We start from the raw sequence: 144,179 nt of genomic DNA, 5'->3' as shown, positions 1-144,179 counted from the left end.
TTGAGAAAAGATTTGGGCGCCGGCGGACAATACTCGCTTGAGTATTTGTCCTTAGCGAGTATGCTCGCTCATCTCTAATGCTGATCTGACTGGCCAGCACTGCTCATGTGAACAGCAATGGTCAATCAAAGCAAGTGCAGTGTACTGACTAATGATGCACTAGTATGCAGTGTGCATCAGGCAGTCAGAGGAGCTGGTGCGGGCATTTTTGTTGGACCGGGCTGGAAGATTGTTTTAATGATGCAGTTACTAAGCCAGGTTGACAAGCAGCCTTCAATCTTTCTAACCAAGCAAGGTCCAGCTCAGTCCCTTGCCGACTCTGACCAACCTCATATCACCTGGGCTTTTACCAACTCAGACGGCCAAAAAAGCATGATGAATGCAGCCTACGGCCCCCAACATCTTCATGTCACTGACCAGGGGCATAACTATAGAATATGCAGGGGATGCGGTTGCACCCAGGCCCAGGAGCCTTAGGAGGCCCATAAGACCTCTCTTCTCCATATAGGGAACCCAGTACTATGAGTAAAGCATTATAGTTGGGGGCCCTGTTACAAGTTTTGCATCGGGGCCTGGGAGCTTCAAGTTACGCCTCTGTCACTGACACATTGAATTAATGAAAATTACCCCAATCTAAGCTTATGGGCTGAAAGTAGGTGACCCACTGAGTCCGGGGATGTAAGTGTTATACTTACCTCCCCAATCGTTCCCCAGTGTGACTACTGGAAGCCGCTACTGCAGTACATTGAGCGGTTCTGCTAAGTAGTCCGCCCGTTATAAAATTAGAACGGCCGGACTACTCAGCGGCAATGCTCAGTGCATCCGGGGAGTGACTAAGAAGGTAAGTCTAAAAATTACATCAGCGGGTCACCTACTTTCAACCCAAAAGCTTAGCTTATAGGGCTAAAAGTAGGTGACAGATTCCCTTTAAAATGTACCGAGTCTGTCTCCGGTATCTTCAGCTAGCTGGACATATCCTCACAAGCCCTTTAACACGAGTTCTTTCAGGCTCTGTGCAGCTGATATGAGCATAATGATTTAATCACAACATTTCATGCTTTTTCAGTGTCCTTGTAATAAGAACATTTAATAGTTCACTTGCATACAGGACAAGAGTGGGCGCTCATCTTAATCCTCATTAGTGACGGGCACTGAGTCATTTTTTTTCCGTTTCTGTAAATGCAGGCAGACGTTGGGGTTTTTGCTTGTTGCGTCGCCTTCCAATATATTTCAACTGTAAGTTCCTGCGGTGCTGTTCAATACCTTCATTGTTGTCTACGGGTTTCATCTGCGTTTTAGCTTTGAGCAATAATGAAAACACACTTGAGATTCGAGACACTGACCATAAGAATTTGGGGATTGTTAGGAATCCAGGTGGATACTTCTCAGCAGGAGAGCAAAAATCTCTACATCTAGTTAAAAGCTCTTGCTGAGAAAAATTTTACGGATAAATGCAAACATACTGTTGTGTTTTTGTGATGTCTTAAAAGGACAAGGTGAGAGGGCTGGAGGAGATATACCGAAAGCTGTTTGTTTGTTTAGGTCTGCTATCACCATTATCGCATTCATCATCATCTGAATGTTGTTTAAAGCATATCGTTATCCTATGGTGACTGTATTTTATATTCTACACACTCTTCACATAAGGAAATATGTTCAAAGCTCTTCTGCATTACTATTTGCTCTCAGGTTCTGGGAGTTGACATCATACTGCATGGTGAGACAACCTCTTTAAACTCAGATGGCAAGGGGGATTGTCCAGTTGCAAACTATTTATGGCCTATCCTCAAGATAAGTCATCAGTAGTAGATTGGTGGGGGCTTGAGATGTCCTGCCGATCAGCTGTTTCCAGGCCAGCGTGCTTGTGAACTAAGTTGATTTCTGCAGGAAGCAGACAGCTCCATTCTTACTGTAGTGGCCAGACTTGGTATTGCAGGCAAAGTTTACATTCATTTCAATGGGAACTCGGCCTGTAATATCAAATACCACTACAGTAAGAATGGAGCAGTTTGTTTCCAGCAGAATTTAGTTCAGTGCATGAGTCCACCAGCCTGGCAAATAGCTGATTGGCAGGGGGCATAGGCAACACACCTCTGCCAATCTACTACTAATGGCTTATTCCTGACGACAGGCAATCAATAATTTACAACCCTTTTTAACCCCTTCGCTCCATATGACGTAAGGGTACGTCCTGGAGGCGGGGTACTACCTGCAATTGGACATACCCTTACATCATGTGGATGGTGAGAGATCATAAGCGATCTCACGCTATCCGGCAGCGGGACCTGGCTGTCGCTGATAGCCAGCCTCTCGCTGCAACAGCGGGGGGTGCAATGGAGATGCGCCCCCCGCTGTTAATCCCTTCCCTGCCGCGATCTATATAGATTGCAGGATGGGAAAGGGTTCACAGAGGGAGCGTGTCCCCTCTGTAATGTTATCAGGCTCTCACGATATAATCGCAGAGCCCGGCAGGTTGCCTTGGTAACAAGATGCCACTTACAGGCATCCTGTAATACCATTGCCTATGATCGCTGTAATAAGCGATAAGGCATTATCGTGAGAGAAGTCCTGCAATGCTTTATCATAGCGATCATATGTGGTATGATGTAAGTCCCCCACAGGGACACAAATGGTGTAAAAAAAAGATCAAAATGATGTACAAAAAATAAAAATGCAAAAAAAAAACTTTTGGGGGGCTTTTTTTCATATTGGCATAAAAAAAAAAAAAATCCCACATATTTGGTATCGCCGTGTCCATAACGACACGTACAATAAATTGAACACGCTTTTTATCCTGCATGGCAAAAAGTGTAAAAAAAAAATGCTAAAAAAGCCAAATGTACATCAAAATGGTACCAATAAAAACTACAGCTCGTCTAGCAAAAAATAAGCCCTCACAGAGCTCCGTCCATGGACAAATAAAAAAGTTATAGGACTTTGAATGCAGCGATTTAGAAAAAAAAAAGATTTCTAAAAAAAGGTTTTTTATTGCAGAAAAGTTAAAAAACCTAAAACAAAATATAAGAATTTTGGTATCGTTGTAACCGTACCGACCTGCAGAAGAAAATGTATTGTGTCATTTATGCTGCATAATTAACGCTTTAAAAAAAAAATCTATGGCAGAATTGATGCGTTTTCTCTCCCTGTTATCATAAAAAAAATTAATAAAAGTTTTACAATATAGTCTATGTACCCAAAAATGGCGCCAATCAAAACAGTTCACTACGCAAAAAACAAGTCCTTATACGGCCGCATCGACGGAAAAATAAAAAGTTATGGCTTTTGAAAAATGGAAATGAAAATCCGCCAAAAATCATTGCGTCCTTAAGCCCAAAATAGGCCATGTGCTTAAGGGGTTAAGTAGTGTAGTAACCCTATAAGTGAAGGCCCAGAAGGAGCAGGGATCTCCAGCAAGTCTTTTTGTGTGCTTACCTGGAGGGCAGGATAGAGGATTCGGTAGAAATCATCATCATAGGTAGAGGCCCTAGAGCTATATCTGTTGAAGAAAGCCTGGCTGCAAGGCTGCATGGTGATCAAGGAATATGGAAATCCAAGTGTTACTTCTAGGATTCAGCTAGCACATCCAATAAACATTGGAGATTGTTGGTGATTCCGTCTGCTGCATTGTACCCTGAAACTTGCATTGTGTATCACCACCTGTGACAAATACACCAGAACTGGGATCACATGCAGATTCTGAACACAATGTAGCTTTTTGTATACAGCAACTTCAGCTCACAGTCAGAGTGATACAACCTGGAGCATGCTGAAGGAGATGGTAGCCCTTGTCCAAGGCAGTAATTCAAGCGGCAGCTTGCCAACATGGCTTCCAACTCAGGAACCGTTCTCCTTAACAACTGTAGCAGAATTACGAGATTACTCCTTTCCTTGCTATCTCTGCAATACTTGCCAACAACACCCAACTCTGCCCCTATATCTTGGAGAAAACTTAAAGGCACCTTTGTACAGCATTATGTGCTGCACCCCCACACAAGATTCATACCATCTCCTTCCATGGCCCGATTTTCTTAAAATCACGCTACTATTATAAAATATTGAGTATTACTCTCGTTAAAAGTAATAACAGTCCACAACACGCCTGTGTTATAATCCTGAAAAATTAGCTGTTCCCTGCTTGGTTTCTGTCCCATCTACCATAAACCGTAAGGCGTAAGTTCACTTTTAGACAAGTTGGGGGCCAACAGTGATAAAATATAATAATGTCACTTTATAATATATCTTAAAAACCCATTTACCTTCTTAGTCCTGTTTTATTGCTCAAAGTACTATATTGCCTACTTGTGGTTAACTCGTGACTGCATTAGCTCTCAGATATTAGAGAACTATAGCAGATTGCTCTGGCTGCAAAGAACCATCTCAGTTGCAGCAGGAAGAAAGAAGACTTTGCAACCTAGAATAGTGATAAAGGGTAAAAAGGAGGTGAAGAGTCTGTATGGAGTGATAGAATGCAATTTACTGTGATGAGACAGTGGTGGTGTGTGATGCTTCGGCAGTGACATCGCCTTCTCATTTTTCCTTGGTAGCTGCAAGTACCTGACTTCATGTAACTGTTAAGTCTCTCTTGACTGCGGCATAATCGTTACATTCGTGTCCTCATCCGTAAGTTCCGACCTCTCAGACTCCATTGGAGCTGTGTTCTTCTGTTGAGAACGCACCATGTCATAATGTCACTTTCCAGAGGTCTTCACACAATCCTCTAAGCTCTATCCCGTGTCACATATAACTCCTAAATATTCTCTTTTCACAAAGCACCATTATGATTCCAGTAGCTGTCCTAAACATCACATATCACATCATACGTTACGTATTACTTTTCTGAAGAACAATTATGCATAGATTAACCCTTACACAGGACCTTGCTTTAACCCATGGTGCCAAACTTAAAGGGGTTGTCCCGCGGCAGCAAGTGGGTCTATACACTTCTGTATGGCCATATTAATGCACTTTGTAATGTACATTGTGCATTAATTATGAGCCATACAGAAGTTATAAAAAGTTTTTTACTTACCTGCTCCGTTGCTAGCGTCCTCGTTCCCATGGAGCCGACTAATTTTCGCCCTCCGATGGCCAAATTAGCCGCGCTTGCGCAGTCCGGGTCTTCTGCTCTCTTCAATGGAGCCGCTCGTGCAGAATGCCGGCTCCGTGTAGCTCCGCCCCGTCACGTGCCGATTCCAGCCAGTCAGGAGGCTGGAATCGGCAATGGACCGCACAGAAGAGCTGCGGTCCACGGAGGAAGAGGATCCCGGCGGCCATCTTCACCGGTAAGTATAGAAGTCACCGGAGCGCGGGGATTAAGGTAAGCGCTCCGGTAAGCTTTCTTTAGGTCCCTGCATCGGGGTTGTCTTGCGCCGAACGGGGGGGGGGGGGGGGAGGGTGGAAAAAAAAACCCGTTTCGGCGCGGTACAACCCTTTAATTATGTTAGCGTTCAAAAGCCCCCATTAATCTATAACCCTCACACATTGTCCAGAAATTTATGCCTAACTACCCCAGGGGAATTTGTATACTTACAACCTCTGGCATCCCCTAAACTGAGTGTCGGCATGTCACAGTCCAATTGTTCTTCTACACCGACACCTCTGTACCCGGCAATAGCAGGGAGGGAGACTTCCTCTCCTCCTATGCATTGCAAGATTCTTCACCCTGGTAATCTCTCTGGGCTCTCCTGACTGTTAATCTTCAGTCCCCGGGTCATCAGGGCCCTTTCTTGATTCTCGAATGGCTCTTTTTTTCGAACCCCAGCATCAACTCAAGCAATCCATCAACAACAACTTTACATTCTCTTGCCCTTTAAGCCCATATCATTCTGGCACCTCTCCAGCCATGGCAGCCCATCCTGCAGACCATTGCATCACAGCTCTCCCACTGATCTCAGCTTGACCCTCTGATCTCCCCAGCGTGGGGATACAGACATCTCTGCAGCTTACACTGCTCTCTCCTGTGGCCGCCTCCACTTCTACAGCAGGCCTCTGGCTCTCCAGACACAGCTGCTACCTTAAAGGGGTTGTCCCGCGAAAGCAAGTGGGGTTATACACTTCTGTATGGCCATATTAATGCACTTTGTAAAGTACATCGTGCATTAATTATGAGCCATACAGAAGTTATTCACTTACCTGTTCCGTTGCTAGCGTCCTCGTCTCCATGGTGCCGTCTAATTTCAGCGTCTAATCGCCCGATTAGGTGCGCTTGCGCAGTCCGGTCTTCTCCCTGGTGAATGGGGCCGCTCGTGCCGGAGAGATGGTCCTCGTAGCTCCGCCCGGTCACGTGTGCCGATTCCAGCCAATAAGGAGTCTGGAATCGGCAATGGACCGCACAGAGCCCACAGTGCACCATGGGAGAAGACCCGCGGTGCATCGTGGGTGAAGATCCCGGCGGCCATCTTACTAAGGTAAGGAAGAAGTCGCCGCAGCGCGGGGATTCGGGTAAGTACTAAACGTTTTTTTTTTTTTAACACATGCATTGGGTTTGTCTCGCGCCGAACGGGGGGCCTATTGAATAAAAAAAAAAAAACGTTTCGGCGCGGGACAACCCCTTTAAGCTGCCCTACACTCTCACTTTTGGAAGCCTTTACTCCTTTTATAGTGCTGTTCACACGGGCAGCTGCTGCGTATTGGCAAAAAAATATCCACTGATCGGCAGAAATCCTTGGAATCACTACTAATGCTTAAATAGAGCCAGCTGTCTTCTTTTCCCAGCATTGGACACAGCTAAACACCTTCCCTTTGTTTCCAACTCCATAGAAGTCTATGGGAGCTTCCTGGGTATCTTGGCAAAAGATAGGTCAAGACTTATCTTTTGACACGGTGAAAAAAATTGGTGAACGAAAACGGTCATGAATGTGCTATTTTTCCAGATGCAATTTTTTTTACGTGCCCAATCTGAATGAATACATTGGAATCTAATGCTTCAGATGGTTGAGATTTGGGGTGATTTTTGACGCCGCTAAATAGCTGCGTATATAGGGTTGTGTGCATAAGGCCTACGGGCGAGCATGTGGCCGGGCATCCCCATCATACTCCAGCAGGAGTCTTCCTGAAATAGTAGAAAGCCAACCAAATAACACACAAAAAAAATCAAGATTATTCAAGAAATATCTAATGCACCTTTTAGAAATCCAGAACTTTATGCCTTGCCAAAAAAAATATCATTTTCCGTATCATCTCTGTAAACCAATGCTCAATATGGCGGTAGTTCCCCTTTAAATACATTTGTTTGAAAATGTTGTCTCAGCTCTGTATAGTGTTGGTGAGAGCACTGAATCTGAAAGGTACTGATATTAAATTACCATTACATTAACTTTTAAAGGATGCGAGCCGGCCAAGTCATAATGTAGAGCATCTTACAAGAAAACTGCAGAAATCCACATCGCTGGCATAAAACAGACTGTTGATTAAGATGAAAGTAATAGCTAAACAAATTATTTAAAACCTTTAGCTGTAGATCTTGAGGGGAAAATTAAGAAAATAAAAAAGAATTATAGAAGCGGCGGAGGTGACACAAAACAGCCTAACGGTAACCAACCTCTGTACAATGTAGCTGCGGACAGATGAGACATTAAACATGTATAAACAGGGCTCTTTAAATGGAAGGTAACAGTATTGGATGGATCGAAAGCCAATAATTCAGCTTCAAAAATCATATTAAGACCATCAAATGCGCTTGTGGTTCCAGTCACAACTAATACAAATAGTGCATGGAATTCTTCTCTGGGTACAGAAGCAATTATGGAACTGTGTACGTGTCTTATTGAATATATAGAACTAAAACTGATGTCCAGCGTTGCGTGGGTAATTTTCTAATATTGCAAGCATTGTACATTTAAAATTTGGTGCTTATTAATACATTGCTTTATGGGTTATAGCTCTGTAATTCAAATACAGGGTGTATTCATAAAGGCAGCTGCAGTGCTATATATCAGTACTGGTGTCCTATAGTGAAATAAAAATACAATACTTGAATAGGAAAGTGTTAGGTTGTGCTGCTGGGACCTGTTGTTCCATGGGTTTCCAGGAAGGTGTGGGATAATTGAACTAGCTGGGTATGGAGTTTCTCCAGCCAGACAATCCTCCTTGTCTGCTGCTCATATATAGCAGCACATCTGCTAGAGGATGCTGGTTTCCCAACATCTTGGTGCTTGCTCCATGCCCATTCTGTGTTGTGTGTGTCTATGTGGGTGAACAGTGCTGTGTTCTGTGGGTCTGTGCAGGTGGCCATAAATAAGGTATGAAGAGTCCTGTTCTGTGTTGCATGCAATCCCTAGTGTGTTGGTGTGACCTGCGTCCTGTCCTGTTTTGGATTGTTTTCCATCCTGGGCAAGTTAGATCCATAGGTTCCAGCATGGGGCCGTCCCTATTGGGACAATCGCCCCGCTTGCAAGCAGGTTTCGTGTGAAAGTTGTCTTGTTAGAGTAGGGCCCTGCGAGACGACAAGGACCCTTGAAGCAGGCTTGCAAGCTTAATTGTCTGGGCCAATTCCCAAACTAATACCTCGTAGCGTATCTATTCCATCTGGTTATGCGTGCGGGTATGCTAGTGAGTGGCTTGAGCATTTGTTAGTGGTTGGTTTATGTCTGTTCATGAGTATCGTTTGCAGTTAAACAGTTCACGGATGCAGGAGACATGATAGAAGGCATGGATTTGCTACACAATGGCATGGTGCATGGTCCAATGGGGGTCCTGGAACATGAATTTCAGTTTTGTATTATGGCTCCTGTAAGAGATGGACAGTAAAACCCAATTGCAAGAGTAGCATGTGAAAAACAGAAATCCACTTTCCGTGTGCCTCCAAGTCCTGCGGACTGAAGTAAGGTAAGCGTCTACATGCGGCCTTCTTTTGCCACAATACATGCATGAAGCTGTTGTTGGACATGCGTTCATTCCAAGGATTTTCAATGCGGATCAGTACCTAAGTCTTCTGCAGACAAAATTAGATGACTTCCTGGAAGATCGTAGCAGAAGGAAGCTACTTCAAAGAAACTTTACTTATTTAGTTATAGCAGCGGTCCCATGGGACTTAGAGAGACACGGAAAGTATATATCTGCTTCTCACATACTACTCTTCAACTCTGCAATTGGATTTTACTCTCTCTTACAGGCGCCACAACACCAAATTGAAATCCATGTTACAGAACCCCCCACGGGCCCGTGCACCATGCCACCATGTAGTACATCCATGCTTTCCTATTCAAGTATGCTATTGTTATCTCAGTACTGGTGTCCTATATTGAGATAACAATAGCATACTTGAATAGGAAAGCATGGATGTACTACATGGTGGCATGGTGCACGGGCCCGTGGGGGGGTTCTGTAACATGGATTTCAATTTGGTGTTGTGGCGCCTGTAAGAGAGAGTAAAATCCAATTGCAGAGTTGAAGAGTAGTATGTGAGAAGCAGATATATACTTTCCGTGTCTCTCTAAGTCCCATGGGACCGCTGCTATAACTAAATAAGTAAAGTTTCTTTGAAGTAGCTTCCTTCTGCTACGATCTTCCAGGAAGTCATCTAATTTTGTCTGCAGAAGACTTAGGTACTGATCCGCATTGAAAATCCTTGGAATGAACGCATGTCCAACAACAGCTTCATGCATGTATTGTGGCAAAAGAAGGCCGCATGTAGACCGGATCGGTCTTTTTGACTACTCCTTGTATAGTGCTCAAAAGCTGAAGCCTAAAGTTTGCATCCACTAGGAGGAATATAATCTACGGATCTCATTCAATCAGGGTTAATGCTTCTCCTTGTGAAAAGGACCAATTGGATGAATAGAGTGTTATTGGCCATGCCATGCTCCCTGGGAAAAGGCTATGCAAATGACCAATGGTATAATGCCTCCACAGTATCAATCAGTATTAGAGATGAGCGAGCATGCTCGTCCGAGCTTGATGCTCGTTTGAGCATTAGCATACTTGAAGTACTCATTACTTGAGCTGAGCACCACGTGGTAAGGTTGGGATATCGAAAACCGATATATCGATATATCAACATTGAATGGCTGTAATTGGCTGACACAGCGTGAGTTAGCCAATCACAGCCATTCAATGATGTCATTGAATGGCTGTGATTGGCTGATGCAGCATGAGTTAGCCAATCACAGCATTAGCTTTCTATTCTAATGCCAATCACAATCAGCTTTTTCAGCAGACGGGGATTTAAAATCCCCGGCTGCTGATAGATCAGAACAGCAGAGTCGGGGACAGCGCGGAGAAGACGCGGCTGAGCCCAGGCAGCTGAAGGCAGGTGAGTATGTATTCTCTTGTTTTTTACTGTACTTTTACTGTTTTTTCAGGCAAGGGCTTATGTTTAAAGCCCTTCCCTGAAAACCAATGACGGGGTGTCGGCAGAATGATCCTCTACTGCAGCTGTCATGTGTCACAGCTGCGGCAGGGAATTGAAGAATTCCTCTGCTGCATCTGTCACAGATGTGGCAGATGTAGCAGCAGGGAATTCTTTTACTAGCAGAGATGAAGAAAACATCTGCTGGATGTGGCAGATGTGTTCTTTATCCCCGTGGGGGACATGGCAGCGACGGAGGGTAAGTTTTTTTTTTCTTACACTAAAATGATTGTTTTTCAGGGAAGGGCTTATATCTAAAGCCCTTCCATGAAAAACAGTTCAGGGGTGTCGGCAGACCATTGTTTTCAATGGAGCAGCCGCGGCTCCATTGATAACAATTCAGGCAGCTACTGAGCATAGGTGAGCATGAAAAATGCTCGGGTCTCCCATTGACTTCAATGGGGTTCGTTACTCGAAACGAGCTCTCAAGCATTACAAAAATCTCGGCTCGAGTAACGAGCACCCGAGTGTTTTGGTGCTCGCTCATCTCTAATCAGTATCTAACTTTTCAACAGGCCTTGTTACCTGATGAGAGAGGTAAGTCTAACCAGAACAGCAAGGCACAAACACCTGTTCCAGGTTCTTTCCACTCCCCCAGCAGGGTTCTAGTTAGCTGGGCGAAAGGGCATCCTTGTAAGTCTGGGATGAGTAATATTTCTCTTTGGCACCTTTCGCTGGCGTGATTTTCACACCAGTAAATCAATCTGAATACAAGCTTGTCTGTTTAAGCCCTCAGGGCTTAGTCACACGGGCGCATCGGCCCTTACTGTAGGAAGGAGACGGCCATACTTCAAGACGGACGTCTCTCTGCAGTGCCGGGAGAAAGAACATGTGACCGGCTTCATTGCCAGTCATGTGTTCTTTCTTCAGCGCTGTGGGGAGTCGTCCGTCTTGAAGTACGGCCGTCTTCTTCCTGCAGTAAGGGCTCAGTCACACAGGCGCATCAGCGGCCATGTACGGTTGCCGATGCGCCCGTGTGACTAAGCCCTTAGACCGGGCTTGCACGAGTGTAATTTAAGGCTCCTGTGCACAGGCAATTTAGTACGTGTTTTCACACACGCAAAATCACTCACACAAGCTGCAGACAATAGTACCCATTGATTTCAATTCATTCCCTGACATTGAGCGTTCTTGCTCCTGCACCTCCGTTGGGTGAAAAAATACGGGACATGCTCTATTTTTGTGTGCATTTGTGCACCCGAAGCTCAATATGACTGCACAGTTTTGCAGTGTTAATTGCTAACACTGGGGACTAATTAGGCTGCTCAGTTCAAACCCGGTGCAGGTGTCTCCTGTGCAAATGTAAACAGGCCCAGCAGCACAAAAACAAACAGTAAAATGGGCAGGCAAGTGCACATAAGGCTTGATTACCATGAGTGCATATCGGCCGCTGTTCTCACGGCCGGCCGATATACGCTACGTTGGCAGAGGAAAATCTGGTGAACGAGTGCACAAATCAAACATTTGTGCACCTGTTTAGATGGCCTTGTGAGCCCGGCGTAAATGCGCCGCGCTCACCAGGCTATCGCCCATTTCCCCTCCCTCTCCATCGCAGGCTCACCTCTTGTTCCTCCCCGCTCGTTCTGTGTAATGGGAGGGGGCGAGACAGGGGTGAAGCTAAGCACAGATCTGCCCCGCCTCCTCCCATTGATGGCTATGGACAAGGGGGAGAGGGTGGGTTTTTAGCCCTGCCCACATTCCGCCTCTTGTCCATAGCCATCAATGGGAGGAGGCGGGGCGTGACGTGTGTGGAGCTAAAAGACGTGAATGGGAGGAGGCGGGGTGGACCGCCTCTTAACTCCACCCATGTCCTACCCCTCCCATTGCACAGAACAAGCAGGGAGGAACAGAGGTGAGCCTGCACGGGGAGGAGGAGAACAGAGGGAGGGAATTTAGCAGCCACGCTGCTAAACTCCCTCCCACCTACGGCCGCTGCTATGGGCTTCCATAGCAGCCCATGCCGCAGCCGACGTATTACGGCCCAAACATAGTTCCAGGACTATGTTTTGGGCCTGACACAAAAACGCCCGGCGCTATATTGGCTGGCTGGGCGTTTTTACATCTCACAAATACGCCCATGATATACTGATATGCACTCGTGGGAAAGAGCCCTTAATACGTGATCAGGTTCCGTTCAGAGCGCCATCATGTCATTTTCTCTCCTTTACATTGCGTATGTGTGACGTTTTTACACAACGCAAGGGCAAGAAGATGACATTATTGCACTCTGTATGGAGCCCGATCACGTACCTATGAACGTTGCTTATACACAATAAAAGGGCAATTAAAAAAAGAAGAAACCATGAAGCCAGCGCAAGACAGCGTGCGTGAGATACGCTATCATGCGCAGGTGTACGCAATCACAAGCGCAGTGATACGCAGCTCCAGATTCCGGTAGAACGCTGTGATTTTTATGCAGACTCTCCAGATTATAGATCAACCATTCTGTTGGATTCTATTTAGAATTAAAAACAAAATATGTAAAAAATCTGTTTCCATTTTTTCATTCTGAAACCACCAGACGGCCATTTTGCCTGTTTGTTAGCGATGGGATTAGCGTGGCAGGATTGACCGCATAGCGAGCGAAATGATTTCTCAAAGCTTCTCATCTAATCTAAATGAGAAGAAGATGGCACTAATTTGAAACATGAAACAATTATTAACAGGACAATTACAGCTGAATTCGCCAGCCAAATCCAAGTTAGTTATCCAAAGCGCTAATTGAAATGTTGTATTAGACGCAGGTAGGGGGTTAACACTCTTTTGATAACCCAGATCTTCACCAAACAGGTTAGCAGAGCGGTGATACTAACAATTTCGTCACAGAACAAGCTCCAGTCTGCTTAGAATTTATAGCATGCGGTGAAAACATCATATAATAATGTACAATTACCAGGAAGCCTGTGATTATTTCACAGCAAATGTCCCCTAAATTAGGCCCATTATAATGAAAAAGAAACCTCTTTAAAACTTATTTTCCCGGTTGGGAAGCTATCTGCCGGCTGATTTCCCCTATTTTTTTTATTTCTATTGCAATTTAAAGTTTCTTTTTTTAGTTCGGATTTTTTTTCCCCAAAGATTTGGTAGTGAAATTGGAATTAAATTACTAAGCTAGAGTTTGATATAATTTTTCAAAACTGCTCGGCAGCGCGACGTGTATTGTTTATTAAAACCGGGGGTCACGTCATCGCGACGCTCTGGGTGGGTTAATTCTTCCGTTTTAAATAAGAGAAAGATGAGAGAGAAAAAAATAATAATAAATGTTCATTTTATGATGTCGCTATTTAAAGGTAAATATAGGAATTGTGTATTATAATAGTATCATTATAGGATTTTTCTATAGAGAGGCATAGAAGGTTTTTCTGTTGGAGACATTTCTTAGGAATATTATGTGGCTTGTACTTATTTTTTCCTTCGTTACAATGAAGCATCCATAGATTTGCAATTGCGACTATGAGATTGGGATATGGTTGATATTGTTTCAGTGATTTGCATGAAAGATAGAAAGGTGTGATAGATATTTTGTATGCAAAATACTTAAAGAGCGTTTCTTTAAAAAAAAATTTAAATTCACTAGAAAATGGAGAAATGTGGATTTTGCGGCGCAGTCGCCTCCACTAGGATTTGCACTAAACTTTGCTAGAGATCCGGATACAAATCTAGCTAATATGAATCAATATGGAAGCATATCTATATATATGGTATCTTGTTATTTAAGCGTCTCGGAATGGTGGGTGACCATTCAAAAGTAGGAGAGAGTAAGTAAGACAAAGAGCAAGAAAGAGAAGAAAGAATAGACAGAGAAAACGGAAGAGAAAAGTGAGCAGGAGAGGGTGAGAGAGGAAGAAAGAGAGAGGGAAGACATAGTGGGAGAATAGGAGAGAGAAGAGGAGGGATGTAGAGAGTTGGAGGGAGGGATTGAAAGAGAGAGGTAAAAGGTAGGAGAGAAAAGAAGAGATAGGAGGGTGAGAGACTGAGGGAGGGAAACAGAGTTGGAGTGAGAGAGAAAAAGAGATAGGAAGGGAGGAGAGGGTGAGAGATGGAGGAAGAAAGAAAGAAGAAAGGAAGACGGAAGAAAGACCAATATTAGGAGAGAGGGAGAAAGAGAGAGAAAAAGAAACAGAAGGAAGAACAGAGAGACACACAAAGAGAGAGAGAGAACAGAAGAGAGCATGAATAAGAAAAAGGGCGTTGAGGAAGAAAAGGCAAGAGAAAATTAAGACAGTGATTGAGGTAGAAGAAAAGTGGTAGGAGAGAGGCAGGAGAGGATGTGAGATAGAGGAATAGAGGGGAGAGAAAGGAAGGGTGAAATAGAGAGAGAGGGGAGAAAGGGCAAGGGTAGGAATAAAAGAGAAATGGAAGAAGAAAGAAAGGGAGAACAAGAAGAGTAGAGGAGGATAAGGCGTGAAAGGGAGGAAGAGTGAGGGAGGAAGGAAGCGTGAAGGAGGAGGGAGAAATGGAGAAAGGGAAGGAGAGAGTGAGAAAAAAAGAGAAGGGAGCAGTGAGTGAGATAGGGAAAGAGAGTGAAGGAGAGAGGAAGGGAATGAGGAAGAGAGAAAATTAGTTGGAGGGAGGGAGAGAAGACAAAATAGAGGAAAAGAAGAGTAGAAAGAGAGGCAAGGAGGTTATTTTAGAAGCGTTAAACAGATAGAGGAGATGGAAAAAGAGAGAGGAAGGGCTGGCAAAAATACAAACAATAAAGAGTTGGAGAAAAAATAGAGGGGAGGAGCAGAAGGTAAAAGAGGAAGGGGAAAAAAGAGAAAGAGACAAGAGTAGGAAAGAGAGGAAAAAAGAAAATGGGTGTGTGGAAGGAAATTCTACAGAATCTTGACACTGGAAGCATTCTGTTATGTTGGATTGCGGCTCATCTACGAATGCTTATTGGGATACATCTTTCTTCTTTACCGCAATAAAACAAATGAATAGGAGTTAACTTACTGAAACAACAGCTTCTCTACTATGAGAAACCAATGGCAATTATTAATGCCAGTGTAAGAGAAAAAAAACTTCAAAAATAAAATAAAAAACCATAAAAATAAACACCATTTAGCCTTTGAATGATCTACTACTCGGCTTACAAAATTCTTTGTGTAATAGCTGAGGCCAGAAATGTTTCTTTGACATTAGTCCTAAGATGATCAAAATACAACATTTCAACCATAGTGCTCATTTTTCAGGTGAAATTTAACAGCAAATTATCATTTTAGCTGACTGATGATTGTCAGGGAAGAAGTCGGCCATGTTCAAAATGTTTGCCTGAATTTCGCTAGTCCATGAACAAACTTTCCTGAAAGAGCATTCCCAGAATGATGGTTTGCCCAGTGTCACTGAATATGTATAGCTAGTTTGAAGGCCAATATGGAGTAAAATGTGCATGGCTGCCTCAGTGTAATGATTATTCACCAGGCAATTGTTTCTTCAATAGTTATTCGAACATCAATCTACTTCAGTCTAATGGCTATGGCTATCTCTACTTTCGAAGAGTGACAACATCAAGAAATGTCTGCAAGATGTCTGATGTTCTCAGACACAGTAAATGACCCTCTTACCAAGCAATGCCTAGAACCATACCTACCAATATTCCCAATTTGCGAGGCACTTTTAAGCCTTACCCCAATTTGTCCAAGAACATCAAACATGTGAGTATTACCCAATTTTATGCAAAGTTACATAAATTCTTCCCATTCAAGCCATAGCTTACTAAACACTTAAGTAATGAACCCAAATGGTCATTGTGTTGCTTCACGTGGCTAGTACAAGTCCATAGTTTGAGTTGACTTTGGGTTGAAATGTAAATTTGTTGTAAGTTATTTCGGCTTTTATATATGAATGTCTAAAACCAAACAAACAAAATCTATGATGGATCAAGTTTTTTTTTTAAATCAGAACTGAGATAAATAGTTTAAATATATACTGATTTTGATAGAAAATTGTTCCAAAATAAATATATTTGTAGAAAAAGGCACAGATGGAAGTTGACTTGTGTTCTACACATGTCCTGGCATATATTACAGCTTTCAAATCAAATTAAAACGAGTATGCAAAATGTTACTTTTAAACCTCATTTTTTAGGAAAAAATCATCATTTCACGATTTTTTTGTATCATTGATAATAGCTAGACACCCCTTCCTTACCAAAAATAATTCATCACCCACCATGAACTTAGGTGACAGAAGGATTTCTGTTAAAAAAATGGAAGAAACTATAACATATAGCAAAAACATCAGCACTTACTAGTGTTGAGCTAACCAAAACAGTTGAACCCTGTTTTGCATCAAAGTCTGCTAAATGTTTGGTTGGGCATGAACCTGAACCTTGGCTGGCTCAACTTGGCCAAACCATCTAAATAATAAGTCTTCTTCTTCCTTATTTTTTCTTCTTTTTCTTACTTCTTTGTCTTTCTTCTTCCTTTTTTCCTTCTCCTTCCTTATTTTTGAATCTTCTTCTTTCATTCTTTTCTTTTTTTATTCATTCATCTTTCTCATCATTCAGAGAAGCAATTTATACTGGGCCCTCTCCTACTAGGAGTCCCATAGCAGCCATGCTCTCTGACTATGGTAGCTTATGCACTGGCTTTTACAAACTGAATATACTGTAGTTCAGATTGATTACATTAAATTAGCAAATTGGAATGTAGCTTGAAGTTTCTAGGCCCTAGTCTAGCCATTGCAGACACATGCCATTGTTATAATGTGACAAAGTATATAAGCAGGACGGAGGGATATTGTTTCTCCTCATGAAAAGTGCCAAGTAGGTGTAAGGAGATTTCTAAGCCATGCAATGCTACTCTGGGAAATTTGAGAGGGGGTATAATGCCCCCACGGTGCCACCTTTTGGAAAGCAGCTACTCTTTAAAGGGAACCTGTCCCATCCCTAGAGCACCATAAACTAAGTTACGGTGCTATTAGTGTATGTGACAGATAGATGGGTGATGTATTCTTTATACTCACCGCTGTCGCTGAGAAATTGTATTTTTCTGCCTTGTTGCAGAAGGGCAGCCATATTGCTTGTCAGCTTTCGATCAGCATCTCGGAAAGATTAATGGAACTATAATTTTCTCAGTATGTTAAATCCATAAAACAGGTGCAGTTTGGTCACTACTTTCTAAAAAGTTAGTTCAAAGCTGACACTCAATATGGTATAACTGTACTGAGGGGCTCGTGGGGGTCTAGAGGGATGTCCATATACACTACCGTTCAAAAGTTTGGGGTCACATTGAAATGTCCTTATTTTTGAAGGAAAAGCACTGTACTTTTCAATGAAGATAACTTTAAACTAGTCCTAACTTTAAACAAATGCACTCTATACATTGCTAATGTGGTAAATGACTATTCTAGCTGCAAATGCCTGTTTTTTTGTGCAATATCTACAAAGGTGAATAGAGGCCCATTTCCAGCAACTATCACTCCAGTGTTCTAATGGTACAATGTGTTTGCTCATTGGCTCAGAAGGCTAATTGATGATTAGAAAACCCTTGTGCAATCATGTTCACACATCTGAAAACAGTCTAGCTCGTTACAGAAGCTACAAAACTGACCTTCCTGTGAGCAGATTGAGTTTCTGGAGCATCACATTTGTGGGGTCAATGAAACGCTCAAAATGGCCAGAAAAAGAGAACTTTCATCTGAAACTCGACAGTCTATTCTTGTTCTTAGAAATGAAGGCTATTCCATGCGAGAAATTGCTAAGAAATTGAAGATTTCCTACAACGGTGTGTACTACTCCCTTCAGAGAACAGCACAAACAGGCTCTAACCAGAGTAGAAAAAGAAGTGGGAGGCCGCGTTGCACAACTAAGCAAGAAGATAAGCACATTAGAGTCTCTAGTTTGAGAAACAGACGCCTCACAGGTACCCAACTGGCATCTTCATTAAATAGTACCCGCAAAACACCAGTGTCAACATCTACAGTGAAGAGGCGGCTGTGGGATTTTGGGCTTCAGGGCAGAGTGGCAAAGAAAAAGCCATATCTGAGACTGGCCAATAAAAGAAAAAGATTAAGATGGGCAAAAGAACACAGACATTGGACAGAGGAAGACTGGAAAAAAGTGTTGTGGACGGATGAATCCAAGTTTGAGGTGTTTGGATCACAAAGAAGAACGTTTGTGAGACGCAGAACAAATGAAAAGATGCTGGAAGAATGCCTGACGCCATCTGTTAAGCATGGTGGAGGTAATGTGATGGTCTGGGGTTGCTTTGGTGCTGGTAATGTGGGAGATTTGTACAGGGTAAAAGGGATTCTGAATAAGGAAGGCTATCACTCCATTTTGCAACGCCATGCCATACCCAGTGGACAGCGCTTGATTGGAACCAATTTCATCCTACAACAGGACAATGACCCTAAACACACCTCCAAATTGTGCAAGAACTATTTACAGCAGAAGCAGGCAGCTGGTATTCTATCGGTAATGGTGTGGCCAGCGCAGTCACCAGATCTGAACCCCATTGAGCTGTTGTGGGAGCAGCTTGACCATATGGTACGCCAGAAGTGCCCATCCAACCAATCCAACTTGTGGGAGATGCTTCTAGAAGCGTGGGGTGCAATTTCACAAGCTTACCTCAACAAATTAACAGCTAGAATGTCAAAGGTGTGCAATGCTGTAATTGCTGCAAAAGGAGGATTCTTTGACGAAAGCAAAGTTTGATGTAAAAACAATGTTATTTCAAATACAAATCATTATTTCTAACCTTGTCAATGTCTTGACTCTATTTTCTATTCATTTCACAACGCATGGTGGTGAATAAGTGTGACTTTTCATGGAAAACACAAAATTGTTTGGGTGACCCCAAACTTTTGAACGGTAGTGTAAGTCCCAGTCATAACTGGGTGGTTGACTTCACACAAAGGCCTCATTATCGGAAAGCAAAAGATATCATCATCACAATACACTCTGAACTTTTTATTTTGCAACTTCAAAACTGGTAACAACTTGCATCAGATGGAATGCCGGGGGAGATAGCCTATGGGCAAGAGTCCATCTGGGTTTGACCGACTTTGTCTCTTCATTGAGAATGTTGCTTTGCGAGCAATTATTTCGTCTCGAGGGATATACAACAGGTATCGCCGCTTTGTTTGCCTGAAAGATGCTGTCAATGCAGCATACACAGGATTAATAGAAACTGGAACAGTTACCCCCGCCTCGCCTCCCAGGTTCCCGACACCCTTCTACTTCTGGGCAATCTCACGTGGCCCCACGTCATCACATTGTGCCTTCCTCATGACCCAATCACAAAATTAACAATATCTGAGTGGCCAGTCGGTGACATGGTACTAATGAGCCACTAAGTGTTAGCAACACAGTAACATTAAGATAACATATTGTGAATACATACAATGCAAACAGTATACCCCCACAGTATTTCCTGTTCTCACCTGCAAAAATGGCCGCCATCTACTGAATAGAAAAATACTAATATCTCTGCAAGTAAAAGTAACCTAATGATCAAATTTTGGCTACTGTTTTATCTTCATGTTTTCTAAATATGACCCAGTTTAAAATTTGGGTGGAAATCCCCTTTTATTATTTATTTGTACAGGAAGACGGAAGATTTGCAACATTGTGCAATGAGAATAAAACATCAACTTGATGCAATGTCAATTTATATAGACACCCAGTTATGATTTCAATTCACACAACCCCCTATGACTTTACCACCTCGTTTAACAATGAAAATTGAGAACCAGTGTAAGGGAACCGAATTTACTACTTGGAAGACTTTCTAATTGTCTTATGATATGATCAATTATAGAGAAAGCTACAATTTGTTTGTCTACATTAACTAAATAAATTGCAGACTAGACGGGCAAATTAACAGAAAACCTCAGGTAAATGAGCCATTGAACTGGCAGAACGATCTCGCTGTGAGATGAGAGGGCAACGCGCCATCAGCTGAGGATTTTTTTTTAATACTTTGTGATCTTTCTGATACCTTCCTTGACCTTGTTTCTCAAGACTAATGAGAAGAGTCTCTTGAAACTTGTTCAGGAAAGAGTAGTCTGATATATTGCCGTGCAAAAGAGAAATCTTTAAGGAATGAGACTTTATCATGATCAGTGAGCAATTATTTCATATATCTCCTTTAGGAACAGTGACCAGGTCATTGTCCAGCATGAAGTATAACTAATGGAGGAAAACTTTGCAAAGTATGCAGTTTGCGCAGAGTAGTTAATACAGACAGGGGCAAGATCATAACATAGTTCTCTTCTTATGATCTTATTATACCTACCAATATGACCTGACTATAGGACATGACCATAATATAATTCTATTATTATACCCTATGGACGCATAGACCACTGCACCCATCATTACCTTAGTACAGAATAGCATTATCAGACTGTACAATTGTCTTGCCCTCTATGCAGGCATAGAACTCTCAGCCCAACCACTAGGTGTGGCTGTACTATAATTCTACTACATGTGATATATCGAATGCTACAACTTCCAACATGAACTGACGGCTGGACTTGACCATAATACATTACATTATTATACTTTATACATAGACCACAGATGCCAACATGACCCAATGCAACAACATGTAAGAGGGTCAGTTTTTACTTGTGGGTCTTCATCCACTTGTGGGACTCCACCTGAGGATGGTGTAGTAAGTGAAGTGGACACTAGCAGTACTTTAAGAATAGTTTACTCCACAGAAAGCACAAAACAAAGCTGTTACAGTCACAAGCAGTGATGGTTTTAGGTCAGATGGTACCCTGTACAGAATTTTTTTTGCCCCCCATTCCCTCGTCATAAGAAAAAATAATATAGTGCAGTCTGCCTGTATTCCACTTGTGGAGAAAGCAACAATATAGCTGCATAGCTGTATATATACTGTACCAGAACCAAACTCAGAACATAAATACAGCAACAGAACCAAGCTCATAATATAAATTAAACACCAGAACCAAGCTGAGCAGCAGAACTAAGCAGTTGTGTTGAAGGACCACCGAAGGGCTGACAGTGGTACTTTGGAACAGCAGAGAAGAGAAGACAGGGCCAGGAGGTGGAAGATTCATGTAGCTTCACAAGATGCTGTTGCACAGAGGAAGATCATATGGACAGGTGAATTTATGGGGGGAAAGCCCCTCCCTCCACAAACTGGTGGCCAGCACCATGTCCATCTACTTCCATTTTTCATACATTATCCAAATTATATAAGTCCCAATTCCCTCCTCTATTAAGGCCCATAGTTTCCAATGTGGGGTCTCTCCTCAAGAGATTTTCCATGTGGTTGGATGGTTTTCTGCAACCCATAGTTAAGAAGCTATCTGGATTTATTAGGGACTCCTTTGATGATCTTAACAGGTTGCAGAACATAACATGGCAGCAAAATTGTGTGGGTTACTTGAGATATTTCAGTGTTATATAGGGCAATACCCCATGACAAGGCATGATCTGTTCTGTCATATTGCTTAAGCAAATATACCACTTTTTCAGATTAGATGAAAAAATATCTGACTTCTGTAACTTCTGTTACAGAATAAGTATTTCACGTTATCTCCAGGTGTGCGACTGTCCTTTAGGCTCTTCTTTCTGACCCTCCTTGGCCAATCTGTATGTTGCATTGTTTTCCATATATATTTGGATGTTGCTGTCTGTGTCTGGTACCGCCGATACATAGACAACCTCATATTTATTTGGGGAAGGGGGGGGTGGCCTGTCTGCCATGCTGAACTTCATCTCTCACATGAACAGCAATAATATAAATCTCCATTTTACATATATGTTTGCAGAAGATATCCCTTTTCTAGATTTGTTACTTACTGACAATGTTCAATTAGGTACACTTTCAACTAAGTTATACAGAAAAGCGGTAACCGAGAATTCTTTGTTACATACAGAAGTATTTGCCTAATGTCGTTAAGAACCTGCCTGTGGGAGAATTTACATGTGCCAGGTGATTGTGTGGTGATGGCAAGGATTATTGTACAGGAAACTCATTACATCGCAGGGTGATGGTGGAAGACAGGATATTCTTATCTTTTGATCCAACATAAACAGCATACTGCATTGGAAAAGTACAGTATGGGTCAATTACAGTCATCTGGGAAAGAAGAATAGGTGACATGAGCGAGGTATTCCCACGTTTACAACAAAATATTCCCCAGATTACAACAGAGTAGTCTCTATAACTAAGAAATATTTACCTATCCTGCACGGATGATAAAGTCAAGAGGACATTACAAGTACCTTGTTTCCCCGAAAGTAATACCTACCCAATCAAAGCCAGCACTCAATGAACCAATGACAGCCATTAACCCTTTGCAAGCCAATTTTGGATTCAAGGTTTCCTATGGAGTTTTTTCTTTCTGCCATTATACAATAGCGCCATCTGCTGTCTAGAGCCAGCACTGCGGTATGGGGCATGCTGGAGAGGCCCCCGACAACAGAGCGGCCAGTAATCTACAGTAAAAATACCCTGCCGGACGTCTTCCGACATCGGAGCTGTACAGCCTTCAATCAGAATGTCTTTAGACGTCAGGCAGTGGATTGGAAATGGTTAATTTTTGCCCCAAAAGAGGCACGGGGTCAAATTTTCAGGGGATGTCTTATACTTACCTAGCAGGCGCCGTCCGGGTCCCTTCAATGAAGGTGATTGGTTCATCAAGTGCTGGCTCTGATTGATTCTCTAGTGCCGCGGCTCAGCCAATCAAAGCAATCACTTGCTGAAGGCAAGGTTTTCAAACCCCATTACGAGCAAGTGATGTTCTCTTAGTGCTGAGAACTGAAGCAAGCCTGCTCGGAACTGCGGAGACCACTGGAAGGACATGGTCTTATTTTTGGGGAAAGGTTGTAAGAGAGATATGATCATAGGAAATGTCCCGTCTTCTTCAGTTATAGAAATGAGGTCTAATGTGAATAGATGGCTGACTGCCGAAGTTTCATATAGATATGGCATGTCCATTTGTGGATGTTTCAAGCATATGTTGCCCAGTTAAATGTTCTTCTAATGCTAACAGAAAGGATTTTAAAATCTTATCTTTTACTAACTGCTCCACCACACATGTAGTGTATGTCATCCGTTGTCCCTTAACCCTAAGACCGCTAAAAACTGTATTGCGGAGCAGTATCACAACACTTTCAGGTAGTCTTATATCATTTCAGGTTCTGAGATTTGAGAGGATTAACGAGCCTCATAGAGTTGCTGACTAGGAGGCAAAATTGAGAAATAGATAACGGTTCTGGACAGTCGCCATCCTGGAGGTTTGAATTACCATTCGTATTTACTTTACATTTATTGATGTTTTGTGTTAGCATGTTCCAGTATACCACACTGTTGATTTGAGGTCATGGGTATCCTTAATGTGATTGATTGCTTATTCACCATATGTGCAGAAGTGGTTTGTTTTTATCCGGAAGTATGAGGTTGGGAATGACATTATGAGGAAGAGCCCAGTTTGTGGGGCTCGAAACATGTAAAAGTCGTAGATTTTTTTCTGTTTGTTTATATGAGGATGTTTTTAAGGGTGTTATAATAAAAGTTTTGCTTTTAATTTCAGATGAGTGCTGAAAGAAATCTTGTGTTTTGGAATTGGTGGCCGGCACCAAGTGTGACTGCAAGAGTTGCCTGTAGCTAAGGCCAACCATGGTTACAATGGCTATAAGCTTGGTGGTTATAGAGTCTACAGAGCTTAGTGGTTACAGTAATCATACAAGGCTTACTGGTTACAGTGCTCTAAGAAGGCACTAACAGTAGCTTGGTGGTCATAGTAGCTTAAATTTAAATAAGGCAGTCTCTCACTGAGGTTTAGAAGTACTCTAAGAGGACATTTATTGTACCTTAGTGATCACAGTAGCTTGGAAGTTGCAAATAACAAAGAACAGTCTCTCACTGAGGGCACACAACTTAATGGTTACAGTTTCTTTCAAAGTCTTTGTTTCTTTCACAGGTAAACAGGTTACCACTGATGAATCCAGATTTAGGCTCATTGACCCTGCTGCATTCACTGCCACTAAACCACAATAACTTCCCACAAACCTGCCCAATTTATAGTTTTGGACCCTACCTTCCCCAAAGCTTGTTTAACGCTATACTTGACGTATGCACCCATGACTCATTACCAATCCCGTACATTATACCATGGGGTTAAAGTGATTGTGTTACAATCGACTTTTATCACCAATCCCCCTCTTCTTGTCACTCCAGGATCATTGCACCCACCCGCACTGACATGGAGACTGAATTAAATTGCAGTTGGACATGTGTGGTGCCGATCCTTCAATAGGGTGGATAGAAATAGCTGAAAACCAGCACTCATCTATCTCCAGCAGGCCCATTGAAGATGACTGAAATGGCACCGCGCATGCGCAACTGCCTCTCCATTCCATTTATTCTTCACTACAGGTGGGTGCAGTGAGCAGGAGAGGGGGGCGTGCAACCCCTCTTCTCAGGATCAGTGGAGTCTGTGGATGGGAGATAACAGTCAATTGTGTTACAACCCCTTCAGCTATTTAGTCTCTGCACACCTGAAAATAACATGGTTAGTGCATTAATAGCAAAACAAAGCAACACCAATATGGTGGTGCTGAGTTAACAGTCCTAATTAGGGTCACTAGGACTTTTCAGTACAATCAACAGTAGTACAGTTCAGTTTACACATTTGCAGTAGATGGTAGCATCAACATCAACCCCCTTACAAGTGTCTCCCCAACTATCTATGTATTTCATGCTACTGGCTTCCTACTATAGCCAGTTTCTCATGATCGTATTAAGAGCGCATTTGTTCACCTGTAATACGCACAGGTGTCCTATCTGAACGCAGGTCTTCTGACTCAAATTCAGAGCATCATAGATCATAAATGTGCTTGTAGTACACTTGTGTGAGACTAGCTTATGCTGCAAAGGAACCTGGTTTGATTACAACTTTTTTACCGTTCAATCTGTAAAAGGGACCCCCAACTATCACCTATGTGTAATTTATGATACCGGTCTCCAATAAAGCGAAAAGACTTTTTAGACCCCTGCTGCACTCTCTATAGTTATGTCTTTGCCTGAGGCTATAAAGATATTTTAAAAGGGGTTCTAACCTCAAAAAAACCTTACCACGTTCACCTACCTGTGTACTCTTTCAATAGATAGATAGATATAAGAAGGACGGATGGATGGACAGTAGAGATGAGCGAGTATACTCGCTAAAGGCAATTGCTCGAGCGAGCATTGCCTTTAGCGAGTACCTGCCCGCTCGAGACGGAAGGTTCGGGTGCCGGTGGCGGGCAGGGAGCTGCGGGGGAGAGCGGGGCGGAACGGAGAGGAGATATCTCTCTCCCTCTCCCCCCCCCCCCCCGCTCCCTCCTGCTGACTGACGCTACTCACCGCTCCCCCGCGCCTGCACCCGAACCTTTCGTCTCGAGCGGGCAGGTACTCGCTAAAGGCAATGCTCGCTCGAGCAATTGCCTTTAGCGAGTATACTTGCTCATCTCTAATGGACAGATAGATAGAACGCAGGTCTACTGACCCAAACTTAAAGCATCATACATCATAAATCTGCTTGTAATATGCTTGTGTGAAACTATCTTTTGGTTCCCTCATGTTTCAAAAACTTGATTTGATCACAACTTTTTCACCTTCAAATCTATAACAGGGACCCCCAACTATCACTCAAGTGTAATTTATGACACCGGTCTCTTATAAAGCGAAAGGACTGTTTAGGCCCCTGCTGCACCCTCTATAGTTATGTCTTTGTCTGAGGCTGAATAGAACCCGAGCATTGTGACATCGTATCACCCGGACTATATATTTACACTTTTATGTATTACAATATGTATTGTTGGTTTCACATTCCTTTAAAATTGCAATATTTGAAATAACTTTCAGGGGAGCTCATTATAAATCTCTTGGAGCAGAATCTCAGGTTAAACAAGGATTTCAAAGCCGTACAATGAGAGTTTCTGTCAGACAAATATTTTATAAGCATCTACCGGTGAACTCTGAATTACCCTCGGCCTTTCATATTTTCCAGCTAACATACATGCAGCTGCTCCCGACATGTAATCAACTGATTGTTACACGGGCATTTTCTAAAGGTATGACAACCTGAGATTTATAAGGTCGCCCGGCGCAGACATAATCCATTCAATAGCTACAATTTATTGTCTGATTATAATTGTATACACAAACATTGCAATGATTTAGGTGACGCGGTGTAAAGATGAAATCCGTTTATTTTAAAAGGGGTTCTAACCTCGAAAATAACTTACCCAGAACACCTTCCTGTGTACCCTTTTAACAGCATTGTTATTTTGTCTTATTGATTTGGATTTTATCACCGCGTTGACACTTATATTTCATGTTAATCGAAGAAGATGTAATTCTCCTGCATGTTTTTTACAAGAATATGACTGCAATTAATTATAATGCTATTATGCTCCCGATGCGTTCTGATTATTTAGTTCTCGGAAGAGGTAATCATGCAGAGAGCGTAACATATTCCTGAAGTCTTTTATTTTAAAGGTATATGGAGGATAAATTGAAAGAAACGGATAGATATATAGAGATAGATAGATAGATAGATATGAGATAGATAGATAGATAGATATGAGAGAGATAGATAGAGAGATAGATAGATAGATAGATAGATAGATAGATAGATAGATAGATAGATAGATATGAGATAGATAGATAGATAGATATGAGATAGATAGATAGATAGGATAGATAGATATATAGATAGGAGATAGATAGATAGATAGATAGATATGAGATACATAAATAGATAGATAGATATAAGATAGATAGATAGATAGATAGATAGATATGAGATAGATAGATAGATAGATAGGATAGATAGATAGATAGATAGATAGATAGATAGATAGATAGATAGATAGATAGATAGGAGATAGATAGATAGATTTGAGATAGATATGAGATAGATGGATAGATAGATAGATATGAGATAGATAAATAGATAGATAGATATGAGATAGATAGATAGATAGATAGATAGGAGATATATAGATAGATAGATAGATAGATAGATATGAGATAGATATGAGATAGATAGATAAATAGATAGATATGAGATAGATAGATAGGATAGATAGATAGATAGTTAGATAGATAGATAGGAGATAGATAGATAGATAGATAGATAGATAGATATGAGATAGATATGAGATAGATGGATAGATAGATAGATATGAGATAGATATGAGATAGATGGATAGATAGGAGATAGATAGATATGAGATAGATGGATAGGATAGATAGATAGATAGATAGATAGGAGATAGATAGATAGATATGAGATAGATAGATAGATATGAGATAGATAGATAGATAGATAGATAGATAGATAGATGTGAGATAGGCAGACGGACAGACGGATATAGATAGATAGAAATGAGATGGAAAGACAGACAGTCGGGTAGATATAGCTAGACAGATATGAGATATATAGATAGATAGGTAGATAGATAGATAGATAGATATGAGATAGATAGATAGATAGATAGATAGATAGATAGATAGATAGGAGATATATAGAAAGATAGATAGACAGATAGATAGATAGATATGAGATAGATAGATAGATAGATAAATAGATAGATATGAGATAGATAGATAGGATAGATAGATAGATAGGAGATAGATAGATAGATATGAGATAGATATGAGATAGATGGATAGATAGATAGATGTGAGATAGATATGAGATAGATGGATAGATAGGAGATAGATAGATAGATATGAGATAGATAGATAGATAGATATGAGATAGATAGATAGATAGATGTGAGATAGGCAGACGGACAGACGGATATAGATAGATAGAAATGAGATGGAAAGACAGACAGTCGGGTAGATATAGCTAGACAGATATGAGATATATAGATAGATAGGTAGATAGATAGATATGAGATAGATAGATAGATAGATAGGAGATATATAGATAGATAGATAGATAGATAGATAGATAGATAGATATGAGATAGATATGAGATAGATAGATAGATAAATAGATAGATATGAGATAGATAGATAGGATAGATAGATAGATAGATAGATAGATAGGAGATAGATAGATATGAGATAGATATGAGATAGATGGATAGATAGATAGATATGAGATAGATATGAGATAGATGGATAGATAGGAGATAGATAGATAGATATGAGATAGATGGATAGGATAGATAGATAGATAGATAGATAGATAGATAGATAGATAGATAGGAGATAGATAGATAGATATGAGATAGATAGATAGATAGATAGATAGATAGATAGATAGATAGATAGATAGATAGATAGATAGATATGAGATAGATAGATAGATGTGAGATAGGCAGACGGACAGACGGATATAGATAGATAGAAATGAGATGGAAAGACAGACAGTCGGGTAGATATAGCTAGACAGATATGAGATATATAGATAGATAGGTAGATAGATAGATAGATATGAGATAGGCAGATGGACAGACGTATATAGATAGATAGAATGTGAGATAGATAGACAGACAGCTAGATATGAGATAGATAGATAGATATGAGATAGATAAATATGAGATAGATAGATAGATATGAGATAGGCGGACGGACAGACGGATATAGATAGAAATGAGATAGAAAGACAGAGAGACGGACAGATATAGCTAGATAGAAATTAGATAGATAGATAGATATGAGATAGATAGATAGATAGATAGATAGATAGATAGATAGATAGATAGATAGATAGATAGGACGAGCCATCAAGGGTAGATTTACAGGGGTCCAATGCCTGGAACCCTTACCAATCAAGCATTTACCAGGTCAGTGCATTGATGCACTTAGATGATTTCTGCAGCAAGCAGACAGCTCTGTTCTCACTGCAGTGGCCAGACCTGGTATTACAGGCAAAGTTGCAATTCACTTCACTGTCTGTAATTCAAAGCCTGACCACTGCAGCGAGAATGGAGCTATCTGTTTTCTGCAAAAATAAGCTCAGTGTGCAAGCACAATAACTGGCGTGGATCCCGGGCAGCAGACCCCTGCTGATCTACTATTGACGGCCATGACTGCTTTACAACTGGACAACGCCTTTAAAGAAGCATTACATCATTTACATTGATTAAATCTTATAAGGCAGCAGTGGTGATCAAGCTTGGAAATTGAATACAAATAGTTATATCCATAATTTGGTCACCAGTTGTTATAATTTCTTAAGGATGGGTGGAGCTTAACTGGAGTCTTACACAACTGCCAACAGAAACTTATTATGCTGTGTGCACTTTAAATGAAGAATACATAGAAAATGGCACTTTTTCATCATAGTGAAGCAAAAATACATGGTTGGCGAAATATGGGAAAATGCCTTGATATATTTGCATTAATCATCTTCCGTTTGCTAAGTTTCACAAATTCATCAAGTGCACCCCTCATGTGTGACTATCTGCCGCCCTCCACTATCAATCAGGAATCATTTTTGATGCTAGGGTATAAGTAATAAACATATAAATCACAGTAATAAAAGTAATCACACTTTGGCTTCTGCCTTCAGACATCATCAATAGAATAAATCTCGTTTAATTTATTAGATTCATTTAACAATGAAGAGTACATACATAATCCCCGGAGTTTTCACTCTTGCAGCTTGCTAGCTATTTATGCTTAATAGATATTCATGCCTAATTGGGAGCAGTGATTATCTCCTCCCGCGAGACCTACCCATCTTGATGCTAATTCAGATTTAGGCAAAGCCCTTCAAATAAACTCTCCAGTTAAGTACAATTAAACATTTTTGGTCCAATTGAAGGGTCATTCTATATAACCTTGTGCAGGTAATTAACGACTCGGCCAACAATTACAGCAGATGCAGGACTGTTATAAACTAGAGATATGAAAAGTAGGAGCTATAGTAAAAACAGTTCTGTGTGATTTTTAAAGAGAGGGGCTATTTTCTTTAACTTCCCCCCCCCCTTCACACATAGACACACGTATGCAGGTAAAATAAATCTGGGTTCACATGGGATGGATTTGCCGCAGAAATTGCATGCAGAATTTCTGTGGGCAAATCCGCCTGTGGCTCCTAATCCTGGGATTAGCCAGCCATGTAGACGAGATTTTGCAAAAATCTCATCTACATGGGGCTGCCAGTCCGTCGCGGCAAAGCCGGGCGGAACCGGTGATGCAGCGTGGAATTTAAAGCCGCAGCATGTCAATTCTTTTTTTGTTCCGTTGCGGCCACACTCCTCTCTATGGAATGCCAGCGGCCGAAGCACTTCAAAACCCGCGGCGAAATGCCGCGGGTTTTGAAGCTGCGGCTCTCCCGCGGAAATCTCACAGGCTTTTTGGTGCGGCCAAGCCATGAGCTTTCTGTCCCGTGGGAACCCAGCCTAAGGCTTCTTTTCCTAAAGCGTATATCGGCCGCTTTCATCTGGTGCATAGAAGTTCGTGAAAGGACGCACAAATGTAACATTTGTGCGCCAGTTCACACGGCATGGGGTCCAGCGCATATGCGCCGAGCTCACCATGCCATTGCCCATTTCCCCTCCCTCCCCATCACAGGCTCACCTCTGCTGTCTTCCCCTCTCCATCCTGCCTCCTCCATTGATGGCTATGGACAAGGGGCAGGGAGAGGGCGGGAGATTTGCTCCGCCCACATCCCGTCCCTTGTCCGCAGCCAGCAATGGGAGGAGGCGGGACAGTCCAGCGTTGAGCTTTGCCCTGTCCCGACCCCTGCCATTGCAAAGAACAAGTGGGGAGGACAGCAGAGGTGAGCCTGCGATGGGGAGGGAGGAGAGCAGAGGGAGGGAGTTTAACATGATCTGATGCATTGGAATCCATGTGCTTGTGGGAAAGAGCCCTAATGGATAGAATATCTAAAAGGCAACAATAAACCTTACTTGGTGGCTGTTTCAATGATACAGTCACTTAAACACATTGTACCGGAATTATAAATTATCCCCTATCTACAAGAATGGAGATAACTTGCCGATCGCTGGGGGTCTCATTGCTGATACTAAGAAATGGGGCCCATTTGGTACAGATTTTGAAACAGAATTCACCCCCTCATTCAAAGAGGTGGAATCTGCACTGCAAATCTGGTGCTATAAGTGATATGCTGCGGATTCCCAAATCTGTTCCACATATCACTTTATGCAGCAGATTTTTTCTGCAGAGTTTGGATGAGATTTTTTAACATCTCATCTACTTTGCTGATACCGTAAATACAGCGGATTTTTCTGTCCATATAGTCCACACAAACCATCTGCAGCAAATTCGTCCTGTGTGAACATACCCTCATAGGTGGCTTTAGATTGTAAGCCCTAATAGGGATAGGGGCCCATGTAAGTGATGACAATTTCTGTACAGTACAGCAGAATATGTATATGCTATATAAAGGAGTAAAATAACCAAACTCAAAAATTCACTGATAGGTCATTTGGCCACACAGGGAAAACAACTGGTAAGTCCCAGAGGGGACAAGTTCCAATGTGTGTGTTTTCAATCTTCAAAAAACAAAATTCACAGAACGACCTTCTAAATTTATTTTAAAAATTTCCATGCAAAATAGGAGTGTGACTTTTGTCCAGTGTCAAGCCCCAATGATTTCTATTCCACCTTTTTGATAATGCAATGACTGTCTGTTAGCAATGTACACTATCCTAACAAAAGTATTGGACCCCCCTATCAGTAGAATGGATCGTGTCTTATTAGCATGTCATGTATTCTATGCTATGTTACATGAGATGCCGACCCTTGGAGGTGTCAGCCATAGTTTTTGCGGGAACTGCACACTATCGGATATACGGGTTATGCCGCTGCCCACAAGCCGTCCATCACGAAGAGCAATGCATCGTCCAATCTACAATGGTGCAAGGAGCGTTGGCATTCGATAATTGAGCAATGGAAGAACGTTCTATGGAGTGATGAATCCCACTATTCCATCTTCATATCAGATGGATGTAACTGGGTGTGAAGGTTGCTGCGATATGTCTTTTCCCTAAAAATGTTTTGCCAACAGGTAAGTAAGGTTCCATTATGGTCTGTGGATGTTTTTCATGGCATGGTCTTGGTCCATTGGTTGTAGTGACAAGAACCATGAACACTGAGGTGAACCCTGACATTCTAGACAACAAGGTCCTGCTGACAATGTATCTATACTCAGGGAATGGTCAGCCATACTTCCATCAAGACATTCCGCCTTTTCACACATGCAACGCTGTTTTACGTTGGTTTGAGGATATGGACATCCCACGATTGGACTGGCTGCACAGAGTCCCGACCTGAACCCTACTGGACATCTTTGGGATGAACTGGAATGTCAGTTCAGGAAATTTGAATAGCGTATTTCTTCTTTTAGAGAACTCTCCAGATATTTGCAGGATGAATGGAGGGAAATGCCAGCCAAAGTGTACCAGATGTTAGTAGAAAGTATACTACAGAGAGTATCCAATGTCATTAGGGCCAATTTCTTTTGGTAGGATACAGTATTCCAGTTCCTTTTCTCCTTGATCAATGGGTAGATAGGTAACGCTTGTGTCATCACATGTATTTCCCCACATTATGAGCACTGCATGCAGTGATTTTATATTTGGTTTACTTCCCCTATAAATAATAAGATTATTAATGTTTGGCAATGCTATACCATAATTGCCAAATATTTTATGAAATCCCTATCTTATATGCTATGGACAGATAATAGACCATGGCAAGAAGTCGCAGCTGTCCACACACACAAGTTAACAACAAAGAGATAATTTTATTCATCCCTTTTGCCATGTAAATATATACATGAAGCTTCAATTTAGCAACTAAAATGGCTGCAATGAATAATTTACCTCAGAGACATCTGACGGCCAGAATGATAAAAAATTAAGCTTTTTATGAGATAATTTTGATGCAAATGCATAATAACCTTTTTACGATACAGTAAATTCATATAGGTCAAGCAGATTTTCCTCAGAATATTCCATTCTCCATAATAAATCATTTTCCAAATTATATCACTAGGTAGAGCCATTTTCTTTACAAGATCCTTTGTTAATTTGCTTTTGAGAATGTAACATGATTTATATGTCTGGCATATTCTAACAAAGAAGGGAAAAGCCATATACAGGCATAAAATCTACGAGACATAAAATAGTAAAAGGGGTTTCAAATGACTTGCCGAAAATGAAGTGAGTCGCTTCAGTATTTTTGAGATGTTGGAAAAGGCTATGTGTGGTCTAAACAACATACATGCACAAAAATAGGCACATACTGTACATAGGGTAGTGGTAGGATGAGCAACAAAAAGTGGTGACAGGGCACAACCTTCCAAAGACCAAAACCATGTTTTGGGAAATAAGACCTCTTCTTGAGTTTAACTGTAGAAATCCAAGATGTGGTATGGCTGTACCTGCAGGGATTAATGGCGAGGGCACCACAATAATGGAACGCACACTGCCCAAATGCAGATGGCTATTCCAATAGAAGAAAGGTTGGATGCCAATCCTTCTCATCTTCTAGTTGTCTTTGGAAGGTTGTCACCAGGATATGTTGCCTATCACACCTACATCTCCCTACTTCCACTTAGTGGAACGTCTTCCTGGTTGGCTGCACATCCATACCATCGCGCACTTATCATTTCTCCATCCTTTAAGGCCTTCATAGAATATTTTAGGCACTACCTCTATGATGGGTTTGCTCGACCCAATTCTTTTTCTTTATCTATTATACATAAGGTAAGTAGCAATTTTTGGAGGTAATCAAAAGACTATAGGGAAGTGGAGAGATGCAGGTTCGTTGGCTGAGCATATAAGTGCCAAGTGCCAGATGCCCACCAGTGACTCTGCTTTGGCCTGGATATTTAGATATATGCCTCAGACAGTCAACTGAATCTTTGCCTTGGTTGACAGAAAGCCTAGCTACAAGTCGCCTCGACAGAAATGGGCTATAAAATGAGGTTACCATATTATGTTGTGTTGTCCAATGGGCATATGCCAAACGGAAAAGTTGGCTTGGTATGTAAAAGCTCATTCCCTCCATTATACCCTCAATAGTATCTCTTCATAACACTTGGGGTATCTCTGGTAGTATAAGTCAAGGGTAATGAAATAAATGGAACAGATCTTGCAAGGTATGGTAGTGCCATCTGCAATAACCTTAGTATGTAATTTTAACAGTATGTCATGTCACCCTACTAAATTCGTTGAGAATAATCATAAGGGTAAAATAGAGAAGATGAGGCTACTGAAAGGGTTGAGACTTGGGGTACCCACAACTGTGTGTGGGACTTCAGCAGTATAAATCAAGCCCTTTATATATTATACACTTATACACCTTGTGAAGACAGTAAGTACACTGCTAGCTAATAGGAGATGCAAGGGGTCAATAACCTGATACAGTTTTCGGCCACTGCCACCAACTTACATGGCCTAGTAGTTATGGCTTGCATTCAGCTCCTGCATCTGCTTGTGCTCTGATAGCAGGCCGGAGGGTTTGTGAACCTGTTCTCTATGCACTAATCCCTTGCTTGTTCCTCATTCTGAAGTTGTGCTGCCTTTCCAATCCTGGATTGTCTGGCCATGCTCTTGTTCACACCATTAGTTATCGTGCCTGTAGTAGCATCAGCCTCCACATTGCTGGGACTATTTCTGGAGTAATGGCCAAGGATTCCAGAGATGCAACCAGTGGGTGGCACAGTGGATCGATGTCCACTGATCCTGACATAACCCCAGGTCCTCCATAAACATGAATCCTTCACCACTGCTTCCCAATAGCTGTAGAAAGGTCCCTGAACTACAGTATGTGCATGAGACAGGTAAATAAAAAACCCTTCAGGTGGGACCAGTGTGCTTAAAGGCTGAACATGCCATTGATAAGGGGTGCTTAAATGCTGAACATGCCATTGATAAGGGGTCCAAGAGATGCAGAAGCCCAACATGAACAAAATCTGGCCAAGTGCTGAGCCTATTTCTAAATTAGTCATTGAGAACAAGTCCTGTGGGATTCTCTTGATTTCCTCCAATACCCTTCCTTCTTAGGTATACGCCCCCGCTTATTACCATCACATGTTATAAGTTCTAGACTAAATGTCTTCTTGGTACCTTTTTTCCATTGAACGGTGTTGAACGAGTTACCATGATAACCTAATAATTTGTTTAGTAGTAATTGTGAGTTTGATTTATTAAAAGGCTGGCATATTTTCCTCCTGGTAACAGAGCTAAATAATATATTCATCTTGGATTACCAGTTCTCTCACGGGAGTGTTGCTGTTTGCTAAACAGCTTCTTCAATAATTACTCGTTGCCTGAAAAAATGAATTATTTCTTTTTTAGTGACTCTTAATTTTGCTTATCAAGCATGGCCTAAAGCACGCTGGAAACCCGACGCTACATAAAAGAGCTTTGTTTGTTATTTTTGTTCCCCTAACATTTTATTTTATAATTTTGCACAAGCCGATCATTATCAGGAAAGTGTGAAATCTATGCACAAAAAAGCCCCCGACCTCTTATTCTTTATTGTGGTTTCTTTTTCGTTGCATCCCCTTAGATTGGCTGAGAGTGCTTTCAATGTAGCTTAATTTACAACAACCTCACGTAATGGCAAAAATTTCATTGTAACATATTGCCAAACATTTTTGCAACATTTTTGCCTCTATCATTATATCCACAAGCAGAGATTGTTTTGTATATCTATTATTTGGTTTTACAAAATCCTTGTGAGGTATATTTACTTACTGAAATTTCATATAGCAGCCTAAATAAGGTTTGCACTGGCGTAAGTGCAACAAATGTTTTAAGACCTGGAGGCACCTGCGTGACTTAAAGGGGCACTAACGTTTTAGACAACTTATATTCATTAACTGACTTGTGTTACTCTCATCATTTCTGTAATATACTTGCATTAAAATGTTGTTGCTTTATTACTTTAAATCATGTTTGAAGTGGCTGCCACTAGGGGTCTCCCTTCCAGCTTCTTTGCAATCCACTATCTGTTGTTAGGTACAGAGTTATTGCAGTAACAGGGACACTTCCTTAGCAATGGGAGGAGGGGTTATCTTCACAGGGCCACTCCTGTGCACTCAGAGACTGCAGCCTGAAAGATCTGCAGACCTGTTTGTATGTGTGTGCATATATACAAATTATATTGGGTTTACTGAACATTTGGCCAGAATACTTGAATTGTCCTGGGAAAGTAGAGCGGCAGGCATTTAAATACTGTGCCTCTGTTGATTGGACCAGAGACAGAGCAATGCAGCATGGGAATTCAAGGTAAGGAAGTGCAGGACAGTGAACTACTGGCAGAATACAAGGCTTGCCACTCACCCCCTGCAGGAAAGGGGATTGCAAACAGCAGGGCAACAGAAAAAGGGTGAAGACAACTTGAAAATCAGAACTTACAGACATAAAACAAGGTGGAAATAGCAGCAGATGAGCGGGTAAGGAGCACCTGGTGTATTTTAGAAATCTTGTTGAAATCTAGGACATCAAGGGGCTATTATTTACACCATTCCTCCTAAAACTAGGCCCCACCCACAGTTTTAAAAAAAAGTGGCAGGGTTCAGTGTAAATGCTCACAAAGTTGCAATTTTGGTATTTGCACCCAAATTGTGAATTTTAATGCCACAATTGTGGTGCAATCCTGATGATACATCTGCCCCAATGTTCATTAAGTTTTATATAACTATAAGTTATGCTTAGGATTTTGGTGGGAATTTTTCATCAGGAGACTTTTTAATGCTAGTTGTCTCTTGGCCAGTGATTGGCTGAGAGCTCACGTGAACAATGAACTGTATGTAACCGATGAAGGAGTTTCAGACTCTGGGCCCAACAGGAGTGATGGTGCTCAATTGGGCAGGACATTTAAGAGATGAGTACATTTTTTTCTTTATTTTAGGCACCAATCTGTCCCTTCTCAATTCTTAACTAATCTTGGAAAACCCCTTCAAATTCCTTAACCGTACAAAAATATAAGGCTGCAGTTCAAATACATTAATACAGGTGAGTGAACCTCAAGGCATTTTCTCATAGTCTATATAATTTATAGTGAGTGGTACATTGTTTCTTTTAATACACACATCAGCTATTGAAAAACCTCTTTTTGAAGAGTTAGGGGAAGATTCCCATCAATCATGATCATGCATACCATACAGCCAAACAGTGGTGACCTGAAGAACAGACACCCGTTCCTGGTGGGTTCCATCCTCTTTGCTTGATAGGTAGAATCAGGGATGTTTCTGTTAGGTAGGAGCCATATTTTTCTAATTTCATAAAACCCCTTTAAAGGGCTTGTCCTGTCATTAGACAGTATTCCCTATTCACAGCAGATAGGTGTGAGTCCTTGAGTTGGGTATCTTATGGCTATGTTATAAATGTCTATGATGGGAATAACCATTTAAAGGAATTTTTCCACCAAGGTATTCTGTGGAAAGTCAATAACTTGCAATTCAATGAGGTCTGACTGTTGGGACCAACAACAATTCTGAGAACATGGATCCGGTCCATCCAGGAATGATGGGAGAGATAGTCACACGTTTGCTACCATACCTTTCATTTCAACAGGGCTGCCAAAGATAGCCAAGTGCTTGAGCTAGGCTATCTCTGGTTGCCCCACTGACATAAATAGTGTGGAAACATGCGTGTATGACCACCACTCTCTTCATTATTAGAAGACTGACCAGACCCTCAGGTCTACATGATTGTGTGGCAGTGAGAAACAGAGGCAGAGGCAACATATTTTTTTTCCAAAAGTACATTTACTGAACATTAACCAAACACACATACATGCACTCCATAGGAGAGTTTATGTACTTTGATGTTGCTAATAACTTGGCGTAAACTCTCCTAAATCAATAGTGCTCTACATATCGTCTGCAAATATACTTTATTGTCAAACGGTGTCCCTCACCAACATATACATCTTCTCCTCATGTACCGTTGACAGCAGCAAGACGTGTGACATTTCACATATATTTCCGACATCTCTCAACTGCAGCATAACTGTTACATGCATCATCTTTAGCCATAGGCCCGACAACTCTGTAGGATCAGCTTCTTTTCACACAGGACTTACTATGTTGTAGATACTTTTACAGGAGTCGTCACACAATACTTGAACCCTCACTAGCGTTCTTTGATATGTGCCTTACTGCACCATTACACATCTTTCGTCATAAACACATCATATACATTACATCGTAACCCTATAACTGCTCATCAAGAACTTCCAATAACCAACACTATGGCGCCATATCTATACTCTTTTAACATAACCACAGTCCCCATGAGTCCTCATCCCCACACCCTGCCCTGGGAGTTTATATTCCGCAGCCTCAGGGGTAGTATTCCACTCACTCTTGCTCAAAGCACATTTCGCTGCTTGCTTCACTCTTCATCTGCTCTGTCTCAATCTAGCAGACCTCTTGAATCGAATGTGGCATATCTTCGGCACAGCCACCACAGTGTCAGGCGCTGCAGGGAGAGAGCCCCCAGGTCGTCAGGGCCCCTTTGCTCATTCTGGGGCAGTTCACCATAGAGAGCCTTCGCAATTCCCCAGGTCGCCGCTGACCTCTGCATGACAGAGATACCCCCTTACATATCAACAAGATACCAGTCAGGATCAGCAAACATAGATCTACTGTGCTGCACATTGATTTAGCTTAAGGACAGATCCAGGGGTCACAAGATATGTTTTTTGCTGCAAGGTTCCCAGGCTATTAATCTGGAAGTGGTCCTGCAATGTGGCAGCTGATGCTACTACACACCAAGGCACTGAACCTGAGGGTATGAACAGGAATGTAGTCAAACAGTTCAGGTTGGGGTAGGCGGCACAACTTCAAAACGATGAACAAGCTGAAGGTCAGAACACACAGAATGGGTTCAGCACGGTACAACAGGACAGACATCAGGGCAAGAAACAAAAGAAGCATGGTCAGTGTAACAAGCCAGGTCATGAGCAGAGATGGGAATGTAGTCAGGAATAGCCAGAAAATCAGGACAAACTTGTATAGCACCCTAAGCAGGAACAAAAGACCACAAACTCAGGTGCCCCCATAGCCGGGGGATGTCTGATATAGCCAACAATATCAAATGAATGGAGAAATTTGCAAGGTGTGCGCTGGGTGTTAAGGAGTGTGGCCACGCATGCCTTTAACCGCAGACTGCTGTCAATGAGCAAGCAGACAGTAGAATAGAGCGTCTGCTAAAGACAAATGCAGGATGCGTGCCGCGTCCGCAACAAAGGGTAAGCTGGAGGCCATATTCGCAAACTGTAATCTCTGCAGTAATAAGTGGAGAGGTTAAGTACACATGTATGTCGTCTACAGGGGTTACAGAAACAGACCAACAAACTACAGTCTCCTCTCTGCTTATTCCCTACCTGTATGTGGCGACTTGTTGCCCTGGGACATGGGGGCCTATTGTGGAAATGTGGAGGTATGGGTCCCATAGATGGGACTTACTTTTATCAGACATTTCTGATATATCCTGTGGATGTGCTATAAACATGCCCCTTTAAATTTCCTTTCCACATTGAGTAGTAAAATATTACTTTCAGATTGAATTTCAGATTGTATAGCAAACAAATAAGTCGTCTAGTCTGCTGCTTAGTGTTTATTACGGAATAACAATTAATTATCCCACTGGTATGTACAGCCCGATTTGTCGGGTTAACGGCTTAAACCATAAACAATTAATTAAGATAATATCAGAATGTAAAAACATCTTAAACATTGAGATGCGAAATCAGTTTCTTTCCAAGTTCAGTTTTTTCCATCTTGTTAATTAAGCAAGTCAGACTGATCAGCAAGCAACAACAATAGCTACAATCACTGCAAACATGTAACCAATGTTACCAACAATAAGGTATTTCAATTATCTTATTTCAATAGTGATCCCAGGGATTTGATGGATACTTCAGAGACTCTTCATACAACGTTCCATATGCTCGACAAATTGGACCCATCCTTTTGGCTTTGATTTGATGAATATCAACAATTAAAACCATTCCTAGAACTTCAGTGCTACATGTGACTTTTGCTGGCCCAGGCTGTAGCTATAAGGAAGGGGGTGCAGACGTAGGAGTCATACCAGATCCACTGTAGGTGGGGAGTTCTGTTACATATGGTACATTGGAACCCTAGAGCTTCAAGTTGCATCTCTGTTTATGAACATATACAATCTGTTGTTGTTTAGTCTGTGCAACCCCCTTACATAGCTGGTTGGTTGTCCTGCTGTTTCTGACAACCTGTAGACAAAGCTCTACTTTTGGCTATGTAAGCTCTTACTGCTCTCCCCCTCCCTTCTCTAAGGCCACATTCACAAGGGAATATATAATTGTGGTCTATAAAGTGCATTTTCACTGCATGTGCAATTTTGGTGCAATATACATGTTTTTTATGTTCATGTTGCATCCATATTCGTTGCGTTTTTCACATGTGCAAAAAAATGCAAGAAGGTCCAATTTAGGTCACTTTTCCCCCACTGTTTCCTGGCAATATATATAAAAAACACAGTGAATACACATACAGCTTTCACTGCAATTTTTTTCACCTCCATAGACTTTCATGGGTGAGTTTGGTTTGTGATATGGACCAAAAAAGGACATGTTACATTTTTTTTTACGTGCAGAAAAAAACACACATCTGAATACCCCAATTGAATTCAGTGGGTCAGTACTCAGTCAGTAAAAAATAAGAACTGAATATGGACAGATATGCCTGTGAGAATAGGCCCTATGTTTTAGAGATGTTAGCATCCAAGTCTTCAGGGAAAGCAGATCAGACAGGCTTACTGTATCAGAGGGTTGATAGGGACAAGAACATACATTGGCAGCCTGCCGAGAAAGAAATCACACATAGTACTATATATCTGCGTGTAAGAGGAGTGTGGTTTGTCACTGGTTGATGTTAAACTCAATGCTACCTTTTGTTATAGTACTGTGTTCTTAAGAGGGGGCAGGAACGGAGGAAGGAGACACTATGTGTGAAGTAGTGGTGGAGTGCATAATTAAGCTGTAGAAAGAGAAAGAAGGGGGTCTCTTCTGTGTTTGCGCTACTGTGTTGTGTTCTACAGACAGTTTTCCTCAGGTGTACTTGGATGAAAATATGAAGTCAACGTCAATCGGTATCATTGAACAGGGGGTTGGACCAGATGACCCCAGAGGTCCCTTCCAACTCTACCCTTCTATGATTCAATTCTATGATTCCCTCTTTTCCAACTATGCTAAATCTGAGCTCGTGGGTCTGACAAACATTTATTCTCGGATAGCCAGGCAAAGGCTTACTTTAGGTACCTGGCATGCTCAGGCCTAAGAACAGTTTACACCATGAATGGTTGTTTATTGTTTGCTCCCTGCTCACCAGATCAGGTTTTTGATGCTTACCCCTTTGGCCAGAGCAGTGAGCTGTACTAAAGACTCTGTTAACCCGGATCACTGGGTCTCAAGAAGCATCTTGTACTTAATAAACTATGGCTTGTTCTGCAATGTCAGCTCTAGTGCCCTATGTCAGTTATTTCCACAGTTTGCAGGCCACAGCAGCAGATTGGGCCCATTTAAAAACACGTTCCTCTCCTGAGCTGGTGTGGCCGAAACCAGATCATGAGTCTCTGGTATCTCCGCTGCCCACATACGAGGAACGAGGGACTATGACCCTTGTATAACTTGACCCATTGCTACCTGCTATGGAGGCAAACCAGCTCTGTGCCCATCAGGCTCTTACTTGCCTGAAATACCAGGAAAGTCCCAAAAGAGAGGCTGGTGGCTATCTACATGTTTACAAAGAGAGGAGAAAACCCATGGCGGACTTTGCAAATCATATTGATTGGTACTCATTTGCATTTGCTTAATACAGGCCAAGAATCACTGTTACAGGTAAGAGCGATCATTAATATCATTGTTCGTCCCCAAGAGCCGGCTGTATATCTCCCCTTTCAAACGAAGAGATGAGCAGCCAACCAGAGAGCATTTTATGGCTGTTGAAAAGAGACGATCAGCTGACCAATAAGTATTCACTTGTTCGTCAGCTAATTATAATAATTATTGTCCCTTTTACACAACCCAACAATCAGGTGAATAAATGTTTGTGCGAACCTTTGTGCGCAATAACTGGGCTGTGTAAAAGAGCCTTAAAGGCATTGTGCCATCTTATAAAGTTACCCCTATCTGCAGAATAGGGAATAATTTGATGATTGGTTGGGATTAGAGTTGAGTGAACGTACTCTGCTGAGCTTGATGCTCATTCGAGCATTAGCGTACTCGATGGTGTTCGTTTCTCGAACGAGCATCAAGCCGTGTTCGACCCCGCCCCAGTTTTTGGCTCCTCCCCGCTGAGACGTGCCTGTTTTGGCTCCTCCCCGCCATGACACAGCGCAGGTCATTGGCAAATTTTTTGTCTGGGAGAGAGAGAGAGAGAGAGAGAGAGACGAACCTAGGAAAAAAAAAAAAAGCTCGGCAACCGGCGTCCCACATACAAAAATGCTCGAGTCTCCCATTGTAGTCAATGGGGTTCGTTCCTCGAGTAGAGCTCTCGAATTTTACGAAAAGCTCGACTCGAATAACACGGACCCGAGCATTTGGGTGCTCGCTCATCTCTTGTTGGGATCCAACCAGTGGGACCCCCTGATCCTGAGAGCAGCGGTCCTGTCAGTCCCCGAATGAATGGAGCGGAGGTGGCCCAGGTGTGCCACTGCTCCATTCACTTCAATGAAAGCGCTAGAGATTGCTGAAACGCCTGACCTCCGCTGTCATTGAGAAAAATGGAACAGCAGAAAGTCTACACGATCTCAAGTCTATTCTCTCTGGAACCAACCAAAGCCCGTTCTTGGTATCCCCTGTGGATAGGAGATAACTTTAAAACCTGGCACAGCCCCTTTAACTCCCCTCCCCTTGCATTCTTTACAATTTTCTACAGTTTAACAAGAGGACTCAGAAGGAATGGCACAATGCATGACTGCAAGATTAGACTAGACACAAGGCTTGTTCATAGTCTGTAATTCTGGATACACAGAGCTCTACCATCAACCGTATACATTAAACAGAGATTTTTTAACAAAGATTATAGGCAAAGTTGCTTCACTGTTCGTTATATATGCTCTGAAACAATTAACAAATGTTGAATGCAAAAGTCAACGTACCCTTTTAAGACATGTTATACAGAATAATATCTTGGACTTGTTTGAATTCTAATCTGACTTTACATAGATGGCAAGCATGAAAATCAGTTTATTTTCCTTGAATTATCCCTTAATAAGGAGCAGATTCTACAGACTCCGATGTTCAGACTTCAGAGATGCATTTACCAAACCTCGGAGAAAATGGTTTATTTAACACCGTCATTATTTCTTCATTATTTATTCCGGATACTTCTCCATTTGCAGATGTAACAGTGTGTTTATATAGCACAAATCTTTCTTGCTCCATTTGCTACCTAGTCTATATATTAAGTTTCATTCCATTCTGTTGCAATGTGTATATGTGTGTATTTTTTTTTTTACTCCTGTATAATTATTTTCTCCAATTCTCTGAAAGTGTTACAAATTTTCATGGATAATTAAATCAAATCTGAATATCTCCTTTCCCTTGATGTTCAATTACTTTTACTTTGCTTCCATAAATACCTCCCTACACCATGGTTGGTATGGATAGCTTAGTTTTACTGTCCGTATAAACCTGTTTTAAACTTCTGGTTCATCTTCTGTGCTCAGTTGTTAAAGTTAATAATTCAGAAATTCCAGCAGAGGGCAGCCAAGCAAGAATAATGAATTCTTTAAAGACTTTGCTGACGATGATGATCTTGGCTTCAACAAAAGTTTTTCTTGAAGCTGTTGTCTTCTATTTTCTTACATTGGAAATGTGGTGTTGAAAGGGGAAGAAAAATCGAGGAAGAAAGAAAAGTATTTGACTTATCCGCCTATGAAAATGTTTTGTATAAAGTATTTGACGCCAATGCTTCCAGGGGATTTACCAATTGTTATTTTAAGGGGAACATCCCATCTTAGACATCATCTATAGGATGACTCATTCAAGACATTCACTTTCATGTAGGAGCCATTGGTGCTATTAGGTTATCGATGAGGTCCAGCTGACAGCTAATGTTAAGATGCCACTAGTCAACCAAACTTCAGTTGATTGAGGTGGCTGCAACCATGAAGTGTATGTCTAAACTGGACATCATTACTGTGTAATAGGCTTGTTTTAGTGAAGTTAACTGGGACTGGTCATGCAGAATTATGTTTCATTGTTTGCAATTGTGTACTAAAAACCACTTTTCCTTGTGGGTGCTGTACCCCTTTAGCAGCTCACAACTGATTATGCTAATTGGGTATGGTTATAGATGGACACCAAGGTTGCATGGTTTTCTGGCTTTGTGCCTTGTACTACAACCATTAAGCTTTACGCCTCTGATGGAGAAAAGATAATTCAAAACTACTGCTGTGCGCCTGCTTCTTCACTGTATCGTCCTCAACTAGAAACTTGCAATACGAGTCAGGGGCTACACACAGAATTAATAAATGGACTGATCGAGTCTGTCAGAGTGGGTGCTAAATTTACAAAAAATATATCTACATTCTGGCTCACTAAGGGGGCCCTAAACACGGGGCCCCACTCTATGACAGCCATGTTATTTAATATGTCCTAAGCACATGGGATGCCTCTTTAAATATCACCTAACTACCCCCAACCATTGGTAGAACAGATGTTCCCATGACTCTAATTCCTCAAGGGCAGGGAGCAGATCGCAGCATTTAAGCAGGGACTGAAATTAGACACTACTCTGCATATCTGTGACTCTTTAGTAAAGTTTATGGAAGTCGTTCAAAACTCTCATACATTTTAGTGCAGAGAGACAAAGTCACTACTCAGGCTCCATCACGATGGGTGGCATGGAAGTCAGGAGTCCTTTATTCTTTCTATAGATGGAGGCTCCAGAGGTAAGACTCGCACCTATTAGATTTATGTAATGTATTCTCGGGATACACAGTAAATGTAGGATTAGTCCACCATATCCACAAAAAAAGATTATTTTAATTGACGATAATCAGCACCATATTAGCAGTGTCATGCTGTCTTTGCTACATGAACAGGAGCGGGGCAGCATCAAAGTTCATGTCCTGCTCAATGGCACATTTTGAACTGGTCACTAACAGGAGCACTTCTCTGCATGTATATGGGCAGATTGGTTGAGATGTGGGACAATTCAACCAGCCAATCGGCATTAGTCTGTGTAGATTTATTAAAGCTTCTCCTCAAAGAGCATGCCAGCTATTTACATGGTCTAGTCTGACTTCCTGCCTGGTCACACTATTGGAAGATCTGCTCTAGTCTGCAACTCCCTGTTTGACTCCTGCCTGTTCTGGGTCTGAAGATAAGCTAAGTCTGCTATTAATTTTCTATTTATCTGGGGTGTGGTTACATGTTATCCCTGCGCTTCTGTGTTTTGTTTTTTTTTTCATTTATATTTCATGTATCCTTTGTCACATTCCCTATTACCAATTACAAAGAGTTAGGGTCACCCCAGGTTCCTGATGTGGGGTCACCCTTATGGGGATGATCATCCGGCTTATAGGTCGGGTCTCCTTGAATATGTTGGTGAGGGCCAGTTACCCAGTTATCTCCATTTTTGTTTCTTTACATATACTTTGCATTGTCTGTTTTTGTACTAAAGTGTATATTCTCGTCCTTTTTGGACATTATATTTAGGTTCAGGTAGGTCCCTCTGGTTGCACCTTGCATGGATGTAACAAGCAGCCATTAATTTAACATACTAAAAATGATCACTTTCTGAAAGCAATATACAGTGAAATGTATTCACTCCAGCATCAATGGGACCTAATATATGTCACATTAGGAGATATTCTGGATTATTGGACAGTTTTGAAAACCATATGAAATCCACTGGTAAGACTAGAGGATGAAAGCTCAAAATACAGTAGGGACCCACCACATCACTATATTACATGGACAGCCCACACATTTCAATGGGTGCCGTGTAATGCCTCATTTCACCTGTTGGGGAGCTGCAGGAGAATTGAACACTTGCTATCAGGTTCCACCATAGATTAATAATGATTGCTGGAAGACTCGGCAGTAGGACACCCTGTAATCAGCTTATGACCGTGCAGGGACCTCGCTAACAAAAAAGATACCCATTTTGTGATGGAGATTTTAGTTTTTCTCAGAATTTCCCTTTTACTAATGTAATGTTGAATGAAATATTGCATGTGATACAGTCATTGACAAAACGTGGGCAAGGTGTATTAAACAATCCTATATTTGAGGATAAAGGGTTCATGATGGTAAAAAAAGGGAAAGTGCATTTTCGTACATTTTTGGCGTACTATTTTTTCTATCACTTAATTTATAACAGACACAACCCGGGACTCCTGTATTCTGTTATTCTACTTCTAGGCAAGCAAGACAAAGAGAAATGTTTTATATAAACTTTTTAATAGTGAACGTGAGGAGATACTCTGCCAGGCTTGCTGGATATAAGCCGCTCACTGGATATAACCAGCTTTCTGGATATAACTCATATGCCTTTTGAGTTGGAAGCCAAAGTAGAGACTTGCAAGTGAATTATCAAAGTTGCTTGCGGGCGTCATTGACTGTTTTTGTGCTGGGGGGGAGTTATAGTGTTCCTTGCCCATTACTGATGTTGCAAACGTCTGTTTAGATTCATATCTTAATGTGCCTGAGTCCTAATGCAATTTATGAACTAGGCCCATGAACCATTATGTAGCATCTGTAATACTGTCATGTACCATACTTCTTATGTGCCATAGGGGCCTTTGACTCCCCCCAAGCACTATGGCACAGTAGTGAGTAGGATGAGACACAAAAAAGAAACCCATTGGAGTGTATCTTGAAAGGGGTTGTGCTTGGATGCATAAGCCTTTTAAGAATGCTGGGAAACAACTGATCACCCCAAGTCCTGATCTCGGTGCCCCTGGTAAATAATTGATTTTGCCAGGGAAATCAACAGCAGCCTGAAATTTCCCCTGCAGCTGCCGTTGTAGGGGAAATATAGTATTACAGGGCGACCATTCACATGATGGCAGAAGATTCACCAGGACTAGAGCTGCTCTTTTGCAGTGGCTATCTGTTCTGGGACATAGAGGGCTGTGCAAGAGGGGGAACCACTCTATGACATCCATATGCCCCAATAGGGCACATGAACAGGGAAAGCCATCTTGGCTTATTCCTTTGATGTTAAAGAGGTATTCCCATGTTGGATTTTCATTGTTGAGATGGGAAACCATTGGTTACCTGCCACTTGGCTAGAGCCTACGGAAACAGCCGGGCACTTAGTCTAGCACTGTTTCTGTAGCTCTCATTGAAGTGAATGGGAGCTGTGGAAACTATATACCACAGTATACTATGCTTGTTTACATTGTGACCCAATTGTTTTAGAAATCAATGATGTGACCTTCTAGCAATGCTATCTTCTGGTATGTCCCTAAGGACCTCCATACACAATAGCATTTAGTTGCCGTGACCTGCTGATTTCAGCGAGCCTGGATGACTCTCTAATGTGTATGGTGGTCTTCCAACCTTCACCCAACAGATTATGATGGAGGAAAGAAGGATCTGGGACTTTGAATTTCAACACCTGGTCTTTTGGTCCCCAAGAGATAAACCACCGCTAGAGCTGTCTAGCTGTCTACCTTCCTAAATACATTGACGCTTAGCCAAGCCAAGTGCTCATGTGTATGGGGATGCCGGGGGAAAACGCTGTCTGACAGCTGTTGAAGCTGTATGGGTACCTTATATCTTGTTTGCTGTGATTGACACCTATACATCATACTCCAAATGGATATAAGTGATTTTCTAGAAGTTCTTACTCGATTCTCTGAAGAGAAGATCAAAATTCAAGAGAAACTTTAAAATTATCCAGATCAATTTCTCCTTTATTATAAAAAGTATTTGTCGTATAATTTTCTCAAACTGTCTTCCGTAGCTTTTAGCACAAGCGAGTGTGTGGGTAATAATAATAAGATACATATTATGTGGCAATTATCTATTATTGTTGAGCAGATGAATAATCTTGTCAGTAAAGCCAAGCATAGTTTACATTTTTAAGCCGTTTTCGAAGGTAAAACGCAACATTCTTAATAATGGTTTTTAAAGATGCAGTCCCCCAAATCCCCTTTTAAGATTAATCTCTTAGTGAGTCCGGTACTGTATTTTTAGCATAAGTAGCTGAATGGTTGTTGAAGGTAAGTACTTATAATTACACAACAGTTCAGGCTTTGTGCTGCTGCAGGCTGAGAGAGGCCGCCTCTACTGTCCACAATGGGTCTCCGACTATGTCAAGACAGAAAATTATAGTATCCTAACAACTTTAATTTTCTTTTTCATTCCTATATTCTTCTTATTTAGAAAGAGTCTTATTAAGAGTCAACCTAACAAAGGAAAACTAAGAGTATAAGTTAAAAAGTACACCCAAGGTTGGAGACTTTTAAATACAGGAAACAGACTTTTGTTCGAAGTTTTGCCTGTCTGTACTATCTCCCCTGTTGATAAACTCAGTAGATCAGATCATAGAGTCCGGTAAAGTCTACAGCACCTAGGGGTTTCCTAATCTCATAATATATGGGATAATACCCCCCACTGTAAATTATAAGAATATTAGCAGTGAACAAGGAGGTCCATGCCCATGCAAATGCACCATACCTCGGGTCGTGGGCATTTATGCAGGTCAAGAAACTCAGAGACTTCTGTTCTTTATAGCTTTGTAGAAAGGAGTACATTGTTGCTTATAATACACATCTCAGCTGTGAAAGACTTTTATAAAGACTAAGGTGCCACTTGTTATACACCAAAGGCATATATACCGAAGAGACAGATCAAGTGGTTGCTGTTGTAAAAGCTCTGGTTGGTCCCACTTTTTATTGAACAGGATTGCAAGTACCTGTCCAGGGGATGGAAAATTGCCCCAAAGGTCATCCATTCTTCTCCATCATTGATCGATATGAAACACTTATATATAGGCAATCAATAAAATCTGAAAGGACTTCCATGTAGCATTTTTTAGTTACTATGTGAATCCATATGTTTTCCATGTGAATGGTGCTGTAATTTGAACAGCTTTGCCCAAAAATTTAAAGTAGCTAGTCGAGGTCAATTGGTCATATGCACCCGCTGGAGAATGTGATGTACTGTGCATCTATGTGCTTACCATTGGCCTGTATTGTATCTCCAATGGGCCCATACTGTACCTCCGTGTGCTTTTGATGGGCACATTCTGTACCCCTTCATGTGACTTAAACAGACCCATATTGCACTTCTATTAAATGCATTTTGTACCTCCTAATAATGCTACAACTCTGGGAAAATATGTAAATTAGCTAGAAGAGGCAATTGAGTCATATGTCCCAGATGTACCTCCATATGCTTCCAATAGGCACATACTATACCTTCATGAGCTTTCAATGGGTCCATATTGCACCTTCATATATAGATACAGCTTTGCCAAAATATGTAAAATAGAAAGCAGTGTGCGTTGGGTCATATGACCCAGATGTACCTCTATGTGCTTCCAATTGGTCTGTTCTGTACCTCAATGTACCTTTGAAGGGCTCATATTGTACCTCCATATATTATACAGCTTTGACAAAATATCAAAAGTAGATAGGACTGCCCATTAAGTTATATGCTCAAAATGTACCTCCCTATGCTTCCAATGGGCCCATACTGTAGTTCCATGTGCCTCCGATGGGCCCATATTGTACTTATATATATTGATACAGTTTCACCAAAATATGTAAAGTAGATAGGAGTGTCCTTTGGGTCATACACCCCGGGTGCAAGATGCAACGGTCCTGTACTATACATCCATGTGTCTCCATTTTGTACCTCTATTGACTTGTGATAATCTATAATAGAGGTATTCTTCTCTATAAACATTGGTTCTACCGGAGTTTACAGTTCTGTATATTGGGCGCTCTATAGTGGCACACATGATACACATGGGCTTTATTCAAGAAGTATAACATATCATCATGTCATTTTTAGCCTTCCCAAATTATAAAATCAGACATGCTACATCTATAATTCAATTTAACATGCAGAATAAGGCCTTGAAATTCCTTCTATTTCCTTATTGTTTCAAGAGACATAAAGATGCCAGACCAGCTCAGCATTGTTCCTTTAGTGGTAGAGAAGCTGAAAAATCATTCATCTGAATGGCTCGGAGATGATCGGCTCTGCAGACCGTTTACAGCAGTTGTAAGCCGTAGTCAATTATATAATTGAGCTGGTAGTTGCCATCAATCAGTTGACTGAAAGACCCGATATTTATTTACTCTTAAGATGTTGATCATGCACTCTAAAAAATAATCTAGAAGGGTTCGAAGATCAGCGTGTGAAGATAAATTCCTCATCATACAACATCAATATACATCACCATGAAATTACCATGCATTATTGAAGATTACCAGACAAGCAAAGCGGAGCGCGGACGATGTGTACGCACTGATCTTTAAGGTCACGTCTGTAAAGAAATGCAAGGGAGAAGGGATTTTTTTATGATTTTTTTTTTTTACATCACTTAGTGGGAAAATGAAGCCAAATATATAGAAAGTAGGAAAACCATTCATCTCTGAATTTCTGGGCACAGACCAGCAGCTTTCCAAATCTGTATAAATAATAACATTTCTAGACTTCGAGATCAACGCGGTGCAATAAGCGTGGACGTGTTACTAGGAATGGAACAATGGAAATTAGAAGTTTTAAGTTGCACATGTCAGGAATTGAGATAGAATATTTTATTATTCATAGGGCTGGGGAGGGGCATTAATAAAAGAACAATATAGAGAAAGGAGAATATGTTTTATGAAATTGAATAGGCATTGGACGGGAATTGCATATAATGAGTACCTCTAGCTATGAAATCCTCGGAACATCAAGATGCAAAGGACAGGTAAGGTACAAAATGTTTTTGCAAATTTTTTTTACGTCCAAGGCTCATGCACACTGGCTCTGTGACTATGGATCTGATAATATGGAACTGGCTGTGTCAAAAAGCATGTGTATAGTACTTAGATACTTTCTCCTAGAATACATCCTGAACTCCGAAGTTCAGTGGCGCATATCACAATATTTTTTGTTGCGCTCGTTAAAACCTCCGCATGCCTGTAAATTAAAGCGATTCTCCAATCCCATGGACAGAATTTGTCTATGGACCAGAGGAGAGAAACATTATCTTATCTGATTCTTCCTACTTCATTTTTGTGGTGTTCCAAGATGGCCATGGCACCCATGTCACCATTTGATGCAAACTGTGCATCAGTATTCAGATATAGCATGCTGCTTTTAAATAGACCAGCACTGTTCATGTTGACAGTACTGTCCAATCAGAGCAGCCTCTAGTTTCTTCAGCCTTTGCTCGACCCAGCTATAGGCTTCAGGCACCAGCAGACTCTAGTCATTGGCTGTGGAAGAATGGCGACTCATGACTGCGATGCCCTAAAGTGAGAGAGAGAATAACATACTTGTGGAAGGAGAAGGAGGCTCCCTCCCTGCCATTATTAAAGGTGAGCAGACATGTTGATGGCTGCAGTCCAAGATCAGGCCAAGTGCCGAAAAGGCCATCTAACATCTCCCCTTTATCAGGAATAGGCACAGCAAAGACTATATCCTTTTGGTAAGTCGGCGACTGATGAGTTAAAGTGTTAGCCTGTTTGAGATTGTACCTTGTTATGCAACTTTTAAGTTTGGTGCTCTCCAGTGGAGTGCAAGATTGCAGGTCGCATGTACAGTAAATAGAGATGAGCGAGCGTACTCGTTAAGGCAAAATACTCAAGCGAGTATTGCAATTTTCGAGTACATGCCCGCTCGTGAGAAAAGATTCGGGGGCCGGCGGGGGTAAGCGGTGAATTGCGGGAGTGAGCATGGGGGAGAGGGAGAGAGAGAGAGCTCCTCCCCGTTCCTCCTCGCTCTCCCCCGTCCCCCCGAATCTTTTGGCACGAGCGGGCATGTACTCGAAAATGGCAATACTGGTTCGAGTATTTTGCCTTAACGAGTACGCTCGCTCATCTCTAACAGTAAAGTTTTGAGTTGCTGCATAAAACTGTGACCTCCTCTGTCTGTCCATTGCCACAGCATCTACAGATCTGCCTGCCATCTATCTATACAAATCTTTTTGGGCACATGAGCAAAATATTCTTAGTATTAAAATGGATAATGTCAGGAAGTAGGGTTGCTCGTTGAGAACGGCTGGCGGGTAAAATGAAGATTTTATGCTCCATTTGTTTTCATTTTTCTCTTTCTCTGGAGAAGAAAGAACAAGTATGGTGGCTTAGTTGTTGGCACTGCTGCCTTGCAGCACTGGAGTTCTAAGTTCAAATCCAACCAAGGACAACATCTGTGTGAAGCTTTTGTAAATTCTTTTTTATTGAAAATACATTAACACTGATGAGCAAAACTTTAATAGTTACAATTTTAATAGTTTCAATTTTTTCACAATACAGTGAATGGAAGCAAAGAACGTGCGAGGGAGGGCAGGGCGGGAGAGGGGAGGGAGTAGAGAGGGCCGGGAAGGGTGCAGGGGTAAAGGGAAAGTGGGAATTGGGTTTTTAGAGTCTATTTCACCATTAATGAGAGGAGTCACATATAGGCGCCTAATTACACCTTAACTAATAACTGCCCTAAGCGACAATGAGGAGAAATACATATACATAGGATATGATTGTCAAATCAAACATGTTAGATAATATCACTGAATCCAGACCAAGTTCTGCCAAGGTCTCCACGCCGATCTAAATTTTTTGTGGGTTCTGGAGGCCCAGCTTGTCAATTCCTTAAATCTACGGATTTCATTTGTGTGGAGTTTTTATATTCTCTTTGTGTTTATTCTTCTTCATCTCTAGAGAAGAAAGAGCAAATGTGGTGGCTCAGTTGTTGGCACTGACGCCTTGCAAAGCTGCAGTTGTAATGGCCCCAAAGAACTTACTGTAGCACATATGGCCGGAAGGCCTAGTTTTGTCATGGTGACGCCAACACTCCAACTGGACCCTTGGGATGGTATGCCGAAAGGAGTCGAGTCCAGCAATAGTTTAGAAATCTGAGAGTGTACAGATTTACAAACTTGATATTTGAAATACAAATTTAATTCACAGTTCTGCGTAAAAAAAAGTATTTGCAACAAGTACACGAAGGTGCAACACTAAGCAGGCAATTGAACACAATGAGAAACACAGTGATATCGATTTGATTAAGACCTGACTTCAACACTCTCTCTTTTCCTTTTCCTGTGGATTTATTTGTAAGACAATTTCCCCACTAGCTGTTTTAGATGAAGGATTGATTTAGATTTTAGCGAAGTGTATATGAAGCAGAAGGACAAATGGCTGGAAGGCTAATCCTGGTTTTGAATTCACTGGGTAGCTATGACTCACTATTTGTAGAAGGTCGACCTCAGAAAGGTTCTTCTCTCCTCCTGTGAGGTGCCAAGGGAATGGGTTTACACTATGCTCTACCTTGGAAGAAGACGTGCTGCACTGCTAGCTTGCTCTCATACGGGTACTTCCTGCTCTCCGACATGACTGAACTGCTCCTATCTCCACCTCCTCTAACTACTCTCTTCTCTGACTGCTCACTGCCTCTTGCTTATATAACCTCTCCCAGTTCCCGCACCTTTTGGACTCCTCCTCTTCCTGCATAGGGACTAGTGAAGCTGCTTCCCCCGCTCTTGGGCTATGCACCAGTGAAATTGAACCGGACAGTCAGCCAATTGGAGACCAGCTAACATCAGTGTTAAGCTCTAGGCTTAGAGAAGAAGGGGAGACACAGGGTCTCTCCTACAGACGACACCTTCTATATCCATGGACGGCATATAGATAGGTGTGACAGGACAAGTGTGCTGTGACTGTTCTGTAGGACCCACTGGGCTAGGTTCAAATCTGATCCCAAGCTCAACATATGTATGTAGCAATTCAAAATCCATACAGATAATGTCCTTGATGAAATCTGAACCTTGGACCCCATAACTGCAAGGCAGCAGTGCTAGACACTGAGCCATCATCATCATCACCATAATATATGGCTGTATACTCATGCAATTTAGCTGCTTTAGGAACCTTTTGGAGGCCAAATTAGTGAATTAATCTCATATATATAAATATTTATTTGTCCAAATCTCCTGATTTCAGCAGTGCCCAACATTCTATAACTTGAATTTTAATGCCCGATCCTTTTCTTTCTCGGGAGATAAGTCACCACCAGAGCTGTCTGGCTGTGGCTTACTGATGAATGTTCATTTGTATGGGGGAGTCAGCAGATAAAGCTGTCCGACGAATGATTATTTGCCCCAGCCATTGAAGGTGTATGGGCAGTTTAAGAGTGCTGATGGTGCTGGTATGGTAAGGTGATTTCTTAACAGATAGGATTGGCTTAGCACAAAATTTTAGATATATATGTAGTAATCAGATTATTTTGAGATTAGTATATTAATACTAAGTACTGAACAGTATATTGAGGTACATAAACCATGATGAGAATAAAAATATGGTGTGCCGTTGAATACTCCTGGGCCTTGTATTTAGTGCATACACCGGAAGATTTCCCCGAAGTATATGCCTAACGTTGATTCAAAAAGTAATGTCAAGAGAGCTTAATAATGTGTTACCTAATTTATACCATGTTGGTCTATGGTAAATATAATATCCAGGAAATTAAAGAGAATGTTCCGTGAAGGAGAATTTTCCGCTGATATTGTACTACGGATGAGCTCCTGGTTGTCAGTAAACATTTTAATTGGAAAACAAGTAAAAGGCTTTTATAAAACTTCTGGTAGTGCCAACTGTCATTCTAACTGAGCGAGTGTTTTCTGTAACTTGGACTTAAGGTTGTTTTTGCTAATGGTCGGAATTTTCCAGTAAAATGCATTAACAGAAATGCAAGTGCTAGTTTCAACTTTCCAAGAGAACTTTCCACAAGTAACCAAAAAGCGTCGAAACTAGTGATAAAGTCACAGATTCTGGGTACAGCCCACAGTGCTAGGCGCACCCTTAGTACCATGCCAAGCCTCAAATTGAGCTGAGGGTCAAAAGGGAAGTGCCTCTATGTCTCTAATTACATGTCGGAGAATACATAACATAACAGCCAGAATGTGTAGTATCATTAGCCGAGAGAAGTTCAACCACAATGCCAGTGATGATGCTACCTGCAGCAGGTTGAGCAGCTACTTGTCGCTGGTGATGACATCATGGCGCAGATTCAGGATACGATGCAGACAAAAGAGTTACAAAATAACACAGTATTTATTTGCAAACAAAGAATGGAAAATATGTAGTTTTAGAACAGCAAGAAAAAGTTAACTTTTTGCCATAGATTTCACCTAACACTAAGGCTGCTCTCACACAGGCGTCTGTAAAAACGCTGCATTTTTAAACGAGCTGTTTTAGAGCGTTTTCGAGTGATGTTTTCAAATGCGTTCAATAGCATTTTTAATACACCCCATCATTACAATGGGTGATGACGTGTGTTAAAAATCACCAAAAAGCACTAAAATAGAACAAACGACGTTCGGAAATCGTGGCGTAAGAAACGCTAAACACTAAAAAAAAAACGCTAGTGTGAGAGCAGCCTAACTATGGCTAACTAAATCCAAAGTTCAATAATACTTAATGCATAATAGAAAGTTCTTATTTATGGGATTAACACTTCAACTTGCACATTTTAGTAATTCTGAAACACAATTTAGGCTAATGCTAACAATGATGTCTCTGGGTTTTTTGGCTAGACTCTGTCTAAGGTTTCTTCCTCAGTCACCTCTTGAATACTCAACCCTAGAATAGGTAACAGCCATTTAAATAACAAATGTCTAATAGCTACTGAAGTACTCCTGTCACTGATTTCAGGAGGCCTGCTAACTATTCAGTTCCAAATAGTGGGCACACCTAGTGACTTTACTGAGGTTGTTCTCACTTACGACTGGATGCCGGCGAACTCCTCAATACTCTCTTAGGTCTCGATCTATGTGCTCTGTAGCACAGTCCTGTACTCCTTCATTGTCATCCACACAGCTCTTTGCTTTGAGTCCACAGCACCCTCTCCAGTAGGGAAGCGCCAAGATGTTTAGCCTCTCACTGCAGTTCTTTGGTCACTTGCAGACCCTTGCTTCCCAGCTCTGCTGGTAATTGTGCTCTAACAGCTCAAAGGCCATTCTGCTATCCAGCACTAACTTATCTACTTTTAAAGTCCCTGCACTCTTCTGCAGCAAAAAGTTTTCCCTTAACATTTTGGGCTTGTCCTACTGGAGACGAGGCTTCACCTCTTCAGTGCTGTAAGTGCTACTATTTTCTAGGATTTCATGAGCCTAAAGTCTAAAGCTTCTGCTATGCACCTGTTTGTGATGCACAGTAATTTCCTCCACTACACTGCCCTCCCTACCTTGCATGACAGCGGGGCAGAGCTTAGTGTGGCCGATATGGTCGCACTGCAGAACAGCTGGTAGCCTCTCAAGTAAGAGGGGAGAGCGGAACATCACTTCCCCTCTTACATTATGATGGAGATGGACCTGTGATGACTAGTTTTTTTGGAAAGTTGAGGCTGCCACTGTTATAGGGGGCTATGAAATGAAATGGGGGACTGTGGTTGTCACTAGCATGGGGAAAGGGCTTTGGCTGTTACTGTTATGTGGAGCCATGAAAGTTATTGTTATTTAGGGCTGCACTAGTACTATGACACTGTATAATACAGTTTGTATCTAACACTGTATTGAGGTAACAGGGAGGGCAATTGCTTACACTAGTCTTAATCCCTACTCTTTGGAGTAAAATGTACCAGATTTATTAAACTCATGTTGTTCTTACATCAAAAATTGAAACCTATGCCCACTTTGAGCTGAAGTAGATTTGCACTATATTTGCACCAATATCTGGTGTAAGTTATAGTATTTCTGTCCAACCGTTGGAGGCCACACCCCTTCCCATTAACCTTGCACACTTTTATCACCCCTGAGAGGTGAGAAAAGTTGCAGACTACTATGTAAATATGATGTGCCCCACAATAAGATACTTTTCAATGCCACAAAACTGGCACCTGATTGTTTAATAAAGTCCTCATAGTGTCTACTGCTGTCTGTTCTGGCTGCCGCTATTACGAGAACACTGTGGATGTTAATTTTGGATGGCATAATGCTAAAAGTGAACCTTCGGCTTTGGGATAAAATTCTGTACTGGAACCAGGTACCTACAGCTGGTTTTCTCTGCTGTCCCTGTGATCTGTTCCGAGTCCTGTTTTCAGCCATCTAAAATGTCCAATGACATTTTCAGATTATCTAATCCCTACAGTGTTAATGTTAGACTACTGATCCACTGTACCTGCTCTTTGATTGGCTAGAGTTGCTCATGTGATCAGCACTGGCCTATCAGACATCAGTGAACAGTCTGCATTAGTTAGATAGAAAATTGCTGCACCCATCTTATGACAGCTAAAAACGAGTAACGGCAGAGAAGAACACTTACAGGTAATAAAACCCCTTCCTGTCCTGGGACAGAATTTTGTCCCAAACCAGGGGGTCGCTTTAAGATGAGATGTCAACTTTTTTTTTTAGATTGGGTTAGTATATCATTTGTTTTCTCATGGTATCATTGTTTTAATGATATAGACAATGCCATTGTAGAGGCATAACCTGAAGCTTCTGGGCCCCAATGCAAAACCTGTAACAGGGCCCCCAACTATAATGCTTTATTCATAGCACTGGGCTCCCTATATGGAGAAGGGAGGCCATATGTGCCCCTTGAGACTCCTGGTCCCAGGTGCAACCACATCCCCTGCATCCCCTATAGTTATGCCTTTGATTTTATTCATACAGCCAAGATACACAACCACTTTGAGATTGTAGGGCTCAGGGGCATCAAGTGATCGCCCTAAGTACCACTCTCAGCACCCCTGGTAAACACCCCTCTCGGCACCCCTGTTTTTGACTGTGGAAGCTGCGGCTTTCCTATCATTTTCCTTGCAGCAAACACATGTAGTATTACAGGACAGCTATTCACATAAATGGCTGTCCTATAATAACAGGACAGTAGAAGGTCCACCAAGGCGTGTGCAGCTCTTACTGAGCAGGTCTCCATACTAGGACATATAAGGAGTTCCCAAGCAAGGAACCCCACTCTATGATGTTAATATGCCCTAATAAGGCATATAGAGGGGATGCAATCTTGGCATAACACCTCATTGAGGTAAGATAATTGAATGAATGAGTGACATCATTTCTCTACTACTATACATGATGACATCATTATACTCACCATTAATTGTGTATTAGCAGTCTAAACATTAATATATTAATATACAATGTACTCAGAGGACAGAGGCTGAACTGAGTGATTTCTCTGTATACAGTAGCACTAGGGAATATGTCCGCACTATATAATGTAAATAATAGATACTGTAATAAGTCGTTTATGTACAGCACGTGTACTTACAGTATCATCAGGGTTTTTCTAGGTAATCCCCGACATCGCTGAAGTGGTTAATATGCCTTATTGTGTTTTTATGCTTAGGAAGCTTTTCAAGTGCTGAGTTGATTTTAAACATCTCATCTAATGTTGTCTGCAAAATCCCCTCGGTAGTAACTTAGATGATCCTGGCATTAAGACAATTCTGGCACCGTGTAGTGAGTGCCTTCCTGATCAATTCACTGCTGTCAGTATGAGAGAGCCTGGACAACAACACACAACAAGCAAGTCCGCTCTGAGAGCAGGTGAAGTCCCGACCAATCTCATCAAAAATCAAAATTATTGCAAAGTCGTATTATTGCTAATTCTGAATGGTCGAATTGAGTAGTACTTCGGTAGCCTGGGTTACAATTTTTGTTAAATTTTGAAGCATACTTTTTGAATTCCTCTTCCTTCAGATGTCAGAAGCCAAGACCAACAAAAGTATAGTCATCTTCCAAAAAGAGCAGGAAACCATTGCATGGCTGGCAGAAGGTAGGTTGAGTTTTTGTTCATTTCTATCCAATATCCTACATAAGAATAGACCTGGGACTGTTTAACTCTCGTAGTGCATTAATGGTATTGGCCAAGGCATACCAAGTAGTAGAAGATACCGGTTCATAGAAAACTAGACCTAACTACACTGGGAAATATGGAACTGTAAATCAGAAATTCTCTATTTTTTACTTTATATGTATATTTAAAAGATATGATACAACCAACCCCCAAAAATGTATTGTGGTGTAACATAATGTCAGTGTGATAGGAATCAATCCATATTTGCTGTACAGTAATGTGTCATTCAGCTAATCTTTGCCTTCTGATTTGTATTGAGTAGCTTGAAGCGTTGTGGTTAGTTGCTGTTCTATGTATTTGTATATATGTAACATGACTGGGTAGATTTAGAAGAACCTTTAAAGGAAATCTTCTACCTTCAACCATTCCTATAAACTAAAGTAATGAATGAATATGATACTGCTTATCATAAAATAGCAACATAGTGTCATAGTGTCAACAGTAACATAGTCCTGCCTATTACCCCCCAATGTTGATTTAGAGGAAGGCAAAAAAAAAAGAGGTACAAGCCAATTTTCCTCATTTTAGGGTAAAAATTCCTTCCCAATCTGGCAATCAGAATAATCCCCGGATTACCAACCCTTCTGAAGTAATCAGTGGCCATAACCTGTAATATTGTAATGCTCAAGAAAGGTGTCTAGGCCCGTCTTGTACTCTTTTAATGAGTTCACCATCACCATGTCCTCAGGCAGAGAGTTCCATAGTCTCGCTGCTCTTACAGTAAAGAACCCCCTTCTATGTTGGTGCAGAAATCTTCTTTCCTCTAGACGTAGAGGGCGCCCCCTTGTTACAGTCACAGTCCTGGGTATAAATAGATCTCTGTATTGTATATTGTATGTATATATTTATACACAGTTATTTGGTCGCCCCTCAGACGTTTTTTTTTTCTAAACTAAATTACCCCAGTGTTGATAACCTCTCTGGGTATTGTAGTCCACCCTTTCCATTTATTACTTTAATTGCCCATATTGGAACCCACTCAAGCTCTGATATGTCCTTCTTAAGTATCGATTCCAAAAACTGTAACAGTATTCCACGTGTGGTCATACTTTTTATTTTTATACTCACTAGTATTTTAGGGCTCCCACACACTTGCGTTTGTGTTTTTTGTTAACCCGATTGTCAATGGGACTTTCTAATGTTAAAAACGCAACACAACGCAATGCACCAAAAACGCAAGTTGCACTGCGTTGCGTTTTTAACATTAGAAAGTCCCATTGACAATCGCGTTAACAAAAAACGCAAACGCAAGTGTGTGGGAGCCCTTATACTCACTTTTTATTTTTATACTCACTAGTACTCCATTATTGTGCACCTGCAAATCAGTTGTTCGCTGCATAGAAAGCACTACTGAGCACGTGTATATAATAGAGAGGACTGCTCATCTTGTACCTCAGCATACAGCAAACATCTGGTGCACACTGGGGGAACTACAGTGAGTATAAATTCAAAAAGAACATATTTGACATTAGTGTATTTTATAGTATCCACTCATTATATTAATTTATGGGGGTGGTTGGAGGTGACAGATTCTCTTCAATAGGGAACATGTCATGTCCTATAAGTCTATATACTAAAGTTATGGGCTCTTAGGACAAGAGCCCCTGAGTCTGGGCGTGTGACTTTCATACTCACCTGCCTACTTGTTCCCTCATTGTCCACCTGAAAAGCCATCACTCGGTCCATTAAGCGGACCCATCTCTTCACTGTCTGCACACACACATGATTGTTCTCAGTAAGGGAAACCAAGTAATCTTGAAGATATGATACCTTTTAATGGCTAACAAAAATACATGATGTTACAGTAACCTTCGAACCTACTTAGGGCTCTTCATCAGGCATAATAGTAGGATAGAGCTGAAGAAGTATATATATATATATATATATATATATATATATATATATATATATATATAGGCACAGACAAGAGTGTAAGTAATTTGCACTTAAAACAATAACAGAACAGGATGAACAGACGAGTAAATACTTAATTAGTCCACTGATAAGGATGTGAAAGTTTTATGGTATTATCTCTAAATTTGTATTAGGGGGTCACCAGGCCTGTGAGTTATCTCACATTTTCTCTAAGTTCAGTGGGACCACTGTTATGTCTGAAGTAAGAAAAGCGTACTCGAAGTGGCCGCCTTCTAGTATGATACATACATAGGGCTATCGTTGAAGCTGTGTTCATTTCAGAGACTCTCAATGCTGATCAGTTCCTGAATCTCTTGAAGAAGGCAGTGGATAACTTTCTGGATGATTTACCCCTATTGTAGCAGAATGAGGCCACTTCGAGTATGCTTTCCTTACTTCAGTCATAGCAACGTCCCACAGGACTTAGAGAGACATGGAAAGCCGATGTCTGCTTCTCACATGCTGCTCTTCAATTTTACAATTGGGTTTTACCCTCTATGTCTTACAGGGGCCACAACTAGAGATGAGCGAGCACCAAAATGCTCGGGTGCTCGTTACTCGAGACGAACTTTTCGCGATGCTCGAGGGTTCGTTTTGAATAACGAACCCCATTGAAGTCAATGGGCGACCCGAGCATTTTTGTATATCGCCGATGCTCGCTAAGGTTTTCGTTTGTGAAAATCTGGGCAATTCAAGAAAGTGATGGGAACGACACAGCAACGGATAGGGCAGGCGAGGGGCTACATGTTGGGCTGCATCTCAAGTTCACAGGTCCCACTATTAAGCCACAATAGCGGCAAGAGTGGGCCCCCCCCCAACAACTTTTACTTCTGAAAAGCCCTCATTAGCAATGCATACCTTAGCTAAGCACCACACTACCTCCAACAAAGCACAATCGCTGCCTGCATGACACTCCGCTGCCACTTCTCCTGGGTTACATGCTGCGCAACCCCCCCCCCCCACGACCCAGTGTCCACAGCGCACACCAAACTGTCCCTGCCCAGCCTTCAGCTGCCCTAGTGCGTCTGCCAGAGGAAAAGCGCAATGTCATGTTTAATGCAGGTGGGCTTCGGCCCACACTGCATGCCCCAGTCAGACTGGGGTTCTTTAGAAGTGGACACATGTAGTTACAACTCCCTGTGGACCCACAGCATGGGTGGCTCCCTGGAACCCACCGGCGGTACATAAATATATCCCATTGCATTGCCCATCACAGCTGAGGTAATAATGTCATGTTTAATGCAGGTGGGCTTCGGCCCACACTGCATGCCCCAGTCAGACTGGGGTTCTTTAGAAGTGGACCCATGTAGTTACAACTCCCTGTGGACCCACAGCATGGGTGGCTCCCTGGAACCCACCGACGGTACATAAATATATGCCATTGCATTGCCCATCACAGCTGAGGTAATAATGTCATGTTTAATGCAGGTGGGCTTCGGCCCACACTGCATGCCCCAATCAGACTGGGGTTCTTTAGAAGTGGACACATGTAGTTACAACTCCGTGTGGACCCACAGCATGGGTGGGTGCCAGGAAGCCACTGGCGGTACATAAATACATCCCATTGCAGTGCCCAGCACAGCTGATGTAACGTCAGCTGTAATGCAGGTGGGCTAAAAATTAATTTGATTACACTGTAGGCGAGGGCCCACAAAAATTGGTGTACCAACAGTACTAATGTACCTCAGAAAAATTGCCCATGCCCAACCAAGAGGGCAGGTGAAACCCATTAATCGCTTTGGTTAATGTGGCTTTATTGGTAACTAGGCCAGGAGGCAGGCCAGTTAAAATAAAAATTGGTTGAGGTGAAAGTTTCAACGCTTTAAGGAGCATTGAAACGTCTAAAAATTGTTTATAAAAATTATATGACTGAGCCTTGTGGGCCTAAGAAAAATTGCCCATTCGGTGTGATTATGTGAGGTTTCAGGAGGAGGAGCAGGAGGAGGAGGAGGAATATTATACACAGATTGATGAAGCAAAAAGGTCCCCGTTTTTGATGGGGATAGAGAACGATGCTTCCATCCGCGGGTGCAGCCTACGTATTGCTTAGGTATCGCTGCTGTCCGCTGGTGGAGAAGAAAAGTCTGGCCCTCGGAACTGCGCCTTCGGCCACTAGCGCTGTCGTATGGCAATTTTACCATCAGTTTGTCCGCCAGGGTCCTGTGGTATAGCAACACTCTTGAACCCCTTTCCTCTTCGGGTATGAGAGTGGAAAGGTTCTCCTTATACCGTGGGTCAAGCAGTGTGTACACCCAGTAATCCGTAGTGGCCAGAATGCGTGTAACGCGAGGGTCACGAGAAAGGCATCCTAACATGAAGTCAGCCATGTGTGCCAGGGTACCTGTACGCAACACATGGCTGTCCTCACTAGGAAGATCACTTTCAGGATCCTCCTCCTCCTCAGGCCATACACGCGGAAAGGATGACAGGCAAGCAGCATGTGTACCATCAGCAGTGGGCCAAGATGTCTCTTCCCCCTCCTCCTCATCTTTCTCCTCCTCCTCCTCCTCACCGCGCTGAGATATAGACAGGAGGGTGCTCTGACTATCCAGTGACATACTGTCTTCCCCCGGCTCTGTTTCCGAGCGCAAAGCGTCTGCCTTTATGCTTTGCAGGGAACTTCTCAAGAGGCATAGCAGAGGAATGGTGACGCTAATGATTGCAGCATCGCCGCTCACCACCTGGGTAGACTCCTCAAACTTTCCAAGGACCTGGCAGATGTCTGCCAACCAGGCCCACTCTTCTGAAAATAATTGAGGAGGCTGACTCCCACTGCGCCGCCCATGTTGGAGTTGGTATTCCACTATAGCTCTACGCTGCTCATAGAGCCTGGCCAACATGTGGAGCGTAGAGTTCCACCGTGTGAGCACGTCGCACAGCAGTCGGTGCACTGGCAGATTAAACCGATGTTGCAGGGTGCGCAGGGTGGCAGCGTCCGTGTGGGACTTGCGGAAATGTGCGCAGAGCCGGCGCACCTTTCCGAGCAGGTCTGACAAGCGTGGGTAGCTTTTCAGAAAGCGCTGAACCACCAAATTAAAGACGTGGGCCAGGCATGGCACGTGCGTGAGGCTGCCAAGCTGCAGAGCCGCCACCAGGTTACCGCCGTTGTCACACACGACCATGCCCGGTTGGAGGCTCAGTGGCGCAAGTCAGCGGTCGGTCTGCTCTGTCAGACCCTGCAGCAGTTCGTGGGCCATGTGCCTCTTATCTCCTAAGCTGAGTAGTTTCAGCACGGCCTGCTGATGCTTGCCCACCGCTGTGCTGCCACGCCGCGCGACACCGACCGCTGGCGACGTGCTGCTGCTGCTGCCACATCTTGATTGCGAGACAGAGGTTGCGTTGGAGGAGGAGGAGGGGGAGGAGGAGGGTGCTTTAGTGGAGGAAGCATACACCGCCGCAGATACCACCACCGAGCTGGGGCCTGCAATTCTGGGGGTGGGTAGGACGTGAGCGGTCCCAGGCTCTGACTCTGTCCCAGCCTCCACTAAATTCACCCAATGTGCCATCAGGGAGATATAGTGGCCCTGCCCGCCTGTGCTTGTCCACGTGTCCGTTGTTAAGTGGACCTTGGCAGTAACCGCGTTGGTGAGGGCGCGTACAATGTTGCGGGAGACGTGGTCGTGCAGGGCTGGGACGGCACATCGGGAAAAGTAGTGGTGACTGGGATCTGAGTAGCGCGGGGCCGCCGCCGCCATCATACTTTTGAAGGACTCCGTTTCCACAACCCTATACGGCAGCATCTCCAGGCTGATAAATTTGGCTACGTGCACGTTTAACGCTTGAGCGTGCGGGTGCGTGGCGGCGTACTTGCGTTTGCGCTCCAACACTTGCGCTAGCAACGGCTGGACGCTGCGCTGACAGACATTGCTGGATGGGGCCGAGGACAGCAGAGGTGAGGGTGTGGGTGCAGGCCAGGAGACGGTAGTGCCTCTGTCCTCAGAGCGGGGTTGGATCTCAGTGGCAGGTTGGGGCACAGGGGGAGAGGCAGCGGTGCAAACCGGAGGCGGTGAACGGCCTTCGTCCCACCTTGTGGGGTGCTTGGCCATCATATGTCTGCGCATGCTGGTGGTGGTGAGGCTGGTGGTGGTGGCTCCCCGGCTGATCTTGGCGCGACAAAGGTTGCACACCACTGTTCGTCGGTCGTCTGCACTCTCAGTGAAAAACTGCCAGACCTTTGAGCACCTCGGCCTCTGCAGGGTGGCATGGTGCGAGGGGGCGCTTTGGGAAACAGTTGGTGGATTATTCGGTCTGGCCCTGCCTCTACCCCTGGACACCGCACTGCCTCTTGCAACCTGCCCTGCTGCTGCCCTTGCCTCCCCCTCTGAAGACCTGTCCTCAGTAGGCGTAGCAAACCAGGTGGGGTCAGTCACCTCATTGTCCTGCTGCTCTTCCTCTGAATCCTCTGTGCGCTCCTCCCTCGGACTTACTGCCCTTACTACTACCTCACTGATAGACAACTGTGTCTCATTGTCATCGGCCTCCTCACCCACTGAAAGGTCTTGAGACAGTTGCCAGAAGTCCCCAGCCTCATCCCCTGGACCCCGGGAACTTTCCAATGGTTGGGCATCAGTCACGATAAACTCCTCTGGTGGGAGAGGAACCACTGCTGCCCAATCTGAGCAGGGGCCCGAGAACAGTTCCTGGGAGTCTGCCCGCTCCTCAGAATGTGTCATTTTCATGGAGTGAGGAGGCTGGGAGGAAGGAGGAGCAGCAGCCAGAGGATTCTGAGTTGCAGCAGTGGACGGCGCAGAACTGTGGGTGGACGATAGATTGCTGGAAGCACTTTCTGCCATCCACGACAGGACCTGCTCACACTGCTCATTTTCTAATAAAGGTCTACCGCGTGGACCCATTAAATGTGCGATGAATGTGGGGACGCCAGAAACGTGCCTCTCTCCTAATCCCGCAGCAGTCGGCTGCGATACACCTGGATCAGGAGCTCGGCCTGTGCCCTCACCCGGACTTGGGCCTCCGCGTCCTCGGCCGCGCCCACGTCCTCTAGGCCTACCCCTACCCCTTAGCAGCATGCTGTATTACCAGTAATGCAGAAACAGAATGCTGTAATTAAATGTGCCAATTATTGGCCTGTGGTTGGAGGCTGACTTCGCTTACGGAACGCCAGGAAATAATTTGGCGCAAGCCTGCTGTAACACTTAGCTGGCTGCGTATGATTTTGTAGAACTACTACACCCAGCACAAACAGACCCAGAACACTGAGCACAGTGACAGGCAGGCCAAATAGATTTTTTGCCCAAATTTTTTTAGCAAAGGCCCACTGCCTATATTCAATCAATAATATTAATATGTCTTCTGTCCCTGCCTAAGCACTTCTGTCCCTGGAGTATTACTGCAGGGCGCAATGCTCTGCACGGCCGATATACCAAAAAAAAAAAAATGTGCAACACTGCAAAAAGCAGCCTCCACAGTACTGCACACAGTTAGATGTGGCCCTAAGAAGGACCGTTGGGGTTCTTGAAGCCTACAATAACTCCTAACACTCTCCCTATAGCAGCTCCAACACAATAGCACTTTCCCTCAGCTATGTCAGAACGCATCTGTGGCGAGCCGCGGGAGGGGCCGATTTTTATACTCGGGTGACACCTGATCTCGCCAGCCACTCACTGCAGGGGGGTGGTATAGGGCTTGAACGTCGCAGGGGGAAGTTGTAATGATTCCCTGTCTTTCAATTGGCCAGAAAAGCGTGCTAACGTCTCAGAGATGAAAGTGAAAGTAACCCGAACATCGTGTGGTACTCGTTACGAGTAACGAGCATCTCGAACACGCTAATACTCGAACGAGTATCAAGCTCGGACGAGTACGTTCGCTCATCTCTAGCCACAACACAAAATTAAAGTCCATGTTCTGGGGCCTCCAGGGGCTCATGTGCCATACCATTGTGTAGCGCATCTATTCCTTCCTATTTAAGTACGGTATTGCTATTTCAATATAAGACACCGGTATTGAGATATAGCGCTGGATCAGTCTTTTTGACTACTCTGTGTATATTTAAATGCTGCCGAGACTCAAAGAGAAAGCCTGTGTGAAAGGGTGATTGACAACTTTTCTTGTCTACAACCTCATGTGTGTGGGCGGGGAAAAAAAGACTCACAGGCCTTCTCCCAACTGCATTTAAGAAGCTTTATGCTTTAAAATACAATACTAAATTAAATAATTGAGAAATAGAAATCCCCGGGATTAGCATCTTCCCATCTAGCATATGCTGCCCTCAAATCCAGTGTTATAGGAGACCTGACAGATTTTTTTTAAAATATGATATTTTTGTAACTATAATGTCTAATATCCCAATTTGTAAAATAATTATTCTTTCCACCCATGTACTTTTGGGAGTGTCTTATCATCCAGTGTATCTTATTGCCCAAAAGATTAGGCAGTGGAGTTGAGTTTGTCATATGACATATTTTTCCTGAATTTTGTGCTATGTTAGGACTGCAAGTAACTCTTCTGAGGTTGAAGAGTAACTCCAGTTGACAAAAACCTCTGTCTTAAAAACATATGGTATGAGAAGTTTGCAAAGATCTGAGCAACTTTCACAAGGGACAAATTGTGATGTCTAGAAAACTGGATCAGAACACTTCCAAGGTCTTGTGGGCCTTTCCTGGTTTACAGAAGAACTAGTGACAGGGTCATAGGCATCCAATTCTCACTGATGATCATGAAGAAAAAAGACTAGTCTGTCTGATCCCACAAAAGAGCTACTGTAGCACAAATTGCTGGAAAAGTCAACACTGCCTATGACATAAAGGTGTTCGATCACACAGGGCGTTGCAGCTCACTTGTATGGGGCTACAAAGTGGTCATAGTGCCCATGCTCACTCCGGTGCACCACCGGAAACCCCTACAATGGCAACATAAACATTAGAACTGAACTATGGAACTTTGGAATGGTCTGATGCATCATGTTCTTCTGTTACATCATGTTGACGGCCGGGTTTGTCTTCCACATTTACTTTACGAAGAGAAAACACCAGGATGAACTATGGGAAAGAAGGCAAGCTGGTAGAGATATTGTCATGGTCTGGCCAATGTTCTGTTGGGAAACCTGACATTCATGTGGTTTTTATTTTGGCACGTACCACCGACCTACACATTGTAGTAGTCTAAGTACATTGATCGGTCGGTATACATTAATGGCAGACATTGTCATTTGGTGACTATTTATGTATTTAGATTTTTGAAACATCTTTGCCCTTCTGACCAATCTCACTGGAACAAAGCGTTGGGTTATTATTATCTCAAACACTAAAATATACAGTAATCATTGTAGGATGAAAGTTCATCACCAATTGCCTCAATGCATGTTTTCCTTACGTGTGACAACGTTTCAATATGTAAAGAGATGCTAACATCAAAGGTCATCTTCTAAGTGAAAAATGTGACTACGTAATACAAGTGTTTTTTTTCTGAAGTTGTGTGAGTATTCAGAGTTAGAACTTCCAATGTTATATGAAGAGCCATACAGGATAGAAAAAATGTGGTCTAACCAAAATAATACTAGTAGTCTTTAGATCAGATAAGCTGAGTGGACAAGGTTATGGCTTACTGCATTCAAGCTGGACTAGATATGGTTTATAGAACAAAACGTGCTTGCTCAAAAGGGGTCAAGAATAGAGATGAGCTAGCACCAAAATGCTCGGGTGCTCGTTACTCGGGACGAAATTATCGCGATGCTCGGGGGTTCGTTTCGAATAACGAACCCCATTGAAGTCAATGGGCGACTGGAGCATTTTTGTATTTCGCCGATGCTCGCTAAGGTTTTCATGTGTGAAAATCTGGGCAATTCAAGAAAGTGATGGGAACGACACAGCAACGGATAGGGCAGGCGAGGGGCTACATGTTGGGCTGCATCTCAAGTTCACAGGTCCCACTATTAAGCCACAATAGCGGCAAGAGTGCCCCCCCCCCTCCCAACAACTTTTACTTCTGAAAAGCCCTCATTAGCAATGCATACCTTAGCTAAGCACCACACTACCTCCAACAAAGCACAATCACTGCCTGCATGACACTCCGCTGCCACTTCTCCTGGGTTACATGCTGCCCAACCCCCCCCCACAGCGCACACCAAAGTGTCCCTGCGCAGCCTTCAGCTGCCCTCATGCCACACCACCCTCATGTCTATTTATAAGTGCGTCTGCCATGAGGAGGAACCGCAGGCACACACTGCAGAGGGTTGGCACGGCTAGGCAGCGACCCTCTTTAAAAGGGGCGGGGCGATAGCCCACAATGCTGTACAGAAGCAATGAGAAATATAATCCTGTGCCACCGCCATCAGGAGCTGCACACGTGGGCATAGCAATGGGGAACCTATGTGCCACACACTATTCATTCTGTCAAGGTGTCTGCATGCCCCAGTCAGACCGCGGTTTTTAATTCATAGACACAGGCAGGTACAACTCCCTATTGTGAAGTCCCTGTGGACCGACAGCATGGGTGGCTCCCTGGAACCCACCGGCGGTACATAAAAATATCCCATTGCATTGCCCAACACAGCTGAGGTAGTAATGTCGTGCTTAATGCAGGTGGGCTTCGGCCCACACTGCATGCCCCAGTCAGACTGGGGTTCTTTAGAAGTGGAAACAGATGCATTTATAATTCCCTGTGGACCCACAGCATGGGTGGCTCCCTGGAACCCACCGGCGGTACATAAAAATATCCCATTGCATTGCCCAACACAGCTGAGGTAGTAATGTCGTGCTTAATACAGGTGGACTTCGGCCCACACTGCATGCCCCAGTCAGACTGGTAATATGTACCTTAACAGTAACCTCGTTGGTGGTAATGTGGTGGTGACTGCAGACCTGGTAGCGCGGTTTTATGTAGTTGGTTTTCGGAATGTGGCCAGGATTAAGTGGGCCGTGGCGGGGGGGTGGTGGTGGTGCTCTCTTCTTGTGTCGTTAAAGGTGAAATTCTTGGACTGCCACCAGACGGACCAATGCAAAGGTATTTGCCAAGAATGTTTTCATTGTTGGAGGAGGAGGGGGATGTTTTGGAGGCACTATGTGTCCTCTACACGTGTCCGTTGTTATATGCACCTTAACAGTAACAGCGTTGGTGGGAAATGGCCTCGCCGCCATCATGTCTTTGTGAAGCCTCTGTTTCCACACCCCAGTGACATACCATTAGCAGCGGTATAGGCAGAGCCCAGAATTATTAACATTTCAGCGGTAGCATTAGGGACAGGCTCCACTAACATATCACTAGCAGCAGTATAGGGGGAGCGCAGTCTTAGTTCCATTTCAGTAATAGTAGCACTCAAGACAGGCCCCAGTAACATTCCCATTGCAGCAGTTTAGGGAGATAACAGTCTCTTTCACATTTCAGTAGCTGCAGTATAGACAAGGCCCCAGTTACATTTATGTAGCTAAAGTGTAGGCCAACCACACACACCTTTCTGTACCATGAGTGCAGGCGAAGAACCTAGAAATTACTATGATTACACTGTAGGTGAGGGCCCAAAAAAATTGGTGTACCAACAGTACTAATGTACCTCAGAAAAAATTGGCCATGCCCAACCAAGATGGCAGGTGAAACCCATTAATCGCTTTGGTTAATGTGGTTTAAGTGGTAACTAGGCCTGGAGGCAGCCCAGTTTAACGAAAAATTGGTTCAAGTTAAAGTTTCAACGCTTTTAAGAGCATTGAAATGTATAAAAATTGTTTAGAAAAATTATATGAGTGAGCCTTGTGGCCCTAAGAAAAATTGCCCGTTCGGCGTGATTACGTGAGGTTTCAGGAGGAGGAGCAGGAGGAGGAGGAGGACGAATATTATACACAGATTGATGAAGCAGAAATGTCCCCGTTTTGGATGGTGAGAGAGAACGATGCTTCCATCCGCGGGTGCAGCCTACGTATTGTTTAGGTATCGCTGCTGTCCGCTGGTGGAGAAGAAAAGTCTGGGGAAATCCAGGCTTTGTTCATCTTTATGAGTGTCGGCACTGTCGGTTGACAGGCGGGTACGCTTATCTGTGATGATTCCCCCAGCCGCACTAAACACCCTCTCTGACAAGACGCTAGCCGCAGGACAAGCAAGCACCTCCAGGGCATACAGCGCGAGTTCAGGCCACGTGTCCAGCTTCGACACCCAGTAGTTGTAGGTGGCAGAGGCGTCAGGGAGGACGGTCGTGCGATCGGCTACGTACTCCCTCACCATCCTTTTACAGTGCTCCCGCCGACTCAGCCTTGACTGGGGAGCGGTGACACAGTCTTGCTGGGGAGCCATAAAGCTGTCCAGGGCCTTAAAGACTGTTGTACTGCCTGTGCTGTACATGCTGCTCGATCTCCGCACCTCCCCTGCTACCTGGCCCTCGGAACTGCGCCTTCTGCCACTAGCGCTGTCGGATGGGAATTTTACCATCAGCTTGTCCGCCAGGGTCCTGTGGTATAGCAACACTCTCGAACCCCTTTCCTCTTCGGGAATGAGAGTGGAAAGGTTCTCCTTATACCGTGGGTCGAGCAGTGTGTACACCCAGTAATCCGTAGTGGCCAGAATGCGTGTAACGCGAGGGTCACGAGAAAGGCATCCTAACATGAAGTCAGCCATGTGTGCCAGGGTACCTGTACGCAACACATGGCTGTCTTCACTAGGAAGATCACTTTCAGGATCCTCCTCCTCCTCCTCCTCCTCCTTCTCCTCCTCAGGCCATACACGCTAAAAGGATGACAGGCAAGCAGCATGGGTACCGTCAGCAGTGGGCCAAGCTGTCTCTTCCCCCTCCTCCTCATCCTCCTCCTCCTCCTCCTCCTCCTCCTCCTGAACGTGCTGAGATATAGACAGGAGGGTGCTCTGACTATCCAGCGACATACTGTCTTCTCCCGGCTCTGTTTCCAAGCGCAAAGCGTCTGCCTTTATGCTTTGCAGGGAACTTCTCAAGATGCATAGCAGAGGAATGGTGACGCTAATGATTGCAGCATCGCCGCTCACCACCTGGGTAGACTGCTCAAAGTTTCGAAGGACCTGGCAGATGTCTGCCAACCAGGCCCACTCTTCTGAAAATAATTGAGGAGGCTGACTCCCACTGCGCCGCCCATGTTGGAGTTGGTATTCCACTATAGCTCTACGCTGCTCATAGAGCCTGGCCAACATGTGGAGCGTAGAGTTCCACCGTGTGGGCACGTCGCACAGCAGTCGGTGCACTGGCAGAGTAAACCGATGTTGCAGGGTCCGCAGGGTGGCAGCGTCCGTGTGGGACTTGCGGAAATGTGCGCAGAGCCGGCGCACCTTTACGAGCAGGTCTGACAAGCGTGGGTAGCTTTTCAGAAAGCGCTGAACCACCAAATTAAAGACGTGGGCCAGGCATGGCACGTGCGTGAGGCTGCCGAGCTGCAGAGCCGCCACCAGGTTACGGCCGTTGTCACACACGACCATGCCCGGTTGGAGGCTCAGCGGCGCAAGCCAGCGGTCGGTCTGCTCTGTCAGACCCTGCAGCAGTTCGTGGGCCGTGTGCCTCTTATCTCCTAAGCTGAGTAGTTTCAGCACTGCCTGCTGACGCTTGCCCACCGCTGTGCTGCCACGACGCGCGACACCGACTGCTGGCGACGCGCTGCTGCTGCTGACACATCTTGATTGCGAGACAGAGGTTGCGTTGGAGGAGGAGGAGGGTGCTTTAGTGGAGGAAGCATACACCGCCGCAGATACCACCACCGAGCTGGGGCCCGCAATTCTGGGGGTGGGTAGGACGTGAGCGGTCCCAGGCTCTGACTCTGTCCCAGCCTCCACTAAATTCACCCAATGTGCCGTCAGGGAGATGTAGTGGCCATGCCCGCCTGTGCTTGTCCACGTGTCCGTTGTTAAGTGGACCTTGGCAGTAACCGCGTTGGTGAGGGCGCGTACAATGTTGCGGGAGACGTGGTCGTGCAGGGCTGGGACGGCACATCGGGAAAAGTAGTGGCGACTGGGAACTGAGTAGCGCGGGGCCGCCGCCGCCATCATACTTTTGAAGGACTCCGTTTCCATAACCCTATACGGCAGCATCTCAAGGCTGATAAATTTGGCTATGTGGACGGTTAACGCTTGAGCGTGCGGGTGCGCGGCGGCGTACTTGCGCTTGCGCTCAAACACTTGCGCTAGCGACGGCTGGACGGTGCGGTGCGAGACATTGCTGGATGGGGCCGAGGTCAGCGGAGGTGAGGGTGTGGGTGCAGGCCAGGAGACGGTAGTGCCTGTGTCCTCAGAGCGGGGTTGGATCTCAGTGGCAGGTTGGGGCACAGGGGGAGAGGCAGCGGTGCAAACCGGAGGCGGTGAACGGCCTTCGTCCCACCTTGTGGGGTGCTTGGCCATCATATGTCTGCGCATGCTGGTGGTGGTGAGGCTGTTGGTGGTGGCTCCCCGGCTGATCTTGGCGCGACAAAGGTTGCACACCACTGTTCGTCAGTCGTCAGGCGTCTCTGTGAAAAACTGCCAGACCTTAGAGCACCTTGGCTTCTGCAGGGTGGCATGGCGCGAGGGTGCGCTTTGGGAAACAGTTGGTGGATTATTCGGTCTGGCCCTGCCTCTACCCCTGGCCACCGCACTGCCTCTTGCAACCTGCCCTGCTGCTGCCCTTGCCTCCCCCTCTGAAGACCTGTCCTGAGTAGGCGTTGCAAACCAGGTGGGGTCAGTCACCTCATCGTCCTGCTGCTCTTCCTCCGAATCCTCTGTGCGCTGCTCCCTCGGACTTACTGCCCTTACTACTACCTCACTGCAAGACAACTGTGTCTCATCGTCATCGTCCTCCTCACCCACTGAAAGGTCTTGAGACAGTTGCCGGAAGTCCCCAGCCTCATCCCCCGGACCCCGGGAACTTTCCAATGGTTGGGCATCAGTGACGATAAACTCCTCTGGTGGGAGAGGAACCACTGCTGCCCAATCTGAGCAGGGGCCCGAGAACAGTTCCTGGGAGTCTTCCCGCTCCTGAGCATGTGTCATTTTCGTGGAGTGAGGAGGCTGGGAGGAAGGAGGAGCAGCAGACAGAGGATTCGGATTTGCAGCAGTGGACAGCGCAGAACTGTGGGTGGACGATAGGTTGCTCGAAGCACTTTCTGCCATCCACGACAGGACCTGCTCACACTGCTCATTTTCTAATAAAGGTCTCCCGCGTGGACCCATTAATTGTGCGATGAATGTGGGGACGCCAGAAACGTGCCTCTCTCGTAATCGCGCAGCAGTCGGCTGCGATACACCTGGATCAGGAGTTCGGCCTGTGCCCACACCCTCACTTGGCCCTCCGTGTCCTCGGCCGCGTCCACGTCCTCTAGGCCTACCCCTACCCCTCAGCATGCTGTATTACCAGTGATTTGATTTCCCAGGCAGGAAATAAATTGGCGCAAACCTGCTGTTAAACGTAGCTGGCTGCGTATGATTTCTTTACGTTCTCCACCCACCACACACGTACCCAGAATGCTGAGGACTGTCAGAGGCAGGCCAAATAGAATGTTTCCCTTTTTTTTTTTTAAAGGGAAGGCCCACTGACTATATTCAATCAGATAAGAAATGTGTTCCACAGAACTGCAGTGTAATATGAAGTGCAGCAGAGCGGTGATTTTTCCCAGGCAGGAAATAAATTGGCGCAAGCCTGCTGTTAAACGTAGCTGGCTGCGTATGATTTCTTTACGTTCTCCACCCACCACACACGTACCCAGAACGCTGAGGACTGTCAGAGGCAGGCCAAATAGAATGTTTCCCTTTTTTTTTTTAAAGGGAAGGTCCACTGACTATATTCAATCAGATAAGAAATGTGTTCCACAGAACTGCAGTGTTATATGAAGTGCAGCAGAGCGGTGATTTTTCCCAGGCAGGAAATAAATTGGCGCAAGCCTGCTGTTAAACGTAGCTGGCTGCGTATGATTTCTTTACGTTCTCCACCCACCACACACGTACCCAGAACGCTGAGGACTGTCAGAGGCAGGCCAAATAGAATGTTTCCCTTTTTTTTTTAAAGAAAAGGCCCACTGACTATATTCAATCAATAATATATGTCTTCTGGCCCTGCCTACACAATTCTGTCCCTGTAGTATTACTGCAGGGCGCAATGCTCTGCACAGCCGATTTTGAAAAAAAAAAAATATGCAACACTGCTAACAGCAGCCTGCACAGTACTGCACACGGTTAAATGTGGCCCTAAGAAGGACCGTTGGGGTTCTTGAAGCCTACACTCACTCCTAACACTCTCCCTGCCTAACCACCACTTCTGTCCCTGTAGTATTACTGCAGGGCGCAATGCTCTGCACAGCCGATTTTGAAAAAAAAAAAAAAGGTGCAACACTCATAACAGCAGTCTCCACACTACTGCACACGGATAGATGTGGCCCTAAGAAGGACCGTTGGGGTTCTTGAAGCCTACACTCACTCCTAACACTCTCCCTACAGCAGCTCCAACACAACAGCACTTTCCCTCAGCTAACTCACAACGCATCTGAGGCGAGCCGCTGGAGGGGCCGATTTTTATACTCGGGTGACATCTGATCTCGCCAGCCACTCACAGCAGGGGGGTGGTATAGGGCTTGAACGTCACAGGGGGAAGTTGTAATGCCTTCCCTGTCTTTCAATTGGCCAGAAAAGCGCGCTAACGTCTCAGAGATGAAAGTGAAAGTAACCCGAACACCGCGTGGTGCTCGTTAAGAGTAACGAGCATCCCAAACACCCTAATATTCGCCCGAGCATCAAGCTCGGACGAGTACGTTCGCTCATCTCTAGTCAAGAACAAAAGTGTATTCTAACTTACTTGGGAAGGAGGAGATCCCCCTAAATAAGTATAGGGTAAAACTCCCCCTGGAATCCCAAAGTGACGAAGAAATCCACGTCCTCCAGGGATGATTGGTTTTTTTGGAAACTTTAATCCATACCCAGTGGTAAAAGGTCACAGCATACAAACAATACGAAAACATGCAACGCGTTTTGGAGCAAACAGGCTTCTTTTTCAAGCACTTGGTGGGGAGGGGGAAAAAAGGGGGAAGGGTGCTTGAAAAAGGAGCTTGTTTGCTCCAAAACGCGTTGCATGTTTTCGTATTGTTTGTATGCTGTGACCTTTTACCACTGAGTGTAGTTTAAAGTTTACAAAGAAACCATTCATCCCTGGAGGACGTGGATTTCTTCCTCAACATTCACCTTGGGATTCCAGGGAGGAGTTTTACTCTATGCTTATTTATGGGGACCTCCTCCTTCTCAAGTAAGTTAGAATACACTTCTGTTTTTGACCCCATTTGAGCGCGCACGCTTTGTTCTAATTTCCTCTGTACCCCACTCGATGAAGGGTTTTCTCTTTGTTACGCATGTGCTGCTCTCCACCATTGTGGATTCTATGAGAGGTTAGGAAGAACCCATCAAGGAGTATTCCCCTAGGAGCTTCTGTGTCCTTCATCCAAGACACTGTCCGTTTCTCTCTTTTGTAGATATAGTTTATAAAATCCTTGGTGGACGAGTGGCTTATAATATACCAAGTGACTCACTAGGTTATAAAACCTTTATTTTTCTGGTCGTTTAGTAAATCAAAGTAAATAGATTATAAAAAATATGTTGATGATCCAGTTAACTATATAGTCCCTGGTGATCTAGTGGATTATAAAATCTCTGATGCTTTAGTAGGTTATATAATCATTATAAACCCAGCAGTTAAGGAAATATCAGCAGCTCCAATGGGTTTTATAATCCCTAGTGATCCAGGAGGTTATAACCTGAGTGATGTGTCAATAATAATCTCTTCTGTTCAAGTGGTTTACAAAATCCTTGAAGTCCCAGTAAGTATAATAATAATTCCCGGTGTGATTATATACTCCCAGGTGGTCATGTGGATTGTAAAATTCTGAAAATAAAATCTTTGATGACTTGTTAGTTCCTGGTGGTGTAGTGCGTTAGAATTTCCTTGTAAATCAGTGGTTTTAGACTGTAATCACACATGCTGACTTGTTTAAGTCAGTCTCATGGTGATCACAGTCAAATGCTTTTTCTTGCACCAGTCTTTTTAGTGAAATTCAGAAGACAGTCATACTCCTATTTAATTAATAACTGTTATGATGCAACAGCACTGTTCTGCTGTGTTTTCTTCTCCTGCCTTTTATTTTGTTGATGGGGCAGATGCTATGCATCTGTCTCACAGCTGATCAAGTAGAGTAGGTGGGCTAACCACACTGTTGCAGCTCAGGCTTATTTGGAGAGGACTATCCCATTGGCTAGCCTCTTTTTAAATATTCCTGGCTTCTGCAATGTCTCACTGGTTATAGCATAAGCTATGTGCATTTAAATCCAGTATTCCTTATATGCTTTTATTATCTTGTCTCCAATCTAGATTGTTTCTTTTCAGTGTAGTCTTCTTATTGTGGTCATGTCTAGTAGAGTCCTTATGTCTTAGCCTTGTGTTTTTTATCTGCTCTTTCCCTGTCTGTATTTGTCTTGTTTTGCTCCATACTTTAGCTTTGCTTAAGTTAGGTTTTCTTGTTTCTGAGACTCAATGTCCTCTCATTGTTTGTAAGGGTGTTAGGTCTGCTACCCTTGTCTGCCTCCTTCTTGCGGTTCTGGGCAGACTCCTCTTGTGTGTATGGACACTCTATGTCTGTTTTCTTCCAGTAGTGAAAGTCTTAACCAGCTTTTTGGCTCTCAGCCCAGCTGTGGGGTTAATAGGCATTGCTTTCCTGTTTGAGCTTCCTCTTTGCCTGACAGCTGTTGTGTTGGTCTCAGACACTCAGCTTTCCTACGTCACACGTTTCTGTCTTTATTGCCTGTTTGATCTGGTATCTGTATACCATTTACTGGTTGCCTCCCTCTCTCTGCCCTTATTCTGTTTGTGTGTTTGGCTCTGTCTTCCTGCATAGCCTACCCACTCATGTCTTCTTAGATTGCTCTTTGCCTTTTATGTTTGCTGCTGCCTGACTTTGGTATCTTTGCCTGGTGTGTGCTTGCTCCAGTCACCCAGCATTGGCATCTTGTACCTTTTTCTGTGTGTATGTTTGTTTTCTGTTGTACCCTGTTCCTGACCCTGACCTTACTTGTGCCTTTGTGTATGTCTGTCTACTGCCAGATCCAGTCTGAACTCTGTCCATGGTTCTGTGTTTTGTACAGCTCTGTACTGTGTCTTTGGTGCATCCTGTGTCCAGTATTTCTCTCCTGTGTCCCATCTGGGATAGTCAGGCCTGAGAGGAAGACCGTGGGGCTATTCTTATCAGGATGCCTACTCTGCTTCTAGGCAGGGTTATCTCTATCTCCCTTACTAGTCAAGGGCTAATTTTTCCATCTGTCCACCAGGGGTCGGCTGCCAGCCATACTGGGAGTAGCCTATATCCAAACCGGTTGGCTGGTCCAGTGGCTACACACTTTGTGTCCGTAACACAGCGGTAGTATTTCAGGCACAGTAGGTTTTCCTTTAGGGATATCTTTAGTATACCCAGGAACAGTTATGTCTGGTGCTAGGGTCAACCTCAGGGATAGATTATGGGAAGACTAAGGGCTTCTTCACACTGGTGATTTTCTCGCAATGCAAGGGTGAGTGAAAATTGAGATCTCCTGCCGTGGCTGTAATAGCTGCGGCGGAGATGAAGGTAATCCCCGAAGCAATGCGAAGGTGTTTCTATGTGAAAACGCCTCGCATCCAGGGGTTTTCAGAAGGATTGCAAGGTTGGTATTGGGTCGTGAATCATGGCCTGATATTACTCTCACCAGTGTGCAGGAGCCCTTAGAAAACACAAGAATAAAGGTCCATTTACACAGAACGAACTGTCAGACAAACGATGCCCAGTAGCTTGTCCTAGTGATGCTTGCTTCTGGACTGTTACACAGGGGCAGGTATTGCTGGTATCACTCACAGACGGAGTTGACCATGGAGCATTCTACACCCCCTCCCACCCGCCTCCATTCACAGTAAGCAGACAGTCGTTCAAAAGTGATCGACTGCTGTTTGCACCGAATGACACATCATTCAGTTTTCTGCATGCAGAAAATGAACGACTGAAGAATTCTCATTCAGTCATCCATTTACACGAGATGATTATTGTTCAAATTCCCATATCAGCGGTGGAATTTGAACGATTCTGAATGATAATTGTCTTATGTAAAAGGGCCAATTAGGGTCAGTTATTATCAGTTTATTATTATCATCTATTCACCGTTATTATCTTCTCTATTATGTGATATGATCATCATCTGATTACCATCACCATTCGGTTATTGGTGAATTCAAAATCTTGCATTTGTTTTCTTTTTATGTTGATAGCTGCTTCAAATTGCTCATTTTGCTGTCCAGTTATCACATACCTTGGCCCTACTGTGAGATCTGGGGATCTTCGAGTCCTGGTGTAGTGGCCCAGAACCAGTGGGGCCCCTCCATAATGTTATATGTCTGTCTGGCACCATTGTCCTGTCAGTGTCTTAGTTGTAGTGTGCATTTGGTATGTGTATTGCATTTTTGCAGCACCGAATGGGATAATGTATCTTGTTGTAAGTCATGTGACCTTTTAATATACATATGTGTGCAAAGTGCAAGGAGATTTGTCGTTGTAGTGGTCTTCTTGAAGGAGTGCTTGCAAAAAGTGTTAATTAACCAGTGTGCAAGCAAGTGAACCCCACAGACACTGGTCGGTCTGTGTGTGGAGAATGGAAGAAGCTGAGCGATTCCCTTCTGTTCGGCCTGGGCCTACCCTACCTAGGATGTGCCGGCGCTACCACTAAGCACTGAGAGAGAGAGAGAGAGAGAGAGAAGGACCGCTGCTTAAAAGAGAAAGGCACCAGAAGCGTGAGTGTTGACCAGTAGAGTGTTGGAGGGAGAGTTGCTGGGAGCCGGATCACACAGATAACTGGGACTGTGGATTGTCTGGATTACCCTGAGTTCTCCCTGTCACACCACCTTCTAGAATGTGTACTTTGTGCCTGACAACTGTTGTACATTGAAACTGGGGAGAAATTACAGCAAAGGTGTGTGAACTAAATTATTTCCTTCACTGAGATTCACCGCAGAACACGGAATGGTGGTGTCACGATTGACAAGAAGATTTCAGGTAACCTCAGATTACACTTTCCCTGTGACCTCCCCCATCAGTAACTTGGATGGGTCCTGAGCTTCCCCCAGGGGAGGAGATGGTAGCGCCACCATGACAAGGCCCTTATCTACCTCGCCATCTCCTCGGCTGTGGGCCCGCTCCTCAAACGCTGCACTTGGAGATAGTACCCAGGAAAGGTGACAGCTGCAGTATAGGTGAAGTCAAGTTCTGCTGTCTTGTATCCAGCTAGCGTCATTACACTATCCCACTACCAGGTCTAACAAGGCCACTCATGCTACTTAGAGCACAAATACTTTTGGCACCGAGTTTTAAATGGTATTGTAGCGGTCAAATAAATTCCTGAACTATTTTTCAAAATGCAATTTTTTTTAAATGACATTAAAATTGCATGAAACCTTATTTGCAACCTTACCATAAATGGTCTCCGTCTCCCATTTCAGTGGTATTTTTATGATTTTCACAGTCAAGCATACATTTTTGTTGTATGCAAATGTTTCCACTGATAATATCTGTTTATAACATTAATATTTCAGGGATGCTTAGGATTTGCTTTTGCACTCACAGAATAGAGACGTTCTGGTGATCTGTAAGTAAAGCTGATATACAGTTGCATAATGCTTTTATTGTTTATGTACAATAGGAAATTCATTAGTGTATACTCAGCATGTCTCCTTCCTGGTGATAAATATTTTACAACTGCAATCTAAAAGGAATGGATATTATACATTTCGCCCGTATGATGTATTTACGTAATATTTAAATACAGCTCCTATTCACAGGTGATTTCCTATCTCTGCAACACAGTTACACATGATTCAATGTGAAAATATAAAGAGCGAGAGAGCAATGAATTTACATTATGTATGCTTCCTAGGGCTGTGAAGGATGAACAAAACATAATACAAGTAATATTGCATAATAGCAAAACTGATTGATCCATTATGGGAAATAAATAATAGTACTTTGTAACTAAAAAAATATAAACCTTAGAAATATTTTTATAGACTCACTGATAGTGGTGGTAGAAGATAAAAGAAGTTATGATCACCTCACCTGATCCTCCGCCGCTCCTCTTCCGCCGGTGCCCAGTCCCTTGCTGGTCTTCACTTTAAGCTGCAGTACAGTAATGACGTCCTGGCATGAGAACATGTGACTGCTTTAGTTAATCACCCGCTGAAGTGAGTTAGTGACTAGTTGCAGCAGTCACATGTCCCTATATTCTACCCGGCTCACTGCAGCCAAAAGTGCATGAATGTTGCCTACTTTAAAATTTATGTATTAAAAGAATAATATTTACATACATTTAACAGAACACTAGACAATTACTATATATATATATATATATATATATATATATATATATATATCACCCCAGAAATTTCCTAATCGCCTTCTCCTTTGCTGTGTTTCTGTTTGCTTTATATTGCAACTAAGGCTGGATTCTCGCGGACATATGCGCTTTTACATTCGCCCACCGGCGACGTAAAAAAGCATGAATGGGCGCACAAATCTGACATTTGTGCGCCCGTCCAGACGACACGGGCCCAGCGCATATACGGTGAGCCCGCAATGCCATCGGGCCGGGGAAGACAGTTTAGCTCTGCTAAGCTGTTTCTTCCCTCACCCTTGCCGGCTCTCTGCTCCACGGCTCCACCCGTGATCTGCACAAAGATAAAGGAACTGTGATGACCTTGCCCTCATGTGATTAGGGGCGAAGCATGACAGTGATGTCATCACAGGTCCTTCATCCTGAGTGTTGTGCTGCTTGTGATCTCTGTTGTATGGGAGGAAGAATGTATGTAGCAGAGCTGCATGTGATGTACATGTAGCAGTGCTGTGTGTATGTGACGTGCATGTAGTAGAGTTGTGTAGCGCAATGTGCCACTAGAAACACTGGTACTATAATTTCTTCTTAATAAATACTAGTCAAAATACTAACAACCACCTGTCCGTTTGTGAAGGAGTGAGTGAGTTACATGCTCCGCCCCTGATCACATGATGGTTATGTCATCAAAGGTCTTAAAACATAAAACATGAGGAACCTAACAGCAGCCATGGGCTTACAGAACCTGTGATGATGTCACTGTCATGTGATCAGTCACCTGGGCTCTGACCTATGCCCCTGATCCCATAACAAAGACATCATCAGAGGTTCTTCACTTTATTAAAAACCTTCAGAGCCGGACAGCAGCCACGTGCTTACAGGACCTGTGATGATGCCACCGTTATGTGATCAGTCTCCTGTGTGGGTGGAGGTGATCAGTGTGTGCAGGACTCTGCTGTGCTGATTGTGATCCCTGTTGTATGGGATGAAGAATGTATGCAGCAGAGCTGTATAGGTGTGACTTTCGTGTAGCTGAGCTGTGTGTGTGTGATTTGCATGTAGCAGAGCCGTGTGTGTGACGTGTGTAGCAGAGCTGTGTGTGTGATGTGCATGTAGCAGAGCTGTGTGTGTCTATGATGTGTGTGTAGCAGAGCTGTGTGTGTGTGATATGCATGTAACAGAGCTATCTATTATCTATCAAACACCCTAGAGACGGGTGCATGAATGTTGCCTACTTTAAAACTTATGTATTAAAAGAATAATATTTACATACATTGAAAAGAACACTAGACAATTACTATATATATATATCTATATATCTATATATATATATATATATATATATATATATATATATATATCACCCCAGAAATTTCCTAATCGCCTTCTCCTTTGCTGTGTTTCTGTTTGCTTTATATTGCAACTAAGGCTGGATTCTCGCGGGCATATGCGCTTTTACGTTCGCCCACCGGCGACGTAAAAGAGCATGAATGGGCGCACAAATCTGACGTTTGTGCACCCGTCCAGACGACACGGGCCAGGCGCATATGCGGTGAGCCCGCAATGCCATCGGGCCGGGGAAGACAGTTTAGCTCTGCTAAGCTGTTCCTTCCCTCCCCCTTGCCGGCTCTCTGCTCCACCCGTGATCTGCACAAAGATAAAGGAACTGTGATGACCTTGCCCTCTGATTAGGGGCGGAGCACGACAGTGATGTCATCACAGGTCCTTCATTCTGAGTGTTGTGCTGCTTGTGATCTCTGTTGTATGGGAGGAAGAATGTATGTAGCAGAGCTGCATGTGATGTACATGTAGCAGTGCTGTGTGTATGTGACGTGCATGTAGTAGAGTTGTGTAGCGCAATGTGCCACTAGAAACACTGGTACTATAATTTCTTAATAAATACTAGTCAAAATACTAACAACCACCTGTCCGTTTGTGAAGGAGTGAGTGAGTTACATGCTCTGCCCCTGATCACATGATGGTTATGTCATCAAAGGTCTTAAAACATAAAACATGAGGAACCTAACAGCAGCCATGGGCTTACAGAACCTGTGATGATGTCACTGTCATGTGATCAGTCACCTGGGTTCTGACCTATGCCCCTGATCCCATAACAAAGACATCATCAGAGGTTCTTCACTTTATTAAAAACCTTCAGAGCCGGACAGCAGCCACGTGCTTACAGGACCTGTGATGATGCCACCGTTATGTGATCAGTCTCCTGTGTGGGTGGAGGTGATCAGTGTGTGCAGGACTCTGCTGTGCTGATTGTGATCCCTGTTGTATGGGATGAAGAATGTATGTAGCAGAGCTGTATAGGTGTGACTTTCATGTAGCTGAGCTGTGTGTGTGTGATTTGCATGTAGCAGAGCCGTGTGTGTGACGTGTGTAGCAGAGCTGTGTGTGTGATGTGCATGTAGCAGAGCTGTGTGTGTCTATGATGTGTGTGTAGCAGAGCTGTGTGTGTGTGATATGCATGTAACAGAGCTATCTATTATCTATCAAACACCCTAGAGACGCAATGACGGTGACGTCATCACAGGTCCTAAACCAGCAGCCATGTGCTTACAACTCCAATCCCTTTCACTATATTACACTAGTAAGTGGCGCATTGTGCCACCAGAAACGCTGGTAGTATAACTTCCTAATAATTACTAGTATATTAATAATGACTGCATAGGGGTCTCGGACAACTCCGTTAAGAGTCTTTTACACAGCCCAATGGGTCAAGAATGTTCATCCCAAAAATTATTTTGCTCATTGAGCTGTGTAAAAACGCAAAAGATTAGCTGATAACGAATAAATGCTTATTTGTCAGCTGATCAACTCATTAATGTCAGCCTAAAAATGCTCACTCATCAACTGCACATCTCTTCATGTGAACAAGGGGATGTGCAACTGACCAATAACAGTTGTATGGGGATAAATGGTCATATTAATGATTGTTCAACCGCATACTGTAGATATTCTGCCCATATAGACAAAATTAACAAACTCTGATCAACATGGTCATTGTTGGTCAGCACTGGTTAGTATGGGCAGATGATCTGCTCATGCAAAAAGACCCTGAGTGCTATGGATCCCAAAGATTACAAAATCCATTGGCCACTGTCTGTTGGAAGGCGGATGCCAGAAGAGGATTATGTTAACACCCGAGTTGTTCTTTAAAGGAACTTCAAGGTGTCCAAGATGTAATAAAGAGCCCAAGGGGCTCTGAGTAGAGATGAGCGAACGTACTCGGATAAGCACTACTCGTCCGAGTAATGTGCCTTATCCGAGTACCGCTGTACTCGTGCTGAAAGATTTGGGGCGCTCCGCTGCTGACAGGTGAGTCGCAGCGGGGAGCGGGGCAGAGCGGGCGGGAGAGAAGGAGAGAAAGATCTCCCCTCCGTTCCTTCCCGCTCTCCCCTGCAGCTCCCCGCTCCGCAGCGCGTCCCGAATCTTTCAGCACGAGTACAGCGGTATTCGGATAAGGCACATTACTCGGACGAGTAGTGCTTATCCGAGTACGTTCGCTCATCTCTAGCTCTGACCAATTGTCTTTTTCTGGCCCAGGTACTCCTGATGGGGGCCCTGATGAGTCCAAAAAATGTTTTTTGTAATTGTTTCAAAATCCAGAAAATGTCACAAATAATCATAAAAGCCAAAGATCATTAAAGAAATAAAAAAAATTACAGCAAACCTCTAATTTTATTCCTGAGCCTCTACAGGCTACATATTTTCCTATGACGTTTCTCCCATCAGTCTCCATTAATGTATTTTTTAATTGTATGCCCCGTAATATATAAAAAAATAAAAAATAAATGGTTATGTGTTTTTCGCTTCTTCTCACATTATCTCAATTACACTCATAAAACTGTTGCCTCTTTAGTGAAGGTCGCAATTAAAAATTAAGTCGGCTCCTTGCACGCTATTCAGAATATTAACAACCCTCAATAGGAATTCAGAAATAAACTCATTCTTTTTCGAGAACGTCATTGCCAGAAGCATCTTTATTTTAAAAAAATCTTTTTTTTTTTTTAGTATTCTGGAAATGAAATAATTTGCTAAAATAGGATTATTAAAGAGCACAGATTTAAAGCCTATTGGAGAATTAATAAATAGCCAAGTCGTTTTCTAAATGAACAATTTGAATTACCCATTAAAGGATCGAGATTGAGATTGTGTTTCAATAATAACTTCTCCTCTTCAACCTGTAACCCGCATCCTTCTTGGTAATTTTAAATCCCAAAAGTGCGAGGATATCGACTGCGACAAACGCTCCCCAACTTGACCGGCCCTTTTCTTGATTAGATCATGTAGCTGGCGGATATTAAAACTAATATCATAGCCAAAATACAGATGACAATTGTGTATGCATATTTTTAATTGCGTTCCCTACTTCAGACCGCCAGCCATTTAAAAAACAATATTTTAATGTACGCTACCTAACACAAGCGCCATTCAAAAGGGGCCGTAATAATTCAGGCTGCGATTGTTAAAAAAAAAATGCATTTTCAGCCATCAGTTTGATCATATTATTCAAAGTTAATTGCATTTGCCCTAAAGAGACTCGCAACGTGATATTATATTATTTTTGTCATTTTCATTTTTTTTCATCAGTCAATCTTATGTTCTTTTTTTCAAGTTATAGTGTGAGCTTTTAAGGGTTTTTTTTTAAAGAATTAAAGGGGACTTTCATTTTTTTTTTCTCGCATGGTCTGATTCCAACAGGTACTGTTTTATTATGTATTTTCTAGTATTTTTATTTTCTCTGAATCCACCACTTTCTTTTATATCATCGGTATCTCAACATGTACCTACTACTATAAAGTAAGTCCTCGGATGTAGATGTGTATTTGACACTACATTTGCTGATGTAGAACAGCCAGAAATTATGTGTCACTCCTGCATATTTTGCTTTTTAACCTCTATATGGCTCCTTTACATTCATCGCTTACCATTGTATGAGTGTGCTTGAGTGGATAAGCTTTCCTGGTTTGATGTTTTGTTTGCCCTTTCTTTGGTGTAGTTGATTGGTTCCCTCACATTCCATGTTGTTATAAACAGCAATCTGAGCCAGAGGCGTAACTTGAAGCTCCCGGGCCCTGATGCAAAACTTGTAACGGGGCCCCCAACTATAATGCTTTACTCATAGTACTGGGTTCTCTATATGGAGAAGAGAGGCCTTATGGGCCCCCTAAGGCTCCTGGGCCCGGGTGCAACCGCATCCCCTGCATCCTCTATCGTTACACCCCTGATCTGAGCCAATCAGATGCCGTCCCACTTCTTACTTCCTTTCTGTTACATGTCACAAGTTACTTGAAAGTGCAAACTACTCTTTTAATACCAAGGATGCAGTCCGGAAATGGGGAAAATAAGATTCTGAGCGAATAAAAGGATGCAATATTTATAAAGCATTATGATAATATAGCCTATGGAGATAATGAAGGGGGTCTATAGACTATGCAGTTTTCTATGAAACAAAAATTATGGAATGGTGCAACTTTTTCCCTTTTTTTCCTGAACTCTTGATAGTAGCCTCATTTTGCCTGTCTGTTGCTAGTCTAGATTTTTTGCCTTGTCCTTGGCCATCTAATTCCACCATCCCACATATATTTTATTGCATTATTTCTCGTTCATCAATGTAAGTCCAGATGGCTAATATTTACCACTGTGGAAAGCACCACAGCAGAGAGCACCATACAGATGTTGAGATTTTTATAGGCAATGCAATGGTCCCTAGGAAAACGCCATTCAAATAATGATAGAATAATATCTCCACAATGCCACCTACTACAAGGAAGCTACTCTATGAGTCAATATCTGACCTTTCACAGGTCTTGAAAATGACAAGGAATGTAAGCCAAGCTAGAATACCCATGTACATTCAACTGTTTTGGGGTCTTGCCCTTTACCCATGCATGGTAGGGTTCTGGTTAGCTAGATATAAGGTCATCAATGTGAGTCTGGCAAGACCATCTGGGAACCCTGCAAAAAGGGATATAAATGGCAGAAGATCTGTAGACCTGGAGAGTTTTCTCATACCATTCAGAATCCATAGACATTTTGAAAATTTGCTTGGCTGACACTTATCTGATGGGCTGATTTCCCATTATAAAGCCATGCATAAAGGCCGATTTAAACACAACAATAATCGCTCAAAAGATGTCGCTCAATCGACTTTTGAGCAATCATCATTGTGTCATTTACAGCGCAAGATGATCACTCAAGATGAGCGATCACCTTGCGCTGCCAGCGGAGGATGCAGAAGACAAGCGGGGTGTCCCCGCTTGTCTTCTGCATCCAGCTGTTCTCCGCTCTGAGCGCCCGGCTGTTATACAGCTGAGCGTTCGGAGCGGAGGCTGCAGAAGACAAACGGGGTGTCCCCACTTGTCTTCTGTACACAGCTGTTCCCCCACTCCTGCGCCTGGCTGTTATACAGCCGAGCGCTGGGAGCAGAGGAGGCAGAAGACAAGTGGGTGTCTCCGCTTGTTTTCTGCATCCAGATGTTATACAGCTGAGCGCTCTGTGCCGGGTATGGAAAACAGAGCTGGACCGCTCTGTTCTTCATACCAAGCCTGTTATCAGGGACAGGATACAGCTGAAACAATAGTATCAGCTGTATCCCACTGTGAATCCCTGATAAGGCTCAATGTTGTCTTTCAGCATGCTGAAAGACGACGATGAGCGACGGCTTAACGAAATCTGGGCGAACATTTAAACACAATGATTATCGCTCAAAAGACGGCTTTTGAGGTAATTTTGAGCGATAATCGTTGTGTCTAAATGGGCCTTAAAAGAGTTGTCCAATATATTTACACTTTTTCAGGTAGTAGTTAAGTGTATAAAATGTCCTGCCATGTCAGTGCAACCTCTCCGATCGCTGACGGTCCGGGTCCAGAAGTTCCTGTGTGTCTGTATGACCGACATGTGATCACAGTAGGAGCTTCTAGGATCATACCAGTGTGTCTAAAGAAGGCGAGTAGTCTTTTTTTTTCTTTATTTTGTACAATGTCTCAGAAAAAAAACTTTAATTTATATAAGACAATAGAGGCTGAAATTTGAATCCATTCTGCTGCATTTTTAGCCTTCTTTGTGTATTTTGTTCCATAATGATTTTGTAATAGGAAATTTGCCAATCAGTGAAAACCTTTGCCAAAGTGAATGTTCTAATTTTCACTCATTTTAATTTTCATTGATGATACAGTTCCAATGTAAGGAAGGATGTCTATATCCAGTTCAACCACATGATGTCAAGTTGTAGATGGTCAATAATCAGTTTAATCAGTACAAGTACAACAGGTTTTGTATCTAATCAGGCCCTTAGTCAGGTATACGTAATAATAATATAATAATCTTTTTTTGTATAGCGCCAACTTATTCCACAGCGCTTTCAGTATACTTACCTGGTGAAGGGCTCAGTTTGGGCCTGTACCAATTGAACTAGTTTACCACCATCTACATTTGGACTACATGTAAGGTTATGCACATGAGCAGGAGAAACAGATATCCCCAACATACACTAAATGGGGTACTGCTATGGAAAGTGATATGGAAAAAGTCCTGGGGGTACTAGTTGACTGTAGACTTAACTGGAGCAACCAATGGCAGTCAGCTGCTGCAAAAGCAAATAAAGTCTTGGGGTGCATTAAAAGAGGTATAGGGGCGAGAACATTATTCTCCCACTATATAAGGCACTTGTCAGGCCTCACATGGAATACTGTGTACATTTCTGAACAATGCTGCTCAGGAAAGATGTTGCAGTGCTTGAGGGGGTTTAAAGAAGGGCAACTAAACTGATACATGGAATGGGAGGACTGGAATACCCAGAGAGGCTATCAAAATTGGGATTATTTACCCTGGAAAAAAGACGGCTAAGGGGTGATCAAATAACTATGTATAAATACATGAGGGGACAATACAAGGATCTCTCCCACGATCTGTTTATATCCAGGACTACAACGGTAACAAGAGGGCATCCTCTACGTCTAGAGGAAAGAAGGTTTCATCACCAGCATAGAAGGGGGTTCTTTACTGTAGGAGCAGTGAGACTGTGGAACTCTCTGCCTGAGGATGTGGTGATGGCAAAATCCATACAGGATTGTAAGAGGGGACTAGATGTCTTTTTAGAGCGCGTGGTTGTTGATCCAGGTATTAGAGTCAGGTAGGAACTTTAAACCGTTCATCCAGGAATTATTCTGACTGCCATTATGGAGTCGGGAAGGAATTCCTTCCCCCAAATGGGCTAAATTAGCTGCTGCCTCATTGTTTTTTTTATACCTTCCTCTGGATCAACACGAGGAGGAGGAACAAGCTGAACTGGATAGACAGTGTCTTTTTTCAGCTAACATACTATGTTACTAAGTGATTGCACTGTATATTTGCTCAATTCTTTCTCACATTGGTTGCACTCGATTTTCACTGCATCCTTCCTCACACCTGAATGCCACATAACAATCAGTCACACTATGACCTTGGTCAAATACTCACTTACAGTAGAAAAGCACATTTTATGTTGTGTTTAACACATTTTGTTCAGGTGAGCAGCCTTGATCTATCCGTTAATTTTGCACGTGAAGATACTTTTGTTTTTTTTAATTTTCCATATTGATTATACAGCACTAAACCAGAATCCCATTACAAGTAGTGAAACATAATGCCCCAGTATTTGGACAAGAAGACAGTCCCTCCAGGGGTTAGGGAGGCAGAAAGTTGTTTGATGGACATGTACAAAATAAACTTTTCCACAAATACTAGTAGAGAGCCCAGGGCATAACTATCGGGGATGCACAAGCTTCAGTCAGTCTTGACCTTTGAGCATAAGGGGCCACCCAAGATCTCTGCTCCACGTGAGAAGAAAGTGCTATAAATGACATGTGCTATTTCGGGACGGATTTTGCATTTATGCCCATAAGACCCAAGTTCCACCTCTGTAGGGCGATCATGAATGTACGTAACCATTTAGTTACTTGAAGAGGATGCGAAGCACTAGCATCTTTGATGTTGCCTTCAGACATTGATTAAACTGATCGCCGCACATCAATGCTATAATTTTCTTTCTAGTGTCTTCGAAGGGTTAACGTGTGCTACGTGCTTGCATTCATTAAGGAGCCATACTTCAGAGTAACGGAATTATAGGCGGCATGTGCCTACAGTTCATTACTATAATGACACTTTCCTTTGAAATAAAGATTTTGCATCCCAACTTAAGTATTTACATATTGTGCTCGGCAAACCTTCAGGTATATTAGATTTACTTTTCTAAGGTCAAATGTAGGTTAGTCTTTACTTCTGAAGCTTTCAGAAATTATTCATTACAGTTAACAAGTCATTCAAAACAAACCTTTGTAATTGTTCTTTAAAGGTCTGTCAGCTTGCTCAGCTAAAGCTAGTATCATGTAATTTAGTGTGAAGCTTTTTTGAAAGCTTTCACTCTCTGGGGGTGTCTTAGCTCGAAATGAAAAGAAAGCCTAGTTGCATTGACAGTTTGATCCCAAAGAGAGGAGGTGGCTGTCTGACAGCCTGGTCCTGGGAGCCCGCATGAGACGCAGACAAAGGAACATCCAGACTAATTGATGCTCTACAAGCTATCACTCACTGCTGTTAGTGTCAATAAAGCTTTAAAAGCTGGGGGCAACCTTCTAGATTTGTTAATGGCCGGAAATTCATTTTCGAGCCCCAGGTACTTTGCAATACCCTAAGTTATAATAAAGTATACGGAGATAACCAATCAGTGTGGTCCCTTAACCCCTTAATGACTGCAATATGCCTTTTTTGCGCCGCAATATAGCAGCTGAATGAAACATCGCTCAACCGTGGGTCAGGTGTCTTGCAGTCAGAGACACCCAGGCACCCTCGATAGGAGGCGGAAAGGGTATTTTATAGTTTCTGTCTTCATATAGGCATACAATGGAGGCAGCAATATTAATTAGGGTAGATGCAGCGCAGCCTTCATAGTGACAGCTAGTAAAAGCCTTAAAAAAAGCAGAAAAGGATAAAGTAAAAAAATAAATCAGTATATAAAAGTAAGCAAAAATCATAAAAATGAAACCCCCCGAATGGGAAAAAATAAACATGATTTCAATGTTAGGGAATTTTTTTTTTAATTACAAAAAATGTTTGAATTTGAAAAAATATGTTTTTACTATTTTTCATTACATTAACCCATTGATTGCCACACCAGGAACAAAAAAAATTTCCATGGGGCTACTGTGATGTATTACAAAAATCAGATAAAGAAATGTGTAAGTCATATATGTTTCACAAGGCCAGGGCTCCAAACTAGCATAGGTTAAATACAATTCACAGGGCAGTTCATGTGTAAATACTCAGTATTTCTGAAAATGTATTTGTGTTTTGGTAAAAAATGGTAAAAAGAAAAGAAAACACTAACTAGAAAAAAAGATATCTTTACATCTTTTCAAAAATCACAATAATAAGATAAGAAGTAAAAAGGTTATTGCCGCTTGAACCCTATAGGTGGAGGAATGTAAACTTTTTAATGCGATTTAAGGCTAAACTAGTTTGTGTATTAAGGGGTCTAATGTAATTATATAATATGCAGTGTGTAAAGGATTGGTAAGAGCTCCTCTGAAATATTGCATAAAACACTGACATCTACCCGGCAAGATTCTTGGGTGAGTCTAGATATGAGTTCATTAATAAAGGGAAGGAGGGGCGGTCACTTTAAAAAAGGCAGACCTATCGTAAATTAATCAAGTTGCACAAATATCATAGAGGTCAAAACTAATACTTTCCTACTGAACTAATTGTTCTGATGCATCTGAAATTAAAAATGCGGGAACTTTGCAAATAGTCTACTTTTGAGTATACAGCTCAGATGCAAAGAAATGTCTCTCAATGGTTACAGACCACAAATACTATGTAGTCTGTTCCTCTGGCCATCAGGGTTGACAACTGTCCAGAAACCCCTGGACAGTCCGTAAAAATAGTGAGAATACTTTTTTCCCCAGAATCTGTGAGAAATATATATTTTTTCCAGGCTGGTGGTACTTCTGCAACTTATTATGACCACAATGATCTTCATTTTACAGTTCATAGTAAATGCTGGTGATGAGTTCCTATCAGTATTTGAACTATAGATATGTATTACAATCTTTATCCTTCATTATGTTTTCCCGATGTGTTGGCTCTCCATAATTTTTGGATACGTTGTCCAGGAAAACAAAAAAAATTCAGGTTGGCAATGCTGGTGGTCTTCTCAAACTCTTCTGCAACCTCAACTACCGCTTGTAGCTTAGCAAAGGGTTAGACAGAAAAGAGTGACACTGCAGGGTCAGACTACACAATTAGCTTGTTTGTGGTCTGTAGCCATGGACATACACAAGGTCTGCATAGAAGCTGTATGCGCAAAACGGTAAGAGTCTAGGCTGTTTTTGAAATTTGCTTAAAAGGGTTAGACCAGCACAGCTACTTTTTTTCTTCAACTTTTTAATTTTTTTTTTTAGAAGCACAGGAGCTATGTAAGCTTTTTTATTTGCAAAAGTGAACACACCATTCAAAAAGATACTGTAGGAGAAGAAACAAACAGATGTAAAGTTTTAGTTCTCCTGACAGTCTCAGTCAAAGATAAGAAAAACATTTGCAGTATATGTTGTAGGAAAAGCATTATTATCCTATTGCATCATGGTATCACATTAAGTCCTTTAATGTTTTTTTAGCTGCAACTTTTATAAAGATTTTGATTAAATCACTTTAATTTTCTCAAAAATACAAAAAAAGGTATTAGAACGGGTGATGATCTGACAGTGAAATGTGTTTCCTTCTTCATAAAATATGCCCCCCATCCCCACACCAAAAAAATCTTTAGATAAAACGGTATTGAATGTCAGGTGTTCCATTTAAAATTCCATAAGCATCTCAACATTGCACCTCAAGTTAAAAAAACACCATATTTTACAAATGTATAGTTATAAGATCTATTATCAGAAGCCCATAGACTGACATTTTCAAATGAAGTACTCTACTTTTTGAAATTCATTGCAAAAAAACCTCTTGCATTTAGTCAAAATTAATGAACCCCATGTGGCTGGCAAATGTTATCATCATGTAAAAAGATGCAATCTAAAGATTTTATTTGACATTCATTCCCTGCCATCTTCGTCTTTTGTGTCATGAAGGCAGAATGATTCCCAGACAAAACTAAGTGTGTCAGCTTGAGTTGATCATTTTGAAAAGAACGTTGAATTAGTACTAAAAATGTAACACGTTCGCTGCCGTACAAGATCAGAGCAATTTGTATTACAAGGGGATAAATAGATTGTAGAACACGATGTATCCTGTAATGCATTCAGTATTTACACCATCATTCCTCAGGACAGGTAAAGGTCAGAGCTGAACTTGACCCCCAATTTTCTGTCTTCTTTTGGAAATTCCCATTGTTGTGTCTAATGCCGATTGTTGTGTAGAACTACCATGTTCCCTCTACTCATGACCATATTGGAAGACTCATCCAGTAAGGTAGCAGCCGGGTTGACAAGGTGATGATATCTGACAGCTCAATTTTCCATATTTATGCAGGTCCATTCCCATTCTTAGAGCCATCAAAACTGTAGGTAACTGGTGGCCTAATGACCCAGGTGATGATGGCTTTAGGAATGGCCCAACATTCCTAATTTATATAGACCCTTTTCCATTCTTGGACCAATAAGGACTTTATGCATCCATCCTCAAATCAAGATTGTTGAGCTGTGAGCCATCATCGCAACATTGGATAGGCCTTAACCCTATTGGGTGTACTCCCTATGTGTTCATGGGTGATGGGACTGTGTATGAGCCTTGTACGGACAGTTATGCATGCACCTCTTAGAAGACTATTGAGGTGGTATGAGATAAATATGAGTTCCATTAATTATGCTTATTTTTGAAGACGGATAGATCCTAAATAAATAAAAAAAAGTGTTGTAATATGTAGTTGTAGCTGTGCAACTCTGGCTTTGAATTATCTAGGCCCTGGGTTCTCAACCCGTTGTATTTGTGCCATAAAGTTTATGCACCATGTCTCTAGGGGGTACTTACATTTTTCTCATGGTATGTTTTTAGTAGGCAACACAGTATAGGATGATAGTCTAGAAGGTAGTTTTCTGGATTTATTTAAATAGGGGTACTTGGTCAAGATAAGTGATTTCCAACTGATGGCTGTCCAGATGTTGCAAAACTAGAACTACCAGCATGACATCACAGAATCTGTTGTGCACAAGGGGCAGGGTCATAGTGCCATAACATAAGCGGCCTTAGCCTAACAAGTAACTATTGAATGCCCTGGATAGATATAGATATCATTGCCTCCACAGTTGTAGGACTTAAGGCCTGTTCAGAGACTGTTGATTGTAGCTGTGGTCAGCTGACTAGTTTCCATTACCATTAAAGGGGTTGACCCACAAAGGCAAGTTTTACCCTATCCATAGGATATGGGACAACTTTCTGAATGGTTAGGATTTGACTAACACTGGCTCTCTCTTTTTGGACACCTGATGCACGCTAACTCACTGGAAACAGTATTGATGCTTGACAAAGTCAATGGAAAGAGGAGATCAGGATGACAAAGAACAAAATGGCTAGATACAATCAAGGCCACCATAAACATATCAATAGCGGAACTGAAAAAAGCGGGGAAAGACAAGAATGCATGGAGAACATTGATCCATAGAGTGGCCAAAGGTCGGATGCGCCTGAACAGATAATCATCAGGATTTGACTATTGGCATCTCCACCAATCCGTAAAACAGGGCACCAACAGTCATATATGTGCACTACCACTCCATTCATTTTAATAAGGTTCCTGGAGACAGCCAAGTTTAAGCGCAAGTTAACTTGAGGGTGGGGATAACTTGCTTTGGTAGGATAACCTCTTTAAAGGGAAACTGTCACCTTGGAACAACATTATGAACTAAAGCCCCATTTACACGAGACAGATGTTGGGCAACGAGTGAAATCTCCTCCAGCCGTCCTGCTCCCCTGCTAGCCGCTCTGTCAGAGAGCCAGCGATACCTGCTCCTGTGTAACAGCACGGGAGCTAGTACATGCAGGGACGAGTTTTGGGTATCGTTTGCCCGACATTCATCAAGTGTACATGGGGCTTAAGTTATGGTGCTGTTTGGGAAAACCGGAGGATTTATTTTTTCTGATAAAGATCATGCGTGGTCTGAAAATCTGACTTTTTTCAGACTGCTGTGCGCATGATCTTCCATAGAAATCCCAATGCATCTACTGTCTGCTTCAATTTATTGGAACACCAACACAGGCGAACAAGTAATTTCCATGGCTCCCAGTCTGTAGATCCCTGCCGATCAGCTATGGAGGACCTATCTTAAGGCTAGGTCATCAATCTCAGAAGAGGTACAATCCCGTCCACCGCTTTAACTGAACTTTGCGGCATTGTTATTTATGTATGTTGTATTGGGCTTTAGTTTTGTACACGGTATGGTGGCATAATCTACATGCACCTTATAAGGTGGGCACTGTATGTGACTGTATGTGTCATGCATCTATTCATGAGAGTGTTCTCATATACATATCCATGTTCCCGAAGCCCCCACCATGACAAAATCTGCAGTCGTCTCTGATGAGTGCATTCATATTTTACAGTATGATAATTTTCCCTACTTTAGCAGCAGAAAAGTACTAATTTTGTCTTATTTTACCGCCTCTAAAGACAAAAATTTAGAAAAATCATTAAGATAGCCAAACGGAGCCTAATGCTGAGCTTGCATGCAATATTCCTGTTCAGACCCATTAAAGATTATTACAAACAGCCCTATCAGTATTAGGGTAATATGTCTTTTTTTTTTTTTTGTCACCGCTGTAGTTGAATAGAAATGTGCTGCCATTAGGCACTTACTAGTACACGGTTCCATGCATCTATCACACCTATAAAACATTTTATAGTTGCATTGTATCAGTTGAATCACTACCCCAGAGATCACCAGAACTATTAAACTCATCTCATACAGTAATGGAAGGTCATTATTAGTCATAAAAACTCCAACTTCTTGCTTGGCTTTAGGTTTACACTGGCTGGAGAAATTAATAACCTTGCACTCATAATTTCAGGAAGCATTTAGAGCAATGCTCATTGCATTGTGTTAATAATTAGACGGAGAATTAGAATTTTTGAGGAAAAAAAATAACAGGCTTAACCCTTTCCAATCCAATTTGTATCCTGGTTTTCCTAGGGGGTTTACTCTTTTTCTGCCGTTAATGGCGCTATATGCTGGTAAAGCCAGTACTGCATGAGGTGACACATTGGATAGGCTCCGACAGCGTGAGAGGCTGGCAATATACAGTAAGAGAACCCCGACGGCCGTCTTCCAACATCGGAGCTGTACAGCCTTAGGCCTCGGTCACAGGGGCGTTTTTTCCCGCGATTTGCGGATCACATAACGGATGCGCATCCACAAATCGCATGACCGGGGCCGACGATTTCACTGAAAAAGCTGCACCTAGCAGCGTTTTCAATGAAATCACCCCACACTGCCCGCTATCCTCTGCCACAGCTGTCGCACAGCTGTGGCAGAGGAGAACGATGTTTGCCCATTGAATTCAATACAGCCGGCTCCATTGAAAGCAATGGGCTGCCGGCGAGCGCGGGATGAATTTTCGGGAAGGGCTTAAAAATATAAGCCCTTCCTCGAAAATCATCCTAAAATGTGTAAAAAAAAAAAAAAAATGTATACTCACCTTGTCCCAGCAGCCGGAGTACAGCCTCGTCTGTCCAGCAGTTCTCCTGAACTGCTCTGTGTAGTATTCAGCAGCCTGCTGAATGGGCTGCCTCTGATTGGTCATATAGCCCTCACCAATCAGAGGTAGCTCTCACTCACCCATTCATGAATTCATGAATGGGTGAGTGAGTGCTGCCTCTGATTGGCTGAGCGCAGAGACCAATCAGAGGCAGCTGTCAGCTGTCATTCAATGGCTGAGAGCTGCCTCTGATTGGTCCCTGCACTCAGCCAATCAGAGGCAGTCCTCACTCACCCATTCATGAATGGGTGAGTGAGAGCTGCCACTGATTGGTAAGGGCTGTGACCAATCAGAGGCAGCCCATTCAGCAGGTGGGGATTTTAAATCCCCGGCTGCTGAATACTACACCGAGCAGTTCAGGAGATCTACCGGCCAGACGCGGCTGAACTCCGGCTGCTGGGAAAAGGTGAGTATTAGAGATGAGCGAGCGTACTCTGAAAAGCACTACTCGCTCGAGTAATGTGCTTTATCCGAGTATCGCTGTGCTCGGGTCTGAAGATTCGGGTGCCGCTGCGGCTGACAGGTGAGTCGCAGCGGGGAGCAGGGGAGAGAGGGAGAGAAAGATCTTACCTCCGTTCCTCCCCGCTCTCCCCTGCAGCTCCCCGCTCCGTGCCGGCACCCGAATCTTCAGACCCGAGCACAGCGATACTCGGATAAAGCAAATTACTCGAGCGAGTAGTGCTTTTCCGAGTACGCTCGCTCATCTCTAGTGAGTATACATTTTTTTTTATTTTTACACATTTTAGGATGATTTTCAGGGAAAGGCTTATGTTTTTAAGCCCTTCCCGAAAATTCATCCCGCGCTCGCCGGCAGCCCATTGCTTTCAATGAAGCCGGCTGTATTGCCGGTTCCATTGAATTCAATGGGCGAACATCGTTCTTCTCTGCCACAGCTGTTACATCTTTAGTATATGTTCTCAATGGGGTCGGCGCTGCTGCCGCCGGCCCCATTGAGAGCATATATAGAACATAGCGATGCGCAGAACGCAGATAGGCGCGTTCTGCGAATCGTTGTGTCCTATAATTGATCGCACATCCGCATAAAAAGCGGACATGTGACCGATCCTATTGGGATGCATTTGGTCTATAGATCTGCAGATCGCAAGCGCGTCTGCAGATCGGACCAAAAAACGGCCTTAAATTGTAATGTCTTCAGAGGTCAGACAGTGGGTTGGAAAGGGTTAAAGAATAAAAAATAAAAGTCAGATGTGAGAGCTGATAGACTAGAAGGAAAAGGCAAAAATGTTTTCAAAAGATTTTTTGGGAGTCAATTTGCAGAGTATTAGTTTTGGTCAATGCTGGGTAACAGTATAATCAGACTACGTTGAATGCCTAGAAGCAGGTCTACACTGAGGTTTATGGTGGTTTATGCTGTGCATGTTTTTCAACAGAGTAAAAAAAAGTGAGGGTGCCTACCCACTTGCGATTTTTTTTCCTGTGATGTTTTTTCTCAAGAGCAATTAGTATAGAATGTGTTCTTGTCCATCTCGGGGTTTTTTTTCCGTTTCGTGGGGTTTTTTCATATAGGAACTGTCAGTTGCATATGTGTCCTTATTTTTCTCTTAATGCACCCATGATTGTCAATGGAGGGCTGCAAAAAACGCCGCGAAAAACGCGCAAACAACGCGCGAAAATGCCGCGTTTTTCACGCGTGAAAATCGGCAACGCAAGTGGGTAGGCGCCCTAACTCAAGTAAAAAAAACAGTACTTGTGGGTTATCTGTCACAACTCTTTTAATATATACCATTTGACACTATCTTGCAGGCTATTGCCGCGCTTATACCGCCTGAAGAATATTATAAATGTTTATGTTTTGGAAAAATAAAAATAGTTTAAGAAAGAAATAGTGTTTTTTTTACGCATATGTATTGGTGAAACATTTGTGAAATTAGGCCATGCCTGTGATGTGTCATTATAGGTTGCCTGTCAGAATGTGGTATAATGCAATACTATAGTATTATGGTATTGCATTATATTCTATGAGTGATCAAACGATTGCAAGTTCCTGTCCCTTATGGTGACCACAAAAAATATGTAAAGAAACATTTATTAATTATTAGAAAAAATAAAAGGTATTAAAACAAAATAGGTTTAAGGGGGTAAAAGGAATATGTCATCAGAAAGTGACCTCTTGTAAAAATCAGGTTTTTATGTGAAACATTTTTAAACAATTTTTGGTGATTTTTTTTTTATTTCACAATCTGTTTTTGAAAAAATCCTAACATGCTATTTTATAGAACAGACATTCATCTCAATTATCATCACAGGCTGAGAGTTAACACCTATATATACATAACACAGGATACTCCCTTCACAATAGGTGATGGTCACATCTTACTTCCTCTCCATTTCTACACAATAACCTCTACACAGGTCTCAGAACATGCCTAGAACACTTTCCCATAGAAGTCAAAGGGTCAGCTCCTGTCCATTATGTCTGTAAAGCATATCACTAAATGCTATTAACTGAAGAAGTATGCAAGATGGCAACCCCCATGGTAAAGTCCCCTGATGCAAGCACTGAGTCATGACTGACTCTTCGGGTGACGTCACAATGGGACGTTTTCACAGTAGACTGCTATTGTGGGGTGGTTGGCTATCGCCTTTCCTAGTCATCTTTACCCCCCTGCAGTTGGGTACTCATTTTACCGACCTCAGAAGGATGGAAGATTGAGTCAACCTTGAGCCAGCTACCTGAACTACGTGGGGATTGAACCCAGAGAATTTCTGCTGCCTTAACATTCTGCATCACATGAGGCCCTTGGCCACCCCCATAGTTATGTACAAAATGCAGAATTAAAAAAACTATAATCAGAACATAAAAAAACAATTGGAAAAATGAAATCGACTTACCGTCCCCACAGGAGTCATGGGATGGTTTGGTGGTCACAATTCAGAGGCTTACTGCTTTCAGAAACTGGTGTGAGAACATACGATCACATGGTTTTCTCATTACTCTCCCCTGGTGTTGCAGCTGAGGTGAAGGCGACCGCATCATTGCAGTAAAAAGAACCAGTTTATTCAAGTAGGCTTTTCTCCCAGTGCCGGGCTGGATCTTTGGATGGTGCTGACTGACTGCTTCATTCAGTCACTATCCAGTCGGACTGGGTATCTTCTCATTCTGGAACAGTCCTGCTCTACACCAGCTGGCACAGTGGGCTACTGCACACTTCCCCAACTCACTCCAATTCTGCTGTGTGATATCGGGCATTTCCAGGCAATGCCTCTTATGTCTTACTTGAGCCACTTAGCAACATCTGACACTTCCATGGTCCAGGACAACACCATCCGCCCATCGCAGAACTGACACCTAGGGGCACAAAATGTTAACAATGAAAAACAGTTACTTAATGGGAATCTGTCACATACTTTTAGCCCTATGAGCTAAGCTTATGGGCTGGAAATAGGCGATCTGTAAAGTCCAGGGATGTAACTTTAATGGTTTTATGTTGTTCCCCGGTATCAGCGCTGGAAGCCACCGCTCAATGCATTGAGCAGCATTGCAAAGTAGGCAACTACTTAGTAGCAGTGCTCAATGAATTCAGAAGCAGCTTTCAAAGCTCCTACCAGGGAAACAACAGGGAAGGTAAGTATAAAACTAACATCCCCAGACTCCACGGGTCACCTACTTTCAGCCAATAAGCCTAGCTTATATGGCTAAAATAGGAGATAGATTCCCTGTAACAACAGCATTACAACACCCTTTAGGGCTCAGTCAAACGGGTGTTTTAACATGCAAATTTTTTGTGTGCAGAAAGCAAACGCACAAAAATTCGCATGACTGAAGTGGGCAGAATAAAATGCACTTGGCCACGTTTTTCCACACAAAAAGAGCGCTGCCCGCTATCCCCTGCTGTGGCTGTAACAGCTACAGCAGGGGATTCCTTGGATGTGAAACCCCTGGATGCTGTCACATCCAGGAGTTTCACCTTTGGTCAATGGGGCCAGCAGCAGCGGCAGCCCCATTGACATACAGAGAACATCACAATCCTCTGCCACAGCTGTGATAGCTGTTGCAGAGGATTTCTTTATCCCCACGGGGAGTCCCCTTGTCACTGAACACTGTGACAGCATTGTCACAGTGTCCAGTGACAATGGGACTACCCGCGGAGATAAAGAAATCCTCTGCCACAGCTGTGACAGCTGTGGCAGAGGAGCGCAACGTTCTCCCATTGAATTCCCAATGGAATTGTGAGCAATGGGCTGCCGGCAAGCCCTGCAGTGATTTTTGGGGAAAGGCTTTAAATATAAGCACCTCCCTGAAAAAAATCATCCCTAAAATGTGTAAGAAATAAAAAATATACATACTCCCCTGTTTGCAGCTGCCAGGGCTCAGGCGTATCCAGCTGGGTCTTCTGCGCTGCTCTGAAGTTCTTTCAGCAGGCGGGGATTTAAAATCCCTGGCTGCTGAAAGGGCTGCCTCTGATTGGCTGAGCACTGTGACCAATCAGAGGCAGCTCTCAGCTATTGAATGACAGCTGAGAGCTTTCTGTGATTGGTCCCTGCACTCAGCCAATCAGAGGCAGCACTCACCCATTCATTGAATTCAGCCATTGATTGCACCACAATGGGAGAACATCACGCTCCTGTGCCACAGCTGTGCCAGAGGATCGTGATCTTTACTATATGTTTCAATTTGGTCGGCGCTGCTGCCACTGGCCCCATTGAGCATCCAGGGGTTTCACATCCAAAAAAGACGGATGCTGCTGTTACCGTGTTTCCCTGAAAACATCACTGACATCACTGAATGGCTTTGATTGGGTCATCGTGCGCCAGCTGTGATTGGCTGCTGGCGCTCGATTAGCCCATCACCGCGCTCGCTTTGCGGGAGGTGGGGTATTCAAAGCCCGTCACCAGGAGAAGTTTAGCTGTGAGACGAAGAGGAAGAAGTTTACTGCAGTGCCACCGCCGAAGACACTGTGCCCTTTTTGAGGCAAAAATTAATATAAGACAGTGTCTTATTTTCGGGGGAAACACGGTACCTGTGTTTTAAAATCCGCTGCCCTATATTTACAGCTGCACATTTTTGTGCGCAGGTAAATATCGGGCATCTGACCGCTGCAATTGTAAAGCATTGGTTCTATATAGATGCGGATGGCAAACGCAGGTAACATATTACATAAAAATACCCGTGAGGCTGAGCCCTAAGGGGACCATTGTTACATTAAAGGGGTTGTCTAGTAGCAAACCATTGATGGCTTATCATTAGGATAGACCATAAACAGTAGATCAGGGGGGTCTGCTGCCTGGGGCTGCCACTAATTAGCTATTTACTGGGCCAGTGTACTTGCACACAGAGCTGATTTTCACAGGAAGAAGACAGTTCTGTTCCTTTTGTAGTGGTGAGACTTGGTATTAAACTCAAATTTACCATTGAAGTGAATGGGAACTTTTCCAGTAATACCAAGTCTGGCCACTGCAGTGGGAATGGAGCTGTCTGCTTCCTGTGAAAATTAGCTCAGTGCATGATCACAAACATGAATCCTGCATGGCAGAGCCCTGCCAGTCTACCATTGATGGACTACCATAAAGATAAGCCATGAATAATTTACAATTGGACAACCCTTTTAATGTAGAAATCCCTGATATATTTGAATAGATGATTAAAGTGCATAAAGTATATGCATTATATATGTTCTAACTATCTATTTTATTACTAAATGTAATAATAGTTAATTATATATTGCACATACAATTTTCTTTCTCCCAGGGGCTACAGACACATTTATCGAATGCGCCGACTTTTCATGTGACACTTGCTTTGGTAGCATATAAAATAGGAACGGCTTCCTGATAGTTTAACAAGAATGTTATTTGCTCTTGCATGTACAGGATAAAAGGCTGATAATCTCACTGTACAGAAGGATTGTTGTCACCAGTTCACACGAGCAAGACAAAACACTCTGTGGGTGTGCAGCGGTGATGATGAGGTGGGGAACAGGTGGAGTTCGCTTTCAACATGTCAAATAATACGGGTTGGGAAACAGGATATACAAAGGGTGCAAACAGCTATGTCATTTTCTCACTGAGCTGATAAAAGATTTTCATATTTTAGGAAAAGTGGGACTGAAATAATCCCCACGGTGCTTTAATAGAACTGACAGGAGTGCCGAGGTGATAATTCCTTTGATTCCGGAATCAAATAGTCGTAAACCTTATTTTGCATGTATAATTTTAATTTGCCAGCTACGTGTGAGATAGATATATGCTATGAGTAAAGCAAGTGCAGAACTAAAAAGGGAAATATAATCACCACAGTTATTATACTACATAAATTAAGTGGAGTTGGTGGAGCATGTGCACCTGAGTGATGGGACTGGGGGTCGCCACAGCTATTAGGAGCAAGGGTTGTCTTAATGACCAATGGAAGTGACCTTGCCGATTGCTAAATGGTAGAGAAAAACCTATTAGCTCGTCTCTGCTTTTACAGGAAACTACATGGTTGGTCACTGACTAAAATTATTTTGTCAGTAGACCATTGCAGTCTTGTAGAGACCATCTACTAGATTTCAGCTGACTTGCAAGGCTATTGGAAGTTTGGTGGGCAAATGGGAGATGTTACAAGGTCTCAGCAATGCCACCTATTAGACGGTAGCTTTCCTACAAGTCAACGTCTGATCTTTTAAGAGGACTTATAACATGACTGCAAATTTAAGCTAAAACTCGATTCTTCTCTAAAACGAAATGATAACCATGTATAGACAGCTGTTTTGGGGGGTTTGCCCCCCATCAGTGTACAATAGTTAAGTTACTGTGTAATACGTAGCGCTGCAGGAATTAATGGAATAGAGAGACAAGGGAGTGACGTAAGAACTGCATAGAGAGTCTTGTCTTAGTGCTGCTTTCCTGCCTATTCTAGCCCTCCAGAAATACAATTGAGTTTAATAATGAGATGGCTCTGCTCATTTTGGCCCAGTCTACATAACAAAGCTGAAAAGGAAGCTACAGAAAAAAGGAAATGTGAACCTATTGTGTGCACTTCAGTGGCCAGCATGAAAATACTTTTTAATATTTTAAACATTTGGGTGCCTTGGTAGAAGCAGCACTTATTCTGCGTATTGTCTTATTTAATGTCCTTCCAGTTAGCATAGACAAGGAAATAAAATGAAACTTCAGCTATATTGTTTTAGAGCCTTGGGAGAATGTTTAGGAACAACTAAGGGGCTGCTAGTCAGGTTTCTGAAGGAGGAATTCTCACCAAGCACATTTTGGACCTATTTACAATATGGGTGATCGATTTGAACACTGGAACTCCCACTGATTGTGAAAACAAGGGACCTGAGTACAAATGGGGCAGAAAAATGCTGCATGTAAATCCACTCTTAGGGCAAAAACACATAGGTGTATATGCAACTACACTCACCACTACGGAGGGTAGCTGCGCATGTATCAGTTTTTTTTCCCTTTGGACCATTCAATTGCGCAAGTTAAAAAAAAAACAGTTAAAAGATCAGTCCTGCCCTATCTTTCTGCACGTAGTATTAACTATGTGCGTGAAAGATAGGGCAAGTCCTACCTTTTCTCGCCCATACTATTAATGGGCGAGAATACCGCTGATGAAAATGGGAAGATAGGTCCACCCATGTGATACATCCGTATTTTTTCTGGATGTAATATGAATAGCATACAACACCATAGATTTGCATCGGTTTATTCAGATATGCATTTTTTACGTGCATTAAAAAAGCAGCATGTTTTATTTTGGTCCTTAGCACAGTCTGAAATTACTCTAGGACAGATTCATATGGATTCATATTTCCACGCGTTCTTGTATGCGCAAAATAGGCGCGCACAATACGCAGTCAATAGAACCTTTTAATTTCAATGGGTTAGCACACATATCCCTTTTTTGCATAAGCATTTCTCATGCATGAAAAAAAGCGCAACGTGCTCTACTTTTGTGAGCATTTGCATGCCAAAGGTCCCATAGAAGTCTATGGAGGCTGTGCAATATGCATTGCGCAATACGCAAGGGAATGTTTAAAAAAAAGAACACATCTGGACCTAATTTAATGAATCAGGCATTTAAATTTGGGTGTGGTGTGTCCCGCCAACAAAAAAACAAGCCACGTGTGCGGTAAAAGTACAGTAAAATACGCTAAGAGGCACGTAAAAAAGGCTCGCTTATAACTCAAATATTTTGCGCTGAAGCTTGCACATACGCTCATCTGAAGGAGCCCTTAAAGTCCATGGGATCGAGTAAAAATGCAACAAATACGCAGTTACATGCATATTCACAGCTTTTTATGCATATTTCAGGACATCAACTCAGCCTTCTTGGGTTTTTACTTTGTTTTGCGTGCATGAAAAATGTAGTGAATATGCAAGCAACACGAGTGCAAAAAAAAAGTACATACGGACCAAAAACTCCCCAAATATGCACCATATGGTCTATTTACAGTAAATACCGTGGATTAAAAATGTTCTTCCAATGTGTGCAAAATACAGAAAACCGAGAGATGCTCTTTAAATGTTTTCTTCTAAATGATCATTTTGAGATAACGCACTGAACGCGATGCAGACACAGTCATCAAAACCTACAAAAGTCTATTGTACATCAGGTTGTGCAATACAGAAACGGGTTAAATCACGGCCATCATGTCTGTACGAGGCTGAGAGATTAAAATATCCTTAATTGGTGACACATTGGTGGCGCTTACACGCCGACCATTGATACTGTTTGTAGCTGCTGTAAGGACACATTCAGCCTCCCTTGTAATTACGCTGTTATTTTTCAGCTTCATATATAACATTGACACTAAATGTTTTCAATTTGTACATAATGCTTCGTTAAAAGCCTATTTGGCTTCATTTGTGTTTCCAAGCACTTGGGCCATTATTAATCCATGGAGTGCAGCCTGAAATAAAATAAAGAATGTTAACCACTCATTATACAGGACAAGCTGAAGCTCTCCACCTCTCCAGACTATCAAATCCAGCATTAAATTCATACAAGATTGCTGACAAACCCACAAACTGCTCTGGAAATACCGTAACTGCAAAGAAAAGAAGTTGAAAAGGTAAAGTAGGCTGACGATTGATTGGGTTTTACACTTGTGAAGGCACATACTCTGCTGCCAGCTGATGACTTCCCTTATGAGGAGAGGCCATGTTCAGTACCAAACATCAAGTACTGCAATAGCCATCAGCCAGTTCGTGAGGAATTAAGAATATGGTATTGACGTAGATTGTTATTAAAGACAGGGGGCGCCCTTTTGTGATGCACAGTGAGCCTCAGTATTGATATTGCTTGGGATGCCCTGGATAATCCATGGCAAAAAAAATCATCTAACCCACAGAAGAGGGTCTTGAATGCCACCCAATCACAAAAACTTATCATGATAGCTGTTGAATGAACAAGCACTTATTTCATCACCTCCTGTTGCCCCCTCCTTACCAATTAAACTCTATTTTTTACTGGTCACTCAATACTTCCCTCTACTCCCATGCCCTTAACATATATGCAGTTGTCAATTCAGGGCAACCTGGCCACCCTACCACTTAGGTGACCTTACAAGGGACAATCATCGTCTAAATAGTCGCTCAATAGAACAAATGTAAGCAACAGAGGAGAGAGGGAGAAAGAGATCTCCCCTCCGTTCCTCCCCGCTCTCCCCCGCCGCTCCCTGCCCGCTGCTGGCCCCCGAATCTTTAGAGACGAGCGGGGAGATACTCGGCTAAGGCACTACTCACTCAAGTAATGTGCCTTAGCGAGTATACTCGCTCATCTCTAGTCCCGAAAACACATAAATAAGTACGAGTGATCCTCAACTGAACATTCCCTGCTGGTTTTCCAAACAACACTCACCACTATGGACTCTGGCTGTTTCTGTTCTTCGTATATACACTTAGTGTGTAAAAGGGGTTTATGCATTGTGTTCCTTTAAGTGGGAACAGGAACCGAGGAGGAGGGAGTAGAGCAGAAGTAGGCAGTCATATCTAGGAGTAACTCTTGTGAGCAACGTAGACCTACAAATTTCTGGTGACCGAGAAAGTGAGTAACTTTAAAGCAAAACTGGGTCACCCAGGTAGATACAGTTACTGACTCCTCTGTCCTTGTTCTACAAAGCCTTCCATGCAGATGAACAAAGCAGCAGTTAAGACGTAACGTGTTTAGAATTGTTCTCAGTTAATGTTAGAATTAAACAGTTATCTAATTACCAGAAGGATGTCTCAGCCTACTTGCGAAACATATCCCTGACCCTCTAATGCACGCCATGCAGCCAGGCTTTGTTCCAAACAAGGCCCCTGATGTGGCCAGAACTTGAGCCTGAGCTATATTCTGTAGGGTTACTTGTAAAGAAGGAGAGACTTAACCTGGCCAGCAGAAGTAGACTCAAACAAGGGAAATTTGTACTGAACTGTTGCAGTGAGCCATTGATCACAAAGCTACCTACCAACAGTTTCTCTACAGCGGCAAGACCAACTGTTCATTCGAACCTGCAAGAGACTGCAGCACCAAGTGTTCTTTCAAAGACCAGCTGGGACTTGGCAACCAAGGAGCTCACATTGGGGAGGTATCGGAATTTCAAATGCACGCCCACCAAAGAACCTCACATCCCCAAGTAGTTGATGTACAATATTCCAGTCCATGTAAATGTTCCTAAGAATTCGTTCAGCAATGAAGAAATTGAATAAGTGAACAGTTGCTGTGTGAAAAACCACACAAACAACAGTGGTTCATACATTTTAGTGACTATTTCAAGCAACTATCCAGAAAATAGTTGTCCCATGTAAAGACACCCGTATACAGGGTCCTCACACTTCTGAAACTAATCTCCTGGCTTCATTCCTTACCTTCTTCTCTCCAGTACTCATAATTATCACAGCTCACCAGACCCGTAGGATCAGGACTGGGGTGCATCATAGCATCAGCACTGGCCCCTGTGATCCATGCACCATCATACGCTCAGTGTAATTTCAGCACTGGATAAGGACATGCTCACTCCTCTGTGGTTGTGTGAATACATTGGTTGATTGGGAGGAGTGTGTTCCAGCTGGCCAATCAGCAATTGTCTGTACACATTTTGTCTGGCTCCTCCTCATGGAGGACGCCTGTTATAGTTCTAGTCAGTAGGTGTTTCTGGTCAAGTCTGGTGAAGCTCCTGTCCTGCTTCATTTTCAGATAGGTCTGTTTGGTATAAAGGCTAACTTGGGGTGTTGTCGTGACGTTAATGTCCTGACTATTTTGCAATTATATTTCATCTAGTTCAGTGCTTTCTTTCTTCCATCTACGGTATATTGTATCCTTTGTTATTTCCTGGATCAAACATTATTACTTTTCCCAACTTTTCACCAAACGTTCCTAATGTGGGGTTCCCTTCATCAGGGAGAGTGTTCTTCTTTTAGGTAGGGTTTCATCGTGTTAGTTTTATAGGGTCAGATTTCCCGTTTCCCCATTTTTTGGTTTTGTTTTTAACACTTTGTGTTCTCCATGTCAGATTATTGTGTATGTATGTCCTCTTAGGTCTACAAATTACGTGTGATCTGGACAACGTGCTTCGCATCCAGTTTGAACGTAACACTAATACAGTTAATACATTATTTTTGTATCTTCACAACTACAAATAATATAAAAGAAATGCAAAATTTTGTACCACAAAAACTGGTAAAAAAGCTGCAACTTGGATATAGCTACATCAACTTAAAAAGACTTATGACTATCAGAATTGGAGGAAGCAAAACCAAAAAACTTCCAGTGGTTTTTAAAGTGGTATTCCGATCCAAGACATCTATGATAGATGGGGGTCCTACCAGTGGGTTCACCACAAGTCCACCAGGGCCCAACTTTGCATGTACACGTTAGCTGTCCTAGAGGAGGCTACATCGCTCGGTTGTTTCAATAACTGCCCTAGAGTATAATGGAGACAGCTGCATACATACGACTTTCACTGATTTACTGCACTGACAAATTGCAGCAACGTTCTATAATATGCAGCCAAAATGCACATTGAGGTAGCGTGTAAGAAAAGTCTAAATATCTATACCAGGAATACCCCTTCCATTATAAAAATTTGCTTCAGCTTTAACGGTAAGGGGTTAGTAGGTTTATCTTTACCCTATGAAAAACTGCTGATATTACCACAAGTTAACTAATAATCAGCTCTGCTCCATCTGCATATTACATTCATTACTGTAGATTAGAAGGTGCTGACTAACTTTGTTTTTCACATCTCTGAGTCAGAATCGCTCTTTCGTCTTACACTCTTTCCATTCTATACAAATTCTTCAGGAGAGGATGCTGAAATTACATGCAGTCTGGCTCCATGTGATAATTTGGATTGATTGTTAATTAACTCTGCAAGTAAATAGCTCTGCAATCTCCATAATCATCAAAGATTTTCTATCTGTCAACCCTTCCTGCCCATCTATTTAATATATGGGCCCAAGAAGACGAGGCGACACCAGCAGACCAATCACCACAAGTCGTCTTTGTTTCAGCAGCTTCGCATTAGAAATTTTAAGTAATACCAGGAGAAAAATGTGTAAAAAAATTCTGATTTAAAGGAGAACTAGGTTTGGAATGTATATAAAGGAAGATACTTTACAACAAATCTCAGAATACTGCAGGCAATCAATAATGAGGTTTTTTCCCGTTAATGACTCTTGAGTCATAAATGCCAAACTCAAGGATGTTGGCCGAAAATCCTTGGGAGAGATTGAGCTTCTGATCATGGGATTTTGCGACCTCCACCCTGATATGGACCAAGTCATAGATTGTACTTTGAGGTGAACCATATTGGATCAAATTTGACCATAATACAATAGATTCACTTAACTATTATAAAAAGGAGAGCATTGAATATACCTAACCCATAGTCAATACCTTACCTTACACTATTGATAACCAAGATGCACTTATCACAGTGCTGACAGCACCGTGACTCCCAGGTCCTTTTCGGGTTTGGAGAGACGTCAAGGCATCACTCTGGACCATGTGGTGCGCATGGGAGCCCAGGCGCTGTACCATTCAGCACTGGATACTGAGGGAGTAATATCTCCCTCTGGTGCTAAAGCTGATAGGCTGGCTAGGTTGTTATTTAACCCCATCCGCCTAACAGTTACAGTTTTATGGTATATAAACTGGCCCCTTAAGGGCGCAGGTTATACTTTTTCAATTTTGGCCATCTTCTGTACCAGAGCATTTAGTGTTAAAATACTCTGAGGTTCCCAGTAGTAGTTATTAGAGTTTGTCAGGTTATTTCCTTGGCTTAGCTAGGTTCAGTATTCAATGTAGTTGATGCTAGTTAGTCTCAGATCAGTGTTCAGTCTTTCTCCCGTAGTAGGGCCGCCCCTTTTCAGGGTGGGTGCTCCGTTTGAAGGTCCAGATATCAGCCCATTTGTTCTTATTGCTCTCTGTACTTCACTATACTTGGTTTGTCACCTCCATTTGTGTGAAGTACTCAAACAAATTTAACTGCACTGTAGCCATTCAACTTTACCTTTGCCACAGAAGAAGACACCAGTGTTAAATGGTATATAGAGAACTGTGGTAAAAAAGGCTAGAGCTCTGGCACAAACTATAGTTGGTGAGAAACTGAGAGCCGAAGATGCTAGTGGTGTAGAATTTGCTATTCAGCTGTCTGATGAAGAGGCACTTTGCCTTGAAATGTTTCTATATCATTGGCATCTTGGGCTCTCAGTTTCCCACCAGCTATAGGTTGTACCAGAGTTCTAGTGTTTTATACCACAGTTCCCTACGTATATGATGCTAAATAGCCCATGGCTAACCAGCATTACTAAGCTGTTACGATCGTGTGGGCAAACAAGTACAGGGCCCACACGATCGCGACCAAGGGAGGACTGGGTACGCACACAAGTTTCTGGCAAACTGACCCTGTTCTACATGGAGGATGACAGTGCCCTACCTAAGCGGGGACATTGCCCCAATAAGGGCAGCCCAGTTGTCTTCGGATCTGGGCCCTGGCTGATCCTAGGAGCCACACACCAGAACAGGATGCATTCACATGCCACATGACAGGGACTGAACCACAGGACACATGGAGCCAGAATACACAGCATACAGCAGCCACAATGCAAACACTAATAGCAGATGATAAGCCGAATATAAATGCCAGGTGTTAGTTCGTACATTGGCCAATGAACTTAAGCTGCAAACCCCGGCAAGGCCCCTCGTATCTTTCAGTCCCTACGCTAGCAAGACACATCTACTAGCGGGCCCTAGGGGCCAACCTAGCGCAGACATAGCAAAAAAACGCAGCAGACCAAACTGACACAAAATAAACGTACAAATGCACATGAACCGCAAGGCACAGATCACACATCAAGCTGCAACAGAACAGTTAACAGGACACAGATACATCCAAACAGTACAAGACCAACTTCAGACTGACCAGGAGCTGGGTTTATATGTGAGCACAAACCCAGGGGATTGGCTAGCAGGAAATACCACACCCAGCCAGCTCAATCAATTAACCCTGTGAGGGCTGTGCTGCTAGGAAGCTTAGAACTACAGATCCCAGCAGCAACTTTCCCAACTTGTGCAAAACCCCACTAGAGAGATGGCCATTTTGAACTTAATATTAACCATCAGACCTGACAGAATAAAAAAAAATGCAGGTTTGGGGCACCTGGGAAATAGTGACGATAATATAATAGGTTTCCACTAGTCTTTCAATACAGAGTATATCGGGGAGCTAAAAAAGTACTAAACTTTAAGAAGGCAAAGTTTAAACAGCTTAGTGATGCCCTTAACCTTATTAACTGGGGCAATGTCTTAAAAAATAAGAGTACAGACAGGAAATGGGAAATGTTTAAAAATACCTTAAATACTCATGTGAGCAATTCATATTTAGTATTGAAAAGGGGTCAAAAGATGAATCCGGAAGCTACAGGCTGATTAGTATTACCTTTGTTGTGGATAAAATACTTGAAGGCTTTAAAGGGGTTGTCCCGTGGCAGCAAGTGGGTCTATACACTTCTGTATGGCCATATTAATGCACTTTGTAATGTACATTGTGCATTAATTATGAGCCATACAGAAGTTATAACAAGTTTTTCACTTACCTGCTCCGTTGCTGGCGTCCTCGTCTCCATGGTTGCCGTCTAATTTTCGCCGTCTAATGGCCAAATTAGACGCGCTTGCGCAGTCTGGGTCTTCTTATCTTCTCAATGGGGCTCCGTGTAGCTCCGTGTAGCTCCGCCCCATCACGTGCCGATTCCAGCCAATCAGGAGGCTGGAATCGGCAATGGACCGCACAGAAGCCCTGCGGTCCACGGAGGGAGAAGATGCCGGCGGCCATCTTCACCGGGTAAGTAAGAAGTCACCGGAGCGCGGGGATTCAGGTAAGCGCTGTCCGGTGATCTTTTTTAACCCCTGCATCGGGGTTGTCTCGCGCCGAACGGGGGGGGGTTGAAAAAAAAAAAACCGTTTCGGCGCGGGACAACCCCTTTAAGAGACGCTATCCTGGAGTACCTCAAGGAAAAAAGCTGTATAACTCCGTATCAGCATGGGTTTATGAGAGATCGCTCCTGTAAAACCAATATGATCAGCTTCTATGAGGAGGTGAGTTCTAAACTGGATCGGGGAGAGTCATTGGATCTTGTATATCTGGAGTTTTCTAAAACATTTGATACTGTGCCACATAAAGGTTTGGTATATAAAATGAGAATCCTTGGTCCGAGTGAGAATGTGTGTAAGTGGGTAAGTAACTGCTCAATGATAGAAAGCAGAGCGGGGTTATAAATGGTACATACTCTGATTGGGTCATCATTACTAGTGGGTACTACAGGGGGGAGTACTAGGCCCTATTCTTTTTAATATATTTATTAATGACCTGGTAGAAGGACTGTGCAGTAAAATATCAGTATTTACATACAAAATCATGTAAAGTAATTAACACAAGAGAGGGAGCAAAGAAATTGCAATTGGATCTGGATAAGTTGTGGGCAGAAAAATTACAAATGAGGTTTAAAAATGATAAATGTAAGGTTCTGCGCATAGGCAGAGGAAATCCATGTCACCATTACACACTAAATGGGAAACCACTGGGGAACACTGACATGGAGAAGGACTTGGGGGTTTTAATTAACTGTAAACTTAACTGTAGCAGCTAATGTCAGGCAGCTGCTGCCACAGCAAATAGGATCATGGGGAGCATCAAAACAGGTCTAGCGGCATTGTTCTTCCCCTTTACAAGTCACTGGTCAGACCACACATGGAATATTGTGGACAGTTTTGGGCACCGGTACTCACGAAGGATATATCAGAGCTTGAGCGGGTACAAAGGCGGGCAACTAAAGTAATAAATCGAATAGACGGACTACAATACCCAGAGAGGTTATCAAAATTGGGGTTATTTAGTTTAGCAGATGGTTGAGGGGCGACCTAATAACTATGCATAAATATATCAGAGAACAATACAGAGATCTCTCCCATCATCTACTTATACCCAGAACTGTGACTGTAACAAGGGGGTGCCCTCTACATCTAGAGAAAAGAAGATTTCTGCACCAACATATTAGTAGGTTCTTTACTGTAAGAGCAGTGAAACTATGGAACTCTCTGCCTGAGGACATGGTGATGCTGAACTCATTAAAAGGGTACAAGAGGGGCCTTTCTTGAATGTTACAATATTACATGTTATAGTCAAGGATTACTCCAGAAGGGTTGGTGATCCAGGGATTATTGTGATTACCAGATTAGAGTCAAGAAGGATTTTTTTTCCCATAAAATGGGGAAAATTGTCTTCTACCTCATTGGGGTTTTTTTTGCCTTCCTCTGGATCAACATTGGAGGTAATAGGCTGAACTCGATAGGTTAAATTGCCTTTTTTAATTAACATAATTTGTTACCCTCCAAATGAAGCCCTGTAGTTAAGTGCTCCACATTTCAAAACATGGCACAAGCGACATGGTGCAAATTTTGAACTGGGATCCTGGAACTTCAAGCTGCACTTCTGTATTGACATATTTTCTACTGTCCAGTTAGTTTCAATTTTGAACTTGAAACAGTACTTGGAGCATAATCTCTTGATACAACAAGAGTCACTGATTCACAAACACTGCAGTCACCTTACAGTCCAGTGGATCAGTGGTACTTTTGTGCACAACCATCTCTGTTGAAGTCTATGTTCATTGTGGAAAAATTCAAGCAAGCTTCAGCCACTTGTTACAGATGGATAAACATACAACAAATGGACTCAGACCAGACAAAACTGAAAATACGAACACAAAATAGCACAAAAACAAAGGCAGAAATACAGGGATAGATATGCTATCCCTAAACTATGATGACAAAAGAGGCCTTGTCTAAAAAAGGGTAATTTTTCCATTAATGATGGACCCATGTCTGAAACCTAGGGGCCTAATCTATCCCTTGATGGAGAATAGGGATTCTGATGATTGCAAAAGGAAATAACCATGTCACGACCAGCGGGTGTGACCGACTGTGCCAACTAACCGGTTTGACTTTGGGCTAAACCGAAGGGCGTTGTCCTGCGGGTACCTCGGTATTCACCCTTTAACCCCTTGTACAGGGATCTGGACTTTTGTTGTGAGGAACCAAGCAGGCTGCTACCTCCTGGAATAGTCCTGGTGTAGTTGGTGGCTGACCCATAGAAGTCAGTGACACTGGTGCAACACACCATGTTACAGGCCGAAGCATACAGTCTGGATACAGTACACTGGCGGCGTATAAGCAAGATCTGGGTCACAGGTCCGAGGGTTGGGGCAAACAGAGTTCGAGTAAGTCCAGTTAACAATTCCAAGGGTCAGGGCAGGCAGAGTTCAAGCAAAATCCAAATAACAGGTCAAAAGTTCAGTGCATGTGAATCAATAACAGAGTAGCTATGCTGGGAGCAGGAACAAACGAACACTAATAGTCAGGCAAAGAAGGAGTATCCCTAGCTCAGCTAAATAGGGAGGTAATAGCTGATTACCCTGCAGCTGTGCTGAGAGCACTGAGGAGAGCTGGTGGAAAGTAAACAGCAGTTCATTCATACAGAGAAAGCAGGGCGATGCCCGCGTCTGTCAGCAATAGCAAGAGGGCAGCAGGCATGAGTAGCCAGCCTAACAAACCAAAGGTACTTAGCTGAAGAGCTACTTCACCCAACACCACAAACAGGACAAACAACCCGCACTGAGGTAGAGGCAGGACCAGAATAAATATACCTCCATCATGGCTGATTGGTCGACTAGAGGGAACTACTCCCTGTTGACCAACTAGTCCATACAACATAGAAGATGCAGTAGCAAAGTAGTAAAGAAGGAAACATTTATTATCATTATGTTAGTGCATAGGACACAATAGTGTGTAATAGCTTTTTTCTTGTTTTTAATGGATGAAATGAAATAAAAGTTACATTTTATATATGACAGAGCAAACCTTCTTCTCAGACTTTTTTTTCTAGTGCCTGATTAGGTATGACTCTTTACAAAGATAATGTCAAATTGACCCTGGCCGCTTTATTCTTCAGTCAAACCTCCAGATTGTAACCATATGCCATTATTTACAGAGGTGGAAAATTATCTTAATGGAACGGTCACAAGATGTGAACTTATTCCCTATCCACAGGATAAGGGACAAGTGTCTGATTAGTGGGTTCTGACCACTATGATCCCCACCAATTACGAGAATGGCCGTCCTGTGAATCGAGTGTCGGTTGAGTGTCGGTCAACATGCACACTACCTCTACATTCATCTCTAGCGTACTGCCAGAGATTGCTGAGTGCTATAGTCAGGAGTTCATAGAGATGAATGGAGTAGCAGCTTGAATGTTGACTGGCACCCCATTCAGGACCCTCACTGTCATGATCGATAGTAGTTATACCCTGCACTGATCAGACACTTAGAAGCTGCTTACCATCGCTATCACCACAGCCTGCATTCTTTCACATTCAGTTCCTGCTATGTAAATACCACCCCCCATATCATGCAACGGTTGAAATGGTCATGTCCCCATGTCGTTGCGCAACAGTATTTGGTAAATGTTTCCATTAACTGTTCCTAAATGTTAACGTGTTGATTATAAATGTATATATTTATATGCACATATAATTATCTTCTGAATATAATTTGACTGAGACGGAACTGTATCTTCTAAATTATGTACATTTTTAATGTCTTCATTTTGTGTACATTAAGAAATGCGTTTTTTTTTCATTCCGAGGATAACAGCAGACCATTGATTTTCAAGTATTTGAGTCAATTTAAATTCTTGGGAAAGCTATAATTTGCACATATCGATGGAAGAAGGAAGCTTATTTTGCATAGTGTTTTATCAGAGGTCACTCGGCTATATCACTTTGCAGAAGAAGAAAAACATTTATGTTCTATGTCTAACTTGACCTTTGCACTTGTATGTCAGAAAACTGAAATATGCAATTTTCAGGACAGAGATGGACATTGCCGGCGTGCGGCGTTTAATCCTTTTTATTTACTTTAAGGTTTCCGTAATTGGAGGCTGCTTATCCTACATAAGATAGCACTAATCTTGAGTGCCCTTGGACACATGGCATTATTCTGCTTTTATATAATTTATTATCAGTCATACGCTCATAATGTCAAAGGGAATTGTCCAATATGGAGAAAGTAAGGGGAAATTATTCATGAGACACGCGCTTATTGTTTGCAAAAACTGAACCGTGAAAGGATGTAGAACAAAAATATATATTAATTAGTTCAAGGGCATAGCTAAAAGGGGTGGACTGGTAGCAATTGCACCCAATCCCTGATGCTTGAGGAGCCATCAAGGTCCTTCTGCTGCATAAAAAAGCCATCAGTATTGTAAATGGCACATGGTAGGTGAGGGCCTGTTACAAATTTTGCATTGGGGCCCAGGAGCTTCAAGTAACTTCTCTGGGGTGGGGCAGTACCAGACAGCATGGGCGGAACTGAGACATAAATTTTTTCCATAGTGATTCTTTAATATATTTATTTACAGTTACACTTCTGGATCAATAAATGCAGCTTCATGAAGCAACAACATACAGGTAATATGATATTAAAGGGGTTTTCTGAGCTATTTTTTCCTAAATGTATGAAAAGTGATGAATTAAATGATGAACCTATATTTAATAGGTCAATGTACTATCCCCTCCAGTGCATTGCTCCCGTCCTGGCTTTGTTTGCGTGGCGGTGCTAGTGAAAGTGGGTTCAATCACCGGTGGGTTCAGGTAGCCAGCTTAAGGTTGACTCAGCCTTCCATCCTTCCAAGGTCGATAAAATGAATACCTAGCTTGCTGGGGTGTAAAGGATGACTGGAGAAGGCAATAACAAACCACCCCACAAAAACAGTCTGCCAAGAAAATGTTACGATGTGACGTCATCGGAGGAGTCAGTCATGACTCAGTGCTTGCACCAGGGGACTTTACCTTCAGTGATGTGCTTATAGAACCATGTGACTCCTGCAACGAATCACTGGCCTTAGTGGTCTCATGACATATACCGGTGGTGTCAGTAATTTGTTGCAGAGGTCATGTGTGTATGGGCACTTCACCACTGCGGACAATTAACCAAAGTGTGCAGTTGTGGCCGAGTGATTTAGGCAATGCACTAGAAACCTATTGAGGACCGATGCATGTTTGAATCTTCTCGGTGGAGTTTACATTTTACATTACAGGTTATAGTCACTGATTACTTCAGAAGGGTCAGTGATCCTGGGATTATTCTGATTGCCAGATTTGAGTTGAGAAGGATTTTTCTTCCCTTATATGTTGAAAATTGGTTTCACCTCATTGGGTTTTTTTGACTTCCTCTGGATCAACATTGCTTGGTAAATGAGCTGAACTGGATGTCTTTTTTCGGCCTAACATACTATGTTACAATGTAAAGCATGTTGGAAAGGACAGGAGTGACAGAACTGGGGTGCTGGGGCATCACACCAGTGAATATAGATTCTGTTTCTTTTTTATCACATTTTCCTACATTTAGAAAAAAAAATTAGCTTGAAAAAAAATGATATGATCATGGAACCATGTAAAATAAATAGGTAAGTCATACTCACCTCCTTAAATCCAGCACTCAAGCTCCACTCTCCACCACTCTGAACCCAGAAAACCTGGCCATAGTCACTTGACATTCATTACCCGAATGACCTCTGAAGTCTGTGATTGGCTGTGTCGCTAGTAGTAGTGCGCGGCACAAGGTTCAGAATATGATGGAGCCCACCGAATACCAAACAATATACAAAGTTTAATTTTGGGAACAGAAGTGAAATGAGTCCCAGTATGAGAATAAATGAGCAATTTAACTTTCACGTTATATTGGCCTAATGCTGTCTGCACCAACTCAGTACCAACAATAGGAAAACAATGATGTAAAGAAAACAGTATACACAACTGTATATAGTCTACAGCTTATAAGTCACAGTCATCCTGAGAAAAGGTTCCATTCCCTATTAGCAGTATAATAAGCCGCACCCAGTGTCCTTCCTACTATATAGCTCACATTGAAATGTGGCAATAGGCCTTTGTCTGTAACTTCTGTGCAATGCCGCTTTAGGAAATTACTGCTGCAGCATTCCTAAATAATGTCCTCTGTAGATGATCACTAGTAGCTATGTCCAGTTCCACACCAGTTTTCTCAGTAGAGCATTCGCAGCCACTGTCTTTCCTGTAGCTTGCAAGCTCCGAACAGCATATTCATGCAGTTTGCTCTGGACAGTGTCCCAGGTCCCTCTCTTTCTCCTGGTCACGGATGGGCTGTAGGGAAGAGGACGTTGGCCCCCATAAGTGGAAGCCCATCATGACACGGGGGGATGGATAACCAGGGAAGCAGCAGGAAAGGGTTAAAGTTTAGGGAGGATTAGAAATTTTCTGGAAGGAGGGAGGCGGTGGTGCAGTGATTGGTGTAAGGAGAAATAGGCAGGGGGAGGGGGTTACTTAAAGAAGGGGGTTAAAGTTGACTCCATCTTGATGTAAGAAGATTAGCAAGTCCCACCCTCCTTTGGTTAGGTGATGAAGAAGTTATTATTGTCATGGCAGCTTGGTGGGTCCTTGGAAATTGTGTGGGGGAGAGTTGGGTGGGCACGGTCTTACCTGCTAACATTCCCTCCTTAGTGGTAATTTTTTGGTATCTGGTGCGGTGATTTGGCTGGTGGGGGGGCAGTAGACTCCCTCCGGATTTAAGTTACGGTAATAGTAGCCACCCCATGGGCGGCTTGTGTTGCCCTGGAGCCTGTTGGTCCGGCAGGGGCAGGGTTCATGTTTTGATATGGTTGCACCAGATTTTGTGGCTCCAAGGACACTCCTCGTATTTGGTTTATGATTATAGTTGATGTTTTTTATGTGCAGTTTGTTAATAAATTGGCTGCTGTGGCCACTTTATCCAAAGAAGAAGATGCTTGTCTTTATTGGGTGGGGTGGCTGCAGCTGAGGTTATTCTGGCCTCCCCGGGTCCTGAGTCTTCCCCTTCTCCTAGAGCTGTATCCTGCTGTCTGCCTCTGGCAACAATCATGTGAATAAAGTTTGATGCACAGCAACACTCACCACCACCAATCAGGGGGGAAAAAAAACTTGAAAGGAGATGTTGCTTTAAAGCTCGTCTGCACGCCTAAACCGGGACCAGGTCCAAATTCCCAAGAAAATCCGCGTCTCTTTACTGTCTGGCAACAATCAGACTCTACGGGCCTCAATGTCTCTGCTCTTGCAACACCCCAGAGGGGCACCCTGGACACTTGACGAACGTGAAAAGCTGGGAGAGATAAGTGTTGGCTTGTCATGGCAGCACTTACCAGGCTCTCTTTCCTGAGAGATGACACGTAGGTGACGTAGCCAAGGCCAGAGCAGGATTGCAGTACACCTTTGACACCCCTAGGATAGGGAATGCCAATAAACAGGATGAGAGGGGTAGTAGTTGTCACAGGTGATGCTACCGTTCCCACACACCGGTATGCTACACGGCTGAGAATGAACACAGACACTGGTGTATAGTACCTCGGGCCCCCAGGAATGGTTAGGGCCCGGTATAAACTTTACTTGTAATATTTTGCAAAACCATTATTTACAGTAGTTCAGGTACAATTCTTCACAGTGCAGGTAAAGAAAAAAGGTTCAGAGGCCAGGGAGGATGCACAGAATGAAGCCAGTCCTACAGTCTGCGTTATCTGTACGGTACCGCTGCTGGACTGGGAGCACTCCAGAGGAGTTAAGGGGGTAGGGGTCACTCCACAGACACTCTGGCTGTATTAATTACTGTTAGGATTTGTACCCCGCACTGAAGATGCGTTGGTGTGACTTAGTACCTCTGCACTGGGTCTTGTCAGGAAAAGTGATTACTTACAAGGCTTGGGGCTCACTCGACTCTCATTCAAACTGCATTTGCTATGGGAAGTCTCTCTTTCTCCTCCATCTTCACCACAAGGAAGATGAAGGTGCTTCAATGTGGTTCTGTGTTTGGTGGCAGACCAGTTGGAACTCTCTGAAGATGGAACCTCAACAGATTGAAGACCTTTTCCCGCTCTCAAGCACTCCTATTTATACCTTCACACAGACCACTTGACATGACAGACTGATACATTTACAGGCAGACTATGATTTTATTAAAGTTAAGCTCTCAAGCGCTGCAGTTGTGCAACACACACTGGATATGACTAGACAGGCTTTGCACAGTGCATCTACATAGGACAAACATGTATGACATTTATGGAGGGGACCAGGATAATATTCTAGGACACTACTTTCTCTCTTCCAGACAGCATCTCTCACACTTCCTGAACTACTGTTGTGTCTCAGTTCCAAACCCTTTTTATCTTGCAGAGCCCTAATGACCTTTTAGGCCCTGTAGAGGGGGTGGACTATCCACTATACTTAGGAACTGACTCTGACCTCATGACATCATAAAGGCTGTGTTTACCCCTTACAGCTGAGCGATCAAGTGCACAATGATCGATATGTGACCACAGCCAGCTTCTTCAGGGTTCGGGGCAGCAGAGATTGGGACTTACACACCAGGTGAGGAGCCACTGAATGAGGTGCATATGACTTACTTCTTTATTTTACACAGTTCAATGGCATATTTTTTTTTTTAAGTCCCAGAAAACCCCTTTAATATTATATTTCATACTAATTTGTAGGAGTAGAAGAATAGTCGACTAAGTGAAGAGTGTAGATTTGGATTGTACATTATAGATTATATAATATATATAGATCATATATTGATATATAGATTAATCAAAGGATACATTTTTTAATTATGGAACATGAATTAGCTAATTCTTTGTAAGAAAATACTAAGCCTTGGTCCATTATTTAAATGTGTTTTGTGAGATTGAAAAAGCTGTAAATTCTCTCGTAGCTACCCAAACATTGAGTGGATGATAGGCTAACTGCTGGAACCCATTGCAATTAGCTGCAACCATGTAATATATCGTTGCACCAAGTCCATATGGGCAAGACATGCTCTTATCAGCAATTCTTTGCTGTGGCTAATAAGGTAGGTCCCAAGCAGAGGCCCTAATCTCATCAAAGGCTGTTTGTGCAGATGACTGTCCAGATGAGACAACCTTCATGGTATCTCTGTATACTATACAATGAAAATAGTTTGAAGTGATTACCCAAAACTGCATTGAAAAGTGTTCTTCTAGGTGTGTGGCCTTCTCAAAGAAGAGGGCAAGAATGCACAATAAATGGTGGAACTTAAAGGGGTTGAGATCTCTGGCAGTGACATTGCAATGAACTGAGCTTTGGCGTGCATGTTTAATCATCACTTCATTCAATTCTGGACACATTGCCCTCAGTGATTAGTAAGTTATTCCCTAACCTGGGCCAAACTATTTTCATTCACAGCCCCTTTAACATCTATCACGAGAAATCTGGTCTGCATAAGAACGTGGTCTTCTCAAAGTGGTGGTCTTTTGCAGCACTTTTACTCTACTACACCACAGAAGACACTCATAGTTTTCTAGGCATAGATCTATGAGAAGGTACTCAACGGGAAAATAAGAACAGATGATTTTATTATTGGCCAGACATACAGTTTAGTTAAACAGTTCGGCATGCCTGCCAACTCCATATCTGAGGCCAGGTTACTGTTTGATCTCACTGGTTAGCGGCTAAAAGGTTTATACAGAGACAAGGAAAGTGGTTACTTTACTGTTATTAACTGCTCTGTCTAAATACTGGGAATGAGTGTGTTTCATGTATTGTTCTTTACCAGTCCCCGTAACTTCTGTAATCCAACACTCCTCACCATTGTCAGAGGTCATGGCGCACCAATGAGATATGGGCAACAAAGACAGAAAATAAATAATATTTACCCCTTCATAATAAGGAACACTCCACACTACAGATAAACAGCCTTTTGTCAAGTTCAACTGCAGAATCGAGGCCGAGGGGTAGGCCTCATCTACAGCATCTGCCCAGTTCTGAATGGGTGGCTCCTACCGGAGCAGGTCATCCATCATATAATAGAACAGCAACTCAGGAACTGGCTAGTGCTTGGCAAAGACATGGTCCCATGGCTTACCAAGTGTCTGGCACCAGGGATGAAAGTGAGAAATGGTGGCTTACTGTTGGAAACCTTTATTGAACTCGTAACACATGTTGGCTTGCGTTCTGCTGGTTCTGTGTCAGGAACACCACGCTGGATATTTTGCTCCTCCAGTAATCAGTTCTGATCTCCAGACAGTACAGACTGATACAGTAATTTCCTCAATCAGGGAATCTGACCTTAGGCCCTCTGGGATAATGGAGATGAACCATGAGCCCTAATCAGCAACTTCTTCAACTTTTTGAGTTGCTGCATATCCCTATCACGTCAACCTCACTGTTTCTGGGTCTTTTCCATCCCCTCTTTAAAGGCACAGTATCAAACTTTTCAACATTTAACCATCTTGAAGTACAATAAACTGGAGACCCCCATAGCTTTACACAGGGTTAGGGGGGCTGGGAGACTTTTTCTTTAAAGGGAACATGCCATCTTGGGAAAGTAATGGAAACTGCAGTATGGGCAGCGTGTTATAGAGCAGGACGAGCAAAGAAGATTAATATACCAGTATATTTCTTGGGGAATAGATTCAGTGTAAGTAGTAATTTATTCATTTTAACCTCTGCTCATTCTGAGCTTAGAAGTCCAGAAAGTGGTTCTACTCAGTTAGGACTGCCCACTGGACTTTTAAACATATAATGAGTAGAGGTTTAGATGAATAACTTGCAAGTTGTAATGAATCTTTTCCCACTAAACTATGGGGATGATTTATTAAGATCGACCTATCATATGCCAGTCTTAATATTACCCCCATTAGCGTACATTGTGCCAAATATATAAAGAAGCTCAGGTCTTTTCATATAGGTTGTCCAATTACCAACAACATTTCTGTAAAAGCTCCAATGGTCTTAAAATAACAAACAGAGTAGTACTTACTCATCCTCTGCTGCAGGGATCCAGCAATATTGCCCAGCGATTGTTGTGGAAGATGACATCAACGGAAGTCACTCGATCACTGCAGCCCATCAGAGGCTGCAGTATCACTGCCCGCACCACTCCTGGCATCGACACTCACATCCTGAGTACCATGATACCAGGAGTTCAGAACAGAGATGCTGCAGCCTTCGATTGACTGCAACGATCAGGTGATTTCTGCTGACGTCATGTTTCACTACAATGCCCAGGAGTATGATGGGAACACATTGCTGGATCCCTGCAGCAGAGGACAGGTAAGTACTGCTCTGTTTAATATTTTGAGACATCTCTGGTAACCGTATAACCCCTTTAATTACATCTTGACTCCTCCTTGTGCCCATACAGAAATCTGCACTATATGTCTGGTCTCATTTATGCCAATTTCTATAAATAATTATTCATAAATGTGTTGGTCCGGTGCGGTTACACAACCCTTTTGACAAGCCACATCCTTTTTTCAGGAAACGTAGTATAGAACATCATACCTTTCAAAAAGGTGCAATATTTTTTGCAAAAGCAGGTAAAGCAAAATGTTGTGACTTATTTATACCTCGTTAGCTTTGACAAATCTCTCATTATATTTTACTCCTGCCCTATAAGATACTGCTGATAGCTCAAAACAGGTTCCCTTAGGCATTTTGTTTATTAGATTTTCTTCTTCCGACCTCATGTGTACATATAGTAATGGAGAAGGTTCTTAAAGAAGTTATCCATGCAGAAAAAAAACTCTTTGAAAACAGGTCAGAGTGTCTACCAACATACAAGAAGTCATAACGCACCTGTTGTCCCGCTACTCTGGTTCCATCGGTACCATTGGTCTTGACTACAGCAGTGATGCAGTCCCGATAGGGGATCACTGCAGAGTTACCAGCCGAAGTGAGCTGATATTTGGCTGCAGTGTTCATATATCACTATCTCCAAATATGGTTGTCTTCTGCTGGATCTTAATGTGTCGGAGTTTGGAACCACCATAGGAAATCCTATGTATTTTTGTGGGCCAGTGTGAACAGTGTCTAAAACATATTACAAAGCCCAGCAAAGATAATATTGGACTGTATTGTTTAAAGGGGTTGTTTCAGTATGTTTCAAGTTGTTTCAATATGGTAAAACTCCATTCCCCATGCAGTAACATAATTAACCGGCATATACTCACCCCTCCCAGCTCCCTGCTGTGTCCCACGCTGCTGCTCCAGGTCTCCCTTCTGACATCATGTTAAAGGCTGCCTCAGCCTGCTTGCGGGACATCACAGGCTGCTGCAGCCCATGACCTCTGTCATGAGCTACAGCAGCCTATGATATGAGGTAAAGAGGGGGAACTGCAGCCTGTAAACATATGAGGACCGAGCAGTGAGGAGAGGTGAGTACATGCCGGTTAGTTATGTAGCTGCATGGGGAGCAGGGTTTTAAAACCCCCTATAAGGAGCCACTGAAGGTCTATGTTATGTTCTTACACAGAATGTTGATTTGACCACATATAGTTATTTGTTGCAGAAAAGAACATTGCAAGCGGAAGCAGAGAAGCAGACAGAGCTAAGTCTAAAGAGAAATTGTCTCCTAAACACAAACCACCACCGAGTCCGGATACGGGGGATGAGTCCTTCCAAGAAAACAATGATGAGAAGAACACGCGACTTGTTACATATTCTTCAAGTGAAGAGTGTAGCAAAATTCTCTCTTATAAAGAAGCAAAACAGATGACAGCTCACCAAACAGATAGCGAAGGTAAGTATCCCTACAATGTGATTGTAGACACTTCTCACCTTTCTCTGGATCATTAGCCCTTTCCAATCCACTGTTGACAACTTCCTACATTCTGATTGAAGCTTGTACAGCTCCAATATCAGAAGACGTCCAAAAGGGTATTCTTACCGTCTATTGCCAGCCACTCCACTGTAGGAGCCTCTCTGGCGCACACACACTGGCTTTAGCCAGCAGATGGCACTGTTGTATAACCGCAAAAAGAGAAAGCCTTTTAGGAAACCCTGAAGCCAAAATTGGATTGGAAAGGATTAAAGGAGTTGTATAGCAACATAGCTGCTCCACAGGATAAAGAATCACTAGCTGATCTGTGGGGGTCCATCTGCTTGTACTTCTACTGATCATGAGAACGGGGGTCCCAAAGAGATCGTGCATGCGCATCACTGCTGCATTCATTTCAATGGAACTGCCAGAGACAGCCACATTAAAGCGCTAGGTAGAGCCTTGCTCTGTGCAGTTGATATATGCAAGAAAGGGCAGGCAGCAATGACATCAGTGCTGTGTCACTTCAGCCAATAGCTGCAGGGCCGTGACCTCTCAGAGGAAGTGTGACTTCCACAACTGCTGCTGTTATCTCAGAAATGTAAAGCAGTAGCTGCTCTTGATAGGTCATTGACCCTAATTTAATAAAGTATTAAGTAATAAAGTATTGGCAGGTATAACTTGAAGCTTCTAGCCCCTAGTGCAAAATCTATAAGAGTTTTCCTCAACCCTACCTTTCAACTTTTTAACAATGACAAGATGGATAATTCCCACACATGAGACAGCAATTTATTATGCGTATACATGACACTTTTAGACTAAGCCATGCCTTTGTGTCAGCTGACAGTAATAGTACCCCTCAATGACTCCCTCACGGTAATAGTGCCCCTTAGTATCCCTTTCATGGTAATAGTGCCCCTCAGTGACCCGCTCACAGTAATAGTGCAATTTTGCCACCTAGTGACCCACTAACAGTAATAGCGCCCCTTAGTGACTCCCTCACATTAACAGTGATCCTTAGTGTATCTCTCACAGTAATATTACGCCTGTATAGCGCCCCTTAGTAATAATGTCCCTACATACTTCTACTCCATAATGCCTCTGCATTCCCCTCACTCTCAGTAATAATACCCCCAATCAGTGATACCCCTTTGTGTTTATTAAAATAAATACTCACCTCTTCTACTACCTCTACCCTGCTGGCCGTTCTGTGGGGCTCCAGTCCCCCACTTATTTCCAGGTACAGTAGCGTGATTGTGTGATTGTTGTGGACAATTTCAGCATTGGTATGACTTGGGCCAGTGATTGGCCACAGCAATCATATGCTGCTCGAAAGCGGAACATCGAAACGGCACGAGCCAAGCAGTGTGGAGAGCAAAAGGGGTGAGTGCAGGTTGTTTTTTAATCTACTCCATCTCTGGCCGCCCCTGTGAGACTTGTCTCTGCCTTCCAGGACAATTGTCCTCGGGACAGTTGGGAGATATGCTTCAACTACCATGTACCATTTATAGTACCAGTCTTTTTATGTGGCAGACAGATGCACTCAGGTACCAGATATGCTACCTCTGCACTCCATATAGCTATGCCCCAGATTTTTTTTTTATGCACAATGTACTCTTTTAACAACATTTGCTATTTTTTCAAATACCAATAACCTGAATTCTCCAGCTACTGTATGAAAGTAGTGTGAACGGAAGGAGAAGATCAGGTACTTTAACAGTCTTTTATAGCTTTTTGTGGTAAACTTATTTTGTCCCCAGATATGGAAATGTGAAGATGCCAAATTGTCGTGATCAATTATTTATCTTTCGCTGCCACTCTAAAAACAAGCTAAAAAGGCCCACATATGCAGATTTCATAAAACGCGCTGAATCCATTAGTAAAGTTCATGCCGTATGGCTTGATGAGGTTTTAAAAGCATCTTTGCAACCCATCACAACTCTGCGTGCCGCAATGTTATTATTAAAACATTGAGCTTTGTTGGTGGGTCCCAGCTCAAAATAAAAATGGAGAATCTTAAGATGATCTATTCTCGGCTTCCCTAATGTCGGATTCCTTAGGGAATCTCTCAGTACATCTGAATGTATATTAATAATACAATCTGCAAATCTAACACCTTCTAGAAAGTATTAAAGTTTATCTCTCCATCTTAAGGTGGACAGGGAAAAAAACCACAAATCATAAACGTAATATTCCCAGTGCAGAAAGAAAGGGTGTTAATTGCACTACGGACTACTGGGTAAAATGATTACATATTCTGCATAGTGCTTTATATATTGCATGCAATTAAATAAGTCACTGTAAACCTACAGCGCCATTTATTCTTACAATTACTGTAGTTCAAATATCTCACAGAGTCTCAACGAATGAAAGCCCCTTCTTGTGGCTATATCAATACTACACAATCCCAACTAATCTAAAAATTCACAGAAAAACGTGTACTGTACCATAAATAGGACATAACTTTTATTTCATTAATTAAAAAGCCTATTAAGTCCTAACTACTAAAAATGATGAAGCGGGATAGCCGCCCTGACAAAGGCAACCCCGCAATGAAACCTAAAGCTTGATCGCCCTATTACAGCCTAAATAAAGAGAAAAATGGGATGTAGATGGGATGTAAGGGAAGGATCTTGTCCAAATAGAGGCTAGTAAATAGTCAAGAGTGAGAAAAAGCCTGATGCACAACTTCCAAATAAGTATTGTTAGCTACAGCATGTCTCTGAAAAGAAGAGAGAAAGATTATGCTATCATATGTCATAAAAAAGCGATGACACTCCCACAAATTGTCAAGCACGTTATATGTATACAAATATGAGAAGAGTGAGTGTAGTGCATCAGTAGTCTAACATACTACCAATGTACAGTGGGGATTAAAAAGTTAGAAGATTGTAGTGGCCATCTTGGACGAATGAAACTGTGGTCCACAACTGGCAAATTTTTGGGATATCAGTGCAAAAGAACAACGCAGGTATCATGACACCCCCAATAGTCCCTGGACAGAATTTTGTTCTGGGAATCAAAGGTTTTCATAATCCCATGTACCAAAAAGTCACATTTATACCATTTCTATGTTGGATGTGCATTCTAATTTACGCCTCAACTCTCTTGACTAGGCCCTTACCTTGTCTTTAGAAAAGTGGCAAGCTTAGCATAAAAAGGTCAAAACGTTTCCACAATTCGACCACTGCAAATATTTGTAATTTTTTACTCTCGAAATGTGACGCACAGGTATTATTAAATTCTCTCTTTACTGCACGTATTGGTAGACCTAGCGTGTGCCAATATTCTGTGTGAAAATTTTGATGAGTTTCTAGTGCAGAGGGTTGAATTTTGTGATACGCCTCCTTCAATCAAACCACTCCCATTTCCAATCAAGCCACACCTGCACCCACAAAGTGTGTCTAAAACGCATATTAAATGTGTATCATGCTTTCCACATTTTTGAAAGGGGTGGAGTGGGTACAATTATGTTTTTTTAAAGAGGTAGTGCCCTTTAAATATTAATTGTAGTGTCTGAGTAAGATCGCCATTAATACATTAGTTGTATGCTGTTCCTTACAGGGGAATGTGCATCTCTTGTCCTGGCCTGCTTGTTCTGCCACTTCTGTGATTTCCTGCTTATGTTACCTAATGTGTGCGAGAATATAGCGACCACCATGTGCTGTCCGAATAACAGGTATTACCACACCTCAGATGAGGAACAATCTAGCAATGACTGCAACTGCAACTGTGACTGTGACTGCGGATTATTCGACATATGCCAAGAAACAGGCGACTGTTTGGAACTTGCCATGGAGATTTCAGAAGTTTGTTATCACTGAGAGCCAATTGATTTTTCCCGCCATAAAACTGTTTTAAAATGATTTGATTATTAAAGAAGTTTCTTTTTCTATCCTTTTTGGTTCTGGTCTCAGATGTTTTTTATAGATTCAGGATTCAATTCACATTTTGGTTACTTTGGATCTCAATATAAAGAAACTCAAATTGAGAAGGGAAGCCAAAGATTATTAGGGCATAATGATCGCAATTGAAGGAGGTACAACTGATGTTGAGCCCAGAGGGGAAGAGGGCCCCCTGGATCCCTCAGAAAGTGCTGCTTTTCACTTGGATCCATGTTCTCAGGAAGTGAATCATTCGGAAAAATAAGTTGGTGCAGAGAGTCATTGGCTCCTTGCCCAGTCACTTACATTGGCTAGCATTCAGGAGGTGTCCTGCTTCTGTCTCAGATGGCATCATTGTCTTGCGCCACCTGTGTCAGGTTTCAGGAAGAGAAAGAGGACCTACTTCTCATCATGGGAATGGCTGTTAGCTGAGTTTGATTTTATTTCAATTGGGGGGAAATAGAGGCCATATTAGTATTTGAGGGGAATGGGAGCAGTATTAATAAATGCAAGCACAACTGGGGCACTATTACTGTATGGGAGGCTCTATAAGTATATAGGGGACAATGGGGGTACAATTAGCAAAAGAGAGCAGAATAGAGGTACTATTACTATAAGGCCTTAGTCACACGGGCGTTTTTTCGCGCGATTTGCGCATCGCATGACGGATGCGCATCCGCAATTCGTGTGACCGGCGCCGAAAAATCGGCCGAAAAAACGCCCGAAAATCTGCTCCTAGCCGCATTTCATTAGAAACGGGCCAGAGCTGTTCAGCGCATTGCATTCAATGGAGCCGGCAATACAGCCGGCTCCATCGAAAGCAATGCGCTGCGGGCGAGCCCGGGATGAATTGTCGGGAAGGGCTTAAATATATAAGCCCTTCCCTGCAATTCATCCTAAAATGTGTTAAAATAAAAATAAATTGTATACTCACCTTTCCGCTGCAGCCGGAGTTCTGCCGCGGCTGCTGTCAGTTCTCCTGAACTGCTTCTCGGCACTATTCAGCCGGCGGGGCTTTAAAATCCCCGCCTGCTGAATGAGTTGCCTCTGATTGGTTACAGCCTGACCAATCAGAGGCAGGTTTCACTCACACACCCATTCATGAATTCATCAATGGGTGAGTGATTGCTGCCTCTCATTGGCTCAGCGGGACCAATCAGGGGCAGCTCCCGCTGAGCCAATGAGAGGCAGCAGTCACTCACCCATTCATGAATTCATGAATGGGTGTGTGAGTGAAACCTGCCTCTGATTGGTCAGGCTGTGACCAATCAGAGGCAGATCATTCAGCAGGTGAGTATACAATTTTTTTTTATTTTAACACATTTTAGGATGAATTGCAGGGAAGGGCTTATATATTTAAGCCCTTCCCGACAATTCATCCAGCGCTCGCGGGCAGCCAATTGCTTTCAATGGAGGCGGCTGTATTGCCGGCTCCATTGAATTCAATGGGCAAACATCGTTCTTCTCTGCCACAGCTGTTACAGCTGTGGCAGAGAAGTATGATTTGTCTTCTATATGTTCTCAATGGGGTCGGCGCTGCTGCCACCGGCCCCATTGAGCGCATATAGAGAAGAGAACAGGAATCGCAGATCGCAGATAGGTGCGATCTGCGATTTCTGTTCTATAATTTATCGGACGAGCGCATAAAAAGCGCTCATGTGTCCGATACCATTGCAAAGCAATGGTTTTATAAAATCGCCGGACGCATGCGCACGCGCAAATCACGGCTAAAAACGCCCGTCTGACTAAGCCCTAATGGGGCCTCTATTACTATATGGGGGCACACAGTGGGTACAATTACCTTTTTGGGGCACAATGATGGTACTATTACTATATGGAGCATTATTACTATATGGGGCTCTATTAGTATATGGGAGTGCAGGGTGAGCACTATTACTTATTTAGGGGGCACAATGGAGGAACTATGTGGAATAATGAGGGCACTATTTTTAAATAAGGCTCTGCTAGTATATGAATGCACAAAGGAAGGTACTATTATTATGGGACACAATGAGAACACTATTACTATATTGGGCTTTATTAGTATATGGGGATACATAAAAGGTACATTTACTATATGGGGGTACTATTACTATATAGAGCTTTATTAGTGTATGGGGTACTATTATATGGCAGAACAATTGAAGCACTGTTATATGAGGAACATTGGTGGGACTGTTACTATTTATAAGCTCTACTAACATATTAGGGCACAATGAGGGTAATATTACTATATGGGGGAACAAGGAAGGTACTATTACTATATGGGGCACAGGGGGGGCACTATTACTATATTGGGCTCTATTAGTATGCTGTACGAGGGCACAATGAGGGTACTATTATATGGCAGCACAGTCAAGGTACTGGTATTATATGTATGGAACACAGTGGAGGTACTATTACTATATGGAGCTATAATGAGAGCATTGAGAGCATTATTGCTTTGTGGGGGCACAATGGAGGGCACTATTAGTGTATGTGGCACAATTAGATAGATAGATAGATAGATAAATAGATAGATAGATAAATCTTAGCATCTCCACTGGTACCTGTGCATTCAAGCAAAAAGCTGAGAGAAGGGAATCAACTCTGACACTTGCCTTGGGGTTCATTTAGCTTTGGTTACACCCCTGTTTGAAAGTCTACATGAAATGATGGTGGACATTAATTTTAATTAAAAAGTAGTAAATTTGTTTAGGCGCTCAGTTGGGCATAGGACCTATTGTGTTATGAGATCCTCTGATTTTTGTGTATGCTCTTGAGTGTGTGATCATCTTCAGCCTATGTAATATCCACAAAGCCTAGCGCTACGGCATATACATAGCTCAGTTAGAAATATGATTCCTTGAATATTGTCTAAGGCCAAATAAAAATGGTCACCTCGGCTCCGCATAAGCAACAGGTCCTCCTTTAATAAAGCAATCACCGACACTTCATGATAAAACATTTATACACACACTCTGTTAACGCTCCCATCTACATCCAGCTCTGGCAAAGCAAATAAATGTAATGCATTCGAAATCATGTTATTGGAGTTTTCAGCAGATGTTCCTTAAAACATCTCTTGTGGCTTTGGAATTGCAGGCTGTTTAAATGGATGGCACTTGTAATTATTCTTGCTTAGATAATCAGATGGCTTCATCAAAAGCCCAGAGAAGCTTTAGACTCCTAATAAATATATTCAGAGCGTTTTACAAATAATAAACAGGAAAGAGGGAGAAGGGAGCGACTGCTAATTATAGCCCCGTCTTTGTTACTTAGATGCATTCCTATGTCGTCTTGTTCAAATGCATCAAATAGTATGCATAATATTAGAAATTAGAATAGCTTTTACCAGGAAAAACACGGGATATTTAAAGACGGGGATTCCTAGTGCATTGGTACCCATAACATAGAGGGCCAAATGCCCTTCCCCTCAGTTGTATTTTCTTAGGGCTCCTTGCACCAAAACTTTGATATGAGATTAGCAAGGCCGGCTTCACACTGGCGATAGGCTATTTTGCGTTGCGAGAGGGAGTGAAAACGCATGTAAATGAAACCAATGATATTCAATGGTTTCATTCTCATTTGCGATGCCTTCACTGCACACTCGCAGCGCTAAGAAAAAGCAACGCTATCGCCCGTTGGTTTCAATGGGGTCGGCGCAAGCATCGCTTGCCCTATTGAAAACATAGGCAGTACATCGTGCTCCCCTGACACAACTGTCACAGCTGTGACAGCTATGGCAGGAGATTCCTGCAGCCCCATTGAAAGCGATGGGTTTCAAGCAAGCACCGCAGCAATGATTTTCACGGAAGGGCTTGAACTATAAGCCCTTCGCTGAAAATCCTCTCTAGCTGTAAAGAAAAGTAAAAAAAAATTAAATCACCTAGAAGAGTCGTCCGGCTCTTCTCTCCGGCCCCGGAAGGCATCTTCTGTCGTCTGGAGGCTGGGGATTGAAAATTCCCCGCTCGCAGAAAGCGCTGCCCCTGATTGGCTGAGCGCTGTAACCAATCAGGTGTAGCACCCAGCCATCATTGATTTACAGGTGAGCCCTGCCTGTAATTGGTCACAGCGCTCAGCCAATCACAGGCAGCCCTCAGCAATGAAAGCCCCGCAACGCAAAATAGCCTATCGTCAGTGTGAAGCCGGCCTAAGACCAAGTATAAAAATATGGCACCAACAAAGTTTAGCTCATAATCATAGTTCAATACCTGGATCAATTTAAACCCCCAATTCTAGCGAATCAAACTTGTTGATTTAAGTTTAACTGGTGAAATCCACGATGGCAGACTCAGCTGATAGGCCTTTCCTTGGTGGTGAAATTGCACCCACGTTTGCTACTAGTAGTGGTCATGTTTTTATCATTGCTGGGAAGATCACATGAATACAGTGACTAACCAACATGTGTAATACATTTTGTCTAGGTAGAACAGTGTTTCCCAACCTTTTCAGCCTTGGGGTACCCCTGGGAAAAAAGTTTTACAGTGCGGCACCCCTACCAAAAGGGGGTATGGTTAGGGGTGTGGCTGTGGCTTTTATAAAAAGGACAGGGCTGTGTAAAAAAAACACACAGGGAAGAGCGCTGGATAGGCTATCGATATACATTATATTTAAAATGAACATGCTGCGGAATTAAATCCCGCACCACATGTCAGTGTCCACATGGGTTTTGTACAGATTGTTTCCACACCGTGCGGATGATTTTCAAAATATCATTCACTTTGCTGCTACAGCTACTATAAATTCCACAACTAATCCACCCCATGTGGTAATAGTGTCGTCCCCCCCATGTTGGTGGCCCCAGTAGTAATATCGACCCCGTATATTGCTGGCCCAGTAGTAATAGCAACCCCCTATATTAGTGGCCCCAGTAGTAATAGCGACCCCCTATATTGGTGGCCCCACTAGTAAAAGCAACCCCTATATTAGTGGCCCCAGTAGTAAAAGCTACCCCCTATATTGGTGGTCCCGGTAGTAATAGCGACCCCCATATTGGTGGCCCCGGTAGTAATGGTGACCGCCATAGTTGCCTCAGTAGTAATTATTGCGGCCCCGGCAGTAATAGGTGACCCCTATTGTGGCCCCAGCAGTAATAGGTGACCCCTATTGTGGCCCCGGCAGTAATAGTGGCCCCCTATTGCGGTTCCAGTAGTAATAGGTGACTCCAGTAGTAATAGCGGACCCTATTGCGGCCCTAGTAGTACTGTGTTTTCCCGAAAATAAGACACTATCTTATATTAATTTTTGCCCCAAAAGAGGCACAGTATCTTATTTTCAGGGGGGGGGGGGCAGTGTCCCGATGGTCTCTGGCGGCGCTGCAGCAAACTGCAGAGTCCTCCCCATCTGCCATCTTAGCTTCTTCTTGTGAAGGGGCTTTGAATACCCCGCCTCCAGAAAAGTGAGCTCTGTGATTGGCTGATCGAGCGCCAGCAGCCAATCCCAGCCGGCGCTCGATGAATGAAAGTGTTGAGTATAAACTCTGTTCTATAGTGGACAGGCAACCCGTATAGTGAGTGGCACAGGCTGGAGGCAACAGTTTAGGAAAGAAAGATACATTGAAGGGGGGAGTTTATAGAGTATATAAATATACAGCTCTAATAGAAAAATCATTAGGATGGGCCATCAATTTTTGGTTGTCCAACACTTAAGACTTCCGACAAAGTTGTCCAACACTTGAGAGTCCTGTGACTGGCAGTGGTCTCAAGGGTTGCCTCACCACTGATTAAATTCTAAAGGCCTTCATGAAGTATGGACTATATGCTTTTAAGTCCTGGAAACAACCTTTAAGAATAACTATTCAGTTCAGTTTTAACATTTCTGAGTTGTAAGGTAGACATGGCACACTTAGCACAAAATAAAATTCTCATAGTCGATCGTTTTTTTGGAGGGGGAGGGCGAAATAATTGTGGAAAACTAATAGTAGATGATTTCAGCCCATACAAAACGTCCCACCTAATAAATTATTATTGTGTACCTGCAGATATTCACTGGAGATTTTAACTCTACGTCGTCCATTGTACAAATAGAGTCGACTCCATAAGTCATGTACAATTGACTACAGGCTCGCTGGTTCTCTCCGTTTAGTAGAGCTTTACAGTAAGAAGGTCACAGCAAGCCAGAAGCTTTGGAACTGGTGCAAAAATCTCAAAATACCGAGGAAAGTGCAGAAATGTGTTGCTGCTCTGTGTGCCAAGCGTTTTACAGTCACTCTGTGAGTACGTCGATGCAAGCTTATTTATAAGACTTAACTTTTGGCATCTAACCTATGCACAAACTATATAATTACCAGGTGTGTTCCATTGGCCTCGGACTCTGCCTGGTAGAAGACGTGTTGCTTCAAATAAGCATGAGTGTTATTTAATACTTGATATAACCTGATATAACTGGTACTTTTATGGTCTATTAATAACTTTTAAATACAAGTTAAGCATTAGCAACTATTTGCAGACAAAGTTACAAGTGTCTGAGTCTGACTATGTCTGGGAAAACATCCAAATCTACCTTATGTAATTATAAAGCCCCTACCTAAATAGTACAGCAGAGGTTGTATGGATATTCCATTGCCTTCGAGGATGTTGAGGGTTGCTGTTAGGAAACTATTTTGACCTAATATTATAATAAGCAGTCTAGTGACGAAGCCTGTCGTTACTTAGAATGAAAATAGCGCAAGGAAACGATTGTCCTCACCTTTGCTGTGGCATGACATGCTATGATCGAGTAGTAATACATGGGGTTAGGGTTGGTTGTTAGCCCCCAACTATTATTAAAAGATCAGCAAGTCTGCTCTTCTTGGGTGAGGGAGGAGGGTGGTGGCATTCAAGGGACATGGGATGCATTCACAAACGAAGATGGTTGTTAGACTGGCCAAGGTTGAATAAAAGAGTGAGTAGTTGGGGTAAAGGGTATACCTACTGTGGGTGTAGAGGTTGTGTTCATCTTGGATTCTCGGGGTTGCCCAAAAGGATGAGACCACTATTATGAATTATATAATAGTTAGAATTACCAGTTCCAGATTTTTTAGAGACCAGGAAAGTCAAGTCCAGGAACTTCAAGTTACGCCTCTAGTTGATGTGTATATATGGAGGGCAGGGGCTGGTCCCCAACATAGGGAGTGGTGATAAGACGCACTGATCGCGACCACATAAGGGTGACGTAATGTTTCCAGAAAAAAGTTTATTGTAATGATAACAGTCCAACCTTTATTAGAGAAGAGAAGGCAGAGAGTGTTTTGCGGGTGACCACTTCAAGCTCACAGTTAGGAGGCTTCCCATTCTTCAACATAGTCAAATCGAACCAGCGCCAGTAATAAACTCTGCTGCATCCTTTATCAGGTGTAGCCATAATATCGGTACACACTCAGGATTTTTATCAAGAGTACTTCAGCAGCTTTCCCTTCTCTTCAACTCTCCACTTCCAGAACTGCAGGCAAAAGCCAATAACTTCCTTATATCTCCTGAACTCCGTTCTAGTGAGATCGAAGTGGTCACTAGGTCGTTAGCTATCCACATTCCTCAATATCATTATAGGATCCATAGCCCTACAAAATAAACAATGAACAGAATAAACAGAAAAACAAGTGTTAACCTAACACATTCTCCCTGCACCTCCCTTACATGTAGATATCTGGTGCCACAATTTAAGGGCCTTTTTTTACGAGATAACGTGTCGGGAACAGATGCCCAACAGGTTGTCCTAGCTATACATTCTTGTGCTTTTACACAGGAACTAGCATTGTTCAATGAATGAATGCAAAGCGGGCCAATCCGAAGTTCAGTTTTCTCCAAGTAGAAACTGAATGACCAACGAGAAGCAAAGAAATTCTGGTTCATCGCTCAGTTGGCGCAAGTATTTGCACTGAACGATGATCATATAGATTCCCACTGGATGTTATCAGCCTGCTTAAAAGGGCTCTAACCAAAAGGATTGTGTAGTGCATAAAGTAATCCGGCCGTACACGTTAGATAATTGTTGGCTAAACCCACCAATTTCAGCGGGAATGGACAACCATATAATGTGTATGATGGTGTTCTAACTTTACCCAATGGCAGATGTCAAGGTAAAGATAAAGAACAATTGGCATGCTGAATTTCAACATGCTCCTTTTGATCTTAAAAAAGATACAGTAGGTCACCACTAGGGGTGTTTGTCAGCAACATATTTCCCTCTCTCTATTCAGAATACTTGCCGAGCCGAACATGTATGTATATGGGAGGATTGGGAAGGATAGCTCCTAGCTGAACAAAACATTATAGCCAGCTTCACATTTGGCATTGGTTATTATGGGCATAAAAGCTGGAACCTGATTTGCAGTCTCTCTATATAAAAAAAATAGAAAAAAATTATTGCAGCTACATTGGAATACCAGATGTGGAATCATGGTTAACTTTTGTGACCTCCACATTTTTTCCACATTCAGTATATATGTTAGTAAATACCCAGCATTGAGTCCTTACAGCTCCTTAGGCACACACCTCAGATACATCATTCAGAGTTTTCCTAGCACCTCGCCCAGGTATTAATTGATTCTCAGCACTTCGGAATGGAAAAATAATTTTGACATAGGAAAGTTGAGATGGACGGTTTATCAAATTGATTGTTTGTGAATACTTGGATGGTGTCCAGATTCAGAGTATTGTTCTCAAACTCTGCTTCTCGAAGACTTTAAGGTAGGAGTGGACATCTGATGGAGAGATTAAAGTATAGGGAAAAAGCAGAACCTCGTAAAAATGTATTTACAGATCTACTATTAATTTACAGACTCAAAGGTTTAAGCTTCTACTTTGCTCTTCTCCTGTGCTTTATATTTCCATTCTCTGCATGTTCACAGTGACTGTTTGGTTTAGACACAAGCCCACTGAATGCTCACCAGGTAGTCAGTGCATGGAGTGCAAGGAACTACTTTGAGCCAGTATAACATCAGAAGGTTCTAAATAAAGTACTATTTTAATCAACAGCATTGACTTTGCTCTCTTTCAAGTCACCGCCTGCCAACAGATCACTCCAGAGCCTTAGCAAACTTAGACCTCTATTCATCTCAGCATACAACACTAACATGACCCTTGGTCAACCAGGCTGACAGTATCCATTCGGTGTTGACCCCACAAACATGGCTCATCTGTGCGCCAGCCTTGCTTTGCGGATTTTCCCTTAGGGTGCTCTGCCCAGTTCCTCTTCCCCTTTGCTTTCTCATATAAATTGTATCATACATCTATCACCAGTTTCCCCTCTGCAGGCTATAGCTGTGATTTTGAGTTCTCATTCTACTGGTGGCAGAAGACTGATGTCATGATGTCTCCCATACACTGTGCACATGAACTACAGATTCTGCTCCCTAACTATCCATAACACAGACAAAAATAATAGCATCAGGGAGGGCACTTGAGAAGTACTGAGCAGTGTAGAGGAGAATAACTAATAGTAAATCACCTACTAGCAACTAACGGCAGGTAAAGTTATTTGTTCTCATCTTCTTTGAGTGCTGTGTGTGAATCTCTACTTCTCTCCTCCTCCCTCCCCTCTTTTCAGGCAGAGAGGTCATCCCCCTCCTTTACTTCCTGTTCACGATCTCATTGTCTCTGTTACTAGAGATAGGTGTCACTTGACAACAGGCAGTGGATAGCAAATTACTGTAGAAGGAAGAAAGATCCGTAGTGGCCAGCACTGGGGAGGAATTTTTGTAATTTTAGGTAAATAAAGTGATTTGCACTTTTGCTAGTTATCACATTGGCTATCACATAAGCACAAGCTTGAGATGTCAGTGACCATCTATGTCTGCAAAAATAATTAAAAGTTGTATTTATATTAAATATTCCATATCAACCAGGTTTGATGCCAACATTTTAATCTATTCTTTTTGCACCAGTCTTCCGTCTGACATGGATATTTGCATTATTTACATGAGCAGGGGGATCCCCGTGCTACAAGAACTGAAGTGTTCTCTTTTTGTGCGCTGCCAGTGGGGGTGACCCATTTAATGTCAATGTGGTTAGATCCCAGCTCACTCTTCATCTGAAAGGTTAGCAGAAATCTTGAAAAGAATTTCACTTTTCCCTTTTGAAATATCAGCTGGGACCTGGATGCCATCTGGCCCTGGCACCCTTCCACCCCTTTTAACATATAAAACTCTAGCAACTTCATTCTCTTCTACTACAAATAGATCCTCACATATGGATGTTACAAGTTGCACGAAGCTGTAGCCAAATATCTTCCCCAATGAATGCAGCAGGTGCAAGAGGACGCATTGTTCAATGAGACATTTTGCTTTATCTCCCCCAATGTGACTATCTGTAACTACAGGAAAAATTAACTAATATTTGTTCTAATATTTGTTTAATGAGCTTGTGAGAATGCAATTGGTATAGGATGAAATAGACGTATGTTTCATTGCTGGTGATGAATAGCCATGCTAATTAAATGGTCTTAGTTCTCTAGGATTTGTGTAATGTTTGAAGGCCAATTTAGAAAATGCATTGACTGATTCATTTATTTATTAGTATGGTAAAAAAACTGATAGATAGATAGATAGATAGATAGAACTAGATAGATAGATAGATAGATAGATAGATAGATAGATAGATAGATAGAACTATATAGATAGATAGAACTATATAGATAGATAGAACTATATAGATAGATAGATATGAGATAGATAGATAGATAGATAGATATGAGATTAGATAGATATGAGATAGGTAGATAGATATGAGATAGATAAATATAAGATAGATAGATTGATAGATAGATAGATAGATATGAGATAGATAGATAGATAGATAGATAGAACCTGATCCTTTCCCACCCATACCCATGGGAGCTGGTCAAATTTTACTAATGTCCAAAAATGGCTCCCCAATCCACAATTAATATTCTGCTTCCTCATTGTAAAAGGACCCACCTAGTATGTGGTACACATCCTGAAGATCCATTGGCCATTGTTCATGTAAAACATCGTAACTAGAGATGAGCAAGCGTACTCCTTTAGGCAAATTACTCGAGCGAGTATCGCCATTTTCGAGTACATGCCTGCTCGTCCGAAAAGATTCCGGGGCCGGCGGGGGTGAGCGGTGAGTTGCAGGAGTGAGCAAGGGTGAGCGGGAGGGGGGAAGGGGGGGAGAGAGAGATCTCCCCCGCCGTTACCCCCCGCTCTCCCCCGCCCCCCGAATCTTTTCAGGCAAGCAGGCATGTACTCGAAAATGGCAATACTCACTCGAGTAATTTCCCTTAACGAATACGCTCGCTCATCTCTAATCGTAACCCAGTCATTAAAAGGGTTGTCTGAGAAGGATAAAAAACGTACCCAATCTGGTTCAGGCCCAGTGCTGCCAATAGCTCCACATCCAGACTGGTACTGATCCCGGGGTCTCATGCTAAGGACCTGTCATTGTGATATCATCACAACAGGTTAGCTGTTTGACTTATTTCAATAACTGAATGTTTGTTCACCACAGCATCAGAGATCCTGTTTGAAACCTCGATCACTAATTTCCACTAGAAAACAGGACAAAATAACGCAGCACGTTGCACTATTTTGTCCTGTAAACTCCAGCAAAATGCTGCACTGCTGTCCGGAAATCGATGAACAAGTATAGGCAATGGAGGGGCGTTTGGTGCCATTTTGTTAATTCTGCCAGGTAGTGCCATTTTCCTGCTTCCCAAATGGAGTAGGAAAATGGAATCCCCTTACACTGATATGAACAAGCCCTAATCGAACCCTCTTCTCTGTGTCGGCCATGACAGAGCCAGCCCCCTGCAATGATGTCCCACACAACAAGAGTTCTCTATTATGTGAACCGGTGTCAGAACTTGGCCGGATGTATAAGGGGCCGACACTGCTGGATCAGAACTGCATTGGGTATGTTTTTTCCTTACTAGATAACCTCTTTAAACTGGAACCGGATTATGTAATCAACCAAGTGTCCAACAAAAGTCAACAATGGGGTTCAAGATGGAAGAAAGGAAGGTGAGGAGGCTTTTGTGTGTATGGAACCCATATACTACTAATAGCAGGACTGAGCTTTTAAAAAAAAATGTATCTTTCACTGTGAGCTCATTTAACAGCTTCTCGCCGAGGAAAAAAAATAAAATGAAGGAAAACTAAAATGAAAAATAAGCAAAAACTTCCATCAAGCTTCCTCAGCTCAAAACCGATTATTTTAGAAAGTCAAAGTTCTCTTTCCATATTATGTTGCATCTACTCCACTTTGACACCTTTAAGGAGTAGTCATGACATCACGCAAACATCTGCACGTTCAATGAAATGAATACTCTCTGCTACCACACATTTTCAAGTGTTCATTCAAGCCAGCTGTGCACATAGTCATACATAAACACACTTGTATTTCACTTTATAAGTGGCTTGCACCTTATTAGATGGGTCTCCGAATCAATTATTTCACATCGTAAATGTTTATACATATCCTATTCAGGTACAGTGAAAAAAATAGAATTGTAGTCATAATTCTTTCCCCCCCCCCCCCCCCATCCCCATTACTAAAGGAAAATTTTGGACATTTTTTAAAACATATATATATATATATATATATATATATATATATATATATATATATATATATATTACAATTTATAATACATGGAGTGGCCGCTTTACTAGAGACAGTGGCACTTTCATGGTTGGAGATTTTCTGTATGCAAATTCTCCCATGACCCCGGAGTGCAGCATAAAATCACATGACAAGTTTTCCGTGGATCAGTTTCAGTGAGAATCCACATTAGATGGTAAAATCCAGCGATCTGAGTGACTTCCAATGAGGCCGAGTCATCGGTGCTAGACCAGCCGGGCCAGGATTTCACTGCCCATTGTGTGGCACTTTCTCGTGTGTATACTCAGAATGGCATGATTAAGGAGAAACATCTAGTAAACAGGTACTGTGCGGAGATGAAAAAAAATTTTTGACGAAAAAGGGACAGAGGAGGATGTCAAGAGTTGTTCAGGACAAACAGACACAGCAAGTCAAGAGCAGCCAAATACAATGTTCCAACTTAAGTGTCTGCATGCACAACTTGTCATTTCTTAGCACAGATGGGCTATAACAGCAGACAACCAATTGCTATCTAGGAGAAACAGAAAGGCGAGACTCTAAAGGGCAAAAAAGCGCAAAAACTGTATCACTAAGCAGTGGAAAAATATCTCCTGGTCAGATGAATCAAGATTTCTGTTGCCCCATGCTGATGGGAGGTCAGAGTTTGTCAAAAGCAGCATGAATCGATGAACCCTTCCTGTCAGCCTGGTGGAGGTGGAATAATGATGTGGGAAAGGTTTTCTTGGCACACCCAAAGTCCATTTTTTCCTGAAGAATGATTTGAAAAGCTAATGGAATCTATACCATGACAAATTCTGAAATCCAGAAAAGGTCCAACGTTCTACTAGATGGGTGTCGCTAATAAAATGTCGGAATTGAGTTGTTAATGGTTCCAGCAGTAGCTCAACCAATGAAAAAACAATATTGACTTTTAAAACTGACATTCTGGAAATGAAACTTTTTGAAAAAAATTACTTTTAATAAAGGACTAATTTTGGACTTTACATTTTTGGCCTCATCACATTCCAAGAGGCATTATTTTTTCATTTACTTTTCTTTGATACTATGACATGAAATCTTGCTTTTTTGGTTTTGAGATGTATTTCTATGACATCATTTTGTGCTACATTTGAGTTTAATATAAATTCATTTCATTTTCTCAAACAGAAAATGGAAAATAATGTATAGTTGCAATGCCGGAGGTGATGGTTCTTGTGGTTACAAAGAGAGACTCACTCAGCAGAAGATCACACAAATCCACCTCAGCTGGAGTGTGAAGTTTTCCTTGAGCTTTTACTAATTTCCTTTTAGCGTGAATAGTCTAACTGTAGATTTGGCACCACTCAAAGTTTTTTTTAAATTTAACTGGAATTTAAAAACAAATTCTTTCCAGTATACTAACCTTACTACCTCTTCTCTAGTCCCCCGCCAATGTTATCCTGCAACCATTGATCAGTTAATCATGTAGGCAAATCATTGGACCAAATCCAGAAATTGGCATATGAAATGCCAAAAAAGGGAATGGGCAGCAATCATTAAAGGGGTCTTAAGTTTTATTTTTTTTATAGTCTCCTCTCTGCCCCAAATCATTATTCATTAAATTACTTACCATGGCATCGGAGCACCCATTTGATGCTCTGGTTCCAAGTCAGAGCATTGATCTGACAGTGAGGGTGATCAGTGAGTGGAACAGGTTACTACAGGAGGTGGTGAGTTCTCCTTCAATAGAAGTCTTCAAACAAAGGCTGGACAAATATCTGTCTGGGATGATTTACTGAAGCCTGCACTGAGCAGGGGGTTGGACCCGATGACCCTGGAGGTCCCTTCCAACTCTACTATTCTATGATTCTACGATTCTAAGTCATGTAATCTGGGAAATCACCAAATCCTCTATCCAATGGCCTACTAATGGAAGGGGTCCAAGCATTTCTGGTACATCACTGATGTCTTCCATTTCAGGCCTTTCATCGGCTGCAGCAGTCACATGAATTCTGCAGACACAGTAAATAAAGACCAGCTGGAAGGATGGAAGTTCTGGTAGGGGCAACTGGTGACCAGAAAGGTGTGTGATTCTTAATATTCTTGACTTCACAAACACATACTGCCACCAATGTGGAGACTATCAGAAATCCCTTTAAAAGTTAAGTTATTAGAAATCCTTAAGTTTTTGGTCTGGAAAAGAAAAGCTCCAGGAATAACCCTTTAACCAATTCTGTCCAAAAATGTATATCAATCAATTCACTTCTACACAAATGTTGGGTCTTAAAAGTATAATAAATTCTCACAAAGACTAATGTGTAGCAGTCCAAATGTAATAACCTTCACAACATCCCACTAAACTTCTCTCTTGTATAATGTAGTGCGAAATGTGATCTCTGCCCATGACCCACTTAAAGCAGTCCTGACGGGCATATTAGATTATTGGCTTACA

General features: G+C 42.7%; 1 protein-coding gene across 1 annotated transcript; it reads left to right on the top strand.

Moving 5' to 3' along the window:
- Positions 1 to 58,868: 58,868 nt before the first annotated feature.
- MDFIC2 (MyoD family inhibitor domain containing 2) lies at positions 58,869 to 129,179 on the top strand. The gene is made up of 4 exons (XM_066594627.1): positions 58,869 to 58,975; positions 59,129 to 59,204; positions 125,095 to 125,325; positions 128,908 to 129,179. Exons 2-4 carry the CDS (start codon positions 59,129 to 59,131, stop codon positions 129,165 to 129,167), a joined length of 567 nt encoding a protein of 188 aa, XP_066450724.1. The 5' UTR covers positions 58,869 to 58,975; the 3' UTR covers positions 129,168 to 129,179.
- The last annotated feature ends 15,000 nt before the right edge of the window (positions 129,180 to 144,179 follow it).

The sequence above is a fragment of the Eleutherodactylus coqui genome, chromosome 3, assembly GCF_035609145.1.
Source record: "Eleutherodactylus coqui strain aEleCoq1 chromosome 3, aEleCoq1.hap1, whole genome shotgun sequence".
NCBI classification, from domain to species: Eukaryota; Metazoa; Chordata; class Amphibia; order Anura; family Eleutherodactylidae; genus Eleutherodactylus; species Eleutherodactylus coqui.
The sequence above is the reverse complement of the archived record's forward strand: the minus strand, read 5'-3'. Positions and strand labels throughout refer to the sequence as shown.

Excerpts from the sequence above, each read along its gene's own strand:
- MDFIC2 (XM_066594627.1), top strand. The coding sequence starts at position 59,129 with ATGTCAGAAGCCAAGACCAACAAAAGTATAGTCATCTTCCAAAAAGAG. Across the intron at positions 59,205-125,094 it reads CATTGCATGGCTGGCAGAAG|AAAAGAACATTGCAAGCGGA; the intron begins GTAGGTTGAGTT and ends TATTTGTTGCAG. Across the intron at positions 125,326-128,907 it reads TCACCAAACAGATAGCGAAG|GGGAATGTGCATCTCTTGTC; the intron begins GTAAGTATCCCT and ends TGTTCCTTACAG.